This window comes from Phoca vitulina, unplaced genomic scaffold, assembly GCF_004348235.1.
Source record: "Phoca vitulina isolate PV1807 unplaced genomic scaffold, GSC_HSeal_1.0 scaffold9, whole genome shotgun sequence".
Lineage (NCBI taxonomy): Eukaryota > Metazoa > Chordata > Mammalia > Carnivora > Phocidae > Phoca > Phoca vitulina.
The window spans coordinates 35737745-35881923 of record NW_022589712.1 but is presented as its reverse complement, the minus strand read 5'-3'; the positions used below and the strand labels follow the sequence as shown (position 1 = coordinate 35881923).

Below are 144179 nucleotides of genomic sequence, written 5' to 3'. Positions count from 1 at the left end.
CTATTATATGTCTGAGAGTTTAGAAATATTTAATTTGATAAGTGCTTATTTTTCTTTAAGCCAATTAAATAGAGCTTTTTCATAAATTCGTTTTGGCAATACCATCCAGAGGTAGAGAAGGGGGGAAAAAAGGCACATATATATAACATACATCTACAGACATACATAAACACACAGACAGACACAGAGACTTAGCTTTCACCTCCAAATTTTAGCCAGGAATGAGGTATAATGACATAAAATTCACTAGTTTATAAATAACAGTTGAATTGAAATTTTGTCTCTGGCAGATGGAACAAGTTAAGGTTACCTGCTCCAATGGCTAGAGCTTTTAAGAAATATCTGTGGAGAAGACTTTTGTATCTGTCCTTGACAACTAATCTTTAAAAAAAAAAAAAAAAAGGATTTTATTTATTTCTCTGGGAGAAGGAAAGAGAACGAGAGGGGAGGGGAGGACAGAGGGAAGGGAGAAACATAGGCACAGGGAGCCCAACCCAGGGCTCTGTCCCAGGACGCTGAGATCATTACCTGAACCAAAGGCAGAAAGCTTAACCACTGAGCCACCCAGACGCCCCTGCCCCTGACCAATAATCTTAAGGAGTCTGGACTAGAGCTTTTACAGCCCTTTGTATTTTAACAGGCCTCTTCCCACCCCCCTTTTCTCTCTTTAGTCTCAGGAGATTGAGGGCAGTGTTTTAGTTTGCTCCTGGGATGTTGACATTTCGAAGACTTGGTAAGATTTACATATTTAAGAGAGAGAAAAAGAATGTGAGTTTTCTCTAGGAGTCTTAGTGCCTCTCGGTTGGTTTCGTCAGTCCCCATAAAATGTAATAGTGCTGCCCTGTAATTAGGAGGAACAGTCTGTGAAAATAGTTTTCTAGACTCGGGGCCAGATGGGATCTTTTTGGAGTTAGAAATGAAGAATGTGTCCTTTGGGTCACTGGTCATGGAAATGTGCCATTGGACTGTGCCAATTTTGTGCCACAAGAGATGGCTCTCATCTTAATGTCTTCCACGCATTGTGAGCCTTAGCAGTGACTGTGATAGAAGGATGGGCACAGTGCCAGGCATTAAATATCCAAGTGAGGAAAGGGTGGCGGGGGGCTGGTACAAGTATTGCCCTAGGGCCCTTTGCCTTTCCATTTCCTTCTTCTCCCCTAGAGATCCTCAATAATCCTGCCAGCTTTTCCCTTGGTGGCTGGGACACTTCTTGAGGCATGTTGCTTAGCTCTGCCCCTTTCAAAGGAAAGTGGAGGGAATTGAAGAGCTCTGGTATCTTGGAGGAAATGAGCCTTTTCATCGGTGATGACACCAGACTAGCAATCCAGTCTACCCTCCTTAGCTGTCCTTGGCTTTGAAGCACGGAAGACTCTCATGCACATTTAATTAATCATCAATTAAAGCTTTTCTAATTAGTGGTCTAATAGTCTCATTAGACCATGTAGTATATATCACACTGCTCTGGGGGAAATTGCTGGGTTACTATGGCCATCAACCCTTTGAGCAGATAATACAACAAAGGCAACGTGACAAAGTGCATAACAGCATGACAGGCTCCCAGCAAGAGGTGGTCCTTTCCCAGATGGTGATACCCACTTGAGTTAGGTGGTTAGTGAGCAAGCTGTAGGTAAAGGACATTCCCCTCAGTAAATTGCAAGGGCAAGCATGCAGTCCTGCTCACTGCGCCAACTGTTTTGTGCCAGGCTCAGCCTAATAATAAACTGTGTTCTGGCTGGACCAGTCCTGTGGTTCTCATCATGACTGCAAAACTCTTTCAGCAGTAACCATCATGAAACTTTGAAAAAGAGATCAGGACTTGCAAGTCCTGAAAAATACACGGCACACCTAGGGTTACACAGTGAGGGAGAGGGAGAGAAGATGTACGGGATGTGCCTGGGATTCTGGGTGGAGGCCTAGAGTTTCACAAGTTCACTCTTTATTTGGTGAATTTAAAACATAAGAGTGGGAATTTAAAGCACGGGAAGTGAAAAAAAAAAACAAGTGGCCCAAGTGGTTAGTTGTTGAGATCAACCAAGGTCTCTAAAATAAAGGAGGCTCAGGTTGGATAGGTGGCCTGACTCATTATCTAGTTGTATGGTTAGCAATGTGTTTATTTGGGATAGCCATCTTTGAAGTGGATACATCTTTCAAGTGGATGCCTCAGCTAACAAAGCTTAAACCAGGCACCTGCATTACAAAAAGAAAGGAAAATACCCACCTGTCAAGGTTTACACTACCCCAGTTTCGTTCTAGAATACATCCTTCGATCAAATAGCTTTGGCTACTGTGACAATGATATTTTCTACAGATATGGCCCTTATGAGTCCTGCCTTCCTGAGGTAGAAGCCAGAAAACTCACACCCACAAATTTCTTTGTATCTACAATACAGGCATAAGAACCAGGTTTGACCAATTAGAGTTATGCCTTATATATATTAATAACAGAAACTTTAGAAACTTCTACAGCATCAATTATTCCTTGTTGAAAGAGATGTCAGATCTGACTGTGGTGTCAGATCTATACTGTGTCATTTATTTAGGTCCCCAAGGGCTCTCTATTCCCTTCATTCCCTTCAGATTAATACACAGTGTCGTTACATGGTCATAATCTAGGGGCTACTAGTCTGTATAGCGTGACATTGCATCAGTCCCATTACCTAATAGAAAGGAGCTATTAGCTTGCATATAATACTCACATTTTATTTTATTTTAAAGATTTTATTTATTTATTTGAGAAAGAGAGAGAGAGAGAGCAAGCATGAGCCAGGGGAGGGCCAGAGGGAGAGGACGAGAAGCAGACTCCCTGCTGAGCGTGGAGCCCAATGTGGGGCTCTGCACTGGGCTTCATCCCAGGACCCTGAGACCATGACCTGAGCCGAAGTCAGCCGCTTAACTGACTGAGCCACCCAGGCTCCCCTGTAATGCTCACATTTTAAGCAACATCTCAAGATACAACATTCAGAGGCAAGCAACATTTTCAACTTTTTTACCCTTATTAAATTAAATACAAATATTAACCTTGGCTTGTTATATGCCCTATTCCATGGGTACAAATTAGCTATGATTTGGCAGAAAGCTGTGAAATGATCATGCTTCCCTATATGTTTTATATCACATATAGATATTTTTGGATTTATAGATTTTTATTTCCTATGCCCATTCAATGCATATAAATACATTTTAAAGAGAATTTACTTAAGAGTGAGTTAGAGCTCCCCCTGTTGTTCAGAAAGTGATCAGATAGTTCAGGAGTTAATTGTGAAGTCCTACAGAGAAGTCTTGCTTCCTGCATTGACATGATGAATTACCACAACAGCCAGCCTGCCTTGTTCTCTGAATTACATCAAGAACAGTGGTTACAAAACAAAACAAAACAAAATAAAAAGAATAATGGTAAGAGCAGAAAGAGTAGTAATAGTCTCTCTTCCTATTGCTATCTCTCCATTCTGTTGGGATGCTCAGGACTACTCTTTCCCTGTAGAGCTGAGTGTATCTGTTTGGACAAACAACACATGTTTCATATTCTACATTCTCCAGGTCAAAGATAAATTGAGGGCAAATTTGTACAAAGAATATATTATATGGAAGGCTGAATGGATAGCTTTTGAAACACTTTCTCACTTAATAAGGTAATTAAGTATTAAGAAATTGGTTTTACTGAGCTCTTGGCCAGAAACCAGAATAACAACTTTGCAGGGAAAACCTCTGATAATTTTCCCAGTTAGAGCGATTCTAACCGTCTCTCATTCTCCTTATTGTACAGCTACTCATCAGGCCTGTGCAAGTATGAGAAGCCCTAGGTTCAGTTCCATTTGTGAGCTGGTACAGGGGCAGTTCTCAACAGAATGGTGGCCCAATATGCCCTAGGGTCAACTTCTTGGCACCCTGCTCCAAACCAGTTTCTTTTGTGAAATATTTTGGAACTCAGTAAAAAAATAATGGGTAAAGCCTAACTTTATTATTCTACTGGATGTAGAAATTAAAAGAGATAGAGAGATTTCTTTTGACAAAATCTAAGGCTACTAAGAAGAAGAAAGGAGGGGTAGGTGGGGAAGTAATATTTACTGATGCCTAGTCTGTGGCTCACTGTGCTAGAAGCTTCACAGTTTTTTTTTGTTTTTTTTTTTTTTTAAAGATTTTATTTATTTATTTGACAGAGAGAGAGAGAGCTAGAGAGGGAACACAAGCAGGGGGAGTGGGAGAGCGAGAAGCAGGCTTCCTGCCGAGCAGGGAGCCCGATGCGGGCCTCGATCCCAGGACCCCGGGATCACGACCTGAGCCGAAGGCAGACGCTTAACGACTGAGCCACCCAGGCGCCCGAAGCTTAACAGTTTATCACATTAAATCTTCAAAAAGATATTACCCATACAAAATATTTCCATATTTCAAAGATTTCAAAAAGACAGAGTTTCCTAAAAGTGAAATAATGAAATAATCTTTCCCATTCCTAGCAAAGAGCAAACTTAGAATTCAAAGCCAGAGATATCTGATTTTAAAAATCATGCTCTTTCTACCACGTGCCTTTCTTTAGTTTTGGTTTTAGTTTCTTTTTATTATTATTATTATTTGTAAGTAAGCTCTATACTCAGTGTGGGGCTTGAACTCATGACCCACAAGGTCAAGAGTCAAATGCTCTACTGACTGAGCCATCCAGGAGCCCTGTTTTTGGTTTCTTTTAAAAACTTAAAAGCTCACTTAAAATTAATTCTCAGGGTTTGTAAATTACCAACTAGGAATTTCCCGTATGAAGCAAAGGAAAATGAATGAAGCAATATTTCTAAGAGCTGCATTCTAATGTCATCTGTGGCATCCATTATTGAAAATGGAGAGGAAACCTGAAACTACCAGTTTTTTAAGATGTTGGAGAAAGACATATACAGCGGAAAACATATTCCTAACTTATTTAATATTTCCATTATATACAAGTGTCCTAACAACATCTCTCTTAGAATTTAATTCAACACATCAGACAGATTTTGATGTTCTGTTCTCCACTAGAACTAATAAGATAAATTGCTTGAAATACCTTTTGTGAAAAGAGGACAGAGACAAGCCAAAAATTGTCTTTGAATGAGAACACACACTTTATAGGGCCAAGAAATCTCTGGACACTTTAATGTGACTGAATAAGGAATATAAGGCACTAACTAGAGTGTGGGGTGGGGAGTGTCACACATTTTTGCAATGCTGTAGCTATTTCCATGACCAAGAATGTGAAGTCTTGGAGCCATCGCGCAGCCAGGAACCCCTCATTCATAGACTAATTGGCAGGACAAGTGCGCTCTGCATCACAGGGACTGCATGCTAACAAGCTTTAGATGGAAACTTCCTAGCAGGAGGGGAAGGACAGTGCAACCCCTCACACAGACAGCCGGCTCACCACCCCGTCTCCCAAAGCTCATAATTACCTACGAGTGGTTCATCTCTGACGAAGCCTGAGACCACGTGTGCGTAATGTCAATAATGCTCCCTGTCGATGTGCAGCGTTCTGTCAAATAGATAGTTATTTTGCCTGTATAACATCAAGCCGATAGGCATTCATTCATTTTCCCATTCATTTATCACATAAAGTTTTCTTATTTGGATCTTGATGTCCTTTAAATATGATCCATAAGTTAGTCAGAAATGAAAAATGCTCCTTTCTTATACAGCTCAAATTACCAGCATGATATCACCACCACCTGGCTATACATAATGGGCCTATCAATTATCCCGCTGCTTCCCTCACACAAGGCGGATGACAAACTCCTACACCTTTTCTACGGAGGAAGATCTAATCCACAATGTTCTTCTATTTTTACATCTACGAAAACTGAGTCAGGAGACACAGGAGTTATTTAGGATATTTTGGTTCTGTTGGCCACGCCGACTCAAGGACATCTGAGGGGCCTAGGCTCCAGCACTCAAGCTGGGCTCACTGCTTGTTTCTGACACAGCTGTCTACTGAATCCAGGTGGCTCACTAGGAGCGTGGCTTCTCTCAGCTCAATGACTAGAAAAGTCATCTTGAGTCATTATGTCATTCTAATCTCAGAATGACACCCATGGTACAGACTAGTGATTTTTAGCTGGCAACTCACCAGCTAACGCGTGTTATCGGCATAACCTGATATTACCATTATTAATACTAGAATCACAGACTTTTAGAGCTAGAAAGAAACTTCTGGGTCATTGGCGTTCCTCTCCCTTATTTTAGATAGGAGGAGAAAGAGACCCAATTAGGTGTCGGTGGAGATACAAGGCTCTCCCATGAACCAAGGTGAAGCTGTAGGATTTTATACAGAATAAGGCCATGAAATTCTTTGGTACATGACTCAGAGTGGTAAGCAAGGAATGATAAAAGACAGAGGCAGGTTGTCTGCACCATAAAAATGTATGAAAACTAAGAATTGTCATTGGCCAAAAGGCAGCTCACAGTGAGTTGCTGAGCAAGAGGAGTGTCATCTTTGCTAGGAAGGCCCTTCCTACCAGCACCTGGCTGGCTGGCTTCACTTGGTAAAATCAAGCTCATGGTAACTCTGATAGGGAAAAATCAGGGCACAGCAAGAAAAAGGTAGACTTTGACTGATTTAGGCCTCCCGCTCCTCAGCCAGGTTCTTCACCTCCAGCACTTGCACCTGACATATTCTTCTTATGTCTGTTCAAGAAAAAGACTGAAGGAGCAATGATAGAATGTTCTATCATCTTCCCTGTCTCAGAAATAAAATGAAAAGGGGAGTTATCTCGTATTAGCTTTAAACTGCTTAGTACTTAGTTTTATCTAAAATATGTGAAAGTAAATTTGAGCTATATATATTTTAAAAATTTCACTAATGTTTTATTTAATCCAGTATGTTCCAATATCAGTAAGTAATCAATGCCAAAATTATTAATGAGATATTTTATGTTCTTTTTTTGGTAACAAATCTTCAAATTTTGTGTATATTCTCTGTGCACATCGTTAGCAGTTTTGTCAAAATGAAGGCAAGAAAAGTAAGTGTAATGGAAAGTATGATAATTTGTTAATTGGTGTTTGTCTGTATTTTATCACTCATCACGACACCGGTCTATAAGCAGAACACTACACATGTGGAACTGTCTTGTAATTGAATTAAGCCAACTTTAGTATTTTTCATCATTCAAGTTGTTTAAAAAAAACATAGTTATAGGGGCGCCTGGGTGGCTCAGTCCGTTAAGCATCTGACTCTTGATTTTGGCTCAGCTCATGATCTCAGGGTTCAGAGATTGAGTGTGCACACACACTCATGCTCTGTCTCTCTCTCTTAGAAAGAAAAAAAAAACATAGTTATACACATATTTTATAATTTTATTGTTACGAAGGTATGTGACATGTAGAATATGGGCCTCCATTTGTGCTCTTGGCCCAAGCCCCATAAATGTTGAGGGTGGGATTGATTACTTTCTCTCTGCCATATGACCAGGTAGAGTGAAAACAGGAGTATCCATGAGTAGTCATAGACCCCCCTCTGTGATAGCACTTACCAACCACTGTGCTTCTTATTCCTAAATACTTTCCCACATTCCCTGTATTCCCCCCAACATTTCTCTTTCAATAAAATAAAATTTATTGACTACATAAATTAATGTGGTGTTTTGCAATCTGTAAGGACTTTCACATACATTGTTTAGTTGGTGTATAATATACTCTGTGAGGTAAGTAATAACAGATAAGGAAACAGGTGGAAAAAGTTTAAGTGGCGTCACCGAAGTTTAACAACTACTCACCCGGGGCTTCTCATTTTAAGTTCTTGGTTTTTCCACTTCATTTTGTTGCTTCCTTTTGGATCTTCTAGGAACCAGGAGAAGGGGGAATTCTGGAAGCATTTTAGGCAGAGCAAACAGCATAAGCAAAGAAATAGAAAATAGCTGCTCAGTGTGGCTAAAGCTCACTGTCCATGTTCAGGAAAAATAGAAAATATGGGAAAGAAGAGCACTGTGTAGATGAAGCCTTGGATATCAGGTTTGGGATTTGGGGATTTTGTGTTTTACTTTGATGAGTATGTGCTATAGATTTTTTTAAGTAAGCTCTATGCCCAATGTGGGGCTTGAACTCATGACCCTGAGATCTAGAGTTGCTGAATATGTGTTATATTTTTTAAAGAAAGTAATTGAAGTAAAGAAGTCTTACGTTTTTATTAATAAAAATACTGTTTACTTGCTGTTGAGAGCAAGCTGACTTTCATCTTAATAGGAGTGGGAGGAGAAATAAGTAGTGCAATTTGCATCTGCCAATAATAAGTTCCTGAGGCCCACATCTTCCTTTCATTCTCCAGTGTGGGAAGGAAGCACATAATCCCGACCAGCTGGTTCCTCAGTGTGTGTAACCGGTCACAAGGGTACCAAAGTTAGAGAGGATGGATAGATTAGTTCCAATTTCGCCACCATTTTTTAGCCACATCCCTAAATGAGGATGAATCAGCCACATCTTTGTATGAAGGACAACACATTTTCTTTTTCAATTCGTATGTAATACTTTTATGGACTCCTTATTTCCAATGCAAGAGAGAATTATATGTTTAGACTTTTAATTCTCAACACAGCACTCAGAGCACTCCCTTTGAAACATGTGTAAGATCAGATTATTCTTTTGCTTAAAACCCTGTAATAGCTTTCTGTTCTACTTGAAATGAAAGCATAATTCTTTAAAACATTTCAGAGGGCCTTAAATAATCTGGTTCCCCATTAACCTTCTAGTCTACTTTCTCTCTCTCTGTCTCCTCCTCACTCTTCTCTAGCCACATTGGCCTGTTTGGTGTGCCCCCAACACACTAGACACACTGTTGTCTCAGGACATTTGCCCTTGCTATTCCCTCTGCCTAGACAACTCTTCCTCCAGATGCCTACAAGTTCACCTCGTCACCTTATGATCTTTGCTCAAAATCCTCTTCCCAATGGGGCTTCCTAGTCACTCTATTTAAATAGAGTCCCCTTTCCATCACACCCTTTCCTCTTTCTGTTTCATTTTTCAACATACTTCTTATGTTGAAAAAGACATACTACCTATGTCTTTTATTTATGGATTTGTTTCTGGTCTCTCTTCAGCCACTAGACTGTTGGCGCCAAGGGAAGAAATTTGATCAGTTTTGCTCATGGTTATATTTTCCAAGACCTGTAACAGTGCCTGACACATACATGTGCTCAACAGATATTTGTTGAATAAAAAACTGAGTCTTTTATTCTCTGGTGATTGAGCATAGAATTTCTTTGAATCTTTTAGTTTGTTAAAGAAACTATTAATCTTCTGATGAATTTCTATAAATCTAGATAAATTTCTTCTTCCTGCTAAGTATTTGGGGTTACAGTGATAGAGGCTTCATTTTTTTTCCCGTTTTCAGGATTGACAATGTCAGCAGGGTTTTAGTCTCACTGAACAAAATGACCTATTTCTTCTAGGTCATAGAACGGGCTTGTCAAAGCCTAAGACTTTGAAAAAATCTCCATCTGCTGAGTGGGACGTGGGCACCATCTGTGGTCAGAAGAAATATTATTCCCCAATCTGTCTAGTTTGTTATTTTTCTCTGATTCTATTTTATATGTATGTATTTAATTTGTGCTATTACAATTTTGTTTTATGCTCACTGATGGCTAACTTTGGAAATGCTTCAAAATATGTATGTTTTTCTTTATAACCAAGTTTTAATACTTGCAGGTGAAGGACCAGGTTTCTATGATGTCTAAAATGGTGGTGTGCACAGAAGTTCAATAAATATAGGTTGACTTCGTATAGTAATGACAATCTTTTAATTATGAGAGTCAAATAATGCCATAAAAATTATAATCATAACCCATGCATATCAATTATACCAAGTTTTTCAAGATCTGTATCACAAACACATCGTGTATGTTCTTAAAATATCATGATATGTGAAATCAGAGAATGGAAGAAAAGGAATAAATGAAAGGATAACTTTCTATTATATTGTTCCAGTGTTTCTCTTCAATTATTTAAGCACTGAGCGCACCTTTAGAATGTTCACTAATTTTATTCATCCTGGTATGTCTTGCTTCCATATGTTGTTATAAAATTAATTGGTATAGCATTCATAAGAACAATTTTAGTGAATGCCTAAAACCCATAGATTCTCCCCATGCTTCGCCAATAAAGAACTTTGTAAGAAGGCTGGAGTTCTCCTGGAGAAAGTACCAGTGGTGTGGGCCTAATTATTTTGTTGCCTCAGCAAAATGGAAGCTAACTGTTCAGCTCTGATCTGGAAGGGAAAGACAAAGAAGCAATGTTCCCTAACCCTAGATCTGAATCTATTCTTAGGTCTTGAAACTTCACTCCATAGACTCCAAACCAGTGTCACTATTACGCCATTCACTTCCTCTCTGCCGTGCCTCTGAGTTTCTAGGGAATCTCAAGGCTTTTGAGAAACAACACTGTACCTCAGAAAATGTTCAAAGTCTTTGAAACAAAGGCTGTTTATTAGGGGTGATGACCTCAGTTACTTATTCAAAAAAATGCTTCTTGGAATTTCTGGGCATTTTAACAAAGAAACGGTTGACATAAATGAATATCCTTTAGCTACTATCAAACAGAATGGAAGCATCTGTGAAAGGATTTTGACAGCCCAGTGATATCTGTAAAGTTTTTGCCAAGATTAGGGGTTTGAAAATTGATTCTGTCATAGTATGGCAGTCCTGAGTTCATAGAAATAATTAAGGATTAATTGATTAATTAATCGTTTTTATTAATAATTTAAAATAATTTTTTATTTGAAAGAACTTCAGACTCATGTACCTTATTGAAAGCTATTGTCATTTTCTTCAGAGTTATAAAGTTACTCCCTTGTTCTAAAATTCTCATTTTCATTAGTTACCCACTCGTATACCTAATAAAGTATAAACACTTTAGCCTTACCATTCCAGCCTCACCTGAAGCCTCCCCTCCAAGCAAGCTGGTTTACTCACTGTTCAAATTCCAATGGAGGCCCCTAGAATTCCTATTGCCAGACCTTTGCAACAAACTTGTTTTGCATTTAACATGACCTATGAGCTTAGGTCCAGTCAAATCCAGCATCTATCATGAATGCTCCGCTGATAGGGCCATGCTCTAATTTTGATCTTGTAGGCATTTAATTGCTTGGAATACTCAGAATCATGAATTTGATGTTAGACTTTATTTGTTATTACAAGTGAAATAATGGGCAACTGCATGTCTCCCTAAATCCCAATTTCTTCATCTGTTGAATGGTAATAACACCACATTCACAGAATCATTGTGAAGATTAAACTTTGTAAACCCTAAAAAGTTATGGAAATATTAGGTATATCATAATTTCTGTTCAATATCATGTATTGTTTTTTGTTATCATTTTATGTGTAAATATCTTATTTCTCCATCTACATCCTGAATCACTGAGACTACTGTATAGTTTTTATACTTTGTCTCCTTAATATGCCTGGCCAAATACCCTTTTTATTCTACATGAACAAAAACATTGGTCAATTGATTGCCTGGATTTGATACAGTGACCAAATGTTTCCATAGTATCTCACATTTGATATCTTATTTATTACATAGTGCCTAATTCATTTTTGTTGTCATTAATTATAGTGGATTTGGGATAATTTAAAATAATCAATGTGACAAAGAAGAGCTATGTTGTATATGTTAAAAAATTATGTACCCCTCCTTTTTGTCTCTACTAGAAAACCAATGCTGAATTTGGTCAAATGCCACCTGTTATTCACTGTCTTAGCTTTAAAAGCTAAGGCGCAGCTTTGAGTCTCTGTAGAATGAGTTGTAATTTAGCTTACTGGGGACTGGCTGTGTATCAAAACATGGTGGCTTTAATTAGAACTTTCAAACAGCTAATAAAAGTGGAAAAGCTTGGGGCGCCTGGGTGGCTCAGTTTTTAAGCATCTGCCTTGGGCTCAGGTCATGATTGATCCCAGGGTCCTGGGATGGAGCCCCGCATCCAGCCCCTGTTCGGCAGGAAGCCTGCTTCTTCCTCTCCCAGTCGCCCTGCTTGTGTTTCCTCTCTCGCTGTCTCTCTCTGTCTGTCAAAAAAAATAAATAAAATCTTTAAAAAAAAGAAAAAAAGTGGAAAAGTTTGAGGTGAGGTGGAACAAAAGAGAAAAGATGCTTTGTTTTAGGGACTTTTTTTTTCTTTTTTAATCCAACAATCACAGGAGATCAGTGGCTGCTTAAGAGACTCAGGTAAGTGGAGTTGCCAGGGTATAGTTTCACAGGTCCCTAGGGCAAATGTGACACTCCGGAGCAGAGCAAGAAAAAAATGTAACACAGCCAAATATATTATTAAAAGGCCATCATTTGGTTATTAATATAAAATTAGGCAACCTGTTTATATGAGCATAACATTATCACAAGCATTCGTTAAGGCTTTAAAGTTGAAGAAGGCAACCTTGGATTCACCAAGTATTCTTTCTCCTCTTTGGTAGCTGCTACTGGCTTGAATTTATTTTTGTGTCTCACTGTGCTTCCAATGGGGGCAAAGAGGGTTGGGCTCTCCCTAAAAGGAGGGTGAAAAATAACAAGGATATTCTTTCCCATGACCCCCAATGATTTTGAATGTTTTAGAGTATTTAATCAGGACAAGAAGAAGGAATTTTAAAAGTCACTTAAAAAAATCATAGGAACCTACAATTGCTTGAAGAACAAGGAGAAGATGAACTATTGGATAAAACATATTGTGCTATTTAGAAAAATAAGTTTTAGCAATTCAGCAACATCAAAACTTAAAATATTCATTCTTATTTACTTAGAAACGCTATTCCTGGTAATCTTTCAAAAGGAAATATGAAAGAATAAAAGCTTTATTCACCAAGATATTACCTAACAAATTAACTATAATGCAACTATTAAAATACTGCTATTTAATGTGATATTTATAATAACATGCAATAATGTTAAGAGAAAAAGTTAGACATAAACTTATGTTTATATTATATGATTAAAGCTTTAAAAAACAAACAAAATGAGATATAAAATACTATAAGAAAGTACACCAAAATGCTAATGGGGTTATATCTAGGTATAGACCACATCAAAGTTAGCTCCTTTACTTTCTTCTGTATTATATAAGGGCAAAGACAATTTAAAAATCAGAAGCTTAATTATTCCTGTTGACATTAAGGGAAGAGATTTCTCTCCCTTCCTTTATCTTAGAACATTTACTTTAGAACACTTGTAATTGCAAATACTTTATCTTCTCTTCGAAATAGATGTAACTCCTTCTGAAGGCTAGATAGGACTTTGTCAGCTTTATGACACAGGAAGTCTTTCTCAAAGATCTGAGAACCATCTCTGGGACTGGAGGAGATTATGTTAAGTGAAATAAGCAGAGAAAGTCAATTATCATATGGTTTCACTTATTTGTGGAACATAAGGAATAGCATGGAGGACATTAGGAGAAGGAAGGGAAAAATGGGGGGGGGAATTGGAGGGAGAGATGAACCATGAGAGACTATGGACTCTGAGAAACAAACTGAGGGTTTTAGAGGGGAGGGGGCTGGGAGGATGGGTTAGCCTGGTGATGGGTATTAAGGAGGGCACGTACTGCATGGAGCACTGGGTGTTGTACGAAAACATGAATCGTGGATCGCTGCCTCGAAAACTGGTGATGTATGGTATGGTGACTAACATAACATAATAAAATAAAATTAAAAAAAAATGAAATGCAAGCATCAAACCTTTCCACCATGTGAGGACACAGTGAGAATGAACATGCTTGTCTATGGACCAGGAAGTGGGTTCTCACCAGGCACAGAATCTGCCAGGTTCCTTGATCTTGGACTTCCCAGTCTCTATTCCAGAATTGTGAGAAATCAATGTTTGTTGTTTAAACCACACTTCCCTCCCCACCCCAAAAGAAAATGTAAACATCAAAGAAGATAGATGGGAGGGCAGGAACCTAACTTTAGTTGGGCACCTTGTTCCAAGTTGCAAAACTGCCTTCTATTATAAAAATATAAGTTTGCTTTTCCTGTGGATAAGGCCAGTTAGCTAGCACAGATGGCCGTTTCAATTACCAGGTGAATTCAGGGTGAACTATGACAAAGGCTACTGTCCAGTCCTCTTAGTAAGGACTAGTTACTGTCATCTTGAAAACATCTATGTAATGGGCTGAATCAGCTTGGCTATATAAGGGGGTGAGATTCCTTTCTGTGTATGAAATCTCTTAGCAGATTTCTGTGATGTGTGGTTCAAGGCTTATTCCGTAACAAAAGTGCTTTCATTCTCCATTGCTGTTTTGGGCTGGGAAAACATTGTGTTTTAATTATATCTCTTCAACAATGCCAAATTTTATATAATGAGCTTTATAATGCTTGTGATGGAAAAATATTTTACTTTATAATTAGCTTTTATTTTCCTAAATGATGACTTCTTTATCTTTTTATTATTAGTTTATAATTATTTTGTTGGTTTACCCTATTCTAAGCTATAAGTTCCTCTTGGGTCCAAAATCTTTTGACTTGGACACTGTTCCATTTTTTTCTGAGCTGCAGGTTGTAGAGTTTTAAGCCTGGAAAATACGTATCAGTACCATCTTCCTACAACTAGGAGCTCCATCGGATTCCCATGGACATCATCTTAAAACCTTCCCTGCTTTCCAAAGCATCCATTGTCCACTCTTGCCACTCCTTTTCACCATTGTACTGGATGATATCCAAGTCAATTAGTGAAGAAAAGGAAATAAAAGACATCCAGACTAGAAAAGAAGTATAACTATGTCTATTTGTAGACACAGACCCCTACCTCACACCAGATACAAAAATTAACGAAAAATGAATAATAAACCTAAATGTAAGAGCTAAACTAACAACATGTTTATAAGGAAATATAGAAGTAAATCTTTATGACCTGGTATTAGGCAATGTTTTTTAGATATGACACCACGCATAAATGTCAAAAGAAAAAAAAAATCTTGGTGGACTTCATCAAAACTAAGAACTTCTGTGCTTCAAAGGACACCATTAAGAAAATAAAAAGACAACACACAGAATAAGAGAAAATATTTGTAAATCATATATCTGATGAGTCACCTGTATCCAGAATATGTAAAGAATTCTTACAAGTCAACAATAAAAGCACAATTAAATGTTGGGAGAAGATTTGAACAGACAGTTCCCCAATGAATACATACAAATAGCCAATAAGCCCATGAAAAGATGCTCAATTTCATTAGTCATTAGGGACATGCAAATCAAAGCCACAATGAGATACCACTTCACATCCAGTGATGTGAATTCAAAAAAGATTGCTAAAATAAAAAAGCCTGACAATAGCTAGTGTTGCCAAGCATGTGAAGAAATTTTAATCCTTGTACATTGCTGGTGGGATTGTAAAATGGTGAAGACACTTTGGAAAAATATTTGGCAGGTCCTCAAAATGTTAAATATAGCCTTACCATATGACCCAGAAATTCCACTTCTAGGTATCTATTCAAGAGAAATGAAGCACATAGTTTCATGAAATCTGTATTTGAATGTTCTTAGCAGCATTATTTATAAAAGCCCCAAAATAGAAACAACCCAAAAGTATATCAACTAATATGTGGAAAAAATGTATACCCATACAATGAAATATTATTTGGCAATAAAAAGAAGTACTGATACATGTTACAATGTGAATGAACTTTGAAAACATTATGCAAAGTAAAAAAAAAAAAAAGCAAGTTAAAAAAGCCATATAACATATGACTCCATTTCTATGAAGTCTCCAGAACAGCCCAATCTCTAATGACAGAAAGTAGATTAGTAGTTGCCAGGGTGTGTGTGTTTGTGTGTGTTGGGGGTGAAGTGGAGACTAACTGCTATCAGTGTAGGATTTCTCTTTGGGTTGATGAAAATGTTCTAAAATTAAATAGTGGTTATGGTGGTACAACTCTGTTAATAGACTAAAAACCATTGAATTGTACATTTTAAAAGGAGAAATTGTATGGCATATGAATTACATGTCAATAAAGCTGCTATAAAATAAAAAAGAAATTGTTTGGGGGAAGACCGCTTGTTTTGGCCAAGCTGAAATAGCCCAATCTTTCTCAGGTCCTTCTTCTTTAAAAACCCTGGACATACCATTATAAACAAATACCAGAAGTCTCTGAAAGCTGGGGTGAAGACAGAAAAGTGACCAGTTACCCCAGGATGTGAGGCGTGATACAGGGTTGGCTTCCCTGGATTTTCCTTTTGCCTTCCATCTATCCCAGACAGGGCACTGGGGAAGCCTGCAACCTGAACCACTGATAGGTGCAAACCAAAAGAACTCCAAGAAAAGCCTACTCACCCTGGTCCAAGAACCAGGAAAAAGACAACCTAACATAAGAGAAAAGCTTTTTGACAATACCTACCAGTACGCGAGCAAAAAATACCAATACAATATCCAATCCTCTGTCCACCTTACCCACAGCACACGTGCCGTGGGTTTGGCAGACACGAGGGAGGAGCCAATTCTACCTCCTACTCGATGGTTACAGGCTGCAGTGGTCTGATATTGCTGCCAGGGAAGTGTTAGTGGGGTCCTGCTGGGAGCTAGCCTTTATCCCACGCTGGCATCGATGAAGTAGAACGAGGAGGAGCAAGCTGGGCTGGTCTTCACTCTGTATTCCCACCCACCCCGTTGTCATCAGGACCCAGCAGGAAGTGGAGCCTCCCCTTTGCCTGGCAGCAAGGTGGACCAAGGTGGGCTGAGGTGGGCTGGGTGGCACTCTGGTTCCTCCACTCTGGTGCAGCAGGGAAATGTAAATGGGATATCATTACATGCCTATTAGACCATCTAAAGTGAAAAACATTGGGACACCTGCGTGGCTCAGAAGGTTAAGCGTCTGCCTTCAGCTCAGGTCATGATCCCAGGGTCTTGGAATCGAGCCCCACATCGGGCTCCTGGCTCAGCGGGAAGCCTGTTTCTCCCTCTGCAGCTTCCCCTGCTTGTGTTCTCTCTCTCTCTCTGTATCTCTGTGTCTCAGATGAATAGATAAAATCTTTAAAAAATAAAATAAAATGAAAAACATCAATTATAAATATTGGTGAGGATGGGGAGAAAGTGGATTTCTCACACATGGCTGTGGGGAATATAAAATGGCACAGCCACTCCGGAAAAAAGTCTTCCAGATTTTAGAAAACTAAATTACGCACTTACCCTATGACCCGGCAATTGTACTCTTTTGGGGCATTTACCCCAGAGAAAATTTATGTTTACACAAAAACTTGTACAAGAATGTTCAGAGTGATTTATATACTAAAATACTGGAAACTACTCAAGTGCCTTTAAAGGGCTGTATGGTTGAACAAACTCTAGGACATCCATACAATGGAATAGCACTCAGCAATAAAAACTAATGAAATAATGATATATGCAAATAACTGGATGGACCTCAAAGACATTATGTTTAGTGAAAAAAAGTTAATTTCACAATGTTATATTGTGATGGTTCCATTCATATAACATCCTCAAAATGATAAAACTACAGAGATGGACAGATGAGTGGTTGCCAGTGCTCAGGGACAGGGGGAATATGGGAGATGGACACAAATACAAGGAGGTTGCACAGGGAGTTCTTTTGTGGTAATAGAAAATCTCTGTCTTGATTGTAGTGGCAATTATATAAATTTGTACATGGCAAAATGCATAGAATTACACACACACACACACACACACAAATGAATGCAAGTTTTAAAACAGTCATGTACCAATGTCAGTGACTTTATGCTACAGCTTCATAAGATGTCATCACTGGGGGGGACTAGGTAAAATATGCATGGGACTCATTCTATTTTCTAAGCTTCCCATGGAACTATTAATATTTCAAGATAAAAAGCATAAAAAACTGTGATTTCTATTTGCCAACAAAATGAAAATTTAGAAGTCTACATTTTTTTTTTTTGGATGAATGTTTTGTTGATTTTGTGTAATCCCAGAAAGCATAAGGTTTTCATGCACAGTTGTTGATTGAAAAATTTGGTAACTTTGTGCTGGGCGGAATAAAGTACAGCCAATATTGCAGTTCCAAGAAATTAATCTGGGCATGCTACTAGAAGAATAAAATGTTCTAAGGTTGCTCATGAGACTGACTGCTGGAGTGGAAAAGCTTAAAAGTGTGATTTCTTCATGTGTCATCAGGGACTTGCACAGCCATTTTTTTGAGAAATTATTTTGTTATTGTAGCAATCAGTGGTTTTTTTAAAACCTTTATTTATTTGTCAGAGAGAGAGAGCCCACAAGCAGGGGGAGTGGCAGGCAGAGGGAGAAGCAGGCTCCCTGCTGAGCAAGGAGCCTGATGCGGGACTCCATCCCAGGACCCTGGGATCATGACCTGAGCCTAAGGCAGATGCCTAGCCGACTGAGCCACTGAGGCGTCCCAACCAGTGTTTGTTTTTAAACTTTAGATTATACCACCGTACCTCCACCCCAGCCGGGCAAGTCATTGATTCCAAAATAGAGCTTAAGGATTTCTAACAATTATTTTCATTATATATTTTGTTTGCAAGTGCTTGATTTCTTTTAGTTCTACTTTCTACCAATAGCAAATTAGTATTCCAAAAGTCTGTACTTGTGTATGTGATGTTACCATTTTTTTCACTGATACATTTAAAGTATAATAATTTTTTTTAACGATTTTGTTTATTTACTTGACAGAGAGAGAGAGACGGCAAGAGAGGGAACACAAGCAGGGGGAGCTGGAGAGGGAGAAGCAGGCTTCCCAAAGAGCAGGGAGCCCAATGCGATCTCAGAACCCCAGGATCACGACCCCAGCCAAAGGCAGATGCCTAACGACTGTGCCTCCCAAGCGCCCTTAAGGTATAATAATTTTAAATAGAATTAAATTTCAAACAGGAAATACATTGTATGATTTAATACAGGAAGCTTGGATCACAAGCTGGATATTGGGTAAAACAGGAAAGATCGTTAGAAATTTTTAGTACACCCAGGAGTCATTAGTCAGCCTTACCAGTGAAACTGATGGTAAAAAAGATCATAGACCATTCTCTTCACTACTGAACTGGTAGTAGGTAGCTGCCATCTAAAAACAGTAGGATATACTTAGAGGCATATTTAAAATATGAGCTATAATATTGTAGCACTGCCAAACGTCTAATCTTTTATATCTCTCAGTGGATAAAACCCTGAGAATAATTGCATAAACCATCATTGCTTTTTTGAGTAACATTAAAAATGAAGCATTCAAATAACCAGAAAATGTTGCACCAAAAAGGAAACAACAATATTGGCTAGGTATGAAAAGCACACTTAAAAAGACAAAATTGCTTGATAGTCAATTTAAAGTCAATTTAAATAAAAAAAAAAAATCTTGGTAAAACTCCATGCTACAGTTATGGTCAAATCTCTTGGGAGCTTAAAAAGAGGTGAAAAAGTTACCCATACTGACTAGTGCTCAATAGTTCTAACACTTCAAAAGACTATCTTAGAATGTACTGGTTGAGAGATGAATGCTAACCTTGCTCTTTATCTTAAGTCGGAAAGCATGGACACTAACAATTTAGCTATTTGATCAGTTACTGACTTTTGCCCACTAATTTTAAAAGGACACTTTATAGTAAAATAGCCAGTAAAAATAATCTTTAAAAGATATGTGAGAATTACTTTTTAAAAAAGATTTTATTTATTTATTTGAGAGAGAATGAGAGCACGTGCTCGTGCACGTACACCCTAAAGGGGAGACAGACAGGGAGGTAGAGGGACAAGTAGACTCTGGGCTAAGCACAGAGCCCCACGGTGGGATGGCAGGTGGGGCGGTGGGGGGGATGGTTCTCCATCTCAAGACCCCTGAGATCATGATCTGAGCGGAAATCAAGAGTGGGTCACCTAACCGACTGAGCCACCCAGGTGTCTGGAGAATTACTTTTAATGAGTGGAAAAACACATAATGGATGCATGCAGGGAAAAAAATCTATGATGCTGACATTGGTATTTTGCATGAATCAGCCGCCCTGTAGCAGGCCATCAATAGTATCTCCTCTCAGAGTTTGCCTCTTGATTTACCTTGCATATTAACGGACTGGCAAAAAAAAAATGCTGCCTTTTGTTGTAAATTTGCAGAAATAATTATTTAGATGCTTATCTTTTTAGATAAATTTGTAAAGAAATGGGAAATGACTTTGAAAACTTGCTATTTGACATATATACGTGCTGATTTAAGCAGAGGAAAATGCTCATCAAATTTTCAATTTAGTGAAATTATTTTTTTAATGGAGAATTAAAAACTTATTATAACAATGGCTAAAACATGGGTTAAACGATGAATTGTGGTTTTACCTAATGATAAACAGTAGTTCTCAGAGTTGGCTTATTCAGCAAAACACTTGAAGAGTGAATTGTTTACAGAAGTGAAATTGTAAAAGCTTTCACTGGGTGTGACAGAACACAGCAGAATTAAAGTGTGAGAGCTGTCATGAGTTGACTTTATTGACAATGAAATTTTGGAAACTTAATTCAATTATGTGTGATAAAAGTTAGCCCATATAATGTTTGCTTTTTTTTTTCCTTCGAAAAGGCCCTTCAGGGTGTGAGGGCAATCTGGCTGTGACATCCGTCACCGCATTGATCACCAGATTGATTTGGCTGATCTGGCTGGGTAGGTGGTGTCCCCTTCCTCCCTCACCTCTCCGTGTGGGTCCCTCCTGAAGCTGCATGCTCGGTGGAACTTGCACTGTAGGGGTGGACCCGTCTTCAGTCAAGGGTATAAGAGTGGCTGCACTCTGAAGCCCCCAACAAGCTCTCAAGGACCATTTGTAGGAGAACGCAGGGTAGTCAAGCTTCCAAGATTCCAGACACATCACATCCAAATGAGACGTTGCATGCGGCAGTCTGCCTTTTCAAAAAAAAAAAAAAAAAAAGAAAGAAAGAAAGGCCCTTTAACTATTTTCCCCTTAAGACAATGAAAGAGACATCCTCACAATATTTTCTATGACATAAGTCACTTAACTTTTCAGCTAAAAGATACTTAAAATTTCCACCAGCAAGCATCTCTTACCTTATGCTTATAAAGTTTGCCCAATGATGAGAAAAACTATTTTGATTTGTATGCACATTTTTAAATGGATTCATGGTCTCAAGATACAATGACACTAAGTCAAGAAGAGAAATTACTATACATGTAAATTCAGATTGCCTCAATTCTATAAAATAAGCACATTACCAGCTGTGATTAAATCAGGAAGCAGAGAGGAAAACCTTTTGCTTTTCCCTGATAGCAAACCACTTAAAGCATTTAAGATTTGCATTAATCTATTCAACAAATATTTATTGAGCCTACTATTTGCTGACACTTTACTAAGTTCTTGGCACAATCAGCGAATAAAGCAGAAAATATCCTTGTTTAAGAGCTGAAAAATGTTCAAGTTACAACCCTCCAAAATTCAAGAATTATAGACACCATCTCTGACCTTGGGATACCTATTTATTTTCTCTATTAGAGAACTTCCTGACACGTCAAAGAAACACTGGTCTAGATACTCTTTTACTTCTGTAAATACCTAGGTAATTAATTTGAGATTCAGAAGGCTGCTTGAATGCAAGTGGGAAAAGTGAGCCGTTGGAATTGGTTGACCTTGAGGGCTATCTGTGTGGTACAAATCAGGCTGGGGGGACCTACCCCTCCCAAGACAGAATGGACTAGGCCCCAGCCAGGAATTTCATCTTTTCAGATCCTGGCCTTTTCCACTGGATGGCAGTGGAATACTAAATATTCTTGCACTCGGGCTACTTTTCTTTGGCTCGTGCAGTCCATCTCCTTTCCATTCAGACAGTGCTCAGAGTAGCTGATTAAGTTTTGCCTTTAGTTATAAACGCATTGCATTTTTTTTTCCTTGAGACAAAATTCTATTCTCAGATGCAATTTAGGGATTCCTTATGCTCACCCACATCTACATACAAACAAGTGTGTGATTTTCTAAGTTCTAAAAATGGGCTTCCTCTTTGATTACGTGCCTGTTTTATCTCATTTTTTTTCCCAGTGGTTGGTTCTATTTTTTTTTTTAATTTTATTATGTTATGTTAATCACCATACATTACATCATTAGTTTTTGATGTAGTGTTCCATGATTCACTGTTTGCGTATAACACCCAGTGCTCCATTCAATACATGCCCTCTTTAATACCCATCACCGGGCTAACCCATCCCCACACCCCCCTCCCCTCTAGAACCCTCAGTTTGTTTCTCAGAGTCCATAGTCTCTCATGGTTCGTCTCCCCCTCCGATTTCCACCCCCCTTCATTTTACCCTTCCTACTATCTTCTTCTTTTTTTTAACATATAATATATTATTTGTTTCAGAAGTACAGGTCTGTGATTCATCATTTTTGCACAATTCACAGTGCTCACCATAGCACATACCCACATACTCTCCCCAATGTCTATCACCCAGCCACCCCCATCCCTCCCACCCTCCACCACTCCAGCAACCCTCAGTTTGTTTCCTGAGATTAAGAATTCCTCATATCAGTGAGGTCATATGATACATGTCCTTCTCTGATTGACTTATTTCGCTCAGCATACTTACCTGGCAGGGAAGATACCATGATCATGTGCCTGTTTTGTATTACAATTGGAGAAGAACACCACTTTCCATTTCTGGGATACTTCATTTTGCTCTCATGTTCTATTATATGATGGTGTGGGTGGCTTATTTATGAGGCTCTCTGGATGAGGTTTTTAGATTCTGCTGATACAGTCACAAGAAAACAATCAAGCAAAGGTGGAGAGCAAAGAATATCCTTCTACATGTCATCATCTTTACCTGTCTTTTTAAATTCTTCACAGAGAAGTCTTCTGATGGCCTATCAATTCTAGCTCCTCAAAATATTCCAGTTGAGAGCTCAAGCTGTACTGACCCTCCATGTGTTTCAGCCTTGTGGTGGTTACACCGCTGGTTGCCTGCTAGAAATTAGTGCGTCCCTTACTTGCTGTCCAAGTCTGCTCAGCTCCCAATGTCAGTAAAGGTTTGGTGTGCTGGTGAAGACCTCTCCATTCCTATTCCCGTTGGAAATGTTCTGGCCCACCTCGAGCTGCATCTCTTAATCTCCCTACACGTTGGTCCCCAGGACAAGGCTTCTTGATCTAGTATCTTGCTTTTGACAATTTCCTTCCCTGATCACTTCATTCCTACCCTGGCCCTGGCCTCAGTTTCAGGTCCTTAGCTGTCTTATGAAGAATCTCCTTAAAGATGACCACTTGCCTGAATCCTAAGCATGGTGCCCCCTGGAGTCTTTGCTGTTGGGTTTTCCCCAGGTCCTCAATTTGCCTGGGAAAACCTAGTGCTTGCTTTTGCTGAGCTGATTAAGTCATGAATTCATGTAGCTTTGGCTCCTTGGGCTATGCCCCCACCAGTTTCCTTTTTAACAAGGTGGCATGCTTGGTCTCAGCTCCTCTCTCCTTGCCTGGGATCTCCTAGGAAGAATCTTTATTCTCAATAATTTACCTCCTGAATTTTAGCATATAGAAACTATTGCTCCTTTTTACTCCAAAATGTAACTTCTTCAAAAATAATGTAAATGGTTCTCTGGCGTTCATTGTGGATTAACTATTTCACTCCGGATAGCATTAATTCAGAGCATCTTTTAACTGGGTTAACTATAACACAAAATTTTGTGCAAAGTTTAAAATATATAATTTAGGTTAGATAATTTAGCATTATTTTGAGGCTGAACGGCATTATATAGAAAGAAAAATCTGCAGATCCCAAACAGCTACATTGAATTTGTTTAATGATTTTTATAAAATTACGTAAGTAAATAATTTAATTGGAGAATAAAGCCTCAAAAAGAAATTGGCAGATACAATTTATTTTGGAGTAAGATTATAAATTGTAAATAACTGCAAGCTCCAAGGGAAATGTTCTCATTTATTCTGGAGTACATTTAAGCCATATAGTGTGAAAATTTTGTGTGATTCTTTTGAAGGGTGAAGAGATTAGGATTCATTCGGTATTACAGATGAGGATTGCTTTGGCTACTTATTAGTTTACCTTCAAGATTTTGGCCCAAATACAAAATTTATACAATATTGGAACATAGGCACCAAAAAATGAAACATATTTTGATAAAGTGAGCCTTCTTCATGACTTCTTTAATGCTATCTTTTGAAACCATATAAATCATGATGAACATTAGTTAAGAAGATTGAAAACCAAAATTAAGAGAAACTCTCTTTTTTCTTTTTAACATATATGGATGGGTTAGCCTGGTGATGGGTATTAAAGAGGGCACGTTCTGCATGGAGCACTGGGTGTTATACGCAAACAATGAATCATGGAACACTACATCAAAAACTAATGATGTAATGTATGGTGATTAACACAACATAATAAAAAAAAAGCATAGAACCTTTAAAAAGTTCTTGCTACATATGCCAATTACACCATCACCTTTGATGGTCGTGAATTTATATTTCAACATTGTGAATTTTCATTAATAAAAACTGCTAATTTAATAGACAAAAAAAGAGAAACTCTCAACAAAATCAAAATAAACAACTTGTCATGCATAAAATGTAAGTGAAAAAGAACTGTTCACTCTTGGCTTCCTCTTCCTCTTTTTTGGAAAAGAGCCAGAATGAGGAGTCTGTAGAACCACCTATTTATTTCTCAGTGTTCTCTTGAGAAATATGTATTATCTTGGTTATTTAATTTTTCCATCTGTAATTAGAAATCACAAAGTCTGCCTTGAAGTTTGTTGGAAGAAGTCAACGAGTCAAGGAATAGAAGTGTGCATTGCAAACCATCAAGTCTTAGGTGCACACAGGCATACAGGGAGCCAAGACACTGGTGCTGGAGCCTACCGTGGTGCCCATCCTTGTAAACTTGGCAGTCATACACACCTCTGAGTTCCGGGTTTCTCTCCTCTCCATGAGATTGTTCTGCATGACTTTTATGGTCCTTCCTATTCTAGACTCTTCTCTATTCCTAGACTCCATCATAACTTCATATAAGCAGAATATTTTTTTCCAGAATTTGCCAATCATACATGTCGGATTCAAAAGATCATTGTAATATGTACCAGATTTTAAGTCTTTTGACTTTTTCCCAGTGGAACAAAAATTATTTTCTATGATAAGAAAAATTCCTACAGTAAAAAATGTTGAGTAGACACTTGCTTGAAAGCTGCCCACCCCAACTTTTGTTTTTTGTTTGTTTTGTTTTAATTTTTTTACTTAATGAAGCCCATTTTTTGAAAGAGCATATTCCGGGCTATATTAAACAAGTAAGTCATAGTTGTACATTCTAATAAAGATACTTGCTACTTAAGAAGAAACATGCAGAATTTGAAGCAAAATAATATTAGAATAGAAATCTGAGCCTACCTAAAATAATTAAACTCACTTCACATATAAAGGCAAATTTCAGAGGAGTAACCTTTTTTCAAACAAAAATTAATCAGATTCAATAAACGGTTTAAGTGGGCAGAGTGGTTATCAGGGTATGAGAAGCTATTTGGGGTTATGTGTGGCCGGGTGCAGGAATTCATGCAGGCTTTTAGATTTTATTATGTAGAGATATTTTAGGAGAAGCTAGGCCGAACTGTGGACATATTTGAGTTTAGACTTCATAAAACTTTCAGCTTAAGCTCCTGGAGATCGCTATAGAAAAGGAAGAAAATCAAAATATTCTCAAGGTACACACATGCCACAGCAGCTGTCTCCACACCTATTTTATTCGGTAACTTCCAATCACTGAAGGAGATTCTAATATCAAGTAGTTATTTGTCAGCAAATGTGTCTAAAAATAATTTTAAAAATCTCTGCAGGGAAGCAGAGTCTCTTTCTTAGGTCCAGATATTTTCTCAGGATGACATGGAGTCTGACTACATTCTCTCGTAGAGGTAAATCATGCATGATAGTATCTAATCATCTTCATTGTCTATGTAAAAACAAATGAAAGTTAAGGTTAATTTTTGATAAGTGAATTATGCAAACATAAGTTATATTTGGCTTTGGTGATAAGGCAACATAGAGAACTCGTGCAAGGGTTGTGTGCGCACACACACACAAGCACATGCACAAAAACTCAAGCACTTTTTCTGCCTTGTTCTTATTCCTTTCTGAGATCAGACTCCTCAGTTGAAATAATATAGGAGTTTTCCCCCAAAAAGTCTGCTCAGCAAAACTTCTATTAATACAAGTGTTTCTAATCAAATATTTCTGAAATGTTTACAAATGTCTTAAATCCAGCAATGACGGCTTAATGAAGGGTATGTTGTTGGGAAGAAAATGCCCATCCAAAGTAGAAAAACTACCAGTTAAAAATCACAATACATAAAAAAATATTTTTGAAAGATAATTTCCATTTACCTGATAGGTTTTCCCATAAAAAATTATAAAATATTTTAAAAGAGAAAACAGAATATTTCAATAACCTTTGTTTTAGTTTCCTCGTCTTTACAATCAAGTAGTTGGACTAGGTACTAAGTTTCTTTTCAACTCTAATATTCTATGATTTTAGTCAACATAGGAAGAAGTTAAAATGTGTCCCATAAAATGTGTCCCACTGTTTCATTCAAGTAGTAATAGAAAAGGTGACTTAAAATTGTATGCCTGATAATATAACCCTTTTATTTTACAGGTAACAAAAGCAAGTCCCAGGGAAGTAACATGACTACCTAATGGTGCCCATCTATTTGAGCATCAATCAATGTCACTGCTTCCAAATCTCTTTAATCATCAAATATTTTGCTTTCTTTTTGTTGTTGCTGTTATTGTTTTATTAGACTCCAGATCCCCCTCTGTGCCCCTGGAAATTCTCCTTTAGTAATTATGGGATGAGGTCAGGAATCTAATTTTTGAAAAGAGATCCTCAATATTTTGACTTGTAGTTAAAGGTAGGAACCATAGAGCCACATCAGACTACCTGGGATATAGTGATGGAGGGGAGCAGGTATGTTGCCCAGTTCTTGGGCAGTCTCTCCAATGTAACATAGCGGCACCTTCCTAACGGGTCCATCACGGTTATGCCACAGACTACCACATAGCAGCATCTTCCTAACAGGACCATTATTGTATGCCACAGGCTACCACTTCCCTTTCCTCCCCACCCTTCTACATGAACATGAAAAGCATGTAATATAAGTGACATGACTTGGTGTCTAGGTTACTTTTCTCTGATAGGTTTCCTATGGAAAAAGATATTCCTGAAAGAAACAAGAATTAAAAGAGTGGATCTAAACACCACAGAAATAGAAACAATTATAAGAGAATATTATGAAAAACTACATGCCAACAAACTGGACAATCTAGAAGAAAGGGATAAATTCCTAGAAACATATAACCCACCAAAACTGAAACAGGAAGAAATAGGAAATTTGAACAGACCAATTACCAGCAAAAAAAATTGAATCAGTAACCAGAAAACTCCCAACAAACAGAAGTCCAGGACCAGATGGCTTCACAGGCAAATTCTAACAAATATTTAAAGAAGAGTTTATACCTATTCTCCTCAACCTATTCCAGAAAAGAGTGGATCTCTAGCCCTTCCTTATCATCTGCTCCAACTTCATATTCTAGAAGTTTAATTCATCTCAACTCCTATAAACTTTCCTTATTGGGAAGCATGAATCTGTCTATCACCACACAACAAACAGTCTCGAGCCTTTTAAGGCAGTCTGGGATTTGGAAATTATTTACTTTACCTCAGGTCATGATGTATAATGCAATGAATTTTTCTTAATTGTTAGAATATATCATAAGAAGAAGGTCTTTGAATACTTGTCACTAGACTTTCTTAACCTTTCTGGTAGTAAAAGAAAAACTTAAATAGAATTCATATCTAATACCAAAGTTGGTTTTATAGAGAGACAATGGAGAGCAAAGTTGCTTCTAAGATCTTCCATGTAAAATTCCAAGCACCTCAACATTCATACTTCCTTCAGTCTCAACATAGATCTTATGTGTTCACTGGATGCAAATTGTGGCTAAAATACACATTTCTGTTCCTTATGCTATTCATGGATGCCAAAGTTTAGTTTAAGGCTTTTTTTTATGTAGCACACTATAAGAAATATATTATAATTCAGCTCTCAATCAAATATCATTCCTAATCTTTCTTGTTAATAAAAAAAGTGAATCAGTTTTTTACCTACTAATTTTGGGGAAAAGTTAGAAAGAAGAAAAAGGAAATGACTTACCTCTAAATATGCGTTCAAATAAAGGAGCTTAACTAAAATCTATACAATTTAACAAAAAAGTAGAATTCAACATAACTGAATTTCTTTTCATATCCTATTTAAGGATTCCAAGTAAGTACATTTTTAAGTCTTGTTATTTCTAAGGCAGTCTCATGATATGGCTCTGGGGATCAAGTACTCAGTTAAAGCCATAATAGACTACCGAATGATATACAAAAGATTTTGTGAACATTTTATGTTTGCTTTAGAAGCCTGAACTATTAAACCTGTGACAATTTTATTTATTTAAGAGAGTAAACAAGGAGATTAATGATATTAGTCCATCCTTACATCAGTTAAGAAACTATTTATGAGTTGTATTTAGAAATCTACCAAATGTTATTAATGTGTACAATTCTTATTTTTCAATGTAGTTGGGGTCAAGAAAGTGGTTAGTTAATATATGTACCTCAAATGCCTTAAGTGGATACCTATTAAAAGGTATACAAAATATAAATAGTACTGTATATTTTCAAAAATTTTAAATAAACAGAAAGATACATAGGTTTACATGTTATAATTTCAAAGTCAACACTAGCACATACGTTTTTCTTATCTAAATACATACTAGGATACTTCCTATTTCAACACATGCATCTACAAACACATGGCCATGCACATAACCTTGCTTTCTGCCACTTGCAAGAAAGTTAGAATATACAATATAGTACATTGTTTCAACTTAAATCATATTGGCAAATTAATGAGGATGGCATTAAAAAATTCTGATCTAAGAAATCAAAATACAGGAAGATAATTATTCCATAGATTAAAAACACTGAAGACTGATGAGAAGTTAAGATTTAAATTGTGTGTCCCAGTGATCTTGAAAGACAGAGAAGAGACAGGATTGGCTGTAAACACTCTGAACGCTCTGTTTGGCAATTAGGACTTTTGTCATCTAGCAATCCAGGCCAGGGACTCAGACCATCGACGCTGCAGATCGCAGAGAAATGGTATAGCTAGGGGCAGTTCTCCGCAAGGCAGGGGGCGCTGATGGAGACCTCGAGGCCCATCTAGATGGGAGACGGCGATTTGCTGGTCTAGCAGGTCGGGAAAACCCTTTTCCATGTGGAGATTTCACTGCCATGGATTCCTAAGAGACAAAGGAAGACATCCATTTCACTATACAGGCACCAACAATGGGCTGAATATATATTATGGATCCCACCTACAAGGTTAATGTATTAGCATATTTACAAGCAAGTAGAAGCATGGATAACTGAAGAAGGTAATTGTCTAATATTTGTGGTCTTGAATCAAAAGCAACTCACTTTTAATAAGGAATATGGCATTTGATAATCTTGTAGATCTTTTCACACTGCCAAATTTTAATACAACTGATCTCTTTTTACAGCTAATTATGAGTTCAGGATTCAAAAGTTTCTGTTAGATAACTTTGATGATGGAATTATAGATGTTTCTTAATGGGATACTAGGATGTATAATAGATACAAAAGATACAAAAAGATAATAATTTATAGAAGAAACCATGCTCATTTATGTCAAGTTATTGGCACTTGCAGAGGTCATTAAGCAAAAGGCACACAGATCACCAAATGATTTGTCTGATGCTATCTTTTTTCCCCACCAAGAACCACTATACTATTTCTCAAAAGTTTCAAAATTATCACTAAAATACTTCAAAATATAACTTCATTGTAATTGCTAATACAAAATCATTATCTATATTGGGCATCATCAGATGACTTAAAACCTTTTCCTTCCTGTCCCTTCCTTTTCTTTCATGTCTTCTTTCTTTCTATTTTAATGGAAGAAAAACATTCTTAGACACTTGCAGTTAAAAAAAAAATTAAAAAGTTTCCACCACACATTTTATACCAGTATTATTATTGACTTTCTTAACAAAGCCTATGCTCTTTCATCTGAGATGGGTAGTAAGATGGCCTCTATTTCTATGACAATAACCTGCAATTTATTTTTCTCTCTTTGGAATCTTACTTTTTTAGATTTGCTCCCGCAGCTGGGTGAGGGAGGGGATGAAGAACTACTCTTAAGAATCTACGGTAGAGGGCCCCTCCCAAACCCCCAACCAATGCAAAAATGTAGCTGATGAATATTTAACTGGTTATTTTATACATTTCCATTTGCCATCTGAAACTTGTAGGGCTTCCCATGTACTTAGGGACTCAACTAAAAAATGGAGAAATACAAAATCAGGGTTTTGTACCTTGTACAAACAGGCAAGGTTTCTGATAAAATGAACAAAAACTGGTATTTTTATGGGGTTGAAAGCCACATAAAAATAATTTTCACACCAGAAGGAGGCAACCTGCATAGTTTAAAACTATACTGCAAACACACTGCATTTTGCAAAAATACGATTTTTTGAAATATTAGCTAATTATAACAATCTGTCACCATGTAACTTTTTGTAAATTATGCATAAAAAGGGATTGTTGGATAGCTCTTTGCTGTAAATACCAATCTCTTCAACATCTTTTCCTCCTATAGCTAAGGAAAACTATATTCTTTTGCAAACAGACTGGAACAAAAAAAGAATAACAGTTTATTTTTTGCGGGGGGACAATTTTCATGTTAGGAATTTACACAAATAAGAATGACCTTAAACATTTTTAAGCTATAATATCATTTTATTTCCATGTACTGCCTTTCTGCTCCACAAATAAGAGAACTTTATGAGGCATTATTTTATGATGTGTTAGACCCATAGTCACATCCATGTGACTAATCCCATGAGAAAGAACATGAATCAAATGCTGGGAATGACTGAACCAATCATAGCCAACAACTGAAAAGTGCAAGAAATTATTTTTAAAATATTTCCAATACTCTTTTTAAAATATAAACACTAAAAGAATAAAATCCTATAAACCAATAAATGTGCATTTGGAATGTTTTTTTCAAGAAAGAAACTTACAACAAACATTGGATCTTCTTGAGGTTCTTGAGTCCATTTATTTTATTTATGTTGTCCCATTTTAGAATTTTAAAGAAGTTATAATGTACTATTCCCAATCTTAAAAAAACTGTATTTTAAGAAGTTCATATTGAGTTACAATCCTAAGGTTTACACTTATTCACAAATAAAGGGTTGAGAAGTTAAGAAGATGCCAAAACATGTGCCTCCATTCTATTTATATATGGGCAATTGACTGAACTCTGAGCTACATATGGATGCAGTTCTCCCAACATACATTAATTGCTTTCTCACCTCTGTTATCTTTCTCCAATCTACTCCTCGCTTTCCGTGCTGTGCTCCACACATAGCTGGCTTTTGCTGAAACTCTTGTTCTAACTGAAGTCTTTCTAACTGCTGACTTAACGTGGGCCCACTGCTGACATCAGAATTACATCTGGTCCAGTTATCCTGGAAGCATTTAGAATTTTGCAACGCAGACCCTGTTGATGTCTCATAGGTTTTCAGCAGCTTTTCCACAACACCATAATTTGACCTAGGATCCGCTGATCTTGGCCGGCCAGACAAATTACTGGGTCTCCAGTCATGCTCTTGGAGCATACTCCGGTAACTGCTGGGGCTCATGTGTTCCTGCATTTGTCTGACTAGGCCTGTTGTGGATATTTTGGTGGGATTGTCAGGCACATTTTCTCTGGGCACAGGCACGTGGGCACTGGTTTTCCGAATATCAGACACATTATCATTTTCTGATATGTTACCTGTATGAGTAATTAAGGTCTCACAGGGTTTAGGATCTTCAGATGATTCTGAGTAGCTTTGATTTTGCTGTATTGCCTGACAATTTCTATCTGTTCTAAATACGATTCTGTTAAATTCATCAGTCTTTGCTGCCAGTTTTTCATTCCTAGTTGTTCTCTTAAAGCCACAACTGAAACTTTTAAATGGGCCATTGCTCTCTGTCACTGAGGAGCTACACTCACTGCTTACATGAAGATCAGGATGAGATTTAGTAGGGTGATCTGGAATCATCTTTTCACACTGTGGCTTATTGGGAGTCGAGCAGGTTTTCTGAAACCACAATGGAGAGGGACTACTTTTTGCACTGATCCCAGTGTCATACGACCACATGCTAAGTCCAACATTTTCATTACATGGAGGCTTGTTATCTATTTTGGCTTTGGGTGCCAAAGAAGGAAACGTGATACCATCTTTCAAAGTCTTCCCTTCATCTAGACACAGCATAGGAATCTCATTGTGCCTCCAAAGGAAATCAGGATTGCAGTTCCTTTCCCCTTGACCCTCCTGGGCCATCTGGCTATTGTGGTCTAAACTTCCCTTCAAACTTTCATGAGCTTGTTTGGAATACGAGGTGGGAAAACTTCGAGATGTGCTTCTTGGAGGTGGAAGTGGTGGAATTTCATTTCTTTGCAGATCAATTGTATCAAGTTCACATGTTTTCCTAGAGTTGCTTTGGAGCACAGTGGTGCTTAGATTCTTTCTATTTTTCTGCTTTTCTTTTTCTAAATCGATGGGAAGAATGCCCTGGCCATGGTTGATCATGTGGTCTCTCTGAGGCATATTCATTACATTTGGCATTTCCTGAAGAAAAGAATCTGACTTCATCCTAAACAATTATAAAACATGATATATTAGTGATAATTTTATTTAGGACAAGTTCTCAAAAGAAACCATGGCTTAAGCAATGAATGTCTGCAGTAAGAAAAGGACTCCCAACTTCCTCAAACAGCATTTTCCTATAAATTCTCTAGTCAAAACCTCCAAGTCCTTTTTCCTGTAGGATAAAGCTCACTTCTCAGTGGTGCATTCATGGTCTACATGCTCTGACCCAAGCTATCTTTCCATTATATTCCCAAACTGTCTCTTCCACTCAGACTAGACTGTGTAGTCTCTTGGGTGTCTGCCACCGGCATTCCCATTTCTCCAGGTTCTCTCCTACCATATTGCCTCACCTCTGCTCTACCTACTGAATGCCTAGTCATTATGTCATGTGAGCTCAACTTCCTTCTCTTGAATTTGAAATGACATTCTAAGCTAAGAAGTGTGACAGAAATCTGAATACAAGCTCAGTGAAACATGAGTAATACCAAATGGAAGGTGCCATTTGGGCTTGAAACAAAAGTAAGATTTTTTTGGGTCAGTAAAGTGCATATAGGCAAAGTGAGCCACAATAAAAATAGTGGGCTCTTCAAGGAATAGAGAGTACTTTGGTATGGCTGGATCATAAAGCAGAGTGGGAGGGATGAAAGAAACATTAGGTTAAATTGTAATGTATTTGAATTACACACTAAGGATTTTGAACTTTTTTCTAAAGTGTATGGAATAGCAAGGAGAACTTTATACCAGGTGTGGTTTGTAAAAGAAAATTGGCAAGTAAGTCTTTTCGAAGTTCAATCAAAACAAAAAACCTAAATAAAGCGACAATATAAATTCACAAATTAAATTGATCATACTGATAAATATAAATCATATTTATATCTCTTCAGCTTGTAAAATGTTACAAGATAGAATACAATAAAGTGTAGATAATTATTCTCAATAATAGAAAATGGTAGGCAAAAGCAAAATGGGCAGGTGGAGGGTAAAGTTACATATAAAATATGGTTGAATAAAAAAGTCTATTGGAAGTCAATACAAAAATTCTTTCAGAGCTTCCTAAGAGCTAAAGAGAAATAGGGTACACACTGCTACTGTTTCTAAGAGGAACACACCCCTCATTAGGAGAAATATGTTGATCCTAGAACAATCCATTTTTACTTACCTTGCAGAGAATTCCAATTTATTTTTTAATTTGGTGAAAACTTACTTTTACAATTATATAGGTGCTTCTAAACTGAAACAGCATTTTTTAAATATCACTGTATATGTGTGTATACATATTTAGAATATGTTGTTCTAAGAATTATGTATGCTTCTACTATATACATAATAAATGTAGAGAAATAAATGACTCTTAGGTATAAAATACTTCAGTAGAACATCATTATATAATTAAAACTCCACATTGTTAAATCTTAAGATATATTTAACTGGGTTAGCCTTGCTGCGTACTCGTCCACTGGCCAAACACTCAAAATGGAAAAGAACTACATTTAGAAGGTACTTGTTACTTTGTTCTGGAAAGTGTACCTTAACCAAACACCAAAAGAGTGCAGTATTCCTCACAGTCAAATTACGGAAAGAATGAGAAGATTTGGCTTAGGAATTAGTAAACAGAGAAATATTCAATTAAAGTCTTTATCTCCTATCTAAGATAACAGATTTTAATAACTCATTGTTAATTCGCACTAACCAAATATAAAGAGGAGGCAGTTTGGATTCATTCACTGAAAGCAATATTTCTCTTGATTTTCTGATATAAAATAATCATAGATATACCAGCCCACCTTCTGTGGTTAGACCGCTTTCGGATTTCCTCTTGAAAGCTGCATAATTCTTCACTAACTTTGGCAAGTTCTTCAAGAGCCTTTATACATATAAGCAATAGCATGTTAGCACTTTGAAATGTAAATATTTCTGTAGAAACAGTTCTAGGCCAATCACAATCTTACTTACCAAGTTGAGGGCCCCAGAGCAGCTCCTGCCCTCTTCCCTCAAAGTCCTCAGACCAGGGCACGCCTCACATTCTCTTTGGTTATCTGTGGCCAAAGGATCCATAAACCCTACTTTTGATTTTTTTGTTGCTTTTTGTTCCTTACACATTTCATTTCCTTCACAGAGTAAGCTCTGCTCTGTTTTAGTTTCTTTTTCCAGACCATCCTGGTAATTCATCCTTGTAAATTCACATCGTCCTGAACTGGGGTAATTTGGAGAAGATTCCAGCACTTGATCTTGAATTGTTTTCTCACGATCATGATTGATGATCTTAGCACGTTCATCCATGTTGATTTTCCTCCGAAGCTTTACTTCATGGCAAAGCTGCAAAGAAAACGAAGAGAAAACTTTTTCTCCCCCTAATTTACTTTGTCAACATTTTGAATACGAAGCACACTATTTTGAGTTCTCTTTGCCATATCATGATATACTAAGTATCCTGGGGTATTAATGCTCATGCCTCTGAGTAGTACTTCTAAAACCTGATCAGCCAGAATAACTCTGATGAACCATAAGGACTACTCTTAGTAGGTCAAACTATGGATGGTAATTTCTATACCTCTGTGTAGAAATCAAACTCATTCAAAAATAAACCTGCTCCTATAGAAACATGTCATAATGATGCAGAAGCACTGTTACAAAGTTGGAATGTCCTGAATCAATTACTGGTCATGCTCTCTAATTGCTTTCAGAGAAAAGCAAGAGTTTAACTGATATTAAAGTGATGTCTTAAAAATATGTGATTCCACTTGCATGCCAACATTAAAGTGTCTAAATATTTTGACAGTATCATATAGTATGCTAGTTCATTCCATTCCCCAAGTGGACATTGTGCAACCAAAGGATGTTTCCTTTGGAAGTTATGCTGGTGTTATTGACATGTTGCTCGGTATTACTGAGATTTATTTTTAAAAAGAGATTTTTTTTTTTCAAAAAAGATTTCTCATCCTGATTAAAACACATGTGACCCTGTCCTATGTGATATTAGAACTCTAAGGCTTCCATCATGTATTATCTATGTTAAAGTGGATCCCAAATTATTTCTTGATGAGAGTTTAGTTTTACCTCCAGGCACTCACACAGCTCACCCCCAAATGGAGGAAGTAAGTGGCCTTTCTCTTTAGGCTTGAGCTGGGGGAAAGCTTGGCAAATTTCAAAGGAGTCTGTCAGATAACTATTTAAGCAAATGACTACATTTTACGGCCACAACTTATATCTACACCACATCTATTATTCAAGGAGTATAATAACAGATTTATTGTTGTTCAATATTTACCCAAATCTCAGAGAGAAGCACTATGCATAGTTGGTGCCTGAAGTCTATACAGTGCACGTATTTCCATAGATACTTACACATCTATCATTGGATGATCTCAGGATAGCATCAAATTACAGCCATGGATCAATCGTTTTGGCCCTCATAAAATTACTTGTTATGAGCTATTGTGGGCATTATGATTTGGGCTGACCTTGAGAGATATTATACAAAGTAACCCTCAAAAGTTCATGTTAACCTAAGGATGCTTATGGTGACATTGTCCTCTTTTTAAGGAGCTATGGGTGAAAACAAAATTGTCTTATTTTCGAAATCAGGGACAAAAGTACTATCCCTGGGAAACAGGTTTGCCTTTGTCTTCTGAATATTGAGAAATCTGCTAATTTTTATGTTACTAGAAAGAGAGACTTGCCGCATGCAATTCACATAAGATCCTTCCTCCTGTCTTCATCTCATTGTTTTTTTTTTGTTTGTTTTGAAATACTTTATCTTATGTAAAATTTATATACCATCTTAAATTCTCTTGGGATTTAAGTGAGGTATGGATAAGCAAATAATATGCTATTGATAGAAAACAAATTATTTTGTACAAGAAAATCTGTGTTACTTCATACCCAGCACTTGTTTATGGTTCTCTGATCATTTGAACAAAACAAGCAGAAGAGATTGCAGTGTGATTAAAAAAAAAAAAAAAAAGAATTCCCAGAAACCTAGGAACTCTATCTAGGGTTTCTATCTGGATTACCCCAGTTTTCAAATACATCTGGGTTTTGCAATAGCAAATGCAATGATTGTGGATAGTGGCTGAGCAAAGAATCATTAGCATCTTAACACTCAACACTGGATCCTCTCACTGGAAGATATCTCTTGGAACCAAGTCACATGTGCACATTTGGGAATCCACAATTCTTTAGTACATGGCTTAATAACTTGTGTCTGAGTTAATACACACAACTTAGTGATATATGTTAAACAAATACAGTCTATTATGCTTGCGGCATGTTATAATTTTTTGAAGCGTTGATGTTTAATTTTAGTTTAAAAAATGTCTTGATTCTCTGTGACATGTGAAGATACTTTCCTCTTGTTTTCCTCAAATTTTCCTACCCTCGTTTGTAGCCTATAAGACATGTATTAAAGGTACATTCCTATAGGCTACAAAGCTGGGAGTGGGAAAGAAACGTGTATTAGTATGATAAAGGGAGCACAATGCTAGTATTCAGGTATGAAAGAGCATCATGTATGGGTATTCTGGGTAAGCACATTGTTCAAACATACTCCCAGTAATGGAGCTGAATATTGCAGGCAGCAAGACATAAACAGTACCATGGCTACTATCCAAGATGAAGAAAATGTATTACAGCCCTCTATCTCCTTGATGCAGAAAGAACAGTATTTCTATAAACTATCATCCTATGTTTAAAATACATGTAATGCGTGCTCATCAAAAAGGCTAATATTTACCATAGACAGAATCTACAGAGTTGTCAGAATAATTATTTGACAATAAAATATCTAACCTGACAGCAGATTATTTCAGCCACATGGCTTAAACAATTGGCTAGGCTAATCCTGACTCCTTTAATTTTTTTTGCTTGGATGCTAGAATGTTTTTTTAAAGATTTTATTTATTTATTTGACAGAGAGAGACACAGTGAGAGAGGGAACACAAGCAGGGGGAGTGGGAGAGTGAGAAGCAGGCTCCCCACTGAGCAGGAAGCCCGATGCTGGGCTGGATCCCAGGACCCTGGGATGGAGCCCGATGCGGGGCTGGATCCCAGGACCCTGGGATCATGACCTGAGCCGAAGGCAGACGCTTAATGACTGAGCCACCCAGGCACCCCACTTGGATGCTAGAATTATCTGGCCTTCCAAACCTTTGGGAAACAATGACCCATGAATTCAGGTTTCTGTTTGGAGTTTTGGATTCTGATTTGACTTAGACATCTCCTTGTTGATCCACCCTTAGTCTTTGGATAAAGAGGAGTTAAGAGAATAAGCAAAACACATTTTCCAACTACAGAGGTATGAGCGGTGGATTCTTGTTTCAGTCGAATCATACGCTACATGCCTGCCTTCTCAGCTCTGTTACAGGAACAGTTTAATAGTTACTCTTTTAAATTTTTCCTCGTAGCGTGCCGATTTATATTTTATTCACAACCAATTACACGGCTGTTAATAAGAAAAATATTTACACTACAAACACATAAAGCACCAGCTTTGACTGCCTATGAATAAAGGCCAAACAGTCTGTTAAAAGAATCACTTTGGCAATGTACACAAACCACGTGACAACATGGACTTCTCTAGAAGAATGCAAGATAAGTAGAAATAATTTTCAGTTGAAACCAGCTCAAAAATACATCAATGTAAATACTTAAAGGAAATATTCCAAGGCCAGGGATGGTTTAATGGGGATAAAATGACTATTTGTATCAGAGTCATGGCACGTTGTTTTTCATAACCCCTTTCCTAACAAATGTGCCAATAAATGTGGCACATTCTGCCAGAATAAATATCATGTCCACCGCCATGTTGATATATGACACTCCTTTTGATTATACTGAATTATCTAATACATAATTTCGTTTAGTAGACATGATTCATAAATCATTTCAGGAAAGATCTGTATTTTAATGCCCAATTGTAATTTTGCTAATATATGTTCCACCAATTATGTTTTTCTTATATTTTCCTCCTGGACCTTGTGCTTGAAAACTCATGCAAAAAACAGACAAATAAACAAACAAACAAACAAAAACAACTCACTTTTGATACCAAGGCACTTTAGTCAGAAAATAATAAATTGATACACTTTAGAATGACATTTTAAGTTCTTAATTTTCATGCAGGGCTGTAAAAAAAAACCCAGTCCCTTCAATACCACTGGATAAGGTTCTGCTATTTTTGGTCTAGTAAATGTCATTGAGACATGCATCTCTTAGGTAGAATAAGGAAAACAGAATCAGCTTTCAATACAACACAAATTTCAAAGAGAATTTTCATTCTGAGCTTTCAATGTATTCAAAACAAATCAGTTTGTACCTCTTCTATCTTCTTCTGCATGATTTTCCATTGACTCTCCCATTCCTTCCTTTCATTGTCAAACTGGTCCAGTAATTCCATCTTTTCCTTGTGCCAGTTAGCTTCTGTGTTCTCCCACTGCTTATGCAGGTCCATGGCAACCGTGTGAGTGTTAGTGAAGGGGTATTTCTGCTTGTCTCTGCCTTCTTAACTGTTTCTTGGAAGCTTGGAGTTGTTTTATTTGAAGCAGTCTCACTTGCCTTTAAAATAAAGCCTAATATAAACATAAGGAGAAAGAGTTCCAAATCCATTTGCTTTTTGGAAACATGTTATCATTTTGTTAAGAGCCATCGACATAAACTATAGGAAAACTGTACTTAAAAGAAGAGAGGAGATGATTAACAGTCTGCTTAAGAAGAACTAACAAAGTTGGGACACCTGGGTGGTTCAGTTGATTAAGTCACACTGACTTTTGATCTCTTCTCGGGTCTTGATCTCAGGGTCTTGAGTTCAAGCCCTGCATGGGGCTCCATGTGGGGCATGGAGGCTACTTAATTAAAAAAAGGAAAAAAAAAAAGAACTAACACAGTCAAAAAGTATTATTGCCCAAAGGGTTTTTTTTCCCCCTTTCTCAAATGGGTTCTTCCCCCTTTCTGAAATCAGTCAGCAAAATTATAGCTAAATGCATATGTGAGATGTAAGCATTCATTTCAGCAACCACCTAATCTAAAGATGGAATTTTTGTGTGACTAAGAGTAGAAATATGAAATTCCACTGTATTGTCGTACCTATACAACCGCGGTAGATTCTGTTGCAACAGATTTACTCCTGTTTTGATGCAACCAGATCGTGTTTCTGTGAACTAAAGTCCTGAAGCAGTACAGGACCACAGTCTCCATTTTACATTCAGAGTTGCAAGCCCAGGCCAAACGTGATGACTGTATTAATAAGACCCCTGAGTTGGTAGTCAGTCTGAGACTGATGTAGCAGCAAAAAAAAACAAACTAAATCATAAAAATATTTTCGTTATTTTAGTTCATCAAGTAAAACGTAAAATCAGCAAAGCCATCCATTCTCTCTTTTGCTTCTAATGGACCATATACAAGAATCTGTTTAGGCTATGGAATACAGAACACTGAAGAAAACACTTTGCTCGTTTGCAAGGATATCCTTGATCACAGTAAGCAGTGACTGAAATATTTAGATTTCTAGCATTTAGAGTATGTGTATTTAGGGTTTGAAGAGGCAATTTATTTATTTAATATTTATTTATTTATTTAGATGGCACATGTGTGGGTTGGCAGGGGCAGAGGGAGAGAGAGAATTTTAAGCAGGCCCCACGCCCAGCACAGAGCCCCATGCGGGACTCCATCTCAGGACCCTGAGATCATGACCTGAGCTGAAATCAAGAGTTGGACGCTCAAGCGACGGAGCCACCCAGGCGCCCCTGAAGATGCAACTTAAAATATCAGATTGGTAACTCTGTTATAAGTCATCTAAAATTTCTGAGACTTAGTTTATTTACATTAAAATGGAGGCTACTTAAAGGGTTGTTACAAAGATTAAATGACATAGGGTATGCAAAATAGTTTGAGAAATTTAAACATTTTCCCTTTAAAAAATCTTGGTCTGACTTCTACTAAAAATATATATATATTTTTTAAGATTTTATTTATTTGACAGAGAGAGACACAGCAAGAGAGGGAACACAAGCAGGGGGAGTGGGAGAGGGAGAAGCAGGCTTCCCGGTGAGCAGGGAGCCCGATGCGGGGCTTGATCCCAGGACTCTGGGATCATGACCTGAGCTGAAGGCAGACGCTTAACAACTGAGCCACCCAGGTGCCCCTCTACTAAAAATAATTTTTATTAAGAACGTCATATGGAGCACCTAGCTGGCGTGGTCGGGGGAGTGTGTGACTCTTGATCTCGGGGTCGTGAGTTCAAGCCCCACGTTGGGTGTAAAGCCTACTTTAAAAAAAAAGAAATAAAAAAAAAGACAGACTGATATTTTTTAGTGGGTGGAAAAGAATATTTAAAATGTTTGAATCATCATCGAAGATAATTATGTCTATTAGAAGTCTAGCTCTTCAGTTTTCTAGGCCGTGACTGGAATGTGTTAATTTACCAGGTGGCGGCTAAGGCTAATTATGAGCACAGTGCCCCCAGGGTCAATAGCTGCTTGGGTGCTGGAGCTGTGGGACGAAGCCGACAGAACTACGCAGCAAGCCCCATTTAGTAGCGGCAGAAGATGGCCGCGTATTTCGAGTCCCAAATGTAAGATAAACATTGAAGACTAATTTTATTTTTATCAGACTGTTCTGAACATGCATATCCAAGGGGTAAACAGCTCCAAACGTATTTTTTTGAGTTGCAATCTATCAATGAATTATAATAGACTAATAAGCATAAAAAAATATCAGTGCTATATGCAGGGCTCTACCTTCAAAAACAGCCTATAAATATTGCGATCTACATTGTTACTCTCTTAAACAATTTGCTACAGATGCTTCATCATTTTTACCTCCTTTGACAGTCATAATCCTGTGACTAATTCAGTCAAGAAAAGAAGTTAATTTCAGATTCGAGATGCTCTCATGTCTCCTTTTATCCACCTAGCCATGCTCTTTTTCTAGTCTCATTTTCCATCTTCTCTGTCCATCCTTCTGCCCGTTTGCTGCCTTCCACACCTGTGGGCCGGTGACTGGCGACCACAGTACCTGCCCTAGCCGAAGCACGCGGCCTCACATAAATACGTCCATGAAGACCTAACAAAATGAAGATAGTAAAGCATATACACAATTTTGTTTCTTGTTTTGGTGAACCTGTCATTAATCTTGATTACGTAGTAATCTTTTTTTTTTTTAAGATTTTATTTATTTTTATTTGACAGAGAGAGACACAGCGAGAGAGGGAACACAAGCAGGGGGAATGGAAGAGGGAGAAGCAGGCTTCCCTCCAAGCAGGGAGCCCAATGCAGGGCTTGATCCCAGGACCCCGGGATCATGACCTGAGCCGAAGGCAGACGCTTAACGACTGAGCCACCCAGGCGCCCCGATTAAGTAGTAATCTTTTTAAGTTCATCTAATAACTATTCACAGGAAATGCAGACGGTGCCTGTTGTTTGACTGGCAGACTGCTTTAAAACTCTGTGTAATTAACTGTGAGCTGAAACTCTCTTGCTTACTAACAGGTACCTAACACTGGGACTTCTTAGGGAGAGTGGAGTGGTTTAAGACCTCAAGACGGAGTTGCAAAGGGAACCAAGAAAATTATAGAAAGGGAGCAGACTAATTTCAAGCTACCTGGAAAAGAGGTGCTATGACACTCCATGTTCCGTCCTGTTTCTAAGCACTGGAAATATTCAGAAATCATCATGAAGTTTCTCCTACAATTACACAGCAAATGGCTCCAATCTTTCCTTCTTTCTTTTTCTTTCTTTCTTTCTTTCTCTTTCTTTCTTTCTTTCTTTCTTTCTTTCTTTCTTTCTTTCTTCTTTCTTTCTCTCTCTTTCTTTCTTCTTTCTTTCCTTCTTTCTCTCTCTTCCTTTCTCTCTCTCTCTCTTTCTTTCTTTTTCTTTCTTTCTCTCTTTTTTTTAAGATTTTATTTATCTGAGAGAGAGAAAACAGGAGCAGGGGCAGGGGAGAGGGAGAAGCAGGCTCCCTGCTGAGATCCTAACACCCTGAGATCATGACTTGAGCCCAAGGCAGATGCTTAACCAACTGAGCCATCCAGGCACCCCTCCAGTTTTTCTTTCTATTGCTAACTCTTTTTGAACCACTTCCAGACCAAGGTTAAAAGGCATCAGATTATTCCTTAAAAAAAAAAAAAAAAAACCTACCTGAAGATCATCCAGGAAAACTCGTAACTCAGGCTTGTTCCTTTAACAGCACTATACATGAACCCAGGTAATGGTCCCAAAGCAGACAGAATCCTGCTCTTAACTGCAAAGAGCCAAACTCATCACTTACTATGGATCGGAGCCAATCTACAGAGCTTCCCCTTTTCAGGGCCAGAGCAAAATCTAGTGCCAGGAAATGTAATGGTTATGGATCAAAAACAGGCCTTTGAAAGAAAATTCCTATAGAGCAGTATCTGTGCCAATTTTTGTGGGAGGATTTATGTGGCCTTCCTAGCATCTATGTCGTGTCATAAATGTCAAATGTAATATGACTGAATTTATTGCTTTCTCCTCCAGAAATAAAATGGGGTCCATAGAGTAGTAGTGAGGATTACACGAAGAAAAGAGAGAGAATGCTTAATAGAAGTGCCTCACATGGTTTTGAATCATAATGGGTGCTCAATAAATGCCTGTTTCTTGTTTTCTTCCTTCTGTCCTTCCCTCCCTCCCTCCTTCCTTGCCTTCATTTTCCCTTCTTTATGTTTTCTTTCTCTGGAATAAAACTGATGATTTTCACCTTTATTTAATTAGAAAATTAATAGAAACAAATCTAATTTTGCAAACTCTCATATTTTCAATGACTTTCTTTTGCCCTCAGTATTTTTCAAGTATTTTAAGAATACATGGCATGTTGAACATTTAGGCAATTTTTTATTAATAAAAATTGGAATAGACAAATCTTACATAAAACTGCTTTTATTGTAATTCTCCTTAAATATTTTTAAAAATCCAATTAATGGGGCCACTTTGTCGGGACATAATGTCCTATAATGAAAAGTTATGGAGTAAAGTGGTTCAGCAGATTCTAAAACTCAATTTCAGTGCTCTCTACTGAGGCAGATACAAACGTTCTCTTTGTTCCTAGTTGTCACTCTTTTCGCCCACGGATATTGGCATCTATGTGGGAGAGAAGGAAGGGTTTCTGCGATCTGCATCCCTCCCCCTGTCTCCAACTCTGTATTATTTCACTTCACGCAGAATTTCATTCAGAATACAAATTTATTAGAGCAAATGTAAAAGGAACAAGGGAACTGCATTACTTAGTCATGCACGTGTCCCCTCAACAACGCTAAGGTAGCATTACATAACCCGTGTAACCTACTTCTGCGTCCCTGAGGCCGAAGCAGGAAGCCAGAATTGTTGGGTTGCGAGTGGGTAGCCTAAGCCTGGTGATGGGAGGGAAATAGTTCTGCTTATCTTCTGCCCTCCTAGCAAGCAGCATTTAAGAACAACTCAGGAGTCTCACAATAAATTAATTTCCCAAATCAGCCTCAATTTGGTCATGGTAACACTTCTTTGTCTGAGGAATGCTCCGCTCTTCCTACACTTTGGTCATTACCGTTTTAACCACCATCCCCCGCACTGGAAACTGGACATCAGCCAAACAAAAGAGACAGTGTTACGGTAGCTGACTCTATGGTTGCTTCTCTCTTCTGAGATCTTTGTTCTGAGTATTTGTTTCTTGCTCTCCTAGTTCCTTTTTCTAAACATGCTACTTTTCATATAATCATAAACATGCTACTTTTCATATAATCAAAGATTTTTCGTTTGTAGGAGGTTACAAAGGCATGTAGGAATGCTACACACAGTAGGTACAGTTAATCTCACAATTCCTAGAAGCAATTGTGGAATTGGCCCTACAGATGCTTTGCTTCTCTGTAACCTTGAGGGATGGGGAACTCCCATGCCCACACCCACCAGCATTATGCACCATTGGCCTCCAAGACTCTCTAGCCCTTTCTCCTGGCTGTTAACAAATCACCTGCATCATTTCCACTAACTAACAGACCTTATTCCTCCCCTACTGTTTCACCAGCAAGTGTGTCTTTCAGACAACCATGATTTGATTTCCGTGCAGGGCAAAAAGGAGTATTTTTTCATTGCTATTTCTAGTTATTTCACCATGTTCCTCATGTTCCAAAAGGGCCAAAGCAATACTACTATATGCAATTCTGAAGAAATCCTTCTTGCCTTCTCATTTGATTATCTTCTCCTTCCTTGTTTTTCTCTAGTTATACACTCACACTAGAAAACATCCAAGATCAAAAAAAAAAAAAAAGAAGAAGAAGAAGAAGAAAGAAAACTTCCGAGATAGAGACGCACTGATTTTACTTCTCTTAACTTAGAAAACCTTTGAAAGAAACGTTTGGCTTGGGTAAATAAGTATCTAAAATTAATCAACTTAAACAACAGAAGATGTCGTGGTAAGGTTCCCCGCTAACCGCAGATTAACCGGTTATGAATGTCATGCACTTCCACTCAAATGACAGAAACACTAGTCACGGAGTGAGCAAACCATCAGCCTGAATGAACTACATTTATTTTTCATTGTAATTTTCAAATACCAACAGTCTCAAGGGGGGTGAACTTTCCTCTGTAAATGTAAACAGTCTTCATCCTGGTGAAAAATAGCATTCTAATAAATACGTTTAGTGAAATCCCACAGCAGGCAAAGTGCTGCTCGAAGTACTGAGAAGCAGTGTTTGAAAAACACAGTTTCAGAGGGTGGATGTCACTGTCAGTCCAGAGTTGAGAAACCCACTCACAGCAGCTGAACCCTCTCTTTCCCGGGAGTCAGTAAAATCCGCTATGCAGCCCGCCCACTGTTTTTAAGCCCAGACACAGACACTGAAAGAGGCAGATGTTGAACCAACCCTCTGCTTCAACAGTGCCCAGAGTTCAAACCACGTCAGCAGCAGCCCCTCTCTATTTTGCCACAATGAGTCCCTCGATTTCAAACTGCTAGAAAGAAACATACCTTTTTGCTCTGGGGAGAAATCCTATGGATGTTCCACCACTGGTCAAGCTAGCAGTGGAAGAATAGCTAGTTTTTTTGTTTTTTTTTTTTAAAGACGAAAGTCTCAGCTCGGTGAATCTTGCTTCTTTGCAAGAAATGGGAATGCAAAATCCCTCCAACCATTCAACAGAGCGGTCCTGACAAGTCCCTTCGAAACCTTCACCCCTTTCACAAGTCAAAAAGCCGTTCAGCCCAGTGTCGCAGCAGCAGCTGAGACTACTGTGACGTCAGTTACTTGGAGGCGGCCTTCAAGCTACTCTTCCAACCAGGGCTCTGTAACTTTAGACCAGCTCATACTCTGGGTAAACAACTCCAGGTCCAGGACATTTTTAGCTTTTATAATGGAGCCCAGTATTTTCAAGCTTGCCAAAAGAGCTGGTGTTAATATCACACAATGACAATGGCCAATTTTAGATTTTATTTGGAAAAGTCAACTCATTTTTTACAGGCAAGAATTATCTCCTTGCACATCTCCTCCCTCTTTCCCCTTTTTAGCTAGAGTCAGAAAGCACTCTTCAGTGCCTTGACAAGTAGGTGTCTGGATGTGGCAGAACAACACAGGTAGCTGGCTCCAGAGATCTCTGAAAACGTATCAAACCTCTGTCTTTAAATAAAGTAGAAGTGGGACATAGAGAGAGACCAACCTCATAGCTTTGCGTTTCTATGACAGCTTGCGGTCTGTATCTAACAGACATCAGTGATAGCTGATGTCTTTCTGCCAGAGGAAATCAGAGACCGTGGGAAAGAATGATATTTATTATGGAAGGAAAAAACAACAACAATGAAAAACCCATGTGCTCGCTTTCAGTTGAGGTGTACCAGAGCCCAAGTATATGGAGAGGCTCCCTAGACCGTGGCCAAATCCAACCACCCTGGAAATGCCGGGAGAGAGGCCTCCCCAGCAACATTTCCAGGTTGTGCATGAACTTGAACATGCATGTCTCTGCTCATGTTCAGTTTAACTGAGTTATAAGAAAGTGTCTAAGACAATTTTGTGTGTGTATTTCAGCAAATAAGCCAGTTAAAGGTTTAAATACCTTTACCCTCCTGCCACTTTACTGAACTCCTGTATGAGTTCCAGCAGTTTTGGGGTGGTCTTTTGGGTTTTCCACATAAAGTATCATATCATCTGCAAAGAGTGAGAGTTTGACTTCTTCTTTGCCGATTCAGATGTCTTTTATTTCTTTTTGTTGTCTGATTGCTGTGGCTAGGACTTCTAGTACTATGTTGAATAGCAGTGGTGATAGTGGACATCCCTGCCGTGTTCCTGACCTTAGGGGGAAAGCTTTCAGTTTTTCCCCATTGAGAATGATATTCGCTGTGGGTTTTTCATAGATGGCTTTTATGATATTGAGGTATGTGCCCTCTATCCCTATACTCTGAAGAGTTTTAATCAAGAAAGGATGCTGTACTTTGTCAAATGCTTTTTCTGTGTCTATTGAGAGGACCATATAGTTCTTGCTCTTTCTATTAATGTATTGTATCGCATTGATTGATTTGCCGATGTTGAACCAAACTTGCAGCCCAGGAATAAATCCCACTTGGTCGTGGTAAATAATCCTTTTAATGTACTGTTCGATCCTATTGGCTAGTATTTTGGTGAGAATTTTTGCATCCATGTTCATCAGGGATATTGGTCTGTAATTCTCCTTTTTGATGGGGTCTTTGTCTGATTTTGGGATCAAGGTAATGCTGGCCTCATAAAATAAGTTTGGAAGCTTTCCTTCCATTTCTATTTTTTGGAACAGTTTCAGAAGAATAGGTATTAATTCTTCTTTAAATGTTTGGTAGAGGGGTGCCTGGGTAGTTCAGTGGTTAAGCATCTGCCTTCGGCTCAGGTCATGATCCCAGGGTACTGGGATCAAGCCCCGCATCGGGCTCCCTGCTCGGCGGGAAGCCTGCTTCTCCCTCTCCCACTCCCTCTTCTTGTGTTCCTTCTCTTGCTGTGTCTCTCTCTGTCAAATAAATAAATAAAATCTTTAAAAAAAAATAAATGTTTGGTAGAATTCCCCTTGGAAGCCATCTGGCCCTGGGCTCTTGTTTGTTGGGAGATTTTTGATTACTGCTTCAATTTCCTTAGTGGTTATAGGTCTGTTCAGGTTTTCTATTTCTTCCTGGTTCAGTTTTGGTAGTTTATTCATCTCTAGGAATGCATCCATTTCTTCCAGATTATTTAATTTGCTGGCATATAGTTGCTCATAATATGTTCTTATAATTGTTTGTATTCCTTTGGTGTTGGTTGTGATCTCTCCTCTTTCATTCATGATTTTATTTATTTGGGTCGTTTCTCTTTTCTTTTTGATAAGTCTGGCCAGGGGTTTATCAATCTTATTAATTCTTTCAAAGAACCAGCTTTCTATTTCATTGATTTCTGCTCTGATCTTTATTATTTCTCTTCTCCTGCTGGGTTTAGACTTTATTTGCTGTTCTTTCTCCAGCTCCTTTAGATGTAGGGTTAGGTTGTGTATTTGAGACCTTTCTTGTTTCTTGAGAAAGGTTTGTATTGCTATATACTTTCCTCTTAGGTCTGCCTTTGCTGCATCCCAAAGATTTTGGACAGTTGTGTTTTCATTTTCATTTGTTTCCATGAATTTTTTAAATTCTTCTTTAATTTCCTGGTTGACCCATTCATTCTTTAGTAGGATGCTCTTTAGCCGCCATGTATTTGAGTTCTTTCTGACTTCCTCTTGTGATTGAGTTCTAGTTTCAAAGCATTGTGGCCTGAAAATATGCAAGGAATGATCTCAATCTTTTGGTACCGGTTGAGACATGATTTGTGACCTAGGATGTGATCTATTCTGGAGAATGTTCCATGGGCACTAGAGAAGAATGTGTATTCTGTTGCTTTGGGATGGAATGTTCTGAATACATCTGTGAAGTCCATTTGGTCCAGTGTGTCATTTAAAGTCTTTATTTCCTTGTTGATCTTTTGCTTAGATGATCTGTCCATTTCAGTGAGGGGAGTGTTAAAGTTCCCTACTAGTATTATATTGTCGATGTGTTTCTTTGATTTTGTTATCAGTAAAGTGGCAGGATATAAAATCAATGCACAGAAATCAGTGGCATTTCTATACACCAACAACAAGACAGAAGAATGAGAAATTAAGGAGTTGATCCCATTTACAATTGCACCCAAAACCATAAGATACCTAGGAATAAATCTAACCAAAGAGGCAAAGAATCTGTACTCAGAAAACTATAAATTACTCATGAAAGAAAATGAAGAAGACACAAAGAAATGGAAAAATGTTCCATGCTCATGGATTGGAAGAACAAATATTGTGAAGATGTCAATGCTACCTAGAGCAGTCTACACATTTAATGCTATCCCTATCAAAATACCATCAACTTTTTTCAAAGAAATGGAACAAATAATCCTAAAATTTGTGTGGAACCATAAAAGACCCCGAATAGTCAGAGGAATGTCGAAAAAGAAAAGCAAAGCTGGTGGCATCACAATTCCGGACTTTAAGCTCTATTACAAAGCTGTAATCATCAAGACAGTATGGTACTGGCACAAAAACAGACACATAGATCAATGGAACAGAATAGAGGGCCCAGAAATAGACCCTCAACTCTATGGTCAACTCATCTTCAACAAAGCAGGAAAGAATGTCCAATGGAAAAAAGACAGTTTCTTCAACAAATGGTGTTGGGAAAATTGGACAGCCATATGCAGAAGAATGAACCTGGACCATTTCCTTACACCACACACAAAAATAGACTCAAAATGGTTGAAAGACCTAAATGTGAGACAGGAGTCCACCAAAATCCTAGAGAAGAATACAGGCAGCAACCTCTTCGACCTCAGCCGCAGCAACTTCTTGCTAGACATGTCTCCAAAGGCAAGGGAAACAAAAGCAAAAATGAACTATTGGGACTTCATCAAGATAAAAAGCTTTTGCATAGCAAAGGAAACAGTCAACAAAACCAAAAGACAACCGACAGAATGGGAGAAGATATTTGCAAATGACTTATCAGATAAAGGGCTAGTATCCAAAATCTATAAAGTACTTATCAAACTCAACACCCAAAGAACAAATAATCCAATCAGGAAATGGGCAGAAGACGTGAACAGACGTTTTTCCAAAGAAGACATCCAAATGGCCAATAGACACATGAAAAAGTGCTCAACATCGCTTGGCATCAGGGAAATCCAAATCAAAACCTCAGTGAGATACCACCTCACACCAGTCAGAATGGCTAAAATTAACAAGTCAGGAAACGACAGATGTTGGCAAGGATGCAGAGAAAGGGGAACCCTCCTATACTGTTGGTGGGAATGCAAGCTGATGCAGCCACTCTGGAAAACAGTATGGAGGTTCCTCAAAAAGTTGAAAATAGAGTTACCGTACGACCCAGCAATTGCACTACTGGGTATTTACCCCAAAGATACAAATGTAGTGATCCGGAGGGGTACGTGCACCCCAATGTTTATAGCAGCAATGTCCACAATAGCCAAACTATGGAAAGAGCCAAGATGTCCATCAACAGATGAATGGATAAAGAAGATGTGGTATATATATATATATATATATATATATATATATATATATACAGTGAAATATTATGCAGCCATCAAAAAACCCGAAATCTTGCCATTTGCAATGACGTGGATGGAACTAGAGGGTATTATGCTAAGCAAAACAAGTCAATCAGAGAAAGATATGTATCATATGATCTCACTGATATGAGGAATTCTTAATCTCAGGAAACAAACTGAGGGTTGCTGGAGTGGTGGGGGATGGGAGGGATGGGGTGGCTGGGTGATAGACGTTGGGGAGGGTATGTGCTATGGTGAGTGCTGTGAACTGTGTAAGACTGATGAATCACAGACCTGTACCTCTGAAACAAATAATACATTATATGTTGAAAAAAAAAAAAAAGAGAAGATAGTAGGAAGGGAAAAATGAAGGGGGGGAATCGGAGGGGGAGATGAACCATGAGAGACTATGGACTCTGAGAAACAGACTGAGGGTTCTAGAGGGGAGGGGGGTGGGAGGATGGGTTAGCCTGGGGATGGGTATTAAAGAGGGCATGTATTGAATGGAGCACTGGGTGTTATACGCAAACAATGAATCATGGAACACTACATCAAAAACTAATGATGTAATGTATGGTGATTAACATATCATAATAAAATAAAATTAAAAAAAAATACCTTTACCCTCAAGTCTGAAGAATTTCCTGTGTGGTCATTAAAACATTACATATTCATTTTCACATGATTTTTTGCCTGCTTCCAGACAAGTATTTCTTGGGGAGCTCAAAAGTTTAGAAATAGTAACCTGCTCATGGTAGCACTTTAGTACCTATACTATAGTACAATTGAAGGAAATCATGCTGTGTTTTGAATGCCTGGCATTGTGACTTCAAAAGCAATAACAATATAATAGTTATAGCAATAATAGTGGTTACTCATGGAGAGACAGTTCTCTGCAAAGCTCTGTGTTAAGTACTTGGAATATATCTTCATCCTTGTTCACCCTCATAGCAAATGTATCTGTTGATATTATTAACCCAGTCTTACTGATAAAACCCTGAGATATAACGTATCTTGCCAAAGTTCATAGAAAGATGCCCATGTGGAGAAGTAGGGCTTGGAACTGGTTTCTCTAACTGGAGGCCGGGGAATTTTGTCACGGAGATCTTGTTTTCCATTCTACTGCCACCACTTATCAGTGTGAACTTTGGAGTGTGTTTCTTCTGTAAAGGGATAATCATATTTACTTCATGAGGTTGTTGTCAGAGTATGAGGGGATACTTTTAGTGCCAGGCACCCAAAAAATGGTAGCTTATTTCTGCCTCTATCCTTACCAGGACAGGAGGAGAATCTTGGGGTGGGGAAAGGGATTGCCCCAAAGCACCTACGCAGAATAATCTGGTAACATCACCCCGGCCCGACACTCTCTTCCACTCCAAACCTCTTCATTTCCATGGGTCCTTTGTAAATAAAATTAAGACTGTTCTCTAAATCCTATCAGAACTTCAGATAATATGTGGCTAAGTTATGGGAGAAATGATGTTGGGCTATCCTCTATAGTATCACTTAATAGGATCTACTCCAATGCCCTCTTCATGGAAACCCTAGTAATTATTTACCACAGGTGCTTCGTCTGCTTCTTGTCATGGTGAAGCTCACCTGAAATTAGGCAGAACCAAAAACTAGGAAAAGACTTTGACCATTTCACCCTGTGTCTATCACTTATTCTAGTGTTTACCAACTCTTTTTGTTGAATAATTTTTATATGTATTAGCTTCAATTTCCATGCTATATATACAGAAGATGAAAGCATAGGAAGGCAATAAATACTCAGCACAGGTGCTTTTGAGTCTTTTCACTAAAATTGTTTAAGAAAACTTTAAGAAAAGTTTCTACTGTTATGTACATAAAAAGACTGATGCTGGTGTACTCAGCCCTTCAGGGATATTCAGATATCTTGAAGTGCCTGACATTCTCAGGCAGATGTCAGGATGGCCGAAAACCTTATGGCAAAAATGCAATTTGTGGTATAATCTAGATTGCTCTGAAACCATTTAAATATTTATGCCTTCCAATATGAAATTGCTCCAAATCATTGCTCTGTGTATTGGAGAGAATTTGGAAGAATCGTGCATATCTGGTGCCATACTAATCCTATCTCAATGTAGAACTAATATGTAAGGACATGAATAAAATAATACTTCATGTAAAGTAAATGTAGCAACACCAGTTAGGTGTAGAGAAACAAAAAAGAAAATCCTGAAAAGGATTTGAAAGGGTCTACATGCATAATAATCCTAAGGCCAGAGACTAAAACATTTTGGAAAGGGTGAAAGAAGAACACTGAGTGCATAAATGTCATAGCAGGTGTTTCTAGATGTAGAGAATTTTAGAGCCAGAGAGGACCTCTGAAATCATCTAGCCAACCCTCTCGTTTTACAGCTGAGGAAAGAGGCCCTGATGCTATGTCATCTGCTCAAGTTCACAGAGCCACTTACTAGCAATGCTGGGAATAGAATCCCGGTCTTCTCATTCTTGGTGGAGTGCCTTGAAGTTTAAAATTCCAAGGAGTTTAAGGGAAGGGAAAAGAACCCAGGGAAAAGGATTTGGGGCATGAGGGGTTGATTTCTGGCCTTGTCAACTTCTAAATTCAGTCTTCTTCTAAGTCCATATGAGGGAGATGATACGCCATCTTCTGAGTATAACATAGGAATCAAATAGCAGAGTATTTATCTTGATCACTGACTATCTAAAGAGGCCTGTGGCCTGAGATAATCTACATCTTGGGTCTAAATGCAAAGAGAAAAGGATTTTTAATTTAGTGGTTGAAGAAAATCTGGGGATAAACGTTCCAACTTTGCCTTTAGCAGGCGGTACACATTTAATTTATAGTTTTCATCTGGATGATGATCTCGAAGCCTTGCAAAGCAGTCATTTATTTAATCTCTTTATGCTATGACAACTCTGACTGTGTATGAGGCTGGGTGGCTTCTGACTTCTGGTTTGTATAGTTTTTTTTCTGTCCCTTTTCTTCTACTCTTCAAACATATTTACCAGTAGAAAGGGTACTGTATTTCTATTTTCCTTGGCAAGGAAATGGAAACAATTGGAAAAGCGATGACTTTGAAAAACTGAACTCATTCTTACACATACTAAAACTTAGAGGCTATTATAGGGGACATATTTAAAATATACCTTCTTTCTAGAATAATGTCTTTTGCAATTTTCAAAATACTTTATGATACATGATCTCGGTTGCTTAGTAGGACTCTTCTTGACTCTTAAATTATCTTCCATTCTTTAGGGAGAGGTCTTGGGCTCTCCAATTAATGTTCCATTTAACAAATATTTGTGAGCACCCACTCTGTGCCAGGTATACTGATGGATTCTAAGACCCAGAAGAAGAATAAGACAAATCCTTATTCACAACAAGCTTGGTCAATGCTGACGATTCCTGAAATGTAACCTGTGGCATGAGTGCCCACATCCTGAGTAGTCCACTACCCAAAAATAAACTTACAAACAAATGTGAAGAGCCTCTCCTCCTAGTCCCCACAGCATCCCATCAAGGGGACCATAATTTAGTGTTAACTCCCAGCCTTGTTGTACCCTGCAATCACTCAGAGAATTATAAAAAACAACAACAACAACAACAACAACAACAAACAAACATGAAAGCTGGAACCTTCCCCCCAGACTTTGGAATCAGGTGATGAGGCCAGGGTTTCTTAATTTTTACAGAGTTCCACAGCTAGTTCTGTCAAATTGGGTCCTGTGTTGTTTTAGTCCAAGAATGACAGGGTTTGGATTCTGTCTTAGCAAAAGCAATATAATTTATATATTATATATAAATATATAAATAATTTATATATATAAATATATAAATATAAATATATAAATAACAAGATATATAAATATATATAAATATATAAATATATAAATAACAAGAATCTGTTTTGGGTTATAAGATTATGAGAGTCACACACAGAATATTAGACCGTCACATATTTAGATTGTTGTGTTTCAGCAAATGTGCTCTCTTCCCAGTGCTGGATGTTTTCCCCCTAGAATCATGGGATGCTGGCTCTCTCTTCTATTCTGAGGGCTGGTGACATGTCAGCAGAGCTTTTTGCCAAGCAGATCTGTCATGGGGCTTACGTACAGGCATTTCCAGATGACAGAAATATTCAAAAGAAACAGTCTTTAACTGTTCTTTTTAAGTACTGGTCTGTGTTCTGAAGAAATAAAACAATAAAACATTTTAGGAGTATGGGTTATTTAAAATCAGAGATAGATCTTGCTTACTGTTCTCAAATTAGTTTTTGGCATCTCATTATGTTATTTCCAGATTCTTGACTTGGGAGCTTTGGATAATGATGACAAGAAAATCGAAATAGTAACGGGACCCATTGTTCTAGAGCTACCTCTTATTCCAGAAAAGGACCTCAGGAATGCCGGTCCACCACAAGAGGGCCACCCTGAGTCATTTCTCCCTGGGAGGAAGTTCTAGCAGTAAAACAGGGCTGAGAGAGAGAGAGAAAGAGAGAGACAGAGAGAGAGACCCTTTAGCCGGTATAATTTGAAGACACAGCAATAAATCCCGACTCCTTTCCCGACCCGCCTTCCTTGGGAGTTGCCAGCCCACCTCTATCTCCAACCAGAAGTGTTAGATTTATCATCATTAGGTATTTCCAGTTTGTAATTGTCTAATAACATTTCATTGACAGAGGAAGCAGTGACTGGCTAGTCCCACCTTGGCACATAATAGAAGAGCTAGCACACAGAAAGGACCGGGAAGAACAAATAAATATAGGTAAGCTTTGACTGGAGCTTGGGAAAAGAATCCGTTTCATGGGACATGGAGAGGGGAGAGGGAGGGGAGGAGGTCAGAATGGGAGACCGTCTGGGTGGCTGCTAACTGTATGGGTTGGTGCCCGGGTGAAAAGAAAGGCGGCATCATGACGTGGGAAGACTATGGTAAAGAATCCAAAGATGCAGGTACAGACAGCGAGGTCCAAAGCCACAGCTCCAGGCAGCTCTGAACACTGTGATCAGAGCACTCTGCGGAGCCAGCCAGACCCATGGCCCACACCGAGGTCTCTTGGGAAGTCCACATGAGACGAGAACACAGTACCCCAATGGCTGTCCTCGGCCCTCACACCATATTCTTTTGTTGATGCTGTCGCCATTGAAATATTTTGGACAGGAAGAGTCCCACGACTTCATTCTTTCTTACCTATTTTGAGTTTACCTTGCTTTTCTGAATCCATCTACTTTCTACAAATATCAGGACTTCGAACAAAGAGCTTGTGATGTACAAGGCTGGGGGATCCTAACTTTCCGTCAACTACCTCCTTCGGCTACTTCACAGCGGGTATTTTCACTATCTGGAGCCTGAGCAGTTAGATTAAGGCTAAGACCCCCCCATGCAGGGGCTCTGGTCCCTCAGCAGGTATGCATTTTTTTTCCTTCCAGGTAAAGGAGCTCAGATTCCTAACAGTCACCTAAAATCCAGAATAAACTAATTCTGCTGACTTGTTATGTTACATTCCGCCTCTGAAGTTCTAAGTGACTGATTTAGGCTGACACATAGGTTGTTCTATTTAAAAAGTCGAGCTCTGTTTTATCTGTCCAGGAATTCATGATACAGAGGAAATGACATGGATTGTGCAAAAGCTGCACATATTCATGAAAAAGAAGAAAGGAAATTATAAACTAGATGCTAAACTGAGTTTTCTGACTTTAAGAAATAACAGACTCTATAAGGTATTTAAAAAAAAAAAACACTCTTAAAATCTCTTCCATTACTAAGCCATTTGAGCCTTTGAGGCCAGTGGACAAACTGATGAGCTTCTCTCTGCCCCTCACACCCTCTTAATTTTCAAAGGCATAGGTTAAGAAGGTACTTTCAACATGAATTTAAAGAGCTGAAGTGCTGACTTTCACGGTACATTATGTTGGACTACCTCAGAAAGGGACAAATGTTATTTGCTAGGCTTTGATAATCATGTAGCAAGTCTTGTTTGTTAACATAGATACATAAGCAGCTCAACTCAAACACTCAGCAGAGATTACAGAAAATCAACATTGTAGGACAGCTTTTCTCACTTTCTGATATCATCCTCCGCCACTTTCACTTCAATCCTTACGTTCGGTTAGAGCATCTGACCCAAAGCATGACAAGCAGATGAAAGTGGGCTGGAGCTCTACAGGAATATAGCTACGAGCAGTGCATGAATATTTGGAGTTAGGGCTTCGCTACCAAACTGACATACCAAACTTCACTGGCAGCTGATTAAATAACCGTGTCGCAACTCTACCACACAGATTGAAATGAAGGTTGCAGAATGCAGGCCAATACACATTCCGGGCTCAGCACTGAATTTTCCTTTGTTTTATGAGTTTGAGTCAGTTATGCTTAAAAATAGCCAACTAAATTTTTTTTCTTAAATCCAGGCCAAATTACCAAAGACACTCCCTACACCCAAGAATGTGCATGCAAGGGAATTTTCTACAATAAGCTTTGGTTTTTTTTTGAATTTCTCTTCAGTGTCATGTTTAGTTTTCAATTAGCAATAATCGCGCCTCGGATAAACCTCATTGGCTACGATACTGCCACTGCGCAAAGCTTCAGTGTCATGTTTAAATAGCACAGCTTCAAAAGTACAAATAGGAGAAAATTCCTTGTCTCAATAATTGGGGGACTTTGTTCTCTCAATGGACAAAGAAACCTGGGTGTTCCTCTTTTAGAATTAGCTTTGTACAACAAAGATAAAGCAAGTAACAGGATCAAAGGGGAGGGGAAGAAGATACAGGGGACGCTCTTTCCGAGGTCTTGAGTACCATCTTTGTTAACTTCTGTTCCCACATCTATAGTCTGTGATGTAAGGGAGAGATGTACCACAGACTCTGGGTACCCATAGAACAGCCTGAAGTTCCAGGGAGAAGGCAGCAAGGGGCAAGGTTGCTTTGTGCCTCCTGGCAGTTTGCTAAGACCACCTCCCAAATACTGGCCCCCAGCAGTCCCATGAGATAGAGGCAGGTCTGAACTCCCTGATTCTGGATGCATGTCTCACTGTACACAGCAGTGTGGGAGAGGTGTGTGCTTACATGTGGGTACAAACCGGAAAGTGGGCTATGCAGTGGGTAGAGCAGAGTTGGAAAGAGTCTCCCTGGAATTCAACTATATGGTAAAGTTGCCTCATTAACTTCAGAGAAGCTGTCAGAGTGACCCCAATTCCCCCAGAATCCGGGAGCAGTAGACAAGTCAGTCCTGTTTCCCCTCCTCAATTTCTTCCTGGGTTTCCATATATGGAGTGCCTGGATGAAGGTCAAGATTCTTATGAATTCTTCTCTAAAACCAATGCCTTAGAAGTTCATAGGTAAGATTAATAACCCTGTCGGCAGGATGACTTTAATTCCTAACAAGAGATCTAAGGAGGGGACTGGTGTTTTGATCAGCCCAGAGCTTCCTTGGTTAGCCTCTCCTTTCTTATTCAGGCCACAGGATACTGTTGAGGTATAAGCAGCACCCCTGTACTTATTTATTTATTTATGGTATCATTCCATGCAAGAATGTCGGGGATTTTATCATTTTCTTAGGGAAATCAAACATGCTATCAGGTGTCCAATAAAAATAAATTGCAACCACGAGCGCTTTTGTTTGTTTTTACACTCCAGTAAGAGTATCTGTTAGAGTTAGGTGTTTACATGTCCGTCTGGGTCAATCAACCAACTGAACGTGCTAAAAAGAGTAAACACCGAAATTCATTTTGTCTGCACCTAACAGCCACCACGTTACAATGTTTGTTAAATACACAGAGATCCATGCTCTGTATTTCTGCTGCATTCTCACACCTCTTGTATATGCCTTCTCATCTTGGTTTGGACAGCAGAGTCAGCCGGCACCCATCATTCCCAGAGGATTTGTGGCACACCACATGGGAAGCTTTGTGGCATCAATAACTGTATACATATCCACAAAGTGTGGATTGCCAGGGTGTGTGTGTGTGTGTGTGTGTGTGTGGTCATCTTGAGGCTCCAGTTGAGGGTGTGCATGTGCCTACACCTGCAGCTGTGTGCATGACCCTGCACCCACGCACTTTTCATCTTGGTCCTCCTTTCTGTCATGTATCATTCCTATTTGTCGTCTCTGCTTTTATTGGTTTCGAGAACCAGTATTAATGAAAGGAGAGTCTTCTAACACTGCACCACTGTGGAATTAGAACTGCTTTGTCATTAGAGGCAAAGGTCGAATAACAAAGATGGAAATGCTCTAGAGAGGCTGTGGACATCCACTGAACGGTGGAAACTTTAAGGTCTACTGAAACCTAGGTGCCTCGGGATTCCATACCGCTGGCCTCACGTAGCTTGCTGCAGCCTTGAGACAGGCTGCGTATACATACTTTAGACAACTCAAACATCTAAAGAAATGGTTCTTGGGAATTTAAGAAAATACAAATGCCTGGATTCAAAAATTCACTTGGTGAGGTAGGGGCTCAATTCTAGAAACATCTCAGGAATCTGGTGTGCAGCTAGGATTGAAAACCACTGATCTAGATATTGAGTTTTTGATTCTTTCATGATAAAGAAAGTTAACAATTCTGAAGCCTGTTTCTTAGAGCCACACAGGGTGGTGAATATCCATGATACTTCTGAAGTGAACAGGTGCACTGCATCCCATGCTTCATCAGAGGGACAATATTAACCATTTTGGTGGGACAATTATTTGAGATTTTGACTCCTTTCCTCTTACTGCCATTAGGGCTTCCCAGTCATTTTGGCCACCTACAACACCTCCATAAACCACCAAATGTTCCACAGGTAGTTGAGAAACATTGCTTAGGTGGGTGTATGTGGCTTCAATGGCAATAAACGTTTCAGATAAACTTTGGCCATCAAACATTGACTTTCAGTTCTGTTACCAAAATGGTCCCCTAAGATGGCGGTCTGGAGGCTTAACCAAGGATCTAACAGATAGACTTTGATTTTTAAAGTGGTTGCTCTCCCTGAGATAATTTTTTTAAAAAAAGTAAAAAATGGAATAATTGATTAAATACAACACTTAGATGATTTCATTTCTTTTTGTCATAAAGTGCTACCTAGCCTTTTGAATCTCTAAGATGAAAAGCCAAGTAGATAGTGACAGATTCCAACTGTTGGCTAACAATTCCTCACTCCTGGTCTCTCCTCCCTCCAGAACAAAACAAAACAAAAGCCAACCCCCCCCCGCCCCGCCCAAAACATGTAAATAACAACATGGAGACTAAGAACAGTTATTCTAAACTGAATTCTCAACAATTGTGAAAGGTTATCTTTTCTTTTTTAAAAAATTACTACTCAAAGGGAAATGGAGGTACTGGGGGATGAGGGTTCAAGAGATTGTTTCCAGAACCAACTTCCGTAGTAGAGCAAAGATTTTCCACATACTATTACTGATGCTGAGGCGCAAGATACCTCACTTTACCACAGATTTTCATATCCACCAGCCAACCTGCAAAGCATTTCTGAGTGCATGACTTCCATGAATGTTGGTATTTCTGAATCTTGATGGCAGTGGTGCATTCCAGTTTTCCACTGGGTAAATTGTCAACAAGATGGATAGAACAGGACATTTTGGGTACATGGAACCTATCCACGCCACTTTAGGGATGAGGAGAAAGGGAGATGCTCAGGTTCACCAAAGTGAGCTTATATCTAGAGAGCAACTCTAGATATAAATAGATTCCAACAGTGGAATGATGCCACTGGCCTTGGATTGTGACTTAATGAAATTCTAGAGAATGACTATTTTTTCCCTACTCTGGAAGCAGTTCTGTGTGATAATCTATTAGAGAGGACAGAACTCCAGGCAACAAATTTTATCAGCAACAAATGTCCAAGTATATTAGGTAAATGCAGAAATGGCTGTTTTGCTTAGAGCTGGTCAAATGCAGTAGGAGAGATATAATCACGTTCTCAATGACCTAAGGCCTAATCCACTCTCGCTCCCAAACACATCTTTTTAAACAGAATACCAACAGCAAGCATCACAACGAATTGCTTACTTTCCATGATGGTCACATTTCATTCATTCATCATAATTTTTGCTAACATTTACTGGATATCAAAACTATCTTGTTAGTCTGATGCAACCTAGCAAAGATCCTTTATAAGTCCATCTATCTATATTTTGAAATGTGACCATCTTGTGAATGTCCAGCTTTTCAGTTATCATAATAGTCAACTACTGAGAAATAATTGAAAGACTTAGTCAATTTTTACAGTCATAATTATTTATCAAGAAGAGTGCAGATTAAGATGTAAAAGAAAGAAGCAAAAATTAAAAAGATTTATATAAAAAGTCACAATTACTTGCTTACCTGAAATATTTTAATGCTTGGGCTTCTTATTGAATTTGGTAGTGGTAAGATGTGTCTTTTTAAAAAATAAGCAGTCTTCAGTGTTTTTATAGTATTGATTATTACAGAAATTATACTTCTTTTACTTCTTGTCTTGAAGGGTGAACAAAATAAACAAACTGAAAATACTACAATGAATGGTAAATGATGAAAGATTTACAGTACAAAAAATAGTGTAAAAAGGAAGACAAGTTTAAATATTGTTGTGTAAGAAAGTGATGAAAATAATACAAGAATGAGAATAAGTAAAATGATAGGCTGGAACATCTGGGGAGGTAAATGCAGAGACAAAGAGAAGAGTTAATTAATAATAATTTTTAAAACTTAAATTTATATTAACTAATCTAAGCATCCAATCAATTTAAGATGAAGAAGAACCCTCCCTTAAGCCTGTATTTACAAAATCTGAAACCTATTATTATACACAGTGCTTTCTCTCACTCTCATTCCTATTTTTTTCCCTGATGGTATAATTGAAAACCCACATGCTTCAAGTATTCAAAAATCTGCTACAAGGAAACTAAAAACCAACCATTTGACATAATTAGAGAAACAATAAGTCTTTAACATTTCAAAATTCAACAAGTTTTATCATAAAACTTTTTTTTTTATAGCAAAGCAGAGCAACATGCAATGTAAATAAGCAATAGGGTTGCAATTTTCTAGTTGTGACTAACAGGCAGTTAATTTAATGTCATGCTTCTGCGTATACACTGATTTTTAAGTTTAAATCTCTTGTGTGTCTTAAAAGCCATGCATGCCGTTGTACTTCCGTGGGTTCTCCAGTCCATACAGGACAGGAGGCTTGCCAGACAGGTAGTGCTGCCTGTTATGTTTTACAAATTCTCTCTTATGTGGTTAATTCTGACAAAATGCATGGGTCTTTGGCCACCATACCTGGCTAGAGCAGCTCAGTCCAATTCATCAGTTGTGCCTCTACAAATTAGGATGAAGGAAAAATGCTGGTTTTCCCTGTTTGGGAATAGTTATCACTATTTCTCTGAATCAGTGTTGCGTTAAAGTTAAACACTCCTTCCCCAGTCCTGAGAGTCTCCACTAGAGAGCTGGCAGTGATTTTTTTTTTTTCTAGAAATAATGATTCTGTTACTTCCACTTGTGGTAAAGGAATGACTTCCATTTGTTCCTTTTGGTAGGGCCCTAGACACAGTATCCTCTCTCTTTACTGCTGGTTTGTGCATTTGTCAGTAGTTATACAATAATCCTGGATATTTAAAACATTTAAAAAAATTTTAAACTCAATTTCAATCTTGGTTTAAAACCTGCAAATACATAATTAAAGATTCCCATCTGGGATCTTCTTGCAGCTTGATCCATTAGACTCAGTAAAGTAATACTGAACATACTGACAAATAAATAATATATCTTAAAGATCCTTTAATCTTTACACAAAAACTGAGGGAGTGTGTGTGTGTGTGTAAATTTCCTTTTTAAACAAAACAGAGGGGAGGGAGTTCCTAAGTGGGTTAGGAAAACCTGAGGCCTGAAGAAGGACAGCGTGAGAGAACAGGTGTGCTGTGGGGCTCCGAAGCCCAGTGAGCGGGGACTTCCCTAAAGCGGGGCGTGGAGGTCGGTGCGCGGAGACGCCCCATCAGGGACCACGAATCCGCGGACCAGCCTCGCCATCGCCGTGGCTCGCAATAGGCAGAACTGTACCTGACTCACGGATATGGGCTCCTCGGCGCCGCGGTCGTCCGCAGACTTGGGCACCTCGAGGCGGTCGATGAAGGTCTGCAACTCCTTGCGGAAGGCTTTCATCTGCGCGTTGATGCGGTAGAGCAGCTCGTGCTCGCGGATGCGGCTGCCGTCGTCCTCCTCATCCATCAGTCCGAACAGGTCACCGTTGGCCACATAGATGCGCGCCTCGGTGATGATGGTGCTAGTGTCGGCGATGAGCCGGTCGATGGTCTTGCCCAGGCGCTCAGCCTCCGAGCGGATGTCCTTCATCTGCTGCCGGTCGGAGAAGCTCTTGGGCCAGGGCCCGGGCGCCGGGTAGAAGGAGCGGGTGGGTGTCAGGCAGCGGATGTTGCGCACCTCCTCCGAGTCGCTCTCGCCGCCGATGGGCCCTTCGCGCTTGCGGTGAGGCGGCCGCGAGTCGTCGTCGCTCTCCTTCTTGCCCGCGTCGCTCTCGGCGTCGCTGTCGCGGGGGCTGCCGCGGATGCCCAGGTGCGAGGCCAGGTCGTAGCGCTGCATGTTGGACATAAGCACGCGGTTCTCGTACTGCAGCTGCATGACCTTGCCGCTGAGCTCGTTGATCTGCAGGCGTGCCGCCTTCAGCTCCTCCTGCAGGGCCTCGGTCTTGGCGCTGTCGTGGTGCCGCGCGCTCTCGTGGCCGCCGGACTTGTACTTGTACTTGTTGAGCTCCGCAGTGATGCGCTTGTTCTGCTCCTCCAGGTCGGCCACGTTCCGCCGCAGCAGCTCCGTCTCGTCTTCCACCAGCTGCAGGTGCTGCCGCAGCTCCGACAGGGATTCGCTCTGCTCCCTCATGAGGGGGTTGGCCGAGCCGTTGAAGTCGTCCCCCCTCAGGTCGTCTAGTTCTGCCTTCAGGCCTCTGTTCTCCACCTCCAGTTCCACGATCTTCCTGCCCAGGATGTTGGCTTCTTCCTCCACCAGCCTCAGCCTCAGCTTGAGCTCAGCCTCCCTGGTGCTGGGAGGCCCCCCGGCTTCTCCTTTGGGCAAAGGACTGTCCAGATCTCCATAAAAGGATCTGTACTTCTGAAGCTCGTGTTCGAATCTGTCCTTTTCTTTATCAATCTTCGCCATTTTCTTTCTCATCAAAGCAGCTTCTTCCTTCACGAACTGCAGCTGGCATTTCAGATCCTCATTGTCCTCCTCATTTAGGAAAAAGAGGGTAAGAGGATAAGAGATCATTTTTATGTAAATCGAGAAAACAAAAAAAAGTACACCTGCAAAAATAATTGCTTTTTCTTGTAATTAAAATGCAATGAGACACAGAGAGAGAGTGTAGTAGATGCTGTATATTTTCTACAAATTGTTTAAATTATTTGGCAGATAAAAGATGAAGACAATATCACATCCTGGAAACAAAGAGAGAAAGAAATATAAAAAGAGAAACACTACAGTCATCACTATCCAGAGACCATTATGTGTTGTAACTGAGCACGACCGTGGGGCTGTCATTTCAACAATGTTCCTTTTGTATGTTTTGTTTTTTACATGATTTGAATTCCCCTGACTATAATAAATGTGAAACCTGTTCCCTGGAAGGAACACGCTGCCATTTATTGAGCACCGACTCTCAGCCAACTTCTGTAAAGGTCTTTAAACTAGTATGACCTAATTTAATGTTTAGAGTAAACTTAGTAATAGATATTAAAATACCTGGTTTAAAGCTACTCCATAACTTTTTCAAGGTTACAGAGCTATTAAGTGGCAAAAGACAAAGGTGAAATTTGAATTCAGTTCTGTCTGACTCTAAGGCTCATGATAGCTCCGAAAGAACAAAGAAAGCAATCTCTTCTCCATCTGTATGCAAGGCAGAATGGCTTACTTAAAGGCCTTATTTAAAGTAAGGAAAATTTAACACTGGAATGGCCCATCCAAGGAGGAACTGGCAAGTGTTTCATCCGGATTGCTTTTAAAAAAAAGATACATTCCCATCAGTCTGAAATGAATAAAGTTGGTTCTGCCTGGTAAATGGATGACGAAGTAGATCCTATAGAAGCTCTTCTCACAATTCTTAGGACACCCTGCAAACACTAATCATTGACTAAGCTGAAAAGTACAAACAAAAACTGGAAATCAACTTGCTGAGAGCTAACTAATATCAAAGTACATTTTTATGCCCAAGGACACATTTCCTGAGGACAATTTCCCCCAAATTCTCTTTTAAGTATGTACTTTGGGTCAACGGTGTAACTTCTGTGGATTTTGGTTTCCTCATTTTTAAATATATTTTTGTAAAAGATTTTATTTATTTATCTGAGAGAGAGAGAGAGCACGTGAGCAGGGGGAGGGGGATGGGGGATAGGGGGACAGAGGCAGAGGGAGAAGCAGACTCCCTGCTGAGCAGGGAGCTGTATGGGGGGCCTGATCCCAGCACCCTGAAATCATGACCTGAGCTGAAGGCAAACGTTTAACCGACTGAGCCACCCAGGCGCCCCTCCTCATTTTTTAAATGGAAATAAAAATGCCTTCCTTGTCCAGCAATGAGTCAGCTATGTTTGAGATGAATTGTAGTAAAGTAGCAGCAACCACTGGTAGTGAAAATAATGAGCTTCTTCCAGAGATGCTCATTAAATATGGCCCAGAGCCTTTGAGATGGAAGAGATGAAGAGCAGGGCACAGGTCTCCTGTCCTCCTTTCTGCTAATGAGAATTAGTATGGAAGGGTTGAGAGCTGCTGAGTGCACAGAGCCTGACCATCATATTCTTTATATCATTATACCCTGACATGAGCCCTGTGAGGAAGGTGATCTAGGTCTACTTTATAGATAAGGCAGATGAGCTTCAGAAAGGTTGATTAACTTGGTAGAGCACAAGTTAATAAGTGACAGAGCACATCCGGATCCAGACTGATTCCAAAACTTATTCTTTCTACTGTACGTGTTGCTTCTAGAAAGGCAGCAGAAGAGAAGGAAAGTAGGACTATGGGGTAAAATAAAAGAAATTGGATGAGTTGGCTAGTATACTTTCCTCTAGAAGGGGTTTAGAAGAAAGGACAGAAGCAGAGAGAAGAGATGAGAGAATTCCCAGGAGCACAGTGAGAGAGAAGGAGGAGAATGTATGTCACAGAAAGATTTGGCATGAAAATCCATTTCACAAGGGAAGAGAGAAGCTGCTCTACAAGAGACTATGTGCTGGGCCCTCAAACTAATGAAACAAAAGACACATAACAATATTTAATATCACATCAGCAGAAGACTCAAAGATAATCCTGATGTTTCCAGCTTAGGCGTCTTGATGGATGGGGCTGCTAATGACAGGGATAGAGAATGAACAAAGAAGATGAGTCTAAGTGTATTAAAATACTGTCTTTGAGGTGTGTCAGCGGAGGGGATATCTAGTGGAAACATCTATCAATAGGCAGGTGGAATCTTAGGCCCACGATTACAAAGACTACACCTCTGACTCTGTACAGAGTTCAGGTCCAAAGGGGAGGACACGAGAGTGAGATATATAGAGGTGATGGTTGAAAAAAAAAATACAGGTGATGGTTGATGCCATGGCAGTGGTTTTGAAAGCAACTGAAGAGAAGAAGAAAAGAAAGAGAGACACATAAGAAATGGTTAAAGTTGTGGCGGGGGCGGGAGAGTCAAATATCATGCAGGAATTAGAAACATTGTTTGAATAGAAAGGTGACCAGCAATAAGCAAGTCCAATATGCTTTTACATAAACTAGGCTTTGTTAGGAAGTAAAAGTAGGGGAGACTGGGAAGTTAGGTTGGGCTACATGTATGGTAGAACTCCTCGATTGCAAGGCTAGGCCTTTATTTGCTAGTAAAAAAAATAGTTAGTAAAATGCTGCAGTTTGAATCTAACCAAAATAGCACTGGATGTGGTCTAAGTCACAGACTGGAGCACAATCATGCCTCACTAGACTATGTGAAGCAAACATAAAAGAGAAGGCTACTTGATTTGTGTATATGTAAACTCTCCTGCCTTAAAGGAATGAAAACGTAAACCTTATTTTAAGACTTGGACATATACTACATGTAAGAAAGTCACTATGAGGGAAGGAGAATGATGGGCACCATAGTAATTATTTTGTATTTGTTTAAAAAGAAATCTTTTCAATATACAAAGTGTGATAGTTTCTACAATACCAGGAACTTAAGAACCCCGTAGGCAATGCGCCCTGCATGCACAGTCTGAAACTTAAGGATTATAGCCGCATTTGCAACTGAGCATGGAAATACTGACTATAAACGCTGAACACGTTAAATTGAGATGGTATGGAAAGTGCCTGGTTGACAATGACTGAGCAGTACATGCTTGCTCCTATTTTCCACAGTGGATGCTAGGCAAGAAACATTACAGTGTTTCCAGATGTGAAGCAAGTTGTCTCTTATTTTTGTGTATGTTAAAGACTCACTCAAGAAGATACGAATGACATGTGATGAAGGGGAACATAAAGATGATAAGGGGCCAAAAGAAGTAAGCTGAGCCCAGCTTTGATTTAGCCACTACTAGATGCTAAATGGCACTCCTGATGAATTGCATGCATTAAACTCATTTAATAAATACAACAACTCTCTATTATGATCCCATTTTACAGACGAGGAAACAAAGGCATGGAAAGAATAAATAAATCATCTAAGACCATACAGCTGGCATGTCACTGCTCTTAAGTGCTGTTTGATACCATTTCGCAGTAAAGTCACTGTGCTGCTGAAGGAACGTGTAAATAATACACCAAAGAAGCTAAAGCAAATAAAAATGAAGTACGAAGCTGTACAGATAACAGTAGGTGGAACCATATGGAACTGCCATTTGCATAGGTCAAAATCACAGCATGCTGGCAGTTTCATTTGGCTCAACCTAGATAAAGGAGACACGGGAGTATTCAAAAGCGCATACTGAACACGTTGCACTATCAGGCACTAGACCACGGACAAGTCAAAGCTGAATAACATGACCCATGATGAAAATCTGCCCTGACCAAGTATGGGAGATGAATATGTAAACAATAGAATGGGAGGCTTGCAGTAATCTAAGAATCAATGGTCCTCAACCTTGACTGAGCAATAAAATCATCTGTGGACTACTTTATAATCGAGATCTCCCATCCAAGACAGTCCTGGTCAAACCGCTGGGGTGGGTTTTTGAAAAACTACAGGTAATAATCTCTGAAAATAAATGAACTGGAAACACTAGCAGGGACTTCCATGGCCACAACAGCACACTTATAAATCTCCCAGACGTTTGGGCCATGAAATAAAAACTGGTGGACTGCACTGTTTCTTGACTGTTGAAAGGTCCCAGGTCCCGCTAGGAAACAGATGAAGGCTGTGGATGTCTCTTGCAGAGAGGAGCCCACATGCACGTAGAGTGGGAGGGTCATAGAGCTAGAAACAAACTAAACATTCCTGGATAAGAGCCTATTGTTGCAAAAATAAATAAACTTTAACATGGGAAGTATAAGAATAGGCCAAACGTGAGTTTTTTTTTTTTTTTTTTTTGCTCAATAAATATTTATTGAATGAATGAATGAACAAATGAACTTGAAAAATTATGGTAAAGATAATCGCATATGGTATTTGCTTGTGAGTCCATCAGATGAGGAGAGAGCAGTTCCAATAATAATAATAATAATAATAATAATAATTGCAACAACAACAGTAATAAGAAATGGGATCCCAAATGGCATTTGTTTTTCTTAATTTTTTTTATTGTTATGTTAATCCCCATACATTACATCATTAGTTTTAGATATAGTGTTCCATGATCAAACGTGAGTTTTAAAAGAAAAAAACTGCTGATTAAAGCTGACTTAGGATTTTAGAAAAGTGAGCATATAGCTCCTTCTCCATCAATAAGGTGGAGAAGAGAACTGATGGCAACATGTGAAATGACCCACAGCAAAATACGTACAGAAGACGGCGAAAGTTATGGCAAAGGCAGAGTGAGAAAGCTGTAGTGACAGAGTGTCTTTGAACTTGGTAAGAGAACGTTGAGAAAGATAAAAAATGGAATAATGGCTTGCTCTGAGACTCTCTGGGATTTTTGAACTGCTGACGCTTCTCGATGTCCTTGTGCCAGGACCAGGAGAAAAGTTAACCAAGAACAGAGCAGAAAGAGAGAGGAAAAGGGAAGATAAACAGTCAAGATGTTGTGTTTTATGGGGTGCTTGGGTGGCTCAGTCGGTTGAGGCATCCGACTCTTGGTTTCAGCTCTGTCATGATCTCCTGGGTGGTGGGATGGAGCCCCGTTGCTCTCTGCACTCAGCAGGGAGTCTGCTTGAGATTCTCGCTCTCTGCCCCTCCCCCCACTTGTATGCTCTCTCTCTAAAATGAATAAATAAATCTTCAAAAAAAACCCATTTAATATGTTGTGTTTTTAAAAAAATTGACACCAACTTTTCCAAATTTTGGATATTTCAATATTACTTTAGTTAAAATTATTATCTAATGAGAAAACAACTTGTAATAATAAAAAAAGGTATGCTATAGTATGAGATTCCAAATGATGCATGCAAAAGTCAATAACTAGCCAAGTGTTCTTGGAGAGCCATAATGTCACTTCTGCCCCCAAATATTTCCTCTTCTGCTTTAAATTCTCCTTCATTACATCCATCAGCACCTTCTGCTCATCCTGATAGCAGAGCTAGTCTTTACTAGGGCTGTGTTTCTAAAGTTCATAACAAGCCCAGGTTGAATATATCTTTTTCTTTTTTTTTTTAAGATTTTATTTTTAAGGAATCTCTACACCCAATTTGGGGTTCAAACCCACAACCCCGAGATCAAGAGTCACACACTCCACTGACTGAGCAAGCCAGGCATCCCTTAGTACATCCTTTAAGTTTTATTTTTATTCGTTTCCTTGCTTTTGCTTCCCCAATCACTGGCATAGAGAATTACTTCTTCTAGGGCCTTCTCATCACAAGCCTCTTGCTTCCCTCACCATCCCTTCCTATAGCATTCCTTTCTCTACTCACTCCTGATGCTATAGGAACAGCCATTCTATTGACCTTATTAATTATGAGTGAAGAAGATTAGCTCTACGCATACAGTTGTCAAACACAGCAACACATAAGGTACTAATGGCATTTTGCTGTGTGCTTACACCATAAAAGCAATAATAGGGGTGTTAGTGTTAGCTTTATAAACAAAGATACTGAATTAGGGGCGCCTGGGTGGCTCAGATGGTTGAGTGTCTGCCTTCGGCTCAGGTCATGATCCCAGGGTCCTGGGATTGAGCCCTGCATCGGGCTCCCTGCTCAGCGGGAAGCCTGCTTCTCCCTCTCCCACTCCTCCTACTTGTGTTCCCTCTCTCACTGTGTCTCTCTCTGTCAAATAAATAAATAAAATCTTTAAAAAAAAAAGACACTGAATGCTTTATACTGCCTGTATCTACAGCTACAGAACGAATATGCATAATTAAGCTTTTTTTTTACATGAGTGCATCTGGCTACTATGTCCACTTACAGATGTAGCTTATTATTATATACATTTAGAGGTGTTTGATGTACTAGTTGAAATTTTATTTCCACATACCTCTGTGGGAGTCTGTTGAGTCCTTTTTTCAGATTTTGGCAAATCTTTGCTTCCTCTTCTTTTTAAGGATAGCTGAAACAAAGCATAAACATATTTAGTTTGGTAAACTATCATTTTAACTCAATTTTATGGTTTTAAAAGTGTCCAATGTCATATGACAAAACCAAACCAAATAAATTGTGTTAGTTCAATAATCATAAAGGAGGAAAAAAAACTCCAAACCAGACAGATTTTTATGTATTTTTACTTTGGACTGGGATACACTTCTCAGTAGAAGAGTAACTGGCAATTGTCTAAATAATTTGAGGAAGACAGGAGACCCTCTATGAAACTGCAGAGAACACCTTGGATAAAATTTAGACTGATAACCCAATATATTACATATTCCAAACAAGAGCAAATCCTTGTTAGCATTCCTCTCTAAAGAAGAAAAAAAAGGAATAAGGTATTTCCAGTTGAAGGCAGGTTTTCATAAGCTTATAAATACAAACTTTTAGTGGATTTACATAGAATCTGAAGAATTTTGCTCTTTCTTCACCACACATCTGAGCAAACAAATACAATACCCATATCCATATACACACATGTAATACAGTAGGAAATTGTTACAGTGAACTGAAGAGGACAGGCTCCATCTAAGGAGCAGGCTGAGTGGGAATGAGCTGCAGCTGATTGGTGCAATACAGAAACGCAGGTTTTTTCTAGAGAAGCTAGAAATCTGGATTGTTATGTATTGGTTGGCCCTAACTGAAATTCAGACAAACAACACTTTGTAAGTAAAAAAAAAAAAAAAAAAAAAAAAAAAAACATATCTAGCGCCAGATCCTTTCATGGGCCAGCAATACATGATCTCTAGTACTCTTTTCCATTTCTCAGCACCAATATAATAAGGAGAGTCCCTCTGTATAAAAACTAATCCATATGTATGAATACCTACCACATACTGGATATTGAACTGGATACCCAAAGATCAATTAAATAGTGCACCCACCATCAGGAAGTGCACAATATACCGTGGGAGACAGAGAATAAAACAATTATCGTACCAGTTGGTAAATGCCACGCTTTCGGTTCTGTGAAGCAGGGGCTTTGTCTTAGTGTGATATCACCGTCATCAGAGTAGTATTTGGCACATGGCAGATATAGGAAAAAAATATTTGCCGAACTAACGAAACATATTCATAATGAATGTATTCATAAAATATGAGGTTCTGAGGTCAGAGAGGAGGATGGGGGTATAGGCTGAATGTAAAAGCAGGAAAGGCTTCCCAAAAAAGGAGGCTTCATGAATTTGCAAAGAACCCCAAATTACATTTTCCCCATGTTAGTTTCTAACCCATATCCAGTGTTAAATGCTGGCATATGTTCAGGCCCAGAAGGCAGGGGAATACATTGCTGCAACTGCTTTCATTCAGTATGAAATTCAGACTGCAGAGCCAAATGAATGGCCCGTGTGCTTATCTATTTCTACTTCTTTACAGGAAGATGTTCTCTATGTTGCTTGTATAATCTTAGAAACAAAGGCTGTGAGGACTGATTTGCCATAACCAAAGGTGGTTTGGGAACCAATCAACAAAAGCAGTCCCAAGAAAACCCCAAAATACAGCAAGCTGAACTAGGAAATCCTGGAACAGTCTGGGTAGGAACTACTTGCAAAGAAGCAGCCAAATTCACTTCATTAAATATTTATTGAATGCTTTTATTTTTAGGGTATTTTATTATATGTTCATTTAGTGCTAACCAATGTACTTTATAGGGCACCTGTGATACAACAATAATAAACCAGCGGAGTCACTGTTTATTATGAGTTTCCTAGTTTACTCGGCAAATGGTCTATTCGGTCTGCAATTTAAAACAGTGTGATGAAAGCAACGATAATGTAAAAACAATAGTAACTGGTGATGATTGAGCACTAATTCTGTCAAACACTTTACATATATTATCTCAATTAATTCTTAAAACACCGCCCCCCTTTTTATAAAGATTTTATTTATTCATTTGAGAGAGACTGAGAGACAGCACGAGCAGGGGGAAGAGGTGGAGGGAGAGGGAGAAGCAGACTCCCTGCTGAGCCAGGAGCCCAACATGGGGCCTGATCCCAGGACCTGGAGGACCTGGAGATCATGACCTGAGCCGAAGGCAGACGCTTAATCATCTGAGCCACCCAGGCGCCCCTAAAACACCCCTTTGATTTAACAAGCTCTCCTGGTGATTCTGATGCATGATAAAGTTTGAGAGGAGCTGGTCTAAAATCACTGCTCAATAAGTAGCAGAATCAGGTTTTGACCCAAATCTTTTCTATCTTTATTACACTAGATCATAAGGGAGAAAGGCTTAAGCCAGTCTGGGGCTGGAGATGGTGTGGGGAGCTAGGGACAATTTCTAGAAAGAAGTAACCTCTTATCCTGAATCTGGGAGGGAAGAGTCAGCCAGTTGAAGATGGAGAAGAGGGGAAAGGGAAGAACAAAGCATTCCATGTAGAAAAACCATTTCCAGGACACAATTCAGTATGTCTGTAACAAAATGTGAGGACAGCAAATGATGCTGATGGCATGAGTCAGATCTTGAAGGATACTGAATAACGTTGTTGCAAGCAAAAAGTATCCATAATCAGACTGTCATAGAAAAAATACATAGACACAAAAGTAGAAGTCCAAGTGTCCATGAGGTAAAGGGACATCATGCAAGGGAAATGAGGGAAAGTATGCTCTAAGATTCTGAGAGCTTTTTTGAGTGGGTCTTAATTTTTCATTCATTCCGTAGATATTTGTTGAGTTCTGGCATATATATGATACTATATGGTTATACAAATGCAACTGAAGAATATTTTACTCTCCTCCCCACAAAGAGCTAAGTGTTTACGATGGTTAAAAGGATGCAGATAATTAGCTAAAACAGTAGACAGAATTAAGGAAGGGCAATGAATGAAGAACAAACAAAATATTGAGAGGACAAAGAGGCAACTATGATTCCAGATCTGAAGAGATCAGAGGAAATCATCTGAGATGGCCGATCTTTGAAGGATGTACAAAATTTCAACAAAAATAAAACCAAATAAAAAAAGCAGCAAAGACTCAGGGGAATAGGTGTGCCTTTATAGAGTCACTGACTTCAGACAAGAAGTAATGGGGGTAGAGACACCACAGAGCTGAGGCAGAAGGAGACACTTTTAAAGCACTGAGGTCAGCTTGTGGAGCTGAGAAATTTAGACTTTATCCTGTGGGCAATGTTAAAATGAGCCCTCTAAATTAATATTGGAGAAAAGCTGAAACCAGGCCATCCTTTCCTAAGAGGCGTTTTCTATTTTACTTTTATTTGAATATTACTCAAGTGAGGTGTCAAACCCAAAGCTCTGAAAAAAGATTTCTCCTTGAATAAAGGTAAACTGCCTGTAAGGCACTTCTAAGACAAGTACCTTCAAGGATCACATTTAAATTTTCAATAAATATTTAATCATCTTTTCATATTCCAGTAAGTTTTTATTAACTTTCTGACTCCAATAAAACAAAGATAGGACTCACTTGGGTAGAGAAAGTTGGAGAACTAATATAAGTCCAGTCTCTTTCTTGTGAGTATAAATTTCCATCACCAACTCCCCCTGCTTCCCCCTCCCCCATCGTCCTGCCCCACCTGCATGCACAAATCCAGGAATCTCCTCAGGGAAGCAGTTTGGGACTCCACAACTAAATCTCACATTTTCTTTCTTTTCTTTTTTTTTTAAGATTTTATTTATTTATTTGACAGAGAGAGACATAGCGAGAGAGGGGACACAAGCAGGAAGAGTAGGAGAGGGAGAAGCAGGCTTCCCCGCTGAGGAAGGAGCCCGATGCGGGGCTCTATCCCAGGACCCTGGGATCACGACCTGAGCCAAAGGCAGACGCTTAACGACTGAGCCACCCAGGCGCCCCATAAATCTCACATTTTCATCTTTGTTCTCAAAGTAGGCTCTTCAGATGGTTCTCCACATAGATAAATGTGTTCAAAGCATGTCCTGTCCACATCTTAATTCTTTTCCTTCCCAGCCTCAACTAGTCCAAAAGAGGTTGCTATTCTTGTTCATCCATGTAAAGGCCAGGAATTAAAGGGTTTTTCCAAAAAACACATGCTTGCACAGCAATTATAGAAAATGGATTGTTCGTGTTCTAAAAACATTTTGAGACTGCCTTTTTTTCCTCATTTGAAATTTGGTCCATTTCTTAATATGTAACATCTTTATGTTTTCAGCAATTAAACAGAGGAAAACCTGTCTAAAATAGCACTGAAAGACATGATAATGTATAATAGTCTCCTATGTTTTTGCTAAAATTAAAGAGACCCATTTGTACAGTGATGAAATCAAGAAGGAAACTAAAGCTGTATTAATAGCTAGGATTTATTGAGCACTGTGTGTCATGCACATTCTAATCGCTTAATATGTAACTACTCATTTGATCTTACAAGAGACTTAGGAGGTTGACACGGTTACCTGAAGCACACAAAGGATAAATCATTCAGCTAGTAAGTGTTAGAATCAGGGTGTAAGTTATCCAGCCTCAGGGTTCTTGTTCTGAATAATTGTGTTACAATGTTACTCCAAAGGAAGAAAAGTATAGGGTTGGATGTTCTCTATGCTGTTACGCCACTGCTGCATGGGCTTGGGGCCCTAGTTTCCGTATATTACACAGGAGCACTATGTTTTCCTATTTTAACATAGGGCTCACCGGCAGTAACACACACTCACAGTCATCCTTTAAATTTAGGGGAACATTGGGAAAGAGGCATGGGGATTTCCGATGGAAGGCTGGAGGAAAACAGAGAGGCAGGAACTCTGGCTATGCTGCAGTCTTAATGTTTATGTCCCCCCCACCCCACCCCCCAAATTCGTATGTTGAAATCCTAATGTCCAATGTGATGGTATTTGGAGGTGGGCCTTTGGGAGGTGCTTAGGTCATAAGGGTGGAGCCCTCATGGTTGGGATTAGTGTCCCTACCAAAAGAGACCCAGAGAGCTCCCCAGCCCTTTCTGCCTGGTGAGTATAGAAGTCTGCAACCCAGAAGAGGGCCCTCACCTGGCCATGAGGGCACAAGTCTGATCTCAGACCTCCAGAACTGTGAGAAATAAATTTCTGTTGTTTATAAGCTACCCAGTATGTGTTTTGTGATAGCAGCTCGAAGGGACTAAGACAGGCTTCAACCCATTTTGAAGGGAAACTGGAGAGGTTCTAGAAGTCTTCCTCCTTCCCTCCTATTACATCCTTGACACCTACCAGAGAGCGTGGCAGAGAAGGGGCCAGCAAGGGCACGCAGAGATCTCGCTCACGAACACGTTCTCCACTCTCTCCCTTAAAAGGGGGGAAGCAGGATCCCAAGCTTTATACTAAGACATGATCTTGGGAGCCAAAGGGAATGTGGGGGAAGGAGGCAGACTAGGATAATCAGGTCATGCCGTTCTGTGCAAAATCGTCCAGCAGTTTTGGTCTCACTCAGAATCAGAGCCATACTTTACGAAGGCCTAGGAGACCTCGATCACACACTGGATTTGTCCTGGTAATGTTTTCCAAAGACTTCACCAGGCTTTAACCCAGACCAATTAAAATAGATTCTGGGGTTAGGCCTAGGCATTTTTTTCAGAGTTCGCAGGGTGAGCACCAGGTGCTCTGAGAATCACCTCTCTGCTGCCTGTGGTCAGTCAGCCCCCCACCCTAAACAAGCTCTTGCACCTCACCTGCCACCACACCCACCCCTGCTTTCCTTGAGCTCATGTGACAGGCATCCTTGTGGTTCCTCAAACATGCCAAGCATGCTCCAGATAGGGGCCTTTCCTCTGCCCACAACACTCTTCCTTCCTATGCTCCCATACCCACCCCTGCAACTCCTTCAGGGTCCTTAACCAGAGACCTTCCCCAACCATTTCATATAAGATAACAAATAACACCATATAAAATACCTCCTCTACTCTCTTGTTCGGTGCACTGCTTGTCTTCTCACCCTGCTTTATTTTTCTCCATAGCTCCTTTCACCCTCTGACTTGTGTATTTGATTCATGGCTAATCTTCATTCTGGAACATGAGCCCTACCCACACAGGAACTTTGTATTCTTTGTTAGAAGTCCACCTACTACCAGGTCATTGCTCAGACAATACCAACTGAATGAAGAAATTACCACTTTGACCTTACTTCTTATATAGATTTGTTTTCTGAAGCATTCTAACTCAAGCAGTTCATAGAAGGTCAAAACAAACAAATAAATAAAAGTCCATTTAAGCTAAAATTTACAAGTCAGGAAACGACTAAATAAATAAATAAATAAAAGTCCATTTAAAGCTTGTAAAAATAAAAATGTCTCATCGTTTTCTACAGAAAAAGTCTGAAGCAAAAAATGTATGAGCTGAAAAGTATTTACGATGGGACATATGATATACCTTCACTGTGCTCTAATTGTTTTCTTGATTTTTTACCAATCCCATTTTCCCCAGTGTCAAAAATTAAGATTCTGGGTCTCAGAATCATTTTGTAAAAGATATCTGGTACCAACACTCTTTGATGGGCTGTCAGCTTTTGTGACTTCTACTCATCAGCTCTTCTCACACAGTTTCTCTTCTGTCCCTGGCCCTCAAAGTCTCCAGAACCTGGGCTTCTCTTCCTGCCTTCAAGCCCAGGTCACAGGGACTCTTCTCTGAGTTGTTTTCTAAAAGTGCCCTCTCTTTGGGAGGCCTGGGTGGCACAGTCAGTTAAGGGTCTGTCTTAAGCTGAGGTCATGATCCCAGGGTCCTGGGATCGAGTCCCACATCAGGCTCCTTGCTCGGCGGGGAGTCTGTTTCTCCCTCTGCCTGCCGCTCCCCCTGCTTGTGCTCTCTCTCTCTCTCTGACAAATAAATAAATTCCTAAGAAAAAGGGGGGGCTCTCTCTCTGCTCTCAGTCATGGAGGGACCCAGTCAGTGACCGTCCCAACCCTTTCACTTTCCCTAGCCTTGGAGAAACATCAATGTGATTACTCTGATGTGAACAAAGTCATTTTCCATATCATATCACTCACCAAAGGCCTACAAAAAATACTCTGGAAATTATGGGCATAAAGGCAACTAACGTTTGGGCTCCAACCACTGTCTGTTATACATTAGACTTAAGACTTTTTTACTGATTAAAGCTTTCCACAGTAAGACTCTTTACAAAACTGGCTGTATTTTTCCCCTCCCAATAGGCAGTCCACTTGCAATGTGCCCCATTAAGGGCCGAGTCTATTTCTGTGCCTCTTCAAACAGGTCTGGCTCTTTGACTTGCTTTGAGCAATAAAATCTGGTGGGACTAAGATGTGGTAGGAGAGGTGACATGCTAGTTCTGATGCTACCCTCAAGGGATCTGGCACACTTCTGCTGACTCACTCTTGGACACATGCTGCCCCATATGACAGGTCTAGATTAGCCTAGAAAGAGTCACATGGCCTAGTTATTACTCCCATTGTCCTAGACAATAGCCAGCAAACTTTCAGATGCAGAGCCTTGATTGTCAGCTGTCAGCTGGCCAAAAATAATTGCAGGGACCCAATTAAGACCAAAATAATCTATATAGAGGACCACAGAATTAAGTAAATAAACAATTATTGTTTTAAGCCACTAAATTTTGGGATGGTTTGTTACATGGCAAAAGCTGATACATTTACCAAATATTTTTCACCATTGGAATTGAAAAAGCCCCGGTTGACATTTATGGAAAAAAAAAAATCCCCTATTCAAAATCCCAGAAAAGCAAAAGACTCAGGTAAAACGTCAAGAAAAAGAGTTGAAGGCGGTTCTCAAACATAGGAAAAAATAAAGCTCAATGTACTTTCCTTGTTTTTATTTTTCTCCTGCCTTTGTCAATATTTTGATTCCATATTTTTAAATAAAACTGAGCTTTAAACAAATTATTATAAAGGCTCACCTTTCAGTTCCAGATTGCAGATGCTTCTTTTCATAAAAGTAGGTGTTCAACTAGCACCAAAGGTGTGATATGAGTTAAAACCTAATAAAGTTCATCCTAACAGTCAGGCTTATTACAGGGTCTGACTCAGCACATTTTTGAAGTTAACACATTTGAACTTAGCTTTTATTCTTCCTTTTCAGGAAGAAGTGATGTATACACATTTTCAGTGTTTCCCTAGATCTGTTTCTTATTTATATGTCAGTTCTATCTTTAGTTTATCAAATTTTGATTGTCCTTTTGTTTCTATAATTTCCCAGGCAGAGGAAGAAAAATAACTTTAATTTTACAAGACTTTCTACTTAAGTCAATTTACAGAATTGAAAAGTTCTTTACAGAACTTAAAGGCAGTCATACCCAGAAAATCCTCAACTGTAATGTAAGGATTAGATTTTTCAAATTTCTACTGATGGTTAGTTAAGAAGACCCAACTTTGGAAAAGAACAGAATTGAGAACAGAGGAAAAGAAAGTCACCCTTAATTCATCTACTCCAAGAAACAATCTTGGAAGATTCAGGAAAGGAACTGACCAACAGTTTAAATCTGGGATTTGTTCCCAGAAGATACTAATAAATAAAAAAACTGTGAACTTTTCATTCTTAGGAAAGATAGGGATGCCCTTCTGGATTTTGACACAGAGGTGCATGTCACAGATGTGGAGAGGTAGACCTGGTGTACAGAAGTGTCTGTCATGGAGGTGGAGTCCCACATCTGCAGGAATAAGTCAACCTTCTTCTGCCAGAAGGTCATCTTTTCTGTCCTACAAGCCCGGGCCCCATTCCTATCTTCTGAGTTATCAGGCTTCCACACCTTTTTTCTTCTTTTTTTTTTTTTACCTCAAGTGAATGCCTAAATAAACACTTTTCAAAGCTGGTAAAGCTACTTTTCTTGCTGGTAAGCCTCAAACCATTCCTATTTTTTCTTATTTTATTTTTAGATAAAAGAATCCAATAAATTTTCCTTTTCTTGACTTCTCCATCCTTCTCCCTTTGTGCTGAGATAGATAACTACAGCAGAGGTCAGGTTGACTATAGAGTTGTATAAATTCTTTATTGCTAAGGAATATTAATGAGTGAAATTTGTAGAGCATGCTATCAAACTAGGCCACCGATGAAAGAGAAAACATTTGAATCTTTTTGCCTTTTTAAGAATCAGGATTATCTCAAGGCCACATGGCTTTGAATGGCTCTAGATTTGCATAGTATCTTTCCTTTATGAAAGTTGGTTTGGTACCAGTAATTACTTTGGAACTCTTCTGCTCTTTTCCTAGCATATTGCTTGCTAATAGTGCATAAGTGTTTTTTTTTTTTTTTAAAGATTTTTCCCACTTATTTGAGAGAGAGAATGAGATAGAGAGAGCATGAGAGGGGGGAAGGTCAGAGGGAGAAGCAGACTCCCTGCTGAGCAGGGAGCCCGATGCGGGGCTTGATCCCGGGACTCCAGGATCATGACCTGAGCCGAAGGCAGTCACCCAACCAACTGAGCCACCCAGGCGCCCGTGCATAAGTGTTTTTACGCTGGAACTCACTTTCCATGATTAGTACAGTGCAAGTCAGGTAAGCCAGAAACTTGAAGAGCAAAATATTGAACTTCACCCCAGAAAATCAAAGAGATCTTAAAGACCATGAGATATCAGAGAGAAAAAATAAAAGAGAAAGAAAAAGAAAAAGAAAAAAGAAATGGAGGCTTCTCTCATTAGTGGGATGTGTTTATACTATAGAACCAGAAGAAGTGAAATTGTGAGGAAGCGGGAGTTGAAATTGTAATAGTTGGGTCTTACGTAAAATATCCCTTTTAAAAGTTAGGACTCAATAAGGAGCACCTGGCTGGCTTAGTTGGTAGAGCATTCAACCCTTAATCTCAGGGTCAGGAGTTCAAGCGCCGCGTTGGGCATGGAACCAATAACTGCATGTTTTCCATTGTGTGCTTCATACCAACCATATGATCAAAACAACTCTTAGGCCCTTCGGGAGAAATAGTCTCTGTATTCTCTAAACTACTCTAAGGACCCTCAAGGGGCTCAAGGTTTCTAATACAAGAAACTCTCACGTCATTGTAGAAACCCTCTTTTGGAGCAGGGTATAGGTTGTTAGTGGGTTTTCCAAATTACTGATAATAAACGGATCCCAAGTAAGACCATCTTGCCTTTAAAAAGCAAAGACAACATAATAAGTGCTTCTCTGTCATCCGTGTCATACGTTACACCAGATAGGAACCATGCAAACGCCTCAGAAAGTTTCACACAGCAAGAGATTTAGAACAGGAAGCTCTCTCAGTTGACCTTATTTCTTTAAATCTGAAAACCTGGTTAATGACTTTTGAAATAATAATTGTTAAAAAAATTATTTTATGCCTTAGACCCTTGATCCACAGTAAATATATACTTACTAAGCTATGAATGTCATCAGCAAATGCAGAGCTTTATATTCCCTTCTAATTTGCTCTAGTCAATGAATTGAGCTCTACGCACCATCGCATTTAGCAACTAAAATGCATTTAGAAAATTATGGCTGGGCAGTGATAGCAGGGCCTTATGGCTTTTTTCAATACTGAGCCAAAGGAGAAAAACTACACTGCAGCCAGCATTTATAAACTGAAATGATGATTTGTCCAGTCTTTTTTATATTGTGTCTCAACCGGGCTTCTACCTTATTAATACAGAAGTTTTTGTATCAAGTTCAAAATCTTGTAAGAAATATGCTTAAAGTGCCACTGGAGTGGCAGGATGCTAAGGAGTGGTACTTAGGTACTTTAAAATGATTCTTTATACAATTACATATTTAAGATATTTTGTGATAAAATTTTAAAGGTCAGAGTATTCAATTATTTCTGAAATGTACTGAAAAAGAGTAGTTGTAAGTTTCTGGAATAATTCCTAGGTTAGGTTAAAAAGTGACAGCCCATAGTTGTGCTTTAAAATTTTTGGAATTAGTTGCCAATTTTTGAAATGTGGGGGTGCCTGAGTGGCTCAGTTGGTTAAGTGACTGCCTTCAGCTCAGGTCATGATCCCAAGATCCTGGGATTGAGCCCCACATCATGCTCCCTGCTCAGCAGGGAGGCTGCTTCTCCCTCTCCCTCTGCCTGCCACTCCCCCTGCTTGTGTTCTCTCTCTCTGTCAAATAAATAAATAAAATCTTTAAGAAAAATAAAATAAAATGTGGACAATTTACATTCTAAAAATCAAGATTTCCAGCTTTGCTTGAAAAATGGGAAGATCTGGTAAAATTAGGTCCTGATTATGGCATGACATCCTTGGGTTGGAACTAAATATTGAGACATACAATATCCAGTTTGCCCCATCAGTCTTAACACAAACAGCTTCTTTCATTTATATAACCAGCTTGGCCCCTGGTGACAGTGAAATGTTCAAACTCTGCCTTGGACTGCTAAGGTCACGTATGTGGAAGGTGCCAAAAAAAACCAATCTTCCATTCAGCACCCTATAGGAATCCTTTATATACTACCTAGTCTCTGCCTGTGCTTTTCCAGGAGCTTGCTCCCATATGAGGCAGGCAAGCCAATCCCTTTACAAACGTCTCTAATGGATAAACTGTCTGTATTCTGATCCTAAATCTACTTAAAGTTAAAAATGACTCAAAGTGGGGTGCCTGGGTGGCTCAGTCAGTTGAGTGTCCGACTCTTGATCTCAGCTAGGGTCTTGATCTCAGGGTCATGAGTTCAAGCCCTGTGTTGTGCCCCATGCTGGGCATGGAGCCTACTTAAACAAACGAACAAACAAAAAAACCCAAAGTGATTCAAATAATAAATCTACCTTATCTTCTATATTAAATCCCTCCAAATACTGGAAGAGAGTGATCACATGTCAAGTATCTTCTTCTTCAGCCTATATATATATGGAATACTATACATATATATATATATATATACTCCCCAGTTTTTTAAACATTTATCATATGACATGGTGTCATATCTAGCTTTTGGTCAACTAAACTCCTTAAGCCTCTTTTTGTGTAAATAGCTATGAATATACTTCTATCCTTTTGTATTTGTGTACATTTTTAAAAATCACATCATAGGACATCACATTTATTAATATTAAATTTCATCTTATTAATGCGGGTTTAGTACTCTCTTATGTTATCATTTTAATTTTTTGTTCTGACTTTGCCTGTTATCTTTCTTGATTGCTACTAAGGAGGATTCTGCTTAGTTTTTTTTTTTTTTGCTTAGATACTCTTTAGAGTATAATAGGTATTTACTAGAGACATAGTTGAAATTATTTGAAAACAAATGGCGTAAGAAGACTGAGTTAACTTCCTGTAATGAATTTATGAAAACATTTATGAAAAAAGTATGACAATCACAATCTTTATAGTTTTTATCATATACCAAGTAAGTAAAAATCATGAATAAAGTATGATTATAGAATATTTTCTCTGCAAATCTTACGTGGATTGGAAAAAAAATCTTGTTTCTATGGTTTAATTCAGTAATAATCAACTATTCCTGAGAAACTGGCCCTTTTCTATTTTTAAGGATAGAGAAAGTAGGGGAAGAAGTAATTGGTTTAATAAAAAAAAAAATCACATAGCATATTTAAAAAGGCAAAGAACTAAACCCAAGCTTTTAAAATGAAATAACACATCCATGGAGTGTGTTTTGTTTGTATGTGTATGTTCACATTCACAGGGCAAATGAGTATGGGTCTGTGTGCATGTCTATGTGTGTGTGTGAACATGTGTATATATGTGTTGGAGCACGCATGTGTATCTACTTATGTGTGTTAGGTCCTGGAAGGAATTTCAGCATATCTTAAACACTGCTCAGTGAATTCTAAAACACAAAGACAAACAGAATCTCTGTAACCTCTATCTATATACCAAACACATAATCTGAAATCTATTATAGGTATCACTAGAGAACACATGCTCATTGAAATCTTACAATCTGATTTTACTTCATATTAAGAGGTATTGTAATGTCCTTTGGAAGTGTATTGTATCTGACCAAATTAGTTCATTTCAAAGTAATTTTGGAATAAATGGGCAATCACTAAATTTCTGAAATTTTAATTTGAACAAAAACAAGTACCATATTCTAGGCTAAGTAAATTTACTTAGGCCCTTGATATAATGTCAAGAATATACACATGTGCACACGCATCTTTTTTCGACATGAGAGCAACTTAACAGCTACGCCTATAGTAGTGCCTTTATAAATAATAAATAAGTACCCGGGGGAATACATGCATGAATATAAGAGCATGAGATATAAAAGGGATAAAAATAAAATATTCCATATATTAAGGAAGTTATGGAAAGCAATCACAGATGAATCAGATTCATTTCCTAAGGTATTATATTTTAAAGAAAATTTACTGTTTACATTGTTAGTCAAATAGAATTTGGGGCTAATAAAATATGGAAGCTATCACTTTCTCCTTATTAAAATATACTTGAAGGCAAAAATAAAAACACAGATGCAGTAACACTGGAAGCTAAAGTTAACAGTCAAGCATTTTCCAGAATCTGAAAAAAATTTCCCTTAATAGCAGTATCAATGGAATTCAATGAAGAAACATAATGTATCTTATACGTAAACTTTACTGTCTAAAACAGAAGAAATGCAAATGCAGACCAATCAAAACCAGACATCCCTAAATCTTAAAAGGTTAAACACAAATTTACCATATGACTCAGCAATTCCACTTTTAGGTATATATCCAAGAGGAATGAAATCCTATATTCACATAAGGATTTACACAAGAATATTCTTAGAAGCATTATTCCTAATAGCTCAAAATTGGGAACAACCCAAATGTTCATCTACTGGTGAATGGATAAATATGGATAAATAAAATGTGGTATCCTTACAATACTATACTATTCAGCAATTTAAAAAAGAAGGAATGAACTACTGATACATGATATGACATGGTTGAGCCTTGAAAACATTATGTTAAGTGAAAGAAGCCAGACATAATAGACACATACTGTATGAGTCCTTTTATATGAAACGTCCAGCAAAGGCAAATCAATAGGTAGAGGAAGTAGATTAGTGGTTGCCTGGAGTACCAAGGGGGAGGGAAGGAATGGGGATTAACAGTAAGTAGGCATGAAGGATCTTATAAGATAATGAAAATGTTCTAAAACTAATTTATTGTAGTAACTGCACACCTTGGAAAATTTACTTAGAGATCACTGACTTGTATAGTTGGAATGGGTTAATTATATGACATGTAAAACCTGGCTCAATAAAGTTATTAAAAAGCAAACCACTAGGCAGCCAATACTTCTACATCCCAGCCTACTTTCTCCAATACATGCATAAATATTGCACAGATACTGCTTTATCGTGTATCTGGAGAAAGAGCCTGGCTGATTTGCAATCAGCAGCTCTCAAGTTATTAAAACTCCAATGCTCCAATATAAGTAGGAGCCAAGCAGGGAAGGAGTTAGATGATTAATTTGTGCAATGAATCATTAGATAGGTTCTTTTCCTATCCAAGGCTTCATGGGTAGAACCACAGGCAGAAAAACCTTGGGAACACCCAAATTGGGGTTTGTTGGTTTTCACATACTACTGGTAAAAAAAAGAACAACATTTTTCTAAGATTCAAATTTTCCCCATATTCAGCATGCCTGAGTGCTCCAGTAATAGACTTTCTCATATTCCTTCCGAACAGGCCAGAATCAGATAAATGTCTACCAGCCATCAGATGTTGGATTGGAGCTGTGTGTATCAAGTTGTGCGATAGCTTTGAATCTGAAAGCAAGCAGTGAGAGGGACTACGAACTAGTGACACAGTGAGTGAGGCTTGAGACAACATTGAATTTAAAAGGAAAGTCTGACATTTGATGATATTTTTTAAAAAGAAAAAAAAGTAGAAAAAAATAAAAGTGCATTGGACAAAGGCATTTCAGTGGGGAAAGGAGAGTCTTTTCAAGAAATGGTGCTGGGGCTGTTGGAGATCCATATGCAAAAAGATAAATATAGATGCCTAACTCACACCATACAAAAAATTAACTCAAAATGGATCATGGGCCTGAATGTAATCGCTAAAACTCGTAAAACTCTTAGAAAAACAGTAGAGTGATTTCCCTGTAGGTTAGGCACAGATTTCTTAGAAGTGACATCAAAAGCATATGTGATAAAAGAAAAACATTCATAAATTGGACTTCATCAAAATCAAAAACTTCTGCACTGCAGAAGACATCATAAAAAAAGTGAAATGGCAAGCAACACAGAAAACATTACAAATTACACATCTAATAAAAAAAAGTGTATCCAGAATATATATAGTTCATATATTAATTTTTTTAAGAGTTTAAGCTCAATGTAGGGATTGAACTCACCACCCTGAGATCAAGGCCCTGAGATCAAGAGTTGGACACTTAACCAACTGAGCCACCCAAGCACTCTCAGAATAAAGAGTTTAAATTAGAACTCAAGAATAAGTAGACAATCCAATTTAAATGAACAAAAAATTGAATAGATATTACACAGGAAAAGCACAGGAAAAGATGTTCAACATTATTAGGGAAACACAAATTTAAGCCACAATGACATACCACTTAATGCTCAATAGAATAGCTATAATAAAAAAGATAGGCAATAAGAGTTGGCAAGGATGTTGATAAATTGAACCCTCTTTTGCTGGTAGAATGTAAAATGGTACAGGGGCTGCCAGGGTGGCTCAGTTGGTTAAGTGTCTGACTCTTAATCTTAGCTCAGGTCTTGATCTCAGGGTTGTGATTTCAAGCCTGGTGCTGGGCACCACACTAGGCATGGAGCCTACTTAAGAAAAAAAAAAAGAAGACAATCAAATGGTACCTTACCAATTTAAAAAAAAAAGTGGTGCAGCCACTCTGGAAGACAGTTTGGTAATTTCTTTAAAAAGTTAAACATAAATTCATCATATACCCATAAATGTCTTATTTACCCAAGAGAAATCAAACATAGGTCCACATGCAAAACTTGCATGTGAATGTTCATAGTAGCATTATTCATAAAAATGGAAAAAACTAATATCCATCAACTGAAGAATGGATAAACAAAATGTGATATATATATATACTTTTTTACATATATATACTTTTTTACATATATATGTATATATACACATAATCAAATATTATTTGGAAATAAAAAGGAATGAAGTATTGATAAAAAAACATTAGGCTCAGTGAAAGAAGCCAGATGCAAAAGGCCAAAAATTGTACGATTATAATTGTATGTATTCACAAAATACAAAGCTATAGATTTAGAAAACAGATTAGTCCTGACTGGGGTTAGGAGTGAGAACAGGAGGTGACTGCAAGTGAGCACGATAGATAAATGTTCTAAAATTGTATTGTGGGGATGGTTGCACAATTCTGTACACTTACTAAGAGTCATTAAATTGTATACTTAAAATGAATTGACAGTATGTAAATTATACCTCAATAAAAGCTGTATACAATAAAATGTATTGGGTAAACTAAGAAAAATGTATTCAGCTAAAGAGAAAGGAAAAAAACAAAAATATATGTTTGAAAACTATTTACTCTAGAAAACAGAAGGCAGCTTTAAAAATATTGTATTCTTAATAAGATAATGAACATGGCCTCTATGAACTAAAAATAGAAGGTCATAGAGGAGATTAAGATCTGAAGACTAGGAAGCTATTGGGAATAAGAAAACTCACAGAGGACACTAAACTTCAATGCAAGAATTAGGGAGTCCCTGGGTAGCTCCGTTTGTTAAGCATCTGCCTTTGGCTCAAGTCATGATCCCAGCATCCTGGGATCAAGCCTGGCATCTGGCTCCCTGCTCAGTGGAGAGCCTGCTTCTCCCTCTCCCTCTCCCTCTATCCACCCGCCTGCGCCCCCATCCTCAGCATGTGCTCTCTCTCAAATTAAAAAAACGAAATATTTTTTAAAAAAGAATACTTCTATGTGTTTGAGAATATAACCTTGAATTCAATGTAAGAATTAAATTTTGCACTGGAGTCTTCAAAGAGCACGACTGACTTAGCAGAAAATTAACTCAATGATACTGAGAACAAACTTGAGAATTTGTCCGAGGACACAGGTGAAAAGGACAAAAAAAAGGTAAAAGGATGAGAAGTAGTAGGGGGTACGAAGTGAGCAAAATAGAGCATGTGTGATTGTCAAGCCTATACTACAAGAAAGCTTCTCTGAGATAATTAATAAATAAGTGTTTATTTTCCAGATTGAAGAGTCTACATGTTCTGGACATATAAACAAAGACCATCACCTAGATATGTCCTGGCGATATTTTTGAACTGGTTATTCTCCTTAGCTATCCAGACTCATTCTTGCCCCTTCTCTGTCCTGCTCTGTGCTTCAGGAGGTTGACCTCTGCATACTTTTTTACCTATGCTCCCTTCCCTGCCAGTCACCTTCTAGTTGGGTTTGGCCAATAGAAGGCATGGGCAGAAATGCTGAGGGATGGAGGGTAGGAGGAAAGAGAGTCTAGGGTATTTCTCCTCACTCCCTCACTTTTTCTTTTTCTCTTTTCTTTTCTTTGTTCTTTACTTTTCTTTTAACTATGCTTTTATTTTTTTAAATTTATTTTTTATTAACATATACTGTATTATTGGTTTCAGAGGTACAGGTCTATCATTCATCAGTCTTATATAATACCCAGTGCTCATTACATCACATGCCCTCCTTAATGTCCATCACCCAGTTACCCCATCCCTCCACCCCCTCCCCTCCAGCAACCCTCAGTACTCCCTCACTTTTTCAACACCATATCTTAGCAGTAGCTAAGGCACATCCAGATGACAGCTCCCACTGGGTGGACCCTCCTCCACAGTTCCAGCTTTCACTGGCCCCTGGAACACCATTTCCTCAGCAGCGTCTTTATATCTAGAGGTGGTGATGGTTTCCAAGTGTTGCCAGTCTTCTCTGAATGCCTGACCAGCCCAAATTAAGAGTATGTTCTCTGAATCCTGCCCACACCACTGTGAGTAATCCTATATATATGATCCATCTAGGGTGACTTTCCTTTCCTATGGAGGACTGTGATTGATACAAAGGGTAAAGAAAAATATCCATAACTATGTAGAGAGAACACATTCTGACTTACAAAGGAATCAAAGTCAGACCAATCTCCTATTTCTCCACTGAAAAACAAATGCCAGAAGATAATGGAACAGAATATATAATGTGAAAAGAAAAAATTTTCACTCGCTAATGCCATTCTGCCATTTCTGTGTGAAGTCAGCCACATATTATTTTCAAAAGTACAAAGGGTCAGAAAGTATAACATCTACAAACTTTTCCTGTAAAAAAGAAAAAAAGTCAAGATCATTATCTAATCAAATTAAAGATTATTTAAAACTGAGGTTCAAAAATGTAGTTGTGGTTTAAAATCACTGATAGTAAGTATTGAAATTGGATGTATATTGTTTGAATTACATATGAAGCAAAAGATATTCTTTAAATTGAAATTATATACTATAACAGTAAGTAATAGTAGCAATGGTAGTTTATAATCCTATGTTAAATTAACAAAGACCAAACAGTAATCCAAGAAAGAATAAAAATTCTTCCTTGTTTTACTCTTGACTTTGGTAATTGGGAAAATTGAGGATCATACATGTATTACAAAAAAAAAAAAAAAACCCTTGAAGTTAATACTAATAGAATTAAAAATAGAATAACTACCTTCCAAATCATTGCAGAACATAATTATTCTATTTTAAATGTAGCTATACCTCTAAAAGAAATAATCTGATAGCTGTATTTTATCCTCAAAAAACAATACTTTCCATAAAACAGATCCTCCTAAATACATACAGATGGCTACCATTTGATAAAGTTCTATGAAAATCTTTTCTTCCATATGCAAGGAAGCAGTAGATGCAACCACATACTGACGTTAGTCACTCTTTATGCACTTGAATACAATAATCAATTGGGCTAATTATTTCTTCTATTATTCAAGGTTCCTGGCCAATATAATGGTAAGAACATTTACTTTGTGAAGGAAAGAAAAAATAATGTAGTTAATTTTATTAACCACTTACCAACATGATTAATTGGCTAGACAAACTGGAAATAACTGAGCTAGCCAGCAGATGAATATAGACTATTTTGAATTTTTAATTTTAAGCGCTTCTGAGCTGAATCACACTGAATATAAATGGCCCCATTAAGTGAAATATAGAAGTATAAAATGGAAAATGTCAGGAGAGAAGCTAAATGACATCTTTAAATGTCACCTTCAAATGTCATTTACCATCTGGATAAAAATCAGTTTAACTGACCCTGAAATGTAAAAATGGAGTAAAAATGGAGACATCAAATAAATGATTGTATTTCCATTATAAATGCAATGAAGTCTAAAATCTTCAAGATATAACTGAATTTTCAACTTAGAAAATACTTCATAATATACAGTGAAATTGCATGTTATATTTGCTCAAATGTAAAACAAGTATTGGAAAACAAAGGAACCGAGTAAATTCTAATTTAAGAGCTAAAGATGAGCTCCTCTGACAGCAATCACATCTTCTGAAACACCTCTTCTCTTGCCCAAGCATTTACAGTTTTTGTATATCTAACAGTCTCTCCATGTGAATTAAATAGAAATACGGTTCTTAAATTCGGAGAGCGTAGAATTATCTATGGAGTCACTAAAAGGCACGAAACAATCTCAAGTATCTTGTGCTTGAATACAATAGCCCTCCTCTCTCTGCTGTTTCTCTTTAAGAAAAAAATTTATAGAGCAGCAAAGGTAGGAGAGACATTTATCCAGACAAATCAGCGGTCAGCCCTGTTGGGGGGTGCAGGGGCAGACAGTCTAGCTGCACTGTCCCTTCAAGCCTCTGCAGGTGTGAGGTGCTAGATGGTGAAGCGGTCAGGTCTAAGGACATGCCTCGTGGAAGAAGTTAGAATGGCTTTACAGTGAAGGGACCTATAAAGTGGGACTTCACTGTCATAGACACTCCTGGGGAAAGAGAAAGCAGAAGTGTTTCAAAGCCCTGTGTAAAAGAGTTGGAGTCCTGGGTACATCTAAAATTTCACTCTCATGGACTCAAACATTCTTTTTAAGAGTTAAGTCTTAATCAGCGAATCTAGAACTATGTGATAATGACAAGAGCATCTGATGTCTATACCACCTTATGGTTTATAAGGCACGCCACACACACTCTCTTCTGTTTGTCCTTGCGAATGGACTGAAGAGGGAAAATTGTTATTTTCCTTTAAGAGGTGATTAAGTCGAGAGTCAGCTATTAGTGATTTATCTGAAATAACACAGGTATGAATTCTGTAAAAAGAAGAGATGGCATCAACAGACCTGAAAACACATTTTTTAGCCCTATGTTTCCAGTTTCTTTCTTTCTTTCTTTCTTTCTTTCTTTCTTTCTTTCTTTCTTTCTGTCTTTTTCTTTCTTTCTTTCTTCTTTCCTTCCTTCCTTTCTTCTTTTTCTTTCTTCCTTCCTTCCTCTTTCTTTTTCTTTTTTTTCTGCAAGGATTTCCTTTCTGTGAGATGAAACAGTTTTCCTTTGGACACCTTGAAAGTATTCTCTATATACTTGCTTAGTGCATTTTCCAAATGTGTGCTAGAGGTGCAGAACTGGGGAGATTCTAGAACTGAGGTCCCTAAAGAGGGCAGGTCATTTGTGGGTCTGGAAGAAGACAGAGGTGCTTGTGAAGGGGCACCCTGAGTCCCAACAGTGCAGTTGGGCAGCACTGGCCAGTGGTGACTATGGGCTTAGAGGCAGGCAGACCAGTATGGACCCTGCCTGCTTACTAGTGATATTAACCTTGGTGAGCCTTGAGTGTTTATCTCTAAAATGAAACTATTTTTAAAAAAGATTTATCTGAGAGAGAGAATAGGGAGAGGGGAAAAGGGAGAAAAATCTCCAGCAGACTCCCTGCTGAGCGCGGAGCCAGACGTGGAGCTTGATCCCAGGACCCATGATATCATGACCTGAGGTGAAACCAGGAGTTGAACTCTTAACTGACTGAGCCACCCAGGCACCCCTAAAATGAAACTATTGACAACATCAGTATACATAAAGTCTCTGGCACAGTGACTGGCTAATAATTAGCACTCAGTGCTGGTAGCTATTGAGTAGCTAGCTGCAGCCCTGGGGTAATTTTCCTTATCTGTCCAGCCAAATCACTACTGAACTGACTATCCCAAACATCGAAGATTTAAAGCAAATAGTTGGATAGTCTTTGGGAGTGACAAGATCTGCAGTCTTCTCTCGTTCTCTAAACCTGCATTTCGTATGGTCTCACCAAAGGATATAGAAGTCAAACGCAGAACTGATGTGTAAGGTGTCAGGGTTGTCCTCTTGTTTTCGAGCTCCTGTCCTCATTCCCCCCTCCCAGGAAGCCTATGAGACCTTATTCCAGGGAAGAGTTGTTGCTTCTGGGGAATAACAGGTTTGAGAGAAGCAAGGTAGAGGACTAGAAGTTTCTAGGAGATAGCGAAGTCTCAAGTAATCTCTAATTCTGGAAGCAGGGAAAGGCTGGATTTCCTCATCCATTTCCCTCTCTCTTGTTTGTATTACAATAGACACCACGGAAAGAGCCCTGTTTCTGAATCGTATTTCTTGTTCTCTCCACAAAATAGGGCCTGAAACACCTCTCCTAATTTCCATATATTATCTCACTCAAAATTATTTATTGTTTGTGGCCTTTGTGTCAACAATTTCTGGTTGTTGTGGACACGATGATGAGTAAGACAAGATTCTGTTCTTACTCCCAGGAGGTTTACAGTCTAGTGTGGGAAAAAGATATATACAAATTAAATATGGAATAAACAGTTGTTATTATATTACAGAAGAATATGGTCTAATTGATTAAATGCCAGGCACTGAACTGGATGTTGAGGATGCTACAGCGATCAAAGCAAGTATCAGCCTCTTCCTCATAAGTTTTCCATTCTGAGATAAAGAACATCGAAGTAGTCAGTAGAGTAATGCACATGTGTAAATATTGTCAAAGTGCAACTTCTACAAAGCTGTCTTTCCTATCAGAAAGTAATTAACTTGAGGTCAGGGACTACCCTTACGGTTACACTGTTATCTTGTTATATACACTTATATATATGCTCAATAAATGTTTGCTAAATCAAAGTCAGATCAAAGTTTTTGGTTTTTAGCCTCGAGGAAAATCCTGAGGCAGAGAGATGCTATTTTCTGCACCACTAGAAGCAGGGCCCTTCTCAGGCAGTCAAGGGTAGAGGGGAGTGGTAGAAAATAATGTTGTGCCCTCTTTAATACCCATCACCGGGCTCGTACTGCAAGGAGCACTGGGTGTTATATGAAAACAATGAATCGTAGAACACTACATCAAAAAATCATGATGTATTGTATGGTAACTAACATAACATAATTAAATTAAATTAAATTAAAAAAAAAAAGAATGTTGTGAATTACAGCCCCAAAACCTAAAGGCACCACAGGGACTAGCTGGGTCTCAGCTATACCCATCAGCGTCCTTTAAGGAAAAGACTAGGTTGTTTAATGGAGGTCAGTTCTATGTGAGGTTTTTCTCTGTCACACACACACAAAAGCCTAGTGACCTCAAAGAGATTTTTTTTATACGCTTGGAAACAAAAAGACTTGAACCTTCAGAAAATGTCAGAGAAGTCATATCATTTCAATAATAGCAAAATTAAAATGTTTGGATGTTTAGCTGATGACTGCCCTCATTTAGTAGAAACTCTGAGTTTAATGCAACACCCTGATATCTGTGTCTTTGCATCTATATGTGGCTTCTATATGTCCAAACTACAGTAGGCAATAAATTTACTATCCAATAAATATCTGTTGATTGAATGAATGAAAAAAATAATCACAGTAATAATAATAATAGTAGTGAAACAGACTGGCATACCTGACTATAAATAAAACTTCTGGGGAGAATAGAGATGAATAATAAAGTAGAAAATGACATTTTTATAGGAACCTTTGAGAGTATTTAGGTTAACTTCTACATTTATGAATAAAGACTATGCATTTCAAGTTATTTGTTCAAAGTCACAGGGAATGACAGGCGGGCCTCAAAGTCACCTTCTAGACACCATGACATGTGAACTTTCTAAAAAAACGCACTCAAATTCACAGCTAATGACAAAATGTCTAAACTTTATTTTCTGCAAAAGTGTAATTCTTGATTTATTGATTGTATAGATGAGAACTGACGGTTGTTACAAAGGCTCAGCCATCCACTGGTTGTCATGTGAGCCATCCACTGATTGTCTGTTTATAATCGTGAACATTTCCCTGTACTAGGATGAATTTTCTTCATGGTTGCTCTGAAGGCCTCCTCTAAAACTTGGTATTGCCTCCATATCCAGTCACAGTTAGGAAGTAATTTCTCTCAATTTTTCTCTCCCTGCCTTGATTGCTACTGAGCTCAGAGTTGTTTCACAACAATGCACATCCCTTGGATTAAGTTTTCTTTACTCTTCCCAGAATTCTTACTTGACCAAAGTTTTAAACCCTTCTTTCTTTCTTTTTTTTTTTTTTAAGATTTTATTTATTTATTTGACAGAGATAGAGATAACAAGAGCAGGAACACAAGTGGGAGAGGGAGAAGCAGGCTTCCCGCTGAGCAGGGAGCCCAATGCGGGACTTGATCCCAAGACCCTGGGATCATGACCTATGCCGAAGGCAGATGCTTAACAACTGAGCCACCCAGGTACCCCTAAAACCTTATTTCAAGGGTTATGATTTAATAAGAACCATTACAAATTCCTTTTTAAGGTAGGTTAGAGAAAGAAGTTGGAGAAGTAAACAACTCTTTAATACCTGTGTAAGTAAAGTACTTCCATGGAGATATTTAAACATATATAAGCTGCTCATCTCTCATACACAGATCACTAAGTTCAGCCTAGAGCCCCAGGACCTCTGTTAAACTGGCAGAGTCCATGGCTGGAGACTCAGTTCCCATCAATATGGTTTACCAGCAAATGCAACAGACATTTCAACATACATTTTTTTTTTTTTAAGTAGGCTCCATGCCCAGTGTGGAGCCCAACGTGGGGCTTGAACTCACGACCCTGAGATCAAGACCTAAGCTGAGATCAAGAGCCAGATGCTTAACCAACTGAGCCACCCAGGTGCCCCTCAACATACATTTATTGAACAATTCCTATGAAGCTATGCCATTGCAAACATCAGAATTAATAGATATTTGAAATGGGAACTGAATACATAATCAAAAGGAAATGCTTAATTAGGTAAAATTCATATTTAATACAGTGCCTTACTGCTTTAAGAATATAAAGTTCAAAATTCCAAGACACAACCTGGCTATAGGAAGAATCTGTACTTTCAAAGCTTTAAAACACTTGTGCTCTTCATTTAAATAAACAGAAATCTGACGTTTACAATAAAAGTTCAATATGTTTCACAAAATACTCCACCAACAGGGATTGTCTCACCAACAGGGATTTGCTTTTGCTGGCTGGGGGCTTGGCATCCAGGTAAAAGAAAAAAGCCACTAATACAGGACTGAGTCTTGGGAATCACTTCAGAGTGCATACAACTGCTATGTAATTTCATGAAAAAAAATCCAATGGAGTTTATAATTTCTAAATAAATACCTCTTTGAAAATACATTCACAACATACGGTAACCTGGAAAACAAGCTTTCCTCTGTTTACCAAGCACATTGTTTTCTGCTTTCAATTTAGTCCATATTATTCCTGCCTAAGTGACTCAACAAACTATTGCCTCTGAGAAGATGCGACTAAAGTAATAGTGTTTAATTGATGCATTTAGAAATATTTATGGCAATTTCATTTAAAAATATCAGTGACCACTCTTCTATTTTTCAAATTACAACTACCAGAACCAGGGGGGAAAATACTTGAATGCCAAAGAAATTCCCCCTTAAAACTGTCTCTTGGGATGCTGCTTCGCTGATTTATTACTCAGCATTTCGTTTTTGCACTTAAGAACTTAAACACATCCTACCAAATCCAAGTAAAGTTATACTCATTTCTCTATTTTATATCAAAAAATAAATAGGCAATAGTAAACACGCAGGAGAAACATTTGTTTATTAAAGTTTTCTGTCTGTAAAGAGAGTCTGAGTAAACAGATATATTCTTTATGTACTTAAAAAAAAGAGACACTACTGTTAAAATTTATAGTACTAATTATTTTTGTGTTCTAGAATGAGAGTTCACTGTAATTGATAGGATATATTAACCAAGTGCACAGAAAATAAAAGTCCCAAGATAGATAGTGCTATTGCAGTAGGCAAGTTAAGAGCCCTCTAGGGCAAAGACCAGGAAAAGTTAAGAAAATTATTTTAAGACTCCTGCATGAGGTTAAGGGATGAAACAACACAAAGAGGATAGATTCTGAAATAAAAAGGATCAAGTAAACATTTATCATCATCATCTCAATTACTCTTTCTTCCATTCCATCTTCAAAGGTCCTCTGTTGGTTATTTCTTTCTTCAACTGTCTGTCATCAATGCTTCTCCCAGTGTCAGATCTTAAAGGCGACATGAGAAGACCCCTCCCTTCTGAAGAGCACAAGGGTTTCAAAGCTCTCAAAGTAAAGTTTCTTCCTACAGCAGCAGGACTTCAGGAAGGGCAGTAACCTTCACTTAACTGTAGCAGAGACTCATCCCTCACAGAGCCTCCTCCATATCCTCTCTTTATTCTATTTATGCATTAACCTGTCTTGGCATTCATGCTACGAGCTAGTCATAGTTTCCATGAAATAACTTTTGTAAAAATCTGTCTCTGTTTGCTTGTGATGCTGAAAGACCATCATTTTCCCTGAGTTACATAAAAGTAAAGGCATTTTTCTACTGCAAGAAAGCATAGTGGTGGTAGCAATCAATGTTTTGTAATTGGATGAAAAAACCATTAAGATTCGAAGGCTGCATCCTAAGAGGTCCCTCTTGTTTGCAATTGGCAGAATACCAACTGTTTCAATACAAGCAATGAGTTGCAATAGACTCAACTAATTACCTCTTTCTGCCTCTACTCAACTCTTCTTACCCTTGGTGCCTACTCCGTACTCTCAGAGGAAGAAGATAAGCAGATGGATGTGAGCAGGTGCATAGGACCTTGTGCAGCCACTAGCCTTGACAGCAATTGGTCAAAACCCTTGAAGCCAATTAAACTCTTAGTAAATGGTTTCCAAACTCCAGCAGATGGCCTATTGGTCCCAGTTGTGCTGTTCAACATCTATATGACTCCATATAAGAAACTAAAAACTGGGAGTTAGAGGATTGCTTCTCTCTAGTATAGTCTACTTAACATTTTATGATTTTACTCCATAACTAGTGTCTTTTCTTCATAATGGAAAGTTTGGCCTCATTCTGTTTTCTCCACTGATTAGAATGCCACAAAGGGATGACAGTTGTGTGGTTAACACTCACCAAGGACTTGAATATGTTTTCATTTTACAACCAAGGAAGTAGATGATTAACTGAAGGTGTCACAGCTCCTACCCCACACAGTGAGACACTTATTATTGTAACTCAGTTTTAATATTGATCTTCTTGGAAGATAACAAAGTTACCTTTACAAGAATCTCATTTTAATGAAACATTTCTGATTTCCAAATATATTTTTAAACTACCTTTTCTATTCCTGACACTTTTCTGAACACTCTGAAGCTTAATCTCAAATGAATGATTTCAGAACTTTCCTGCCAGAATATTTTTCATTTTTCCTTTATTACATTTAGAATCCCCCAGATCTTTCTCATCCACTCTCTTGCTCTTCCTCTCTATTTCTATTTCTTTTCTCCACTGCCACCCACCTTCTCAAACTGGAAATGCTATTGTAGAGCCCATCTTTTTAATCAAAGGTTACTTTAGAAGCTGATATCCTGAATACATGCTCCTAAATCCCCTACACTTTTTTTGTTGTTGTTGTAGTCTCTAATCTGGGACTGGAGTTTGGCTTTTAGAACTCCAAGGAGAATGTGAATTTCCTTTTTGGCATGAACATATACCCACATTGCTTGATGCTACTAGAGTGTTTTCCCAAATCAGAGTCAGAGTCCTGAAGGAAGAATAGTTATAGGGAAGGGTGTAGGGAACAGAATCAAGGAAATACATCTCTACAATGATTCTTCTGAGGACATTCTCAGGTTCTAGCCCTTCTTCCCGGTAGCCAGACTATTCTGGCTTTTATTTTACAATGGGAGAGGTCCCATCTATCTGGCTAATGAACAGTTAGTCTACAGGCATTTTCCCCTTTTCTAGACACAGAATGAAATCAGAAAGTTCTTATGCCATTCTTAAATCCAATTTTCAGATATTTACTTAAGAAACATTCACATGATACCAAATCACAAAGTATTTCTCTTTTATTCCTCAGAGTCAAATGAAGTTTGTTTTGACTTGAATGTTCTTAATTGCATAAACAAGGAATATGGGAGAAAGCAAGTGAGGTATGAACATGGAATGGAGCCCTAATGGAACTGACAATGAATTTTCTCTTTGCTTGCCTACAAGAAGGTGTTTAATTGCTATGGTTATAGGATGAATTGGGTCCCCTTGATTCACATGCTGAAGTCGTAACCCCAAGTACTACAGAATGTGACCTTTTTTGGAGATAGGATCTTTACAGAGGCAGTCCATCTACAACGTACAACCTACAGTTAGGTAGGTCCTAATCTACAATGACTGATGTCTATAAAAGGGGAAATCTAGACATAGGCATCTATAGGGAGAATGTAATGTAAACATGAAGATAGCCATCTACAAGCCAAGGAGAGAGGCCTGGAACAGATCCTGCCTTCATTGGGAGTAAACCTGACTACACCTTGACTTTGGACTTCCAGCTGCCAGAACTGTGAGAAAATAAATGTCTATTATTTACACCACCCAGTTGCTGGTACTTTGTTACAACAGCCCTAGCAAACTAATAGAGCTGCCTATTTCATTGTTTTTCCTGGAAATTAAACTTTCATTTTTTGACTTTAACTGTACATTATTGTTTAAGAAACATATACGTACATAATTTCATAGTTAATCTCTTAAGGGAAAAAAAAATCTATGCTATTCTTTAAAGATAATGTCCTGGATTTCACGATAAAGGTCATGATAGCTGTGGGAGATGTTGAGAATCATTAAAACAACATTTTACAAGTGAATAAACTGAGGCAAGTTTGAAGCCTTGTAAGTCACCCAGTTAGTTACTGGTAAGGACGGTCACATGGCTCCCAGTTTCCATGTTTTCCTACCGTAGCACACAGCCATCCTTAGGTATTAGCCAAGAATTACATATCATGAAAATGGTTTTGCCCTAATTTGTCATGTTAAAAAATGTTTAAATCAGGATAATATAACAATAAGTAGAAACTTAGATCACAAAATAGTTTACCACACTGAAACTATTTAATACAAATTCCTGACACATATTCCTAATCAGACTTGATATTTTCACTGTTACATGGTAATATATATTTTTATACCATTTTGAGATAAGCATAGCATTGAAAGGTGCAATATCTCAGCCCACAGAAAGATTAGGATTTTCATTTAAATTCTGCATATCTAAGCAGAGGAAAATGTCCAGAGGACCATGTGTGCATTTGCTAATTCTCAATAATAGTTTTCACAAGTCGCATGTACATTCTCAGGCAGTTTTCAAAGATGAGTATTTTAATTCAGTTGCTACTTATCACAAAGCTGATTACTTCTTGATAAATCTTTTCTGTTTCTTTTCTCCTCCAATTATTTTCTTTGATACTAATTTTGTTCTTTGAGACAATTTAGGGGAAACATGGTAGAAACTTCAAATACCTGATGTGGAAGAGGACTCTTAACTCTTCTACCCTAAAGGGTAAGAACTAAGATGAATTGGTCAAGGTTACAATGAAATAGATTTCAACTCAAAACAAAGAAAACCTTTAAACAGAGCTATGCTGTCACAGAACTGGCTAATGCAAAAGATCTTAAAGGTCAGTCACTGGTGATGTTCTAAGCATTCGATCATCTGGGGGTTTTGTCATAAAGAGGATTCAAGCAATTATTTGATTCAATTCAATTTGATTCGATTTGATTCAATTAAATGGTTTTTCTGACCTTTCATCCTAAAAGTCTGTGGTTCTATGCACTCAGTAGTAATCACAAGACTAGTTCTTCTTCTCAACACAAGGCTTAGTCTTTCATACTCTTGACATCCTTTGTGTTTGGTATAGCTGTGTAATTTCTTTAACATAAATTTATTTATTTATTTTTAAAGATTTATTTATTTATTTATTTATTGGGGGTGGGTAGGGGCAGAGGGAGAGGGAGAAACCCAAGCAGACTCCAGGCTGAGTGCAGAGCCTGACACGGGGCTCAATCCCACGACCCGAGCCTAAACCCACAGTCAGCAGCTCAACCAACTGTGCCACCCATGCGCCCCTCTTTACCATAAATTTAGAGGACAGGATGAAACCTCAGTCAGAGCTCATATATATCAAGTTAGAGACAGGGCTGACATCAGTTTTTCTTTGCTACTTATTAATTTAGTATGAAGTCATGTGTCTGTTAGTATATTGGGTGAGAACAACAAACTGTTCTATAATCATTAAAAAACGGAATTATTTTAACAGTCATACTAGTCCTGGGGATTCTTTTCTAAAGAACTAAATGTATATGTAACATACCATGAGATAATCAAATACTAACCTCCTTCATTTTTTCCAGTTCATTCTGTAAAGCTTGCTTTGCAATCTCAACTTCTATAAGCTGTTGCCTCAGTTTTTCATTTTCATCTTCTGTTGTTGTTCGCTTTTCTTCCACATTTTCCAATTCGTGGTGAAGTCTCACAGATACATCCTTTGCAACCTAAATTGAAGTGTTTTAACAATAATATGTAATTAAAGACAATACAATAAGTGAGCTAAAGTTATATTCACATTAAAACTACTAAGAGCCAAAAATAAATAAATAAATAAAACTACTAAGAGTCAATACAGAAATTGTTTCTACCAGATACCAGTAATCTTTCCAGATTCTTCATATATAAGTCATTCACATACATAAATTATTTAGCCCTCACAACAATCCCATGATATAGGGACTATTACTATTCCTACTTTATAAATGAGGAAAAGGAGTCTCAGAGATGTGAAGTAATATGCTCAAGGTCACACAGCTAACAAGTGGTCAGGTAGTCTGGCTCTCCACTCTGTTCCCTTAACCTCTATACTCGCCAAGGTAATAGATGTTCAACTGTGATTTGTCATGTGTAAAGAAACGTCACATATCTCCTCTAATTCTACAACAACACTAGATATTTCCTATTATCACTCATTTTAAAGACTAGAAAACGAAGTTTTCACAGGTGAGGTGTGGGGCTTGAATTTTGATCCTATGATGTCAGGTGCTCACTTTCAGGAAACTATCAGTCCTTGAGATTAAGTTTTGTTTTGTTTTACAGTGTACATTTTTGCCTTTTGCTTTGAGATCATCTTGGAAATTTTAGGGTTTGGAACAAAACCCTTTGGTGTAGTATTATGTAGTGGCTCAGGACATAGACTGTAGTTTTATACTGGGTGGGGAGACAGCCTGGCCACCTATTAGCTGATTCCCAGGGCTGGGGGCTGGGCACTTTACCTCTGTAAAAGGTTCATACAAGAAGAGCAAGATGATGCTATTAATAATCCCAACCTCATAGGTGCTTTTTTTTTTTTGTCTTGAGCTAACATTTAGAGAAATAACTCACTGTTAATATATATAAAAATGCTTGCCACAGTGCCTGGTGCATATGAGCACTGTTAGGAAAAGAAAAAAAAATACAATGACTCTCATTAAGTGTTTTCTCACAGCTTTCTTTAAAACAAATATAGGATAATTACACTTGATTTTCATATCTTGAGGAAGTTAAAATAATTAAAATTATGTTTGGTTGTCCAAGGTTATGAAGATAACACTGGTTTGCATTGTCAGTGAATCGGCCTACAAACTGAACTGAACAGACCACACCTACTTAAAAAACATATTTCAAGGTTAAAATTTATCCACTGGGGGAAATTCTAAAGGAACAGCTTCACATTAAGAATGAGGTTCTTTCATTTACTGCACTCGCTCTTTACTTCTCCAAAAGGGGCGGCAAATTGGACAGATTTTCCTTCAGGGAGTTAGCAAAGTACAGAAAGGAAGGAGTCCTGGAAGAAGGAGGTTAGGGGGACTTGCAGCGAGAAACCCTAACTCTAATATCTTCCCAACGCTGTTCCTGTTCTGGCCTTCAATTCCTCTCCCTTCAGGAGTCTTCATCGCGCTGCTCTTGACTGCCTGATTTCACCTGGCCTTTACTTGGAAGACAGCCTCTGGAGGCGCGATCAAGCAACGATCTGCGCTCTGCCACGCCCGCGTTTCTGCCGGGGGAGGCGCTCTCTTCCCACCATCTCTGGAAGAGTCACCGTTACTCCCAAGAAAGCCCACAGAGCTCGCTTTCCGCAAGGCCTTCCACGCACACTGGACTCTTCAAACCCACTGGCCTGTTTTTCCCTTTCCCCTGCATGGAACCTGATATTTCGTGGTTAGCGCTGCGAAACTCCGTGTCTCCGTGTCTAATGACCAGTGAAGGCCTTTCCTCGCAAAGAGGTCCTACATGCAGCCCCTGCCCCGCGCCCCCGCTCCCCCCAGCCCCGGCTCCACAGACCTTGAGGTCCTGCTCCAGGCTGCGCAACAGCTCCCCGTCGATTTCCCCAGTCTGTGCGTAGCGGAGCCTTTTGCGCTCGGCTTTGCGGAGGCGGTACTGCAGGATCCGGCAGTTTTTGTTGGCTCTCTCCAACTCGTGGCGCATTTCCTGCAGTTGACAGGCATCCTCCTCGAAGAAAGTGTCCCTCATCTCGTCCATCTCGGTCCTCAGCTCATCAATCTCGTTCTGAGGCGGTGACAGGCCGCGGGTCAAAATTAACCTCGCCCCCTGCCACCCGGACATGCACCGTATGCACCCCATTCCAACTCCAAATGCTCAGTTTTATTGCCCCCTCTCCATGAGACAGGAGTGACAGAGCTGAATGAAGAAGAAACTAGAAAAACGGGCCTTCTTTGGGCCTTCTCGAACTCTCCTACTCTCTCTCCATGAAAAAGTGGGACAAACCATGATAATTAGAGAAACGAAGGCCCAAATTTGGATTTAAATTAAGACCTGGAGGCTACTAATCTTAGGCCGTTTTAAATCTAGAAAAGGCCTAGGAGCCCCCTCCTCTGGTTTCCTGTTCCCTTCCCTCTTTAAGGCTCCCTAACAGGTTAACAGCCTCTCACCCTCGCGGGACACGCCCTAATCCTCCGAGGCCCACACCGCCCCTCCCCCACCGGGTTCCCCCCACCCTTCTCACCTTGAGAGTCTCGTTTTCCTCTCTCAGCTTCTCCATCTCCTCCTGCATTTCTTCCTGCTCCTGGAGCTGCTGCGGGTGCGGCTGCGACGAAGGAGGCGCCGCCGCCTGCATGCTCCCTCCACTCGCGCTGCCCTCGGCGCTCTGCTGGGGGCCCTCCGCTGCCGCCGCCATTGGGGAGACGGAAGGGACTGCAAGAGGCTCGCAAATGGCAGGGGCGCCAGCGACCGGGGAGCTGCGGCTGCTGCTGCCGCCGTTCTTAGTGTGCATCTGAGCCGCGGCTGCCGCCGCTGCCGCCCGCTCCTTCTTGAGGTGGAACTGGATGAGCTCAGACTGCAGACATCCTTCCTTCCAGTAGCTCCCACCGCCACCGCTGCCGCCCCCCACAACACCGCTTCCGGAGTTTCTGCTGCCGGGGCCTGGGGTTTTGCCCGCAGAGGAGGATGGTGAAGGGGAGGCCCCCTCCCCGCCGCTGCCGCCCCTCTGCTGAGCGCGTACGCCTTTCCCTCGCCAGCCCCTGGGCGGCGGCGGCGGCTGCGGAGCGCCCCCCTCCCTTTCCCCGGAGCCGCCGCCGGCTCCTCCTCCTTCCCCACCCCCTCCTCCTCCTTCCCCGAGTGGAGGGGGTTCCCCGAGTTTGGCGGACACTGGCTCTAGCTCCCGGGATGGCTCCTCCGACGGGCCAGGCCTCCTGACGCCCACCGGGGCCAGGGTCGCCGCGGGGGCCGCTTCAGCACCAGCCGCGAGATGGACAGCTCCCGGCGCTGCCCCTTTGGGCGCCAGGGGCGCAGCCTTCTCCGCCCCGCCTCCGCGGGCGCTTGTCGGGGGTACTGAGCGGCTCCCAGTCTTGTTGCCCTGCTGCTGCTGCAGCTGCTGCTGTCGAACAGAGTTGAGTCTCGTGCCGGCCCCCACGGGAGACCGGGTGGTCGCGGTCGTCTGTCGGACCGAATTGTCCCTTAGTCTGGCAGGTGATTGAGCACGCTGCTGTTTTCTGCTGCTGCCCTCTGGGTGCAGTCGAGCCTCAGTGGCAGAGGCGGCCGCAGAAGCTGTGGCTGTGGCAGGGGCAGCGCCCCCCATCGGTGGCTGACTCATGGCGGTCTAGGAAGAATCTACCAGATGAGATTTAGAATGGTCCATCACCAGATCATTCTTCTCCCTCCTCAAATCCGCCAACCTCCCTTTCTAATCTGGGATAGAAATAGAAGGGAAGCACACAACATGTCTGCATTGTTACAGAGCAAAGGGTGATTTCCCCATAAAAGAGAAGCCCTAGAAAATCGTGACATTTGGAAAGCACTTAATAAAAGCCTTGAGTTTAGGAATAGGATGCAGAATAGTCAATTCTCATTTTGCCCAGGGAGGCACCGTCTCCATTTCACTCCATGATGATCTGAAAGCAGCTGAGCCTAACATTCTCACGGTAGCAGGTTCTGGCAATGGTGAGATATGGGTCAGAAAGGAATTGATTGGAAGGGAGATTTAAAAAAAAAAAAGGTGAGGGGATAAAGTCAGGAAGAAGCTTCAGAAGGAAAAGGAGATGTTCACACGCTAGAGTTGAATACCCTGCTTTTTTAACTTTGGTTTTCCTCCTTAAAACCCAGTTTAGTAGAGAACATTTTATTTAATTACTATTCTCAATTAGAGGAAAGGGGTTATGATGTAGGTTCCTAGAGGAAATTTGCTGTGGATACATGGTACTTGTCTCAGACAGCTCTGACTCTTAATGTTGCTCTTGGTTAGAGAAATGCACCCATTTTCCTTTAGTCTAGAACTAAAATAAAAGTAATGAATGACTTTAAATCAACTTCAGTTTAAGAAAGTAATGGCATTCAGAATCATCTATATGGTTTAGTTATTAGTAACCCTAAAAGTGTTCTTCTTTAAGCTTTGGTAAATAATTTTTAAAATACTTTTGGAAAAGTTTATTGGCGGCTCTGCACAATTTCTTAAATTATAGGTGATGACTTCCACATTTATCTGAATTTTATAGTTCTTGTGAGTCATTTTAGTTTTAAATGTAATTGCCAGATAGAAAATATTTTCATTTTTAAACATCTTATTACATGGTATATATCATAGGTAAAGTTTATATCAGAGGTAAAGTTGTACTTTTAAAGTGCCTGGTTCCTCCTATGGGGCCAAATTCTGAGACAGAATGACCCTGCACCCAAGAAACCTGGTGCATCCTTATTCATGGTGGCACCATAGGTCTCTATTGTGTATTTTCTCCAAGATAAAACTATCACTAGCTTTTAAAATCTGGAAAATAGCAAGCCAATGCCTCCTGTGTTCTTCTCCCTAGTGATCCAGCTACCTGATCAGCTGTCAGTTTGGTGTTTTTTCCTTAGAGCTATCATCTCTCTTTAAAGCACTGAAAAGGGTATGACTAGGCAGAAAGTTCTCCTTAAAAAAAGAAAAAAAATCCTCCTATTAGGAGAGGAGATGCTTGCCAGTTATTTTACTAGGATTATTACTGTTATTGTCCATTTTAAGTATCATAACTTAGTGAACATGCAGCAATTCCTCATTTTATGAATAAATATTACTGGAAGTTTCCTTCTGCACCTTTCTCTTTTTGGGATCTCCTTCCAACTGTTTAAAAAATAATTGCGAACAAAGAAGTCACTAAGGGGGAAAAAGTTATCCACCAACTTATTTTCTACATGTTCTCCAGAGCCACATGCTCCTAGAATGTCTGGCCTAGTTCAATGGCATGGGTCACAATAATGTGGACCACTTAAACAAGCTATATTGCCAATATATTGCCAATAATGCAACCTTACTTTTGTTTTGAATTAGGCATAATCACTCAGGAGCTGAGAGCCACCTGACAACGTTTAAATTCGGCCCCAGACAGCTCTAAACCAGGAGAAAGCTCAGGTTCCAGAACTCGGCTCCCACAACCAAAGGTACCAAGCTGTCACGTGATTCTCACAAAGTGACAAGATGCTGTGCCTCTTCAAGGCTTCCCCCGTGGAAATCGCCAACCAAGCAACCCCGGATGGGCACAAACCAACAATTTTCATCTCATATTTTATCTGCCCACTGACCCACCCCATCTCTCATCCCCATCCCTTTAGAAATCCAGAAGAACTGCTCACTTCTCTGCAGATGCGATGTTTCGAAGTTGATGCAAATCATCAGCGCTTTCCTTCTGATCCTCCGGCGACCTCAGGGTTTATTTTTTTAATTTTTTTTTTTTTTTTTTTTTTTTTTTTGTCTTTTAAAGACAAGGAAAGTTTAACTTCGTAGTATTATATGCGACTTTTTGGCTGAGCACGACTTTGGGCCCTCTCGCCCCGGTTCCACACCCACTCGATTTCCCCAAACAATGGCGTTAACGTGAAGGTTCGGCGGCCCCCAGAGCCGGTTACTTCCCGCGGGCAGCGATTCGGCTGGAGCTGCGGCTCCGGGCAGGCGAACGCGCGAGGTACCAAGCGGTGCCAGACGCTCCTCAGGAAGTGCACTGATATTCATGAGCTGACCTCACCGGACTGGGCAGGGGAGAGGGCGGGATTGCAAGGGAGGATAGGGTAGAAGTAACCAAAGAGAGGCTACTTTCAAGAGGAAAGAGACGAAGGCGGGGACGGGCCGGGGGGCGGGGGGTGATAGGGGAGGTGGCAAGAAGACAAAAAGGTCGGAGCCACACCCGAGATGGAAGATCCGTAGCCGCACTCAAAGTCCGTGCTGGGCTCCCATATCCTGTACTTGGCAGGGGTTCCAAAACCACTCGAAATCGGATCCACTGGTTTTCTGCAAAGCTTTGTCCTGGGCGGATCAATCTCCATCAATTATTTACTTGAGCTCTTTTCTCTGGGAGGCGTATTCGAACAGCCTTCCGGGCGTGACTGACGTCTCCTGATGCAGCTGCAAGGAGCTGGCGGGCGGCTGCTGGGAGTTCTCTTTGTTCGCTCACTTTAATTCTCGTAGAGCTCTCCACGCGGTGCACCCTCCCCACCCCCAGCCCGGGCGGAGTCATCAGACGTCGCTTTCCCGAGTAGATAATGGTTGCCAGACCCACCGTCCCAGGGACAAAGGGCTCTTGTGATACCACCACCAATTTAGTGCAAACCGAATAAATATCGGTTTACAGAGATCATTTACAGCCGAGGTTGCCCTCGGTATATATTCTTTCCTTTACTAAGTTCTAGTTTCTACTGGGAATACAAGAAGCAATTGCTAGAATCCATAATCTTTATTGTAGTGCATATGGTTAACAGGAATCACGGAGTGTATTTATAAAATAGGAAATTAAAGGAAATTCAGGGAGGAAAAGAGGGAATTCAGAATATATGTCTTTACAATGCACACTAATCCATACTGTTCCACAATAATGTTTTTAAAATCCGACTGGAAAATTCTTTTTCCTTCCAGTTTTTTTTGGGGGAAGGGAGGGTTAGTATGAAGGTCTCCCTCGTACCTCAAAGAATTCCTTGGTGAACTTGAGGATGAGAATAAAAGTAAACACTGCTTTAGAAAGGGTATTTTTTGTTCCAAATTTTTCTCATATTAATATGTGGTTTTGTAGGTAAAAGGTCAATATATTATTTTTTATGCTAACATGAATTTTAGTGCAAGAGATTTTATTTTCTGAGTGTAACATCTTGCATTAAAAATGAAATAAAAACAACTTAAGAATAGTTTGCATACAAGCAACATAATTACTGCAAAATAAAAAGATGTTTAAGCCCTGATGATTAGTAGCTCCAGCGATCTATAAAACAAAAACATTCATGTATTCATCTGCTCTAGAATAGATAAGAGCCTATTTTATGCCTGGCACTGTCCAAGGTGCTAAGTATGCAAAGATAAAACAAATACTTCCTGTCTGGGAGGCTCAAGCATATTGAAAGGAATCGGGATAATTTCCATAAATCCTTTGTGTAGTTTTTAAAAGTGGAAATGTGGTATCTGTGACATCTATAAGGAATAGCTCAGACCTCGACTAGGCTACAAAACTAAGGGGGAAAAAAAGCAAAGTAAAATATAATCACAACTTATTTGGAATTTATATTAGACAACTTGTCATTATGTACCAAACTTGAGTTGTAATTTCCTTAAGAAATACCAAGATCCACAGGTCTCATTCAATCAAAGTGGATAAATTGGATAAAAATATTTTTTTCAGATTGATCTTTACAACTAAAATAATGATATTATAAACATAGTCTATGGACATAAATGTACCTGGTCCTACTTCTCTAAGAACTTGTACTGTGTTCAGTTATCTATATTTCAGTTTTTTTCCTAAGGTAGTATTATTTATTTCAGTATAATTAATAACTTAAAAAGTCTAATAAAACCAAGAATTTATTATCATGCCTGCTTAAATCAAGTAGTCACTGTGCTTAAATATGTCATTTCATAATTTAGTATTATGTAATTTCAAGGTTGAAGACTACTAATAAAGAATAAGAATAAGCAATATTAAGATGCTTCTCTACTCATGTAAATATGCCATAAGAACTTTTGAACTAGAAAATTATTCTTTTATTTGCTAGTTAAAATTGTATTTACTCAATTAAGCAAACCCCAAAGGTGATTATTCAAGGATTTGTCAGAATTTAGAAAAGCTTCAGTATTATTTTTACTGTGTTTCAGAAGCGGACAGGTCAACTGACCTTTTAATTCTGTAATAATGAATCATCCGCTCTGTTGCACAGCATGATGTGCATCTTCAATCGAGGGAAGAAGGCTAAAGTCTCAATTTCAAAGTCCTTAAATACATACCTTAAAATATCTACCCTTTGATTCTCGAGACTTTAACTTATAAAGGTATCTTTATATAGCTTTACAGGTTGCGAGACCCTTTCACTTTGTATGCTTAAAATACTGTGAAGTAGATACTATTTTCTCCACTTAAAACATGGAGTAACTCAGTTTGAGATGGTAAGTGACTTACTTAAGTTAAATTTCACAATCAGAACTTGAACTTGGGGTCCTCTCTTATATCAAGTCTGCTTTTTATGTTCTTCCCACATGCCTCTTTTTCATACCAGGACTTAAAAAAAAAAAAATCAAGGCTGATTGACCTTGACTTTTACTGACATATGTATGCAGTCACAAACTGCATTTGTTCTCTGGATTACATTTTAGATAATGATTTATGAATCATAGGCTCCTTGGGTTATAAACATCTGGTTCATCTTTTTATGTCTATGCAGATTACCCAAACCATATTATATATTCTCTTTTGCCTAATTTCTATGCTACAATTTCTCAAAGTAAATGTACATATGTTGTAACTTAACACTGTGACCAAAAACTAGTCAATTCATATATTGGATTCAGGCTGCTTTATGAATGGCAGAAATTGCTACTGTACTATGAATGCTTTAGTTACTCATGCATTTGCTGTTGTGTAAGTTTGCAGTTAGGTATTGCATAGTCAAAATTCTGTTGCATTACTTCTATAAATGCTCATGAATATTCACCCTTGGTAATTCAAGCCAATGTCTAGGGACTCACCACAGCCAAAATTCTGTCAGATATTTGATTTCAACTTAGTACAAATTTCAATCTTAATCTTAGTGGAAATTTTTAACAAGTCTGCTAGTTATTATGTAAATGCTATGTATATTTAAGATTACATTAAATTTCCCCTAATATCAAAATGGTCAATTTTTTATAGCAGTGTTTTAATAACCCTTTATCTCACCTCTAAATCCTCCATCATCAATAATTAAACTGACCTAATATAAGGATAGTAGGCTAATTCTCATTATGCCAGACCAACAAGAATGGCATCCTAAGTTACCATGTATTTCACTAGGAAATTTTAGCACAAGTTTTTAATTTTTGCCTCCTACCTTCCCCCACGCTGTCTTAAAAAAGTATCTAAGGGTCCTCCTCTGCATAGACATAATCAAGCAAAGATTCTACTAATGGTAAATGGATCTGCTCATTTTTTACATTATTATATGCCTGAATATTTGTTAAATAAGAGGCAAAAGTAATATTTAATATTTAGTTGATCCAGTTATAGAAAAATAAGCAAAATGCCACCTATATTTTATATTCTATTATCCTGTTTTCTTGTTGTTCTTAAATATTAGTGAGGTTTTTATTCAATGTCTAGTCACTAAAGTTTTGGATCCTGTAATATGCTATGCAAAGATCAGGGTGCTCTTTTTTTTCTTTTAATATTTTATTTATTTATTTGAGAGAGAGAGAATGAGAGTGGTGAGGGGCAGAGAGAAAGAATCTGAGCAGACTCTGCAATGAGCATGGAGCCCAATGTGGGTCTCCTTCCTGACCTCGAGATCATGACCTGAATAGAAATTAAGAGGTGGGTGCTCAGCCAACTGAGCCACCCAGGTGCGCCAGGGTACTCTTTTATCTGATGATCCTAGATTACTTTGACTTGATTTATTATTCACTGTGATATTTATTGTACGTAAATGTTCACTCAGACATACTCAATTTAAGATAATTTGAAGAGGGTTTATTTACAATGAGACTATTTATGAGATGTACATTGGATATAGGAAAAGCCACAATGGATACTTCAATAACTTGGGGTTAAATACCAGGGAGGAGTTATCAGCACACTTTGTAAAAAAAAAAAAAAAGAGAGAGAGAGAGAGAGACACCATTGGCAATAGTATTAAAAAGAGGAGGGGACAGAGTGGTCATTGGAACCCAGAAAAATAAATTTGTGTAGAGCATGCCACTTGAGAACAGTGATTTTCTACTGGCTGACATAATTAGCTCAAGATGACCTCACTGTCCTCCCTGACTCTGGTCTCCTGCTGGGGGTCTCCTTTGGCTGATCCAATTAAATCCAGAGGCCTATGGAGGTATTTGATGTGATCCACTGAGGCCAACCTCCTGGTTGGAGGAGTCAAATATAAGATAATCAGCACAAGTAAGTAAGAGGTAAGTCAGACAGAGAAAGACACATACCATATAATTTCACTTGTATATAGAATCTAAAAACCAAAACAAACAAAACAGAAATTGAGTCATAAATACAGAGAACGCACTGGTGGTTGCCAGAGGGGAGAGGGTGGGGGTATAGGCAAAATAGGTGAAGGGGATTAAGAAGTATAAACTTCTAGTTGTAAAATAAATGAGTCACAGGGATGAAAAGTACAGCATTGGGAATATAGTCAATGATATTGTAATAATTTTGTATGGTAACAGATGGTAACTACACTTACCATGGTGAGCATTTTGTCATGTACATAATTGTTGAATCAATATGTTGTACACATGAAATGAATCTAATGCTATATGTCAGCTATACCTCAATTAAAATAAAAAAGATATTTATCACAATAAGCAATAATATGATCAATAACTCAAAGACTTTAAAATTACTGTTTCTCACAAACTCATATTTTTCATGTATGATAGAGATCTTAAAATTTCTATTTTCAGAAAAAGCATACATTTTTTAGATATTTCTTTCAATACTAGTAATGAATTTTCTCTATGGGCATTTTCATTGGATTGCATATTAATCAATTGAAGGTTTTATCATTTTTATGATATGAATTTTACCTCTACATTAACATGGTACATCTTTTTATTCAATTAGATTGTCTTTCTGAACCTGAATAATCTTTTTTGTTTTCCCAAAGAGCTTACACATCCTTTGTTAGATTCATTCCTAAGTATTTGATATTTTAATGCTATTGCTGAAAGTGTCTTCTTTTAAGCACATTTTTTAAAGTTTTTATTTAAATTCCAGTTAACATACATTGTAGTATTAGTTTCAGGTGTACAATATGGTGATTCAACACTTCCATACATAACCCAGTACTAATCACAAGTGCTCCTTAATTCCCATCACCTATTCTCAGCCCTCCACCCTCTTCCCTTCTGGTAACAATCAGTTTATTCTCTATAGTTAAGAGTCTGTTTCTTGGTTTGCCGCTCTCTCTCTCTCTCTCTTTTTACCTTTGCTCATTTCTTTTGTTTCTTAAATTCCACATATGAGTGAAATCACATGGTATTTGTCTTTCTCTGATTGAACTATTTCGCTTAACATAATACTCTCTAGTTCCATCCATAAGCATATTTCTTAATTGCGTGTTGTTAATGTATAGAATGGCAACGGACTTGTGTATAATGACCTTACATGTATGCACATATCTTGCTGTATTCTTCTATCATTTCCAATTTTTTGGTAGAATCATTTTGTAAGTAGATAATTACATCATGTAAACATAATGATGTTAATTTTCTTCTTTCCAATTCTTTTGCCTTAAATTTATTTTTCTCATTTAATGATACTGGCTAGGACTTCTGGTACAATATTGAATAGAAATAGTGATAATGGAATATTACTAAGTTAAGAATAAAGGAGAACATTCTCATCTTGATATGGTGTATCTACAAAAACTATCTATAGCAAACAGCATACTTGATGATTTATTAAAAATGTTTCATTTGGGAAATTAGAAGACATGAAAGACTACTATCACTATTTGTATTCAATATTGTACTGGAGATTCCACAGTAACAGTAAAAGAAAAATTTGGTTTGAGAATTGCAATGGAGGGGTGCCTGGGTGGCTCAGTGGGTTGAGTGTCTGACTCCTGATTTTGGCTCAGGTCATCATTTCAGGGGGGTGAGATCGAGCCCCACGTCAGGCTCCACACTTGGCTCAGGTCTGCTTGAGATTCTCTCTCTCCCTCTCTCCTTCCCACTGCTCACATCCTCTCTCTCTCTAAAATAAATTAATAAATCTTAAAAAAACAAACAAACAAAGAATTGCAGGCACCTGGGTAGCTCAGTCAGTTAAGCATCTGCCTTCAGGTGAGGTCATGATCCCAGGGTCCTGGGATTGAGTCTCACATTGGGCTCTCTGCTCAGTGGGGAGTCTGCTTCTCCCTCTCACTCTCCCTTTGTGTTCTCCCCCTCTCTCTCTCAAATAAATAATCTTAAAAAAAAAAGAATTGCAATGGAAGTAAAAATAATAATCACTTTAGATGATATGATTATTGATATTATTACTGACCCCAAAAATGTCCTAAAGAATGCAGATAAATTACTGATACTAGGGAGAGAGAATTGTTTGTTGTGTAATAAAAGAATCAACTTATAATCCATGTCATTATACCAATAACATTATTTAAAGGGATATGTATTATTATAACTACAAAATAGATAATATGTGTATTAATAAATGAAATAAGAATGTGTAATACCTTTTTGAAGAAAATGATAAACTCTTATTCAGAAAAATTAAATAAGTCCTAAGTCAACTAATAGGCTGACATTAATAAATGTTGATAGGAGGACTCAGTATCCCAAATATTTTTTTCTAATTGATTAATAAAGAATTAATAGTTTATTATAGTTCAGAGATTGCCAATCAAAATCCCAAAATTTATTTTTTGAACTTTAGCAACTTGATTCTTATATGTGAAGTGTCAAGGTCAAGAATAACCATGATACAATGAGTTAACATGCCCTATAAGATATTGATATTTAAACTTTATACTTAGTATGTTATTGGCTCAGGGATAGAGAAACTAGAGAAACAGAGCTGGTAAGTAACTGAGGTGGCATTAAAGTCAGCAGGAAAATGATGGATTATTCAATAAATGGTACTAAGACAAATGACAAAGTCTATGGAAACAAAATAAATGGGATCACAATATTGGCTCATAAACAGAAACCACCTGACAATGGATTTATGACTAAAATATGAAAGGCAAAACCTTAACACTTTAAAAAAAAAGTTTAGGAGACTGTATTTTTTTTAGTCTGGGATGAAGAAGGATAAAAAAAGAAGATTCAAAAAGTGCATAACACAAATAGGAAGATTAGTATATTAGACTTTATTAAACATAAGAATTTCTGTTCATCAAAAGATAATGTGAAAAAAGTTAAAAGGTAAGTCATGAGAGTTTCAAATATATGACAACAAAAGATTAGCATCCAGAATATCTCAAGGTGTTCCTCCAAATCAGTAAGAAAAAAATTGACAGCTTAAAAGAAAAAAAATGGTCAAAAGACACGAATAAGCAATTACAGAAGAACAATGTGAAGGGCCCATAAACATAGAAAATACACTCAACCTTATTAGTAAAAAAGGAAATATAAATAAACATACTTGGGCTACCATATCATGCCCACCATTTTTTTAAATATTAAAAAGTCTTGAGGTGCCTGGGTGGCTTAGTCAGTTAAGCACCCGACTCTTGATTTCGGCTCAGGTCATGATGTCAGGGTCATGAGATTGAGCCCCACACTGGGCTCCATGCTCAGTGTGGAGTCTGCTTGAGATTCCCTCTCCCTCTGCCCCTCCCCCCTCAAATAAATAGATAAAATCTTGAGAAATATGTCTGATGAAACCATTCAAATGGATGTGAAGCAACAGGAAGTTTTATATATGTCTGGTGGGATTATAAATTGGTGCTATCATGGGGCGCCTGGGTGGCTCAGTCATTTAAGTCTCTGACTCTTGACACTGGCTCAGGTCCTGATCTCACTCTCGTGAGATGGAGCCTCACACTGGGCTTCCCGCTAGGTGTGGAGTCTGCTTAAAATTCTCTCTCTCCCTATCCCTCTGCCCCTCTCTCCGTTCTCTCTCTAAAAAAAAAAATAATAATAAATTGGTACAATCACTTTGAGACATAGTGTGATCTTATGCAGAAATGTTGAAAGAATGCAGTTTCTACAATCTGGCACCTCCAGTCATAAGAATAGAATCTCTTGCATGTTTACCAGGATGTGTGTTCATAGAGATTTGTAATGTCAACAACCTAGAAATTACACAACTTAAGCGTTGATATATTTATTCAATGGGTTATTGTAGAACAGTGAAAATGCATGAACTATACTTATAAACAACATAGATGATTCGCAAAAATATGGAGATAAGCAAAAGAAGCAAATTACAAAATACATGCACAAAAAATTTTAACACATGTAAGTTTAAAACATGTGAAACCAAATAATCTATTATTTAGGGATGCATGCATAGAAATGAAACTGGAATGCAAAGCAAGGAAATGAGAACAAAATTCAGAATAGTGGTTAACTGAATGCAAGAAAAAAAGTAGTTTAGAACTAGTTTCAGTAACAGTTAATATACCTAAATTCTAGTGTTGGAAGCATATCTCCTATTTGTCTTTTTCCTCCTATATCTCTGCTTTCCTTTGTGGTAGCTCAACTTTAGGCAGGTTCTCCATTTATAGGGGACTACCATCACCTCCAGGCTTAACAACCCCTGGAGCATAAAGACATCTGTTTTCTAGTAATTCCAATGAAATTCTGGATATCACTACCATTGTTCCACCCTGGGTCTTGAGTCCACCCCTATAGTGTTCATAGAGATGTGCAATTATCACTACTAGTCCTGGGCCATGTATCAACTGCTCAAGCTTAAGTTGTAGGGTCAATACCACTAGTCTATGTGGACCGAATGGAGGATTCATGGTCTTGCAAGGAAAGTTAAGGCCCTGTTACCAAAAGCTCTGTTGCTGATGCTGAGATGCCAACACAACAGATGTTTACTTCAGTCTTAAGGCAAACAATGACTCTGTCTTTGACAACTCTTTTTTTATTAAAGATTTTATTTATTTATTTGTCAGAGAGAGAGAACAAGCAAGGGGAATAGGAGGCAGAGGGAGAAGCAGGCCTCCCGCTGAGCAGGGAGCCCGATGCGGGGCTCCATCCCAGGACCCTGGGATCATGACCTGAGCCGAAGGCAGACGCTTAACGACTGAGCCACCCAGGCGCCTGTACCTGACAACTCTTAAATGGGGATTGAGAATGTGGGAAGTCTCTAAGATGCTCAGATGCTTTTTTGAATTCTAACCAGAAATTAGCAGGTGGGAGGAAAGACTACCATCTACACAAGACAAGATACTACAGCTCTGTGCAGTACACTTCGGAAAAGCTGACTCAACTGGAGAAAGTAATGGAATCATTTGACAACAAATCCTTAGTGTGGAAACTCAAATTTCATGAGAGATTCAAAGGACCCCTAGAATTCTCATTAGTTATGATGATTTTACTGCGGAGAGCAGTAAAGAGAAGAGACAAAATTGGGTGCTCTCAGAGAACAGAACTGAATGCTAGGGATAGACTTTGAAGTATCATTTCAAATTGGGGGACCTGGCATTGATACAGCCACTACAGGTTGAATTCCTGATAAGCATGCATGGGCCCAGGGAGTGGATAAAACATGCTGCTAATCATAAGGGTGCTGAGAGGAGACATTCAGAATGAGGGACTTGAGACCATACAAAGCAGGTGAGACCACTTGGCGCCCACTTCTAGCTTTCTTGCACTCTCTCATCCAGATAGGACAGGAATAGAACAACAACAGCAAAAAAACAACTTGAACCATGAAGTTTAAACTTTAAAATATAAAGCTCAGAAATTTGATCACTGGAAATACCACACACCTATATAATACATGTATCAGTTAGGGTATTTTACCTATTTTATCTGCAGATTTCCAGAGGTAGGCAGTCCCAGGAATGGTCAATTCCATTGCTCAGCAATGTTAAGGTTTGATTCAATTCCTCTAACAACATTCCCTTAGCTTTACCTCTTGGGATAACAGGATAGTTGTCCTGGTTTAAAGCGTCACATCCTTGTAGTACAATGTCTAAAGGGAAAGAAAGTGAGTTGAGGATTCTGAAGAGGGAAGACTGATTGATTAGTCTATTACAAACTTGCCATGATTTTAATGGTACCAAGATACTTTCAGAGTAGTTATGAGACACTTCAACTATATGCTTTAAAAAAAGGATTATACTACAACTTTGTTCATATTTCTACTCACTGGGTTTAAAGTACAAAATGAGACAGAGTTGTTCTGCATTATGTTTGGGGAAGGGATTGATGTTCCTGGGGTGGCAGAAAATCTTAAATGGAGAAACAGAAATCAGTGAGACTCGGCATTTTGTGGGGCAGCAAAAATATTACATAGTTGGCAGAGAAAGAGCTTTATAGACTAAGAAGGTCTACTATGGATTATTTATTCTGCTTACATAAGCAATGCTAAATATATTATTGTAGAATAGTTTAAAATTATAGAAATATATTATAATAGCCAAATTATGGAAGCAACCCAAGTGTCCATCCCTAAAAGAATGGATAAAGATGTGGTATATATGTATATACACACGCACACACACACACACACACACACAATACTACTTAGCCATACAAAGGAATGAAACTTGCCATTTGCAACAACATGGATCTGTCTAGAGGATATAATGCTAAGCAAAATAAGTCAGTCAGGGAAACACAAATACCATATGATTTCACTCATATGTGGAATTTAAGAACAAAACAAAAAGAGAGAGAGAGAAACAAGCAAACAAACAAACAAAAAAACCCAGAATCTTAACTATAGAGAACAAACGGGTGGTTGCCAGAGGGGAAGTGGGTGGGGGATGGGTGAAAAAGGTGAAGGGGATTAAGAGTACACTTATTGTGATGAGCACTGAGTAATGTATAGAATTGTCGAATCACTATGTTATACACCTGAAACTAATATAACACTGTATGTTAATTATACTTGAATAAAAAATATAGAAATATATAGACTAAAAAGTGAAGGTCTGCCTTCACTGCTCCCCTTTGTGCCATTTTCCAAACAAATGTGATCATTGCTGACAGTTTAGCATGTGTACTTACTGGCCTTTCTCATGAATATTTATTATAAATATATGGATTAAAAAATTAAGTGTGATCGGGGTGCTTGGGTGGCTCAGTCGGTTAAGCCTCTGCCTTCAGCTCAAGTCATGATCTCAGGGTCCTGGGATCAAGCCCCAAGTCAGGTTCCCTGCTGGGGGGAGGGGGGAGGAACCTGCTTCTCCCTCTCCCTCTGTTCCTCCTCTCCTGCTTGTGCTCATACACACTCTCTCTCAAATAAATAAATAAAATCTTTAAAAAAAAATTAAGTGTGATCATATTATATATATGGTCCTGCAAAATTCTTTAACTGAACAATATGAATTAAATGTCTTTCTTATAAGTCATATGGATTTACCTTACTCTTCAACGGCTGCATAGTACACCATATAATGAATATTCCAATATATTTAAGAGATTTATAATGTGTATCTAACTTTCTATTACAAATAATAATGTAAAAAAAATACTTTGTAGGTATGCCCTTATGCTCCTGTTTTCTGTGAAATGGATATCCAGAAGTCAATTACTGATTGAAGTATATTTTCCTTTAACTTTTTAGAAAATTTGCCCTTTTACTTTCTAAAATGTCATGGTCAATACATTTTCCTACAAACAGTACATGAGAAAAATTATTTTTCTTCCTTTTGTCAAAACTAGATATCTTTTTAATTGTTGTCATTATGTTACATAAAAAAACAATAGGTCATTTTTATTTAATACACATTTCCCTGGCTTTTAGTAATATTGAGCATCTTTTTAATATATTTTTTACATTTAAATTGCTTCTATATCTTTTACTTATTTTTCAATTAGATTCAATTTTACTGACTTTTAGGAGTCTTTTAATATTCTGGATAATAATTTTTCTATATTCTTTAATAAATGTTTTCTTCAGACTGACTTTTGCCTTTTGACTTTATGGTATTTTGCACAAAAGTTTTAATTAGTATCCCAATAATTTTTTAATCATTATACCTTTAGCTGTTGGGGTTTGTATCTAGCTTAGAAATGTCTTCCCATTACAAAACTATAATTATACTCTCCTGCATAGTTTCATTTCAAATACAATTTTATTTTGTTTCTATTTTGAACAATTAGTTGTTACAAATAGATCTGGAAGATATTTTTGTGAGTGATGTGAAATAGTGATTTAAGCATATTTTAAGTAAATGAATAACCCGTTATCCTTTCTCCAACAGCCCAATAATAGTAATTGTTATCTTCTTCCAACGATGATGATGATGATGATGGTGATGACAATATCTTTGGTTGCTATCTAGGACAGTTTAGCCTTTCAAGTGTTTTATGTGAATTAGCAAATTTAATTTTTAAAAATAAGTAGGTACTGTTATTATCCCCATTTTACACGTTAGGCAATTAAGGTTCAGTGAGATTAAGTAGTTTTCCCAAGGTGACACAGCCAGTTAGTGTCAGAATCAGATTTGAACCCAGCCAGGCTGGCTCTAGAATGCATGCTCTTAGCTATCTTACTATGTTTATGATATTCTAAATTCCAATAATAATAGATGTCTTTTCTGTACTAGCCACTTATTTTGTTGATCTATTCCTATGTTAATGTATGCTATTTTAATTACTGTGAATCCAAGATCATTGGTATATGGTAGGGCACATCCCAAATTAATGTCTCTCTAATATTATGGTATTTTTACATAAGAACATAATCTATCCATTGATTTTGACTTTTTAAATTTTTTCCTTAACAATGTTTCTTTTCTTCCTTTTCTTTTTTTGGTTATAGTCTTGCACATTTTTTTTTGGTTTTATTTTCAGGTATTCCAAAATATTTCTTTCAGTTGTAAACAGCATATTTTCAATGATATTTTCCAATTATGCATTATTATGTATGAAAACTATAATTAGTTGATTTTTGTCTCTGCCATGTAGCTGAATGATTTTATAAATTCAATCTGTTTTTCCATTTACTATTTTAAATTTCTTTTAGAAATGAAAACTGTGAAGGCCTTTTTGATTTCCTTAGAAATGAAGAATATAAAATTGTTACACAAATGAATAATTTAAAAAAGAAAGGCAAAGAGGACTATTATGTTCCTTGAATCTACCCATTAAAGTACCTAATTTTGTATTTTGAGCTAGCCCATGTGGGTGTGAAACAATTTTCTTCACTTGAATTTTTTTCTTTGCTGTCTTTTTTTTTTTGCTTTTGCTTTTTCATAAAAAAATTCAAAGAAAAAATTATATGTCAATTTACATTATTATGATAATTTCAAATCTTGCTTAAGCAACTAAAGGGTGCCTCACTCAAAGTGAAAACATCAGCATTGTGCAATGATTTCTTTATGATTTGTCAATCTCAGCATCTTTAAAAGGCAAAATCTTCATACTATGAATATCATTGATGGTGTGAGACAACCTGAAGAATATTTCATCTAAAGTACAGACAGACACACACACATACACAAACACATGCACCACATTAATGGACACCTCTGAAGTATGAAGAACAAAATCAGCAAACAACAAACCGGTGACAGCCATTTTAAATGAAATGCTCCATTTTGACCAAGAGCATCTTGCCAGGAGAAGACAACTAGCATAACAGCAGGTCTTAGTGGTTTATTAAAGTATGCTACTGTTACAGGGGTTTTTTTCTCCATTGGTGCCCACGTTCCTGGTCATACCACTTCGAAGAATGAAGAGGTAGACCAGACAGAATGGTGGGCAGCAAAGCAAGGTTTACTGAGCAATAGCAAAGTGATAGTACAAAGTTCCCCAGGGAGGGGACCCGAGAGGTTTGCCACCGGAGTTTCTAAGTCTAGGGGTTTTTATGGGCTTGTTGGCTGTTTTAATCTGATTTACCCTCACTGCACCTGACATCCAATCAGGTTGTCACATGGGAAAGGGTGGAGGGCTCCTTCCAGGGTGGTGTAAAATCCTTTTAAGGGTGGTTTCCTCTTGGGGGGAGGCTTGTCCCTGCCTGCTTGCCTTCCAACTATCCTTCATCACTACCTTTGCAGAATGCCTCAAACTTGATAGTGTTTCCATACATTGCTATTTTTTAAATCCTTATCACAAAGTAATAGTGGTTTAAATCAGAAATATTTCAGAGAAAAGTAAAACAACATGCAGTGCCTGATAAAAGGAATATTTACATCTGAACTCTACCAAGGAACTTACTAATATTTTTCTTTAAACAATTGAATTCTATCTTCAGATTATTAAAGGCTATTACTAATGTGGAACTGATACAGCTTTGAGTAGAGTTGATCAAAATCAATTAAGACAGTATCTTCAAAAGAAAGGAAAGGAAGCATTTGTAAGGGGAGTAAATGAGAGAGGAAGAAGCAGATATTGGAGGGGAAGGATAGTGTGGTGGAGTAAGGGAAGAGTGAGTGTGTATCAGGAAACAACAGATAGAAAAGAGGAAGCAAATGAGAGAGATAACTAGGAAAAAATAAAATGAATTTCTTGATTGATGATTAGATGGGAACAGAGAAGCAGGTTCAAAAGCTAAGTTGAAGGACAAGTTTCTATCATTTATAAAAAAAAAATTGTATTAGACAAGGCATTTTATTCAAGGCACTATAAAGAGAATGAAGTCTCATTGGAAAAAAATTCTTTCTAAATTTCCCCAACAAGGTACATAATAAATTGTGTTTTCTCCATTTAATGCAATTATTTTAGCTGTTGTAAAAGAGAAAATATTCACAACATATTTAGTTTTAAACCAGGTGATTAAACTGTGTATTGTAAAACCCTTTTAATAAATATGTTGTGTATATAAGTATGCTCAGTAAAATGTGAAATATGTTGACATCCCCCCAAAAAACCCAAACCCCCACACACCCCATAACTCATAGAAATTGTACAAGGTATGTGCAAATACTACAATTGTTTGATTTAAAATCTAAGAATTAAAATTCGAGAACAAGTATTTGACTAAGTCTCTTGAACATTTAGTTGATTCCTATTTTGGGCTGATATATAGATATATATATATATGTTTTTATATATGCACACATATATATACATAAACATATATACACATATATCCACACAGTTTTATATACATTATATATATATATATATATATATACACACACACACCCCAAAAGGATGAAGTTTTCTGTACTTTTGGGAAGACCCCCTTACCCTCCTGATAAGGAAAATCTGTGTCTTAAGATGGCCAACCGAGCCAGCGAGAGAGTCCCAGTCCTTGCCCTGCGGCTCTTCCAGGTTCTTCTCCCTGCTCTGCTTCCCGCGCGCGTGCACCAATCCGGGTCCTTCTTCCTGCCCCGCTTTGCGCACGCGCCAAAAGTGCCCAGTATGTGGAAATAGAAGTGTATAAATTGCCCCCTTTGTTTGTGCTCGGGGCTCAAACCTTTGGAGATCACTCTCCTCTGAGCCCGCAGGCGCTAAATAAACCTCCCATCCTCCAAGATCTCCGGGTGCCGCTTGGTTCTTGCGTCGGGCGATCCAGTCCAGGTTCCGTAACACTCCCCCTCTCCTTTTCCAAAAGCATTTTAAAATAATGTAAGATATTTTATAATATTCGTGCTTATTTATTTGTTTGTTTATTTATTTATTTTAGAGAGAGAGCAAGCTGGTGTGAGCAGGGAACAGGGGCAGAGGGAGAGAGAGAATCCTAAGCAGGCTTCTCGCCCAGCACAGAGCCAGATGCAGGACTCAATCTCATGACCCTGAGATCATGACCTGAGCCGAAATCAAGAGTCAGACACTCAACCAACTGAGCTACCCAGGAGCCCCATATTCATGCATATTTTATAACTTTCTCACAATATTTATTTAGCATTTTTAAAGTTCAAAGGAAATTAAATAAGATCCACTCCTGCTTTCAAGTTTACATTCCAGAGTATAACTAATGTGCACTTGTAAGAAAGTATAAATGTAAGTGCAAATCAGGCCAGTGCTGATCTTATGCAGGTGCTGAGGAAACTCACTGGAAAGGCACTTAATTAGGGAAAGTATCATGGAATACGAAAACTCAAGCTGGCCTTGAAAGAACTGCAGGCTTGACCCATCTGGTTGAATTCCCCTGGCGGATATGATCTCTTTCCACTTTAATGCTGATGTGTTGTTCTTTTCATTTTTTCATGTAGCACCTATTGAAAATCCCTTATATCCCAACAATGGAATGGTAACAACACTCACTGAACTCTCAGCATATGTTATAAGACTCTTGAGAACAAGGGCCATGTTTTGTTCAGTTAGATCCCTGCTGTACCTCTGTACCTATTCACTATTCCTTGCTCACAAAGGTAATTTATTCATAAACATTTGCATATTCAAACTATATTGTTATGTTATCACAAATAAATAATATTATTTTTCTCATATAGATTGTTAGAAATGTATGAGGAATCTTACATGTTTTTATATCCTTCTAGTTTCTAGCTCAGGACTTTGCAAATTATGAATTCATAAATACCCTCAATTGAATGAGTGCTGTGTCTTGGCAGATGGATCAAAACAAAGGAAGTAGGAGATACAGACAGGTAGGGAAGGAGCCAAAGCAAAAGATGTAGAATCTTTCTGTTAAGGAGTAGTTGGTATCTTCAGCCCTTCTCCAGTATCAGTTAGTAGAAACTCCATCTTTCCAGTTACTTGGTTCAAAATCTTTGACTTTTCTTTCTCCTCACATACCACCTCAAGCAATCAGGTAGTCCTGTCAGCTCTAAATACAACACGAATTCCAAATAGACCCATTTCTCATCACTTGCTGCTAACCACTGCAGCCCAAAGGAAAATCATCACTTACCAGAAAGGATCTCCCTGCTTCTACATTTGTTCTCTTTCTTATATGAGTAATGTCCACATGGTGACCAGAGTGATCTTTTCAATTATAAGTCAGAGCATGTCACTCCTCTGCTCAACAGTTAAAATGGCTTGCCAACTCTCCCAGAGCAAAACCCATGGCATATGTGTGGCATGGGCAGCCCTATATGCTCTGGATCCCCTGTTCTCTCTGTCCTGCCCTCTTCTCACTCTCCCTTTACACTGGCCTCCTTGCTGTTCCATAAATACTACAAACACACCCATAACCCACAATTTTTGAAGCATTGTTTCCACTCTGTTAAGAAAGCTCTTCCCCAAGTGGTGCATGGGTGGCTCAGTCGGTTGAGCGTCAGGCTCTTGGTTTTGGCTCAGGTCTTGCGACCTAGCCCAGACTGGGGCTCTGTGCTCGGCATGAAGTCAGCTTCAGATTCTCTCTCCCTGTCCCTCCCACTCACTCTCACTCTCTCTCAAATAAATAAATACACAAAATCTTTGCATTTTATTTTTTTTTAAAGATTTTATGCATTTATTTGAGAGAGACAAAGAGAGCATGAGTGGTGGGGAGGGGCAGAGGAAGAAGGACAAGCAGCACCCCCCCGACTTGGGGCTCGATCCCAGGACCCGAGATCATGACCTGAGCCAAAGGCAGGTGCTTAGCCAACTGAGCCACCCAGGCGCCCCGATACATAAAATCTTAAAAAAATAAATAAATAAAAGAAAGCTATTCTCCAAAATAGTAGCTTGCTTCATCTTCATATCTCTTCTGGTCTTTTTCAAATGCCACCTTTTCTGATTATCCCAACATTTTGAATTCTTTATACAAATATATGCCCATTCAACAATCTCTACCTTTTCTATTGTGCTTTAGTTTTTTTCTTTATAGCACTTATTTCCATCTAACAGTTTCTGTATTAATTGATTTTTTCCCTGTCTGCCTCCCTGCTCTAGAATGAGAACTCCAAGATGGTAGAGCTTTGGTTTTTTTTCACAGCTCTGTTCTTGGGACCCAGGACAGAGGACTATAGTAAGCACTCAAAAATGTTTTTATTTATGGAATGAATGAATGAATGAATGAATGAAAAGTAAATCCATGAAAAAAAAGAGAGAATTGATGGAGGTTTCAAATGCCAAAATAGAGTTTTGCTTTGATGTGAAAAGCAATAGAGGTACACTATGGATACTTGAGGAAGGAGGTAGAGGTTACCTACAGTTAGAAAGAAAACAAATTTGAGGAAGACAGAGAGTAAGGGAGGGATTGCTGTAATCCAATCTGAGGTCAGTGGAATTTGGTTTAGGAGAATAGTTATGGAAATGGAGAAAAAGCAATGAATTCAAATGGGACAAAAAGTGAATTGGCTGAATTAACTATAGTGGGTGGAGGAAGTAATATTCATAGACATTCTGAATACAATGACCTTAGAGAACTGTTGTGCCAGAAAGAGAGAGAGAAAGGGAGAGAAAAAGACCCAAACTGGTTTACTGCTTTGCACTAAAACCCCAATATCTTCTGCTATTTTCTTTAGTCTTCAATTTCTGAGAATGTAAGAAATGTATGTCTACCCTATTCGTTTATAAGGGGGGATCAAGAGCACTGTAAGTTAATGGAATAAAGGCATACCACTCACCTACCCTTCAAAACCTGTAGCATAATGTCTGGAAGGGCTGAGCCATCTAGTCTTGTAAGACTGAAGTGATGCTTGTAAGAAGTAACACCCATTTGCAAAGTGCTGGGCATTTCTGGGGAGCCGTATCCCTTCAAGATTCTACCTGTTCCTAATGGATCATAAGCTTTGAGCTTATTCTCCCTATTTTGGGAGAATTACATACCATGGTATTATTACATACATAAGGCCTGGGGCCTCAGGACCCAGACAGGCTCACCCCCATTGGGGTGGAAGGGGAGCCTGATCACCTCCCAGAGACCTCTTAGAGGTCTCACAGGTAGGGATTCCCAGGGAGGGAATGTAATAACTTCTGGATTGTGAATGTGCAGTCCGACCTGGCTTGCTCAAGCAGACAGATTCTGTGACTCCACAGGCAGGCACCCTTAAGGTCCCCAGAAGCCTACAGAGTCTGAGTGGGCCCGTCTGTGATTCCGTGGTGAACGGCATACAGTCTATGGCGGCATCGGAATAGTTTCCTATCGTAAGTCGCAACGCTGAGACCACTATGGCTAAGCCTCACCTAAGCTCCTTCGGGACATGGCCAGATGGGCATCTGATTGGTCTCTTCATCTCAGGAGGCAACCCCCCCTTTGTCTGTCTCTGTGCCACTGCACACAGGAACATCACCATGGGGTCAGGGCAGAGTAAACCTACGGTTCTAGAGACCATGACCAAAAATTTTAAGAAGAGATTTTCAGGAGACTATGGGGTCAGGATGAACCCCGGCAAGTTGAGAACCCTATGTGAATTGGAATGGCCCACCTTTGATGTTGGGCGGCCTTCGGAAGGGACATTGGATGTCCCAACGATTCGTCGAGTATGGCGAGTCATAACAGGAGAACCAGGACACCCTGACCAGTTTCCGTACATTGACTCCTGCCTAGGAATTGCTCAGACCCTTCCCTCCGGGTGTGATTCGCTTGCAATAAGCAGGGACAGGCCAGGGTATTAATCGCCTCATCCAAGCGACCTAAAGAAAATCAGCAGAAGCCCCAGTCTCCACAAATCCTAGCTGGAGATCCTGAGGATGAACCAACCCTGCCCCCACCGTACATACCCCCAACACCATCTACACCTGGCCCTTCAGCTCCCGACAATCTGCCGCCATCGGTTTCACCGGCGCCCCCAGGCCCAGAGGATCCACCGGTGCCCCCAGGCCCAAAGGATCCACTTTCTCCAGGACCAGCAGCTAGGCTGCACCCCAGGCCGGGTGCAAGCGCCCTCCAAATGCCGGTGCGAGAGATGCGGGAACCCGAGAAGCGTGGTGAAGACGAGACAGTCCAACCCGGCCATTCCGTGATGTATTATCAGCCCTTATCCACCACCGACCTCCTCAACTGGAAACATAACACCCCATCCTACTCTGAGAAACCACAGGCCATGGTAGACCTCATAGAATTCCTCTTCCAGACTCATCAGCCAACCTGGGAAGACTGCCAACAGTTACTCTGCACCCTATTTAACACAGAGGAGAGGAGGAGAATAATGAAAGGTGCACGGCAGTACCTGGAAGACCACTCACCAGTGGGAGTGATCAACCCTGCTGCCTGGGCTAACATGGTCGCGCCTGAAGAGCACTCAGCATGGGACTTAACCACAACTGAGGGACAGGCCCACATCTGCCGGTACCCGGAGGCCCTCCTCTGGGGAATGTGGGCAGGAGCTAAGAAACCCATGAACATGACTAAGGTATCCTCGGTCACTCAACATCCTGGGGAGTCCCCCAGGGACTACCACGAAAGACTATGTGAAGCCTACAGGATATACACACCATTTGACCCTGAGGCACAGGAAAGCCAACAGATGGTGAACACCTCCTTCGTGGCTCAGGCTGCCCCAGACATCAGAAAAAAACTTCAGAAACTAGATGAACATCACCGGGATGAACATCACCCAACTAATAGAGATTGCCAATAAGGTCTACACGAATTAGGGAGGTCGCCGCCGAATGGGAAGCCAACAAAAAGATGAAAAAGAAAGTCAGCCTCCTTGCCGCTGCCCTGAAAGAAAAGGATAACACAAAGACTGGGAGAACCCAACCACCGAAAGGGGGGAAGCCCAGAACCCCCTTGGCAAGGGATCAATGTGCCTACTATAAAGAGAAAGGGCATTTGAAAACTGAATGTCCCAACTGAGGAAAGGCTCAAAAGCCCAGCCGCTACAAGGAAGAACCTCGAGAGGAGGACCTCAGAGGCCTTGTGGGAATGGACTCAGACCGACGGGGACTGGGCTCTTTCCTCCTTGGCCCCAATGAGCCCACAGTCAGAATGAAGGCAGGGGGCCAACCAGTGACTTTTATGGTTGATACTGGGGCCGAGCACTCTGTTGTCACCTCCCCAGTGGCCCCTTTCAGCAAAAGGACCGCGACCATCCTTGTGGCCACTGGGACTTGGGTGATACAACAGCCCTTTTGCCAGGTTCACCAGTGTGAACTCGGGGGCCACAAGGTCCGACATGAATTCCTTTATCTGCCTGATGGCCACATCACTCTCCTGGGCCGAGACATACTCTCCAAGCTTAGGGCTCAGATAACCTTTGAGCCCACTGGACACACTAGCCTCTGATTGAACCCAAGATAAGAGGAGACAGGGTCTCTAATACTAGCAATTACCACGCCAAGGGAAGAAGAATGGAGGCTATTCTGTGCCCAGGCCCAACCAAGCAGCCCGCTGGAGTTCAGACTCACCTTCCCTTCAGTATCGGCTGAAAACAACCCACCTGGACTAGCCCGGAATCGGGCCCCTATCATTGTTGAACTGATCCCAGGAGCCCAACCTCAAGGCAAAGGCAATACCCCCTTCCACAAGAAGCTAAGATCGGCATCCAAGAACATCTGACCGAACTCAAAGAAGCAGGTATTCTAGTCGAGTGCCAGTCAGCCTGGAATACCCCACTCCTGCCAGTCAAGAAGCCAGGAGGGGGATACTGACCAGTTCAAGACCTGTGGGCCATCAACAAGGTGACCATCTCTTGGCACCCAGTGGTCCTGAATCCATACACCCTCCTCAGCCAAATCCCAGGGTCAGCCAGATGGTTCACTTGCCTAGATTTGAAGGATGCCTTCTTCTGCCTCCACTTAGCTCCCCAGAGCCAGCCACTGTTTGCCTTTGAATGGACTGAACCTGATACAGGCGCCAGATGCAACTGACTTGGACGCACCTCCTGAAGGGGTTTAAAAACTCACCAACCCTCTTTGGGGAAATGCTGGCCGCAGACCTCGCCAGCTTCCCAAAAGAGGCCAGACGATGCACCCTCCTCCAGTATGTGGATGACCTCCTCCTCACCAGTGACACACAAGAAGACTGCACAAAATGTACCAAGGCTCTCCTACAGCTCCCAAGTCTCATGGAAGAAGGCACAAATCTGCCAACAACAGGTCCGATACCTTGGTTTTCTCCTCACCCAAGGGAAAAGAGAACTAGGGCTAGAGAGGAAAAGGGTCATCATCTCCCTGCCTTGGTCAGCTCAATGGGCTGAATTATATACCTTAGTCCGAGCCCTCACCCTCGGTAAAGGCAAGCGAGTCAACATCTATACTGACTCTCAGTATGCCTTTGTTACTGTACATATACATGGAGCCATCTACAAGGAAAGGGGCCTCCTAACCGCAGCAGGAAAAGCTATCAAGAACAAGGAGGAGATACTGAGACTCCTCGAAGCCATCTGGCTTCCAAAGGAAGTAGCAATCCTGCACTGTAAGGGACACCAGAAAGGAGACGACCCCATAGCACGGTGAAATCGTCTGGCAGATGAGGCAGCCAAGACCGCAGCCAGTGAGGACATAGACAGAGCCCCTTCCCTCACCATGGCCCTAGCACCCCCCGGAAGAAGTCCCTCCACCCAGTTACACTAAAAAGGAAAAGGAATGGGCCATGGCTGAGGGGGCCATTCTGACTGAAAAGGGATGGTGGATGATGCCAGATGGGTGCATCTTTGTTCCAACAGCAACTGGAGGGCATCTAATCAAGGAACACCACCGACTCACTCATCTGGGAAAAACTGCATTAGAGGTCCTTCTCAAGAAGCACTGTGCTGAAAATAATGCTCGGTCTGCACCATGGTCCCTGCCAGGCGTCCAGAGGATGGGAGCAACCCCCTTCAAAGATCTAGAGGTAGACTTCACAGATATGCAACCAAGCAGGGGTTTCAAATATCTCCTAGTAATAGTATGCACATACTCTGGGTGGGTCGAAGCCTTCCCGACCAGGACGGAACAAAGCTGGGAAGTAGCTAAAGTCCTCTTGCAGGAGATTGTGCCCTGGTTTGGCCTGCCATTAACAATCCATAGTGACAATGGACCCACATTTGTGGCAGACATTGTACAGGTCTTGGCCAAATCTCTCAACATCACCTGGAGACTCCACACTGCTTACCGACCCCAAAGTTTAGGGAAAGTAGAGCGAATGAAGTTTTGTCAGGAGACTAAACTTCCATGGCCAGATCTGCTACCCCTAGCTCTCCTGCGTGCTTACTGCATGCCCGGGACATCAGGTTTCTCCCCATTCGAATTAATATATGGACAGCCTCCCCTATGCTTGGGAAGTCTTTCAGGAAACTTGCATCAGGTTGGAGATAAAGGGATACAGGAGCAGCTTCATGCCCTCGGGGCCACCCTAAATAAATTACCAAAGTACACCATTGAGAGGGCCCCAATCTCCTTAGGGTCTCAGGTACACTCCTTCCAGACAGGGGACTCAGTTTGGGTTACAGATTGGGAGAAAGAAGAAAGCTCATCATTCAGACCAAGAGCCCCACCAGTGGACAGTCCAGCCAGACTTCACGAACCCACTCCGGCTTCACTTTGACGAGACCCCACTGACTGATGGACACCTGCTCACCGTGGTCCCTGGCTTTCATAGGTGTGATTTCCCTCATCTTGGGAGTCAGACTCTACACTGTTGCCCCTCCTGACTGGAATTTCCCCCAGAGCCTTCTACCTAAGGTCATAGATCCCATTTTTACTGGCCCTCTGCTGTCTACTCCTGAGCGCATTTCACCGTAGTTTTCCTGGCTCCAGTCAGTCCTGGTCTTCTACTACCTGGTGTGCTGTTAAGTTTATGATTAAGTCCGTGTTCACCCCAAGCCTTGCAGTCAACCCTCAGAATCAAACAGAATGATCCCCTCTAAACTAGGTGTTTAAAGGTGCATCAAAGGGGGGAATGATAAGGAAAATCTGTGTCCTAAGATGGCCAACTGAGCCAGTGAGAGAGTCCCAGCCCCTGCCCCGGGGCTCTTCCTGGTTCTTCTCCCTGCCCCACTTCGCCCACGCACCCAGAGTGCCCAATATGCAGAAGTAGAAGTGTATAAATTGCCCCCTTTGTGCTCAGGGCTCAGACCTTTGGAGACCACTCTCCTCTGAGCCTGCCGGCATTAAATAAACCTCCTATCCTCCAAGATCTCCGGGTGCCACTTGGTTTTTCCATCAGGCCATCCAGTCCAGGTTCCGTAACAGATAGAGTAAAGTCACCACCTTGATTAGTAAGAATTCTTTTGGTCAAAGTGATGATAACTCAATTCAAACTATCTGTGGCAAAAAGGAGTATTTACCAGAGGGACACTTTGTTGTCAAATGTGGTTAAAGAAATGTGATTCATCAACCTCTGGGAGGGCAGGACCGTCATGTGACCGACTCTAGGAACAGCTAGAACTGGGGACATGAACACTACCAGGACTCGTTCTTGGCCCCTTGTGTCTGCTTCTCTGTTTTTCTTTTTTTCCTACTTGAGGCCAGCTTCCTGCCCTGTTTTTCCAGCACTTGCAGGGAAGTACTAGCTAGCTTTTCCCAATTCTAGTTTGAAAAAAATCCCAGGAAAGGATTCTGAGTGGCTCTTTTAGGTTCTAGGCTCCCCCTTGGGAGGGGGAGAGGTCATGATGTGGGGTCCCGCAAGAGAACCAGGAGTCTTCTGACAGATGGGGAAAGATAGATGAGGCATAAGGAGGATAACTGACTTGTCCAAGGTCGCTCAGCTAGTCCAATACTATTTGATCAGTGTGTGTGTAGAAGTCATTACATAAATATTAATTATCATTGGACTTGCAATCTTTAAAAAAAGTCTTATTGAAAGAGCCTGAAACAGCTGCAAAACCAAGAGGAGCAGATTACATTTACTAGGTTTTATAGTACCATCTAGTGGTAATCTAAGAAATTTCATCATTGTTGATACTTCACACTAATAACTGAGGAAGTTTTATTTTGCTTAATGTAATCTTTAAAAAGGCACTATAAATGGGAAATACATTTATAATCAACTATTTACACATTTTATGGGCCCAGTAAGAGAACAACATATATATATTTATTTAATATTTATTCATTTATTTTATTTTTCTAAAGATTTATTTATTTGAGAGAGAGAGAGTGAGAGAGAGCATGCACAAGAGTGGGGGGAGGGGCAGAGGGAGAGACTCTTCAAGCCAACTCCCAGCCGAGTGCAGAGCAAAACGTGGGGTTCCATCCCATGACCCATGAGACCATGACCTGAGCCAAAACCAAGAGTCGGCCACCCAACCAACTGAGCCATCCAGGCACCCTGAGAACTGAATATAATTAAAGGATTTTTCCAATTAATAATCAAGAAACCAGCTTTCTAGTGCTGATGTTGACTATTATTTTGAAATTTTTTAAAAATTGGGATAAATTTTCTTGTAGAAAATAGGCATTTGCTCTCAACTGCAGTATGAGTCAGATTTCAAGGTTTTCAACGGTCTGGTATGTGAGCCCTCTTTCTGGGAAATAAATAGTTGTTAATAAGAATGAAGTAAAAAGACAAGTGCTAGGAGCCCTGCCTGGGACATGCTTACGTATCCTTCAGGCGGCTCTGCAGCTGCTCTGTGGTTTGCTGCTAGAATAAGAGAGAGGGAGCCACAGGGCGCAGAGCTGGCCAGTCAACGTGCTTGTGAATCCACGTGTCCACTCCGGTCCCACCAACAATTTTGGTACAGTGCAGCCATGCTGTTCTCTTTTATAAATGTCACTTTCAACAATATAATTCTGGCATTTTTTTTCTTTTTTTAAATTTATTTGACAGAGAGAGACAGCGAGAGAACACAAGCAGGGGGAGTGGGAGAGGGAGAAGCAGGCTTCCTGCTGAGCAGGGAACCCAATGCATGCGGGGCTCCATCCCAGGACCCTGGGATCACGACCTGAGCTGAAGGCAGATGCTTAACGACTGAGCCACCCAGGTGCCCCTAATTCTGGCATTTTTTATTTCTACATATTACAGCACAATTTTAAGGTAAAGGAAACCTGATAGCCTTATATAAACATATTAACCATGTGACTGAATATTTTTAAGATTATGTTTAGTTCATCGTTTGATGATTTTTAGTATAAACTTACACTTCTATTGCAGAAATATTTCATAATGCATGTGATCACTGAATTTGTCCCTGGAACACTAGATGTTTAACAAGAGATTTTACATATCTTTAGAGAGTTCACCAAGCCATGCTCTATAAGACTGAAATCAAGCCAATATTCATAACACTAGTGTTTTGACGAGGTCATTCAAATCTTGATATGCCCCACAAGGGAAAAGTCACAAGAAAGTCAGTAACTCAAACATGTTTTCTCACCTTGAGGTAACAAGACTTGATCATATGTAGAAATATTATTAGACCCTTTCCCCTGGTAAAAAAAAGAGCTGCTACTGCAGCTAGCTAATTGGTTTAATTTTCAGTTCCTGTATCAACCACCAGCGTGGGAGCAGTTTTTAGTGGCATTGGTAAACTAAGTGCTAATGGGTACAATTGATTGAGTAGTAAGATTTACATTTAGATATACTTTGAGTGTTAATTCCATTTGTATGAAAGCAAAAGGTTTTTTATTTTATTTTATTTATTTTTAGTAGGCTCCTCGCTAGGCTTGGAGCCCAACGCGGGGCTTGAACTTACAACCCTGAGATCAAGACCTGAGCTGAGACCAAGAGTTGGCTGCTTAACTGATGGAGCCACCCAGGTGCCCCTAAAAGTTGTTGTTGTTGTTGTTGTTGCTGTTTTCCAAATCAGTATAGCTTTTATTGCATCTTTAAAATATCACAAATAAGTCTGAAAAGTCATCCGGCATCTTGCTGTTTCTGTAGATGGACAACTCAGATCTTATTCATCAGCCTGCTGAACTGCTCCTTTTTTAGAAACATAGATACCATCCAAAAATTTTCTGATATCCTTGCTTTTAACAGTTGTGGCTTGCTGAATCAAAGCAGCTGAGTTCAATACAAGTTCAATGTCATTTCCTTCAAGAAACAAAATATACCTGTAGTCATTAACATATTTCTTTAGGATAAATTCGTGGGTGATATATTTCATTAGTGTATCTGGAACATTATTGAAACCATCTGGCTTCCTAGTAATTTTAAAATACATCGTGTTAACCATAATTTTTAAAACGTTTCACATGCAGTGTGGAAAGCAGCAACTCTTGCAATAGTTGCCCCTTTATCTCATTCTTTCCTTGTAGAGAAGTTTGGAGGCAACACAGAAATCTCCTGGGGTTCACCGGGAATCAACATTTATCAACTTGGGGAGCCTGAAAGAGTAGCATTTGGTCCGATTCTCCGGGACTGGGGAAAGTGTACTGGAGAGCCCTTCTGTATTGGAGCAGGAGGAAGGATTCTGGGCCATCTTAGAAGCATGTCAGGTAGCCTTACACAGTGAAGAGAATGAACGCTGTTGTTTACCATTGTTTATCTGAATCATAGATTCTTCCAGACTGCCCTGCATGGCTGCTGGTCAAGTGTTTCAGGGCAGATGATAGCCCGACTGTATTTGTGCAAACGCTGAGAAAGGCCCAACTGAAGACTTGAAGCGGGACTTGCTAGAACAGCTCTATCTGCTCAGTCGCCGGCCCAACAGCAAAGTCTTCATTTACTTGGAATGAGAAAGGTCCCAATTTTAAGACCATCTAATAAATTCTGGATTTCAGTGGGTTCCCATGTCCCATTTTTCTAATTTCACTTCCATGTTTAACAGTTTTTTTTTTTGTATAACAAAAATCTTTATATGTCCATTATTAGTTTCTGCTCTTGGTGATATAATTTGATAAACTTCTCTCAATCTAGGGTTATTCACCAATATTTTACTCCAGTATTTCTGCAATTACATGTTTTGATTAACTCCTTAAAAAACTTTTTTCTTTTTTGCTTTGATGTAGAATTTATTTTTCTGAGGTACTGACCTACCTTGACTTTTAGTTACTTAGACCAATATACTCATTATTCAAAAAACCCATGTGGAAAGAGCCGATCTCGGCCCTTCAACAGATGAGTGGATAAAGAGGATGTGGTCCATATATACAATGGAATATTACTCAGCCATCAGAAAGGGTGAATACCCAACTTCTACATCAACATGGTTGGGACTGGAGGAGGTTATGCTAAGTGAAATAAGTCAAGCAGAGAAAGTCAATTATCATATGGTTTCACTTATTTGTGGAACGTAAGGAATAGCATGGAGGACATTAGGAGAAGGAAGGGAAAAATGAAGGGGGGAAATCGGAGGGAGAGATGAACTATGAGAGACTATGGACTCTGAGAAACAAACAGGGTTTTAGAGGGGAGGGGGGTGGGGGGATTGGTTAGTCTAGTAATGGGTATTAAGGAGGGCACGTACTGCATGGAGCACTGGGTGTTATACGAAAACAATGAATCGTGGATCACTACATCAAAAACTGATGATGTATTGTATGGTGACTAACATAACATAATAATAATAAAAAAAAATCCAAACTGATTTGAAAGTTCTTTTTTATTATATATCAAATTGTTTCAAATATTTGGGTCAGTTTCTGGTCTTTTCTTTTCTGTTCCATTTATCTGTTTGTTCTTTAATCATTACCAATGTCTTGTTTACTTTTCTATTTTCTTTGTTTGATTTTATATTTTATTTGTCTTATTTTTCTCAGATGTAGGAAAGACTTGAATTTTCTGTTTTTATTCCAGGAACACATTGTCATTCTAAACTCTCATCTGCACTGACAGTTCTTTATTTGATTTTCTTAGATTTTTCTAGGTAAGTTATTTTATTGCTTGTAAATAATAAATTTGACTCTCCTTTTTTCATACATATACCCTATTGATTTTCTTTCTCTTTCCATCCCTTCTCTCCCTCCCTTCCTCCTTCTTTCTTTCATATTCCTTCCTTTCTTTCTCCCTCCATCCTTCCCTCCCTCCTTTTCTTTCTCTTCCTTCCTTCTTTCCTTCCTTCCGTTCTTTCTTGGTTAAAACTTTCTAAATGATGCTGAACCCCACAGTAAGCAATGGTGCGGTCTCATCTTACTTATATTTTTTGTGATTTTAATGTGATTAGCTAGATTTGTTTTTGCTCTGTTTTTCAATAAAGTATAATATTTGCTGTTGAAATCACTTTCCAGGGTACCATCTGCGCCAAGTGCAAGAAAGGAGTGATAGCCTGGGGACCAGTTCCTGTAAGACATGCAGGGTAAGGTTGAGAACTCCCTTTCACCTCCTCACTCATCACGGGTCCTTGCTTCAGGTTAGGCTTCTCTGCACTCCTTGTACCTTGGAACTTAACTGTCTTTTCAGATCTTTCTGAAAACTCTCCATTGATTCTCCAGGTGGGCTAGTGAACTGCTGGTTGGTTTGCCGTTTACCAAGGTAATTCATCAGTATTATGGCTTTCAGAAATTGTTTAAAGTCACTCTTTTCTGATTTCTCTTAAATTGTTACAAAATGTTTCTTTGGATTATGAATGGAAATTAAGTAAACAAATCAGCTCAGCCAGCTAACTTGAAATGGTTAATGGTTCTTTTAAAAAATAAAATCTATCATGTTCGATTCTCAAGTGTCAAAACAGAAGTGAAACTTCTCTTAAGTAACAAGGACAGATGGAAATAATACATTGAAACTCAGTTCCTACCCACATCAGTGAGAGCTTGCTTTAAAATGTTATTCTACTCAACTTAATTAACATTGAATTAAGAGCAGTGATTCCAAAGTGAAAATATGAATATAAATTGGTTGTCTCTTTCCAAAAAGAAGTGAACACTAAGTACATGTGTAAAAGAGTGCTTTTTATTCAAATGAATTATTTGAATTATTTTCCTTTTTTTCCCTTTATGTTGTCAAAGAACCTTCCTAAGAAGCAACATTGAATTTTAGATCAACACTGCATAGTAATTGGGGGGAAAAAGTCCTCTCTTATTACTCTCTCTGAATAACAAGTATTTTTCCAGGGGAGCCACTTAGGTCTGTGCATATCAATGCCTGGTTTTTCAGCAGATTTGCTACTCTGATCTATGTTTTGCAGCATTAAGTCTCACTGTGTCTTTTACAGTGAAATGTCGTCATTGTTTGAATTAAATTTTTGGCAGGACAGTGCTGTTACATTCCACAGGAATCGTGGGAAGTTGAAAAATGAGGGAGAGAAAGTTATGCAAGAAGCTTATGCTTGGATTCTTGTTTTGGTGTGTAAAAAATTTGCCCTTGGGCATGACAAGAGATATGAAAAATTTCCCAAAGCCTTGATAAAAAAATTGAGTTTCTTACAGCAGAGGAATACCACACAGCAGCAAGAAGCTCTTTTCTCAGTTGTTTCTATGCTTTTAAACTTGAATTTGATTGCTGCGTGCAATCTATACCACTGCACCACACCCTTGTTCTCTTGCCCCCCTTCTTCAGACACCTTATATTCTTATTTTGTTCCTTCAGTGGAAAATAGCACTTTGGTCCCTAACCCAAATCTGTTCTCTCTGTCAGCACCCCATGCTCACAATCTCTCCGGTTTTTCTTTATTTATTCAAGTACTTCTCTGATTTCTATGACCCAGTTTCCTGGTTTCCTAGGTAAAAATTGGTTGATCTGGGCGCCTGGGTGGCTCAGATGATTGAGCGTCTGCCTTTGGCTCAGGTCATGATCCCGGGGTTCTGGGGTCCGGCTCCCAGCTCAGCAGGGAATCTGCTTCTCCCTCTCCCTCTGCCTTTCCCCTTGCTTGTGCTCTCTCAGTCTCTGTCTCTCTCTCAAATGAATTTTAAACAAAATATTAACAAATTGAATCCAGCAATATATAAAGAGAATAATATATCATTACCAAGTGGTGTTCATTCCAGAAATGCGAAGCTGGTTCAACATTCTAAAATCAATTAATACAATAATTACATTAATAAGCTAAAAAAGAAAAATTGTATGTCACATCAACAGATACAGAAAAAACATTTGACAAAATTCAATACCCATTCATGATAAAAACTCTCAGCAAACTAGGAACACAGGGGAACTCCTTAACTTGATAAAAGATATCTACAAAAAAATCTACAGCTAACTTAATAGTGAGAAACTAGAGATTTTTTTCCTAAGAGGGTAGAAGGCAAGGATGTCCTCTTTCACTATTTAACATCTTATTGGAAGTCCTAGCTACTGCAACGAAACAAGAAAAAAAAAAATATATGCATATACAGATAGTAAAGGAAAAAATCTTTATTTGCAGATGACATGATTCTCTGTAGAAATAAGCAAGTATATCAAGGTTGTATAATACAAAGTCAATATATAAAAGTCAATTGCTTTCCTACATTCCATCAATAAACAATTGAAATGAAATATTTTAAAAATACCATATATAATAGCACTAAAAAACTGATATATTTCAGTATAAAAATCTAACAAAATATTTATGGATGTGTATGTGGTAAACTACATAAACATGATGAAAGGAATCAAAATGATCAAAATAAGTGGACAGGTAGTCCATGTTAATTCATTGGAAGATTCATTATTGCTCAAATGTCAGTTTTTCCTAACTTGAACTATGGATTCAAAGCAATCACAATCAGAATCACAGTAAGCTTTTTGTAAATATTGATGATTTGTGCTATTATTAATAGGTAACACATTAACTAATTTAAATTAATAATTAATAACTGAAGGAAGCTAGTCTGAATAGACTACATATTGTATGATCCCATTTATGTGACATTCTCAAAAAGGTAAAACTATAGAAATGGTAAACAGATGAATGCCATAAGTTTGGGGAGGGGGTAGGATTGATAGATGAAACAAGAGGATGTTTTAGGGGGTGCCTGGGTGGCTCAGTCATTGGGCCTCTGCCTTCGGCTTGGGTCATGATCCCAGGATCCTGGGATGGAGCCCTGTGTCAAGTTCCCTTCTCCGCAGGAAGTCTGCTTCTCCCTCTCCCACTTCCCCTGCTTGTGTTCCCTCTCTCACTATGTCTCCCTCTGTCAAATAAATAAATAAAATCTTTAAAAAAATAAATAAAATAAAATAAAATAATTGCTTAGAAGTTTGGGAGATATCAGGATGGAATGCCAAGTGTGACATTACAAAATTATGAATACTCTCACTAAAAGGTATGAGGACAAAGGGTGCTAACCTAAATCACTGTGGAAGTGAGTGGAGACCTTAACCTCCACTAGTATATAAACACTATACTCTAGTTGGCAACATTACTTCCCATGGGGGTATAGGTTAGCAATTCTAAAATCACTGTACATATGCTGGAATTGAGTAATTAATAAATTAATGGTGGAGAGTGGGAGTTAGGTTTCTCACTTTTGTAATGAGAGATTGCAGACAAGCAAAGGAAGAAGGCTAGAATAGTGTATGTTGTAATAGATCAGAGTTGGAGACATTGGTATTTACTCATGTTTAGTTTAATATAGATACAGGTGGCTATTTATAGAAATATTTATAGAAACATGCATTAGTATATATACATATTTTTCCTGATCTGTCAGCTGAGAGGGCCTAGAAGCAAGGACAGCTTGGTAGTAAAGAGCACACCCAGGGCCCACATCTTGGTTTCTAATTCTATTCTTCAGTACGAGGAACTGAGGCTTCTTGGGGGAATGGCTGATTCTAAGACTGGGGAAAGAAATGTACATGGTAGGCCTGGAGCATTACATGGTGTCAGAAAGCAAGGAAGTGCTCCAATCACCACCACCCCCTCATAAAACAAAACAAACAAAAATAAAGAGCAGAAAACCCCTGCATAAATCATGTAACACAATGATGTAGATATGTCATGGAGGCATTCGGAGCCAATTGGAAGAGCTCCCTGTAGTTAAAGCTGGAACAATTTGATTAAAAAAAAAAAAAAGAATAGCAGAGTATTGGATTAAATCCAAAACATGAAACAAATATTAATGAGTCCATAATGATATAAACAAATGATTGAATAAATAACTCCCCCACCATAAATGTGGGCTGTGCATGGGACTCCTTTCAAAGAGAACAATATGGAAAGGGAGAAAATGAGTAATTTTACAATGGAGAAACCTCACAAATGTGACCTCGGCCCGCTGATCAAAGTTAACACCAACAAAGATGTCATATGTGGATAGTATGTATGCTTGATATGAAGTCATGAGAGTGATACTTTACCTATGTGATCTTCCCCAAAACCCATAATCTCAGACTAACCATGAGAAAAATATCATACAAACCTCAATTGAAAAACATTCTGCAAAATATCTGACCAGTATTCCTCAAAACTGTTGCAGTCATCAAAAGTAGTGAAAGCCTAAGAAACTATTACAGTCAAGAGCATCTAACAGAGACATGCCGAGTAATTGTAATTCTAAATGGGATCCTGGAACAGAAAAAAGAGCACAAGGTGAACACTAAGAAAATGAACAATAGGGTGTGTTTTAACTAATCAAGTACAGAGTTATATACTAACACCTACCCTTTTCTGAGTCCAAGTTTCAATCCTTTAATTATCCTAACCATAATAAACTTTCTGTTTCTCTCTCGTACAGGTTACTTCTCCCCTTCAGAGGGCCACTTAGGGAAGTTCCTTACTGGGGTACTCTCTTTGTCTTGCCTGAGCAAGCAAAAAAACTCTGTTCATTTTATTGATGGAATTGTTAACATTCTTTTAATAATGAGCGAACTTAGCTTTTTTTCATCTAGGTCAGGATTTCTCAACCTTGGCACTACTGACATTGTGGGGTGCTGTCCTGGGCCCTGTGGGATACTTAGCTGCATCCCTGACTTCTGCCCACTAGAAGTAGCACCCTCTCTTTCGGGTATGACTTTGCCAAATGTTCCCTGCTTGGCAAAATTGCTCCTAGTTTGAGAACCACTGGTTTAGATCAACACAGAGCTTGAAGCGTCCATGATAGGGTCTCTTGAGTCCACGTTTCTGGCGTCGCTGTTCTTAGCGAGTGGCAAGTAATTCCATGGTAACAGAGTTTTTATTACTCTCCCTGATTTTTGGGTTTTTCCTAGCCAGCAATCTTCTGTGAGTGATACACAGTGCCACCATGTGGTCACCTGAAAGTTTGTCAATGGAGCTCCCATCCTTGGCTTGTGGTCTCTTTGTACATTAAATTTCCCTAGGGAGAATAGTTTGTCACCAGGATTTGAAATACATCATTAGTGGGCAACTCAATCTGTGCCTTGTCTATTTACCCTCTGTATCTTCTCCCCATCTCCCACGACATACAGACCAGACTTGGCCAAAACATTGACTAAGTTTGTTGCTCTGTGTCATTTCTTTTGTTAGCTTTGTAATATCTTGCTAACGTGTCTCTTGATTCCATGTTAAATGCGGGGGAGGGGGTGTCTCTGAATTCAAAAGAGTCAACAATCCCTTAAAGGGAATCCCAGTTCCTAACAGGTATACTCATTGCATTTTAATTTAGGTGCTGATTGGTTTATAATGGCCAATATATTGCTGAAATCATTTTGGAAAAGAGCAACTGAAGGATTTCTAGAAAAAAATTACTCCCAAATTAAAAAATATGTTGATCTCTTAAGAAAAACTTTTTCTTCTAAAGTTGATCTTACTAATAAAAGGACTTTAACTGAGTCAAATTAGTGGCCATGTCTAAAAGGTTACTATATAAGAGTCTATATCACACTAGGAAAAAAGACTTGCTAACAGAACAGGAGAACTTTAGGCTCCCTGCTCAGCGGGGAGCCTGCTTCTCCCTCTGCCCTTCCCTCTGCTCATACTCTCTCTTTCTCAAATAAATAAAATCTTAAAAAATAAATTAAAAAAAAGAACAGGAGAACTTTAAAAAAACTTAAAAGTTTTAGTAAATGGGTTACACAAGTAAAATAAGTTAAAGTAATATCCCCAAATTTGGTAAATACTTAGCGATTAGACTGGGTTGATACTATCTTCTTGATTTTCTCATAGTTTTAAAATAATGTTAACATAATACTACCAGTTTAAGCAAGACATAAAGTTATACTTTTAGAGACACCTTAACAGATAGGCTAACATGATTTTGACAAAATCTTAAGATTAGGAACATATAAATATATGTGTTTAAGGAAATTGAATTATAATAGCCAATATCCTTATGAAAGGGATTGATTCTTATAATTTGTTTTTTAAATATTTTAAAAATAAAAATTATTCTTCTGCTATTTTCTGACCATCTTAATTCAAGGAGAAACTATATGCTTAACTCATTAGATTCAATGAAGACACAATTGTATCAGAAAAACCTAATAATATTAATAATATTTGTATCTATTTAAGTCAATGTAATCAAAGTTGAAATATTTGCTCCACATCACAGAGAAAAATTTAATATCCATTCCATAGTATACAAGTGGATTATATAAATCATTAAGGAAAAGAAATAACCCAATAGAAAAATAAGTTGAGAAATCAAATAGGCAATTAATCCAAAAGAGAGGAACTGGCTGAAAATCATTTGCAAAGGTTGTTAATCTTACTAAAAGGAAAATAAAATATAGAACAATTAAAATTGTGTTTTATCAGTTAGAACAGCAAAGATTATAACAATTTGTAATAGCATTGCTCAGAACTGTTGGGGTGCGCAAATTTATTCAGTACGTGTAGTAGTATACATCCTTCCTTAAGTTCCATGGGATAATGTCTCTCAGGATTTAAAGTTATATATATTTTGACCCAAAGGAAAAGGTTTCCTATTTCAGGTATATTTTTTTATTTAGCAAATATTTATTGTCAACTGTTTTGTGCCAGACATTATGTGAAATACTGGGAATAAAATGGTAAATAATATAAAACTTCATAACTTAAATAACAAAAATGTAACCAAGTAGAAATTTAAAGATCTAATTGGCATTATTATTATTATTTTTAAAGATTTTATTTATTTCTTTGACAGAGAGACACAGCCAAAGAGGGAAAAAAAGCAGGGCGAGTGGGAGAGGGAGAAGCAGGCTTCCCGCGGAGCGGGGAGCCAGCCCAATGTGGGGCTCGATCCCAGGACCCTGGGATCATGACCTGAGCGGAAGGCAGACGCTTAATGACTGAGCCACCCAGGTGTCCCAAGAATCCATTGTTTTAGGAAAGGTTGCCCTCCTAAGGGGAATGGGAAGGGCCTATCAGTGAATTTCTTAGTGCTGTTCAGGAAGCTCCCATGTTGACTGGTTAAAGGTTACATACCTGGGGGATTAAAACCCCAGTTAGTTTGGGGATTAGGCCTTGCTTGGCTTACTGGCTTGGGACGGTAACCTAAGCGATGCCATTTTGGGCTTGTGGTTTTCTTTTTAAAATCACCAATTAAAATTTCCATGCTATGAGGCTGGTTTGTATGTACTTACCATGTAGTTTATTGTGAAAAATTGACATGACCAGAGCCGTTTTAAAACAGCAGGAGGGCGCTTGGGTGGCTCAGTCAGTTAAGCGTCCGCCTTCGGCTCAGGCCATGATCCTTGAGTCCCCAGATAGAGTCCTGCATCAGGCTCCCTGGTCAGCGGGGAGTCTGCTTCTCCCTCTGCCTCTGCCCCTCCCCACTTGTGTTCTCACTCTCAAATAAGTAAGTAAAATATTAAAAAACAAACAAACAAACAAACCCCACCAGAGCAGGACTGGCCATTGCAGAGGAATAGCTTTACTTGGTTCTGTTTGAACTGGGCCAAAACCTTTAGACTGGGCAAAGCAGCAATTGTTTCAAGCAATTGCTTGAGAAGTCAGCAAGATTGATAGTTGTAGACTTCCTGAAAATAAAGTCAGTTGTCGATTAATGGATAACCCAAAGTAGCTTAACTTGTTAACACCTAGAGAGAAACTTTTTTTTCCTTTCCTTCAACTCATGTAATTGCTCCCCTTAACTTTTCTTCACAAAACCCCTTGCTTTCACCCTACAAGTGGGAACACTACATATCCACCTGAATTTCTGCTCCCTGAATTGCAATTCTTTAATCTCAAATCAATGCTCATTGCAGTTTTTTATTTTCAGGTTGACATTTTGTCAACTGAAAAAACAAAGTAAATCTACAAGTACTGGCATTTAAAAACATTTATTAATATCTCTGGATAAACATACAAGATTAAATTACAGGTTACAAAAGTAAATTGAAAAACTGTATATTAATATATATAATTTCATTTTGGTAAAAGAAATGTAAGGATGCATAGGAAAGAATATGAAGAATATCTACTGAAATTTTGCCACCAAATTGTTAAATAGTTTTTTATTTTTATTATCATCAGATCACTTCTCAGCCTTTTGGCCAAGATCAAGTGTATTTTTATTATCATCAGGATCACTGGCCTAAATGAATGAATAAATAATTAAGGAAATAAATTAATCAAGGTTAAATTATTGAGAATTTAATTGCCTACTTTCTTTTTTCTTTTACTTTTCTTTTCTTTTCTTTTCTTTTCTTTTCTTTTCTTTTCTTTTCTTTTATTATGTTATGTTAGTCACCATACATTACATCATTAGTTTTTGATGTAGTGTTCCATGATTCATTGTTTGCATATAACACCCAGTGCTCCATTCAATATATGCCCTCTTTAATACACATCACCAGGCTAGACCATCCCCCCACCCCCTCCCCTCTAGAACTCTCAGTTTGTTTCTCAGATTATGGACTCTGAGAAATAATTGCCTACTTTCTAAATAGTATTATTCTTTACATTTTTTCCCCAAATAGCATGATCAGAAAACTATGTTAAAAACTATTAATAGAAAGACCTTTGCATATAAAAATCATTATTATTTGTTCAAATAGCCCTTAAGGTGTAGTAAACCTAAAATATGAGTAATTATTTAACCATTCGCTGTTGGCGGTCGCGAAGGGTGGGTGGGGCAGGGAGAACTTCTTCAAAATTTAGAATTAAACCCCCCTGGTTGTTTCTCCTTCCGGCCTTTCAGCTGGGATCCAGTACCTGCTCTCTTTTGCCACATGGTGGCAGCATCTGAACACTGCCGCTCATTTCCTCCTGCTCTTGTACGCATTGTTAGGTAAAACGTGATCCTACAGTATAATTAGAGGGGTGTATCTGAATGAGACCTCTGTGCCAGGACCACTGATGTCCCATGTAATGTTTTCCTATTAAAATACTCTCTGTCACAAGAAAATAATATCTAACGTTTCATTGCCATGTATAAAAATTATACATATTTTAGAACATTTTAACTTTTAGAAAAACCTTACCACCAATTTAGTAGCCGTCAGAACAAATTTTTGTAATAGTCATGCTTTCTAGAGTTAATTGTGCTTTTTTTTTTTTTGTCTTAGAAGATTTAGTAATCTGAATTCTTAATTTACTCCTGCTGTCTCTTATTAAAAAGAAAGGTAAAATATGATTCATGTGTTTTCTGGGGGAGGGTGAGTAAAGTAGGGAGAAGAACCCCTTTAAGATAGTATATTTTAGTTTTAGAAAATTTGCCTGTCACCATGTGAATGTGTCTGTAGGAAGTATGGCACATAATTTTCTTGTTTACCATTCTCTTCCTGATACCTAGTCTGGAATGAATGAATAAATTAATCATGACCTCTTATTCACCATTTGATGACTCACTTTTCCTGGAGCTGATGTTTTGCTTAATCCTTAATATCATCATAGAATGTTACTTAAAATATTTATTAAAGGTACTTCTAAAATGCACTTGCCTTTTAAAAAGATATCTGTAGCATATGCATTAAATGTTCATTTAAAAAAATCATTGAAAGACTTTTGCACTGGTTTTCCTAGTTTTTGTTTCACCTGTTAAAGTTGTAGTTCACAGTGAGAACATTGTGTGAGATGACTGTACGTTCACATAATATCAATTAAAAAAATCAGTGGGTCAATTAAGATTAAGAAAGTGTGTCTTCGGGTCAGACATTCCAAATTTTACTCACCTAAATCATCTTGTTCAAGCTACTTAAATTCTTTAAAATTTAGTTTCCTAATGCATTAAAATAAAATAAAAGTCTGAGCTTTGGGAGGTAGAATAGGGAATCTTCTTACCATTCCTTTCTCTTCCCCTCATGGCAGTTGAATTCCGCCTTTTAGTGGTGGGGGGTCTT

General features: G+C 38.9%; 2 protein-coding genes and 1 non-coding gene across 4 annotated transcripts; all 3 read right to left on the bottom strand.

Moving 5' to 3' along the window:
• Window positions 1–27334: 27334 nt before the first annotated feature.
• KIAA0408 (KIAA0408 ortholog) lies at window positions 27335–39123 on the bottom strand. Its single transcript, XM_032407909.1, has 5 exons — window positions 38969–39123; window positions 34609–34971; window positions 34440–34519; window positions 31330–32659; window positions 27335–29229 (listed from the first exon to the last, which is right to left on the bottom strand). Exons 1-5 carry the CDS (start codon window positions 39101–39103, stop codon window positions 29056–29058), a joined length of 2082 nt encoding a protein of 693 aa, XP_032263800.1. The 5' UTR covers window positions 39104–39123; the 3' UTR covers window positions 27335–29055.
• Window positions 39124–56608: 17485 nt separating this feature from the next.
• On the bottom strand, window positions 56609–56755 carry LOC116634824. The gene has a single exon (XR_004300055.1). It is a non-coding gene; the product is annotated as a U4 spliceosomal RNA (small nuclear RNA).
• Window positions 56756–60666: 3911 nt separating this feature from the next.
• Window positions 60667–105107, bottom strand: SOGA3 (SOGA family member 3). Of its 2 annotated transcripts, none has more exons than XM_032407907.1 (7): window positions 105004–105107; window positions 101909–103089; window positions 101227–101451; window positions 99249–99407; window positions 69719–69790; window positions 62200–63375; window positions 60667–60792 (listed from the first exon to the last, which is right to left on the bottom strand). In XM_032407907.1, the coding sequence occupies exons 2-7, from the start codon at window positions 102992–102994 to the stop codon at window positions 60682–60684; spliced, it is 2829 nt and encodes a 942-aa protein (XP_032263798.1). In that variant the 5' UTR covers window positions 102995–103089; window positions 105004–105107; the 3' UTR covers window positions 60667–60681. The 2 variants fall into 2 exon arrangements, with proteins under 2 accessions (XP_032263798.1, XP_032263799.1); XM_032407908.1 differs by having other exon boundaries at window positions 101909–103011; window positions 105004–105105.
• Window positions 105108–144179: the final 39072 nt, after the last annotated feature.

What these genes read in the sequence shown, in the direction of transcription:
- KIAA0408 (XM_032407909.1), bottom strand. Translation starts at nt 39,103, where the DNA reads ATGGACCTGCATAAGCAGTGGGAGAACACAGAAGCTAACTGGCACAAG. An exon ending in GCTCTGGGGCCCTCAACTTG is followed by an intron (nt 34,520 to 34,608) that starts GTAAGTAAGATT and finishes ATATGTATAAAG; the next exon opens with GCTCTTGAAGAACTTGCCAA. An exon ending in AAGCGGTCTAACCACAGAAG is followed by an intron (nt 32,660 to 34,439) that starts GTGGGCTGGTAT and finishes ATAATTGTTTAG; the next exon opens with GATGAAGTCAGATTCTTTTC.
- SOGA3 (XM_032407907.1), bottom strand. Translation starts at nt 102,994, where the DNA reads ATGAGTCAGCCACCGATGGGGGGCGCTGCCCCTGCCACAGCCACAGCT. An exon ending in GCCTGGAGCAGGACCTCAAG is followed by an intron (nt 99,408 to 101,226) that starts GTCTGTGGAGCC and finishes ACTTCAATTTAG; the next exon opens with GTTGCAAAGGATGTATCTGT. An exon ending in AGCCCATATCCGTGAGTCAG is followed by an intron (nt 60,793 to 62,199) that starts GTACAGTTCTGC and finishes TTACCTCCCCAG; the next exon opens with ATGTTCCAGCCTATCATTTT.